Consider the following 106540-nt stretch of genomic DNA (forward strand, 5'->3'; position numbering starts at 1 on the left):
CTCTATGTGCTTCACTGGCCCTATATCGGGCCGTTCATCAGGAGGAGTAACGTGCGCTGAATATGATGAAAGCGTAGGATGCGGTAAAAACCGCAGTTCCCCTGCCCTGGATGGTAGGACAGGGTACTTGCGTGTAGTAAGCTGTGTAAGCGGCCGTTTTCTTGTGGCCATGGGCATGCACAGTCAGCTTTGCCCGAGGCCCGATGGCAGAGCCAATTGTGCATGCCTAGAAGACTGAAACCCAGGATGGAAGAAGACATAGGGAGAGGGCATTCCAGAAGAAGATAGAGGCGTCGCTGGAGAGTTCTCTCGCAGAATTTGGGACGCCCCCATGGCTGTTTGAGTGCTGAGGCCTGCCCCCAGTACTGTGAGAGAATTCATTTGCATACATCTAAAGGTAGGAGAATAGCCTTTCTTAAGGCTATTCCTACATGTTAGTCAGAAAGGGTATCCAAAGATAGGATCCCTTTAACTTTAGACTGAACTACTACGGTTTCCACCATGTAATAGATCTGTCCCTGATATATCCATTGCAGTCTCAGGCCTTACTATAACTCCTAGGCAGCAGGCCCGCTGCCTCGAGGTCATGTTTGACGCAGACCTTTCCTTCACCCCTCATATTGAATCACTCACACGTTCATGTCACCTCCACCTCAAAAACATCTCCAGAATACGCCCTTTCCTTACCAGAGATACACTAAAGACACTTATTGTCTCTCTGATTCATTCTCGCCTTGACTACTGTAACTCCTTACTAATCGGTCTTCCCCTCACTAAACTCTCCCCTCTACAATCTATTCTGAATGCAGCAGCCAGGCTCATCTATCAGGCTAGACGCTACAGCGATGCCTCTGGTCTGTGCCAGTCACTACATTGACTGCCTATTCATTATAGAATAAAATATAAAGTTATCACCCTCATCCACAAGGCTCTCCATAATGCCGCACCTCCATACATTTCCTCCCTCATCTCTGTCTACCGCCCAACCCGTGCTCTCCGTTCACTCAATGACCTAACACTTACATCATCTATTATCAGAACCTCCCACGCTCGTATACAAGACTTCTCCCAAGCTGCACCACTTCTCTGGAATGCCCTACCCCGGACAATCAGATTAACTCCCAATTTCTACAGCTTCAAGCGCAAATTAAAGACACATCTTTTCAGACAGGCCTATCAGAATTCCTAATGTAAACCCTTCTATACTATAATTAGAATCCCCAAAATTTAACCCTCCTCTGTCCCCGCTCCCACATTGCCGCACATGATTATGATGCCATTTCAGGCTAACTTTATATGTCCAAGCACCATCCACATGTTAAAGGCACGACTGGTGATGGCTCATAAAGTTTTATGTTTGTGTAATGACAGTCACCTCTATTACAAAAGTGTCTGACCTCTGCATAAGCAATGCATACTACTGAAGTCACAGTTTTTTGATCCAAAGATGTCTTCTACGTCTTCAGCAGGAAGACATAGAAGTCCTTATTTTATATATCCTATTTCTATGGAATGATGCAAAAACCGCAAAAATGCAATTTTCCAAAAACGCAGTGTGAGAAACCACCTTAATACAGCGATGTGTATGAGCCTTCAGCGTATGGCCAGCTTCACACAGACAGTTTCTGACCCGTATATCGACTTTATTTCCTGGATGTTTTCTGCTTAGACAATTAGGACTTAAAGGGGTTGTCCAATTAATTTGTATTGATAGACCTTTACTGACCTGTTTGATCAGCCATGTGAAGGGCTACAGCACTTGTACAACTGCTGTGACCCCTTCACTGTTTATGTTGCACGCTGTTTGTTTTATTGTGTGATGTAATTACAGCTTTGGTCCATTCACTTCTATAGGACTTGGCAGTAATTACATGTAAAGCCGCTATAAGATAGACAGCATGCAAAGTAAACAGAGCATTGCAGCCTTCAAACAGCTGGCCTTTATATGTGCCCCTTAGTTTCAGTAATGCAAAGGTTTGAGGGGTTTTTCATAAGATTTAGCTTTGTGATACAGTATAAAGAAGCAAAGGGTTATAAATCACAGTCACACACCCAAAAGCAGCAAAAAGTTATAGCAATCCTTAAATTTGACAGAAGCGACATTGTACAGTGGTGTGACTAGACAATGGCCAGTTAAAGAAATGCTAGGAAGGGGGGTGTAATAGGTTGTGATAAGGGCAGCACTGCCATTTATAGCCAGTGACAGGAGCCCTGCCAGCCATAGGGTGACACTAAAGTTAGACCTGTTGCTTGCCAGACAAAAGAGAAGTACGAACTGCAAAGTCCTCTCATCATGGAGAAATTTACAGCTGCTCTGATCCTGGGTGCGGTTGGCGATTCACTGGGATATAGAAACTTTAGCTGGGAAATCTGTGCTTCAGGTGTGAAGATTCTTGAGGAGTTGAAAGGACTAGGAGGTATAGAAAAGTTGGTGCTATCTGCAGACAAATGGCCAGTCAGTCACAACACACTAATGCATGTGGCTACTTCAGAAGCTCTTGTCACAGGTAAGATATCTAAAGCTAAGTGCACAATGTTATTACACTGTACATTTATTATATCAGAAAGCCAGCAGCATGGCTAGAAAATCAGCTTAACATTGTCCTTACTAGCCTACATAGTCTTACTAGCCATCTGATTTCCTCCACCCCTTAAGAAGAGTTTTTCGAGTTGTAAAAGGAAACAAGGCTCTGAGGCCATGTTATATACTCTTACTTGTTTCCAAAGCATCAAATATGTATTATCCTTTAAATGTCCCATCACTGATGGGCATGCACTTCAAATAACTACTGCCATAATGCTTGTACATAAGAGGGGCTATTCCACCAAGGACACGCACACTCAATTGGGTCAAGCCTGCATATGTTCAAGGGAAATGGGAGTAAATAGTGGACACACACCTATGACCCTGGCTATTCTCTCCTGGGCACAAAATTATCAGGCATATTGAGTTCAACATGCACAACCGCCAACATTTCTTATCTATAGAGAGTCAGAAGGCCCCATACACATTAGATGGTCAGTGCACACTGCTGACATTTAGGGGTTATTTATAAAATCCCTGGTGGTCTAGGCTATAGAAGGAGATAACTGTAAATCTCCTGGTGGTCTAGGTCTAATCCTTGGTGTGAGGTATATAACACGAATATGGTTGAATTCAGGTTCCTCATGTTCTCCATTTGCTGCAGCACTTTTCTCACTACTGTTAAGGTACATGAGAATACATTAGCTTGGACAGTGCCTATTCTAAGTGTAGAAACTGCCTATGACATTCTTCCTCTTTCATCCACTACTCCTTTCTTTGTAAGCCAAATGATTCCAAATATTAATCCAAGAGCGTGTACACTATAAAAGAAGCTTGCCTGTTGTGCTGACCTTTATGGTGGACTCTATTCCATGAATGGAGTAAGCAGAGCAGTTGTTGCTCCCATAAACGGTGCCCAATCTAGTGCGCTAAACTATACAGCTAGCTTAGTCCTTTGGTTACATGAACTGATAAAGTCATGTATTCATTAGAATAAGTTTAAGAAATAATGAGTACTTTAATATTTAGTTAAATAGAAAATTAAGAGTTCAATTCCCATCCGCGGCACTATTATTATTATTATTATTATTATGATATGTGATAGCTCTCCTGACAGACTGTTATAAAATGCTCAAAGCCAAAATCTCAGTTAGTGTCTCCTTCCCTCTCAGACTGCAGGTAGTAAATCTACCTTTGTAGACATTTGTAATGCTCTAGGTGCACTATATATACCGGTATAAATATATATATATATATATATATATATATATATATATATATATATAGTGTCAACCAATTGACTCCAGAACCAGTACACAGGCAGCCTCACTATTGATATTAAGTCAGTATATCCTTACCACAATGTATACCTCCTAGCTTTCAAAGCACTGAAAGAGGGACAGAATGTGCAACGCACGATTAACACTGCTGTATGTTAACCAACCATTCCCATCAATTTCTCTTTCTGCTCCTGCGCAGTATAATGTCCCTCCAATTGCCCCCATAGTATAAAGTCCCCTTCTTGTTTCCTCATCAGAATAAACTCCCTCTCCTGATTTGCCCAAGGTATAATGTCCCCCTCCAGCCTACACCTGCAGTATAATAAGATAAGATAATCCTTTAATAGTCCACCATGGGGAAGTTCAGTGTGTTACAGCAGCATGGATAATACAATAATATATTACAAGAGAGAACATATACAGCTCATAGCAGATAGAAAAAGATACTAGGAGTCATAGCAACTAAAAAGAAAAGAAGACTTCAGAATCATTTATTTCTCTGTGCAGAGTGATCTGATTATACAGCCTGATTGCGGTTGGGAGGAAGGATCTCCGATAGCGCTCCTTCTCACAGTTGGAGTGAAGCAGTCGGTCACTTACAGTACTGCCCAGTGCTGTCACATACATGGGATGGAAGTTGTTTTCCAGCATGGCGCTCACCACAGACAGTATCACCCACCACCTGTACTAGGTCCAGGGGGAACCCCAGGACAGAGCTGGCCCTTCTAACCAGCCTGTCAAGTCTATTTCTGTCCCTAGCTGGTATGTTATGCCCCCAGCCAGGGGGAGTAATGTCCTCTTCACTTGCCCCCATAGTTTAATGCCCCCCTCCACCAGTCCCAACAGTATAATGTCCCCCTCCGGCTGCCTCCCACAGTTTAATATCCCCCTCCAGCTATCCCAATAGTTTAATGTCCCTTTCCTGATGTGCCCAGGGTATATTGTCCTCGTCAGTGTAAGTGATGTCACTACACCATGTCTACTACTCCTGGAGCAGAGATAGGAGCCAAATGGTAACGCAGGAAACAAATGGCTTCCTGCTTCACCATTATATATGCAATTCATCTGTGAGATGAATTGAAGCTGGAACATACCTCCCACTAACTGGGAAAGCACCCAGAATCTGGATGGTTTGGAGGTATACATGAAAAGTACAATCACTGATGACAACCAATCTAGTCACTGTTTTACCATCCCCATTGCCTTGGCAAAGTGATCTCTGTTATCTGATTGGTTGGTATGAACATGTCATGATTTTGCTTCAATTATATATTATTCTCCCATGTAACAAGCGTGTACATAGGAGAATAATACATGAAGATGAGAGGGATGTATTATATAATACCTCTTAAGATGTGGGAGACATATTATATCCTAAACGCTATTGAGCTGAGACATATTATTGCTGAGACGTATTATTATACTAAATTCTAAATAAATATAAACTGAATGTAAGAAGCAATCATATATTCTACTCTTATATCCTGCAGTGACAGCTGCGTGCAGAAGAATTACACTATTAAGATTTCGATATGAATCAGAAGCAAACAGTTGTATATAGCTATAGCTTGAGGTTGTCTATGAGTGCTGTAGGTGGCTGCTATCATCTTGTCTCAATTTGAGAGATATATATATATATATATATATATATATATATATATATATATATATATATACGGAGAGAGTGATCCTGGAATGTTGTCTGTCTTTTGTTTGATAAGTCTGCCACTTGTTTTAATGCCACTGCCTAATCTTCAGCCAAGAGGGGCCTAAAATTAGTTGCAATGTTCACTCAGTGGGAATGCTGCTTATCTGAAAATAAACTCACCCAAGGCTTGGAACTTAAGTGTTGTCAGTTTCTCATATAATGTAAGGGGCTGAAGTCTGCTAAGTGTTCATGTGAAGATTTAGTTTATAGACAAGCTTTCTCATACACTAAAGGAATTAAAAGATTGAGAATTTTCTGACCTCAGACAGCTTTATTACGCAGGTTGCACTCAGAAAACAAACCATAAACTCAAAAATCTGAGTCTTGTCCAGACACTAACTGAACAAAGAACTGTTCCTGACTACTTGGACTAGACTGAGCTTATCTCAGACAACTGAAACACAATCACGGTGGCCCACATTTACTAAGGTGGATGTGCTTCCACTTGGTGCATTGTTCGCACATTGTGGTACATCTCAGTCTTTGTGCCCCTCACCACTTTTTTAGACGGTAGGTAGAGTGGGGCAGGGATCTAGGTGATCCGCACTTTTTGAGTAATTCTGGCGAGTCCTGCGCCTGGCATGGAGTCATTTTAGACTAGGATCACCAGTCTTAATAAATCCCCCCCATTGTTTACAGCAGTGGTGTCCTCTCTCCTTACCCGGGCTGACAGACCTGTATGACGGGTGAACACCTTTGTCTACTCAGCAGATTCATTAAGCAACCCAATCCTTGGCCTAACCTGCCTTTTAGATAACTGCTCCGCCACATCATCCCCCCCCCTCCCCATCATGGCCATAGGTCTGTTCACCGACCACTGTAACCCAGCCACCAGAGTCAAAGTTTTTGCCAGGGACTGCAGCTTTACATAAGACATCTAATGCACCACCTAATGGGAGTCATGGATCTACTGCAGCTGCCTAACCTCTGTTTTCTCAATGTCTGAAGCTATTTCTAAAGGGAAATAATGAGTGATGTGATGTCTATTGCTCCATACCCATCTATATTTCAGTTACCACACCTTGCAGTATTACATTGTTTGTTACCATTGCCAACTTTATACTGTAAGGAAAAATCCGATTCATCTGGTTTATTACTACTTACATCACTAGATTACAAGGACACAGCCGACCAGGGCGTCCACCTCACTGGCACTACATAACAGTTCACATTTAAGAAGCCACCTGTGCAGATATTTTTTCAACATGTCCCATGTCCTTTTATCTACCTTTATGGGAGAACTCTTTCTTAATGTCTCTCATAGCCTCCTCCTCAGCACATATATTGTCATTGTTAGATAGCGGGACAGTGACAACATCAGACTCATCTCACACCACATTAGATTCACAAGAAAGAGCATTTATATGGCCTAATCCCAGATTTTTCTGAACCTACAAATTCTTGCCATCATGAAGTATAACCACTAGGGGCACACTTGAGCACTTAATAATCGTGAAGTTACCCCAGTGACTGTTTCATTCACAGCCCGTCACCTTCAGCAGTCACCTGCACAGATTTTTTGCTACAACTATTCACAACATCTGTTCTTGGATAATGCAAGTAATACATTCTGTGTGTCATCAGGTATAATTTCTATAAACACATTGCTATCATCAGACATAAACATAGATCCATGCCTTAGATGTATTTTCCCAGTAATAGTCCCCACTGTCACCATAGACACTTCCTCCCACAGTTGCCAAAAATGATGAAAGTCTCTGCCGACTACAAACCCTCCTGTGAGCTCCTCACATTTTATAAACCTGTGCTCAGGAACAGCATTGGGGGGGGGGGGGGGGGGAGTTTCAAGACTTGGCAATTGTCCAGGACCCCGAAGATCCACAGCATCAGGCTTTTAGAATAATGACTCGAATCCAGAGAGCTCCACTTACAGCTATATCCGCATGCTATGCTGTGCGTGCCGACACTAGCAGAGCAGGGAGCTGAAAATCCCTGCTCTGCCATAGAAGACTGATAGTAATGCACTGGACGTCATGGCACAGGCCTTCACTGCATCACGCCTCCTGTGCCAGTCCTAGCAGGAGAGACTTTGGCTACTCCACTCATCAGGGGATCACAGTAAGGTGTAAAAAATTTATTGTTTTCTGAAAATTCAAAAGGGGATCTATAACTGATAAGGGGGCAATTATAAAGGGCGAACTATTATTTATAAGGACAAGACTAATATACGGGGGAGAAATTATATTGGAGGAACGATGTTGGGCGAGTATGTTTTTGTTTTTTTGGGGGGTTTTTTCACATTCCCTGGCCTGCTGGCAGAGATCCGTAATTCCTGGAAATCCCTTTAAGCTCAAGACAATCCATATGAGTATGCAATAGTGTCATGTTTCAGTTTGTTATAGACCTTTATCAGACGCACTGTGTATGATACAATAGAACATCTAACACCATAAATATCTCTTAAGGCAAAAAATTATACACATAAGCAATAAACAATATCCAAATAAATAAGAGCTGTATCTGTAGGCAAACAGGTTTTTATAGTAATACAGTACATTAACTTAAAGATGGTCAAAGAATGACTATATTCATACCAGAATATAATAAAATAATAAGAGTTTAGTAAATGAAGAGATACTAGTTAGCTGTGGTTACAAATAATGTAATAGCTAACTGAACGGGGAGCCCCATTATATATCATGCACTTGTATATACCATCGTTCAATGACTTCCAGAGTTGCTTGGCACACACCTAGCTATTCATATAACTAAAACAATAGACATATAGTGTTTATAGTACTTTTGGGGAGTGCGAGGGGCTGAACTTATGGCCTGAGCAGTCAGTTTATAACATGACCATAGTACATGCATTGGAAGAAATGAGCAATAAAGACTGACCAGCATGGTATACAGAAATACAGGCAAAAACTAGAGTGAACCTCCTATAGATATACAACATGAAATACATATAGATTTAACCCTGTCATATCACATGAATAAGACGCTATGATTTTGTGAAAAATATGTCCTATTACAGACTTTGTGTCTGTGTAAAAAAAACGGTTTCCAGGCAGAAAGGCCGCATACAGACACCAGCAGTTAGCATTAAAAAACATGCAAATGAATGGGTTTCAAAGCTGACCGCCAGCAAGCCGTCACTTGTCCATTTTCCCCGGGATTAAGGATGGAAACCCCTGGGCGGACGGCGGCGGTAGTGTGAACAACCCCTAAGTGAGCACATGGCTTTGTGTGTACTATATACTGTATACAACAGATCTTTGAAGTACACACAAAACCATGTGCACGCTTACAAATGTGAATCTAGAATCAAATGCTCTCTCTGTTGTATATAGAGGACAATATAGTGCATGCTTGTGTAAATAACTATGATATTGTAGGGGCCACAACCATCTGGGTTTTCAGCTTCCACCAGCAGCATGTGAGAAGAGCATAGGGTAAAAAAAAACAAAAAAAAAACACAGCTTAGTTTACATCCATATTTTCACCAAATTTCCTATTTTTTCATAAATAAAAGCAATAAATATTGATCAATGTTCACCATTAATATGAAGTACAATTTAAAAACGCTTTGGTATGGTAGTGTCTCAAAGTTATTGTCACATAAAGAGACATAAATCAGTTGGGAAATATGGGCTCATGTCCTTACAGGATTTCGTTGTGTGAGATTAGATAAGCAAGCTTCCTATTTTTTAGAAACAGAACTACAGTCATGGCCAAAAGTTTTGAGACTGAACATTTTCGGGAGACAATTTTTGGTTTTCACACAGTTTACTGCTTTACTGTCAGATGTTTCTATGGCATACTGAAGTACAAGTATAAGCATTTCATAAGTTTTAAACTTTTTTTTATTGACAAATACCTCAAGTTTACACAGAGACTCAATGCTTATTGTGCTAACCCTTATTTTTCAAGACTTCTTCAATTTGCCCTGCCATGCTGAATATCAGCTCCGGAGCCAAATCCTGACTGATAGCAACCCATTCTTGCTGACCAGTGTTTGGCTTTATTACAATTTCAATGTTTTATGTTATCAGTTTTGTCTTGTGACATAGTGTTACATTATGCTGAAAAAAGCATTATCACCAGATAATGAACAAAACATTGAAATCTTGTGTTCATAACCAGGAAGCTCCCAAGATCTCAATCCTATCGAGAACTTGTGGTCAATCATAGAAACATAGAAGATTGACAGCAGAAAAAGACACATGGTCCAAGCCTTAACTACTCTATCGGTGAAAATATTCTGATTTTGCTTATGATCTTCCCCAACTAATTTTAGATTGTGCCATCCTTGTTTATGTGTGTAGTTTTTTTTTTTTTTTATTAAAAAATACTTCCTTCTTGAATCTTATTTATACATTTCTCATATTTAATGGTTTCAATCCTTTAATGGTTTCCTCAGAGCTAAACAGAATAAGTTCTTTAAGCCTCTCCTGATATGTTTTATGCTTCAGACCCACCACAATTTTTGTAGCACACATTTGCACCAGTGTTATTTATTAGAGATGAGCGAGTAGTTAAATGCTCGAGATTCAAATATTCAATTCGAGTAGTCCTCAATATTCGATTACTCAATCGGATATCGAATCCTATTATAGTCTATGGGAATAAAATGCTCGTTTCAGGGGAAACCAATATTTGACAAATGGGAGTCACCAAGTCCACGAGTAGCAGGAGGAGAGTGTTGAGGAGGAGCGAAGGAGAGTGCGGTACTTGGGCAATCAGCACCGGGAACTATAAAGTAAAAGCAAAAGCAGTACCCCGTGCCTGCTGACACGCCATTAACCCTGTACAGTATATCTGTATGATCATGGAGACACATTATTATTATGGGAACACTTGTATTCTGGCGTAAAGGATCATAGTGCAGTTCATATATGTCACATATCACATCATTCAAAAACTGTACACTGTACACTGTACACTGTATAGCATTCGGCCAATCAACGCTGGTTCTGCACCCAATGCATTTTTATTGATTATTTAATAATTTATTTTTACAGATTTTTGGTGCTTAGAAGATCTGTACCGGGACATGGTGAAGCAGTACGTTGATGTTGTTGACAGGCTACAAGGAAGACGCCCAGACCCAGCAACCATTGAAGGCTGTTCACACCTTAAACCGGACAACTATTTGCTTGCATGGCATACTCCATTTAATGAAAAAGGTGCAGATTTTATCTCTCTTTCAGCAGCATAACAAGAAAGTTTTATTTTTGGGAAGTACAAGTATTGCTCAGCATTGGAACAATTGCATGTAAAGAAGCGCAGGATCTTTTCTAGCATTCTCCAAGTACAAAGCTCGGGGATCATATGTATTAAAACTATTGCAGACAAAACATTGACCTTGCTGAAAAGCAGATCTCCTAAAGTGTCCCTACAAAGTTAATACCTATTAATAATGTATCTATTACGCATCACTTCACCCCCTGGTTGCATTGATTATTGGCACATCTCTGATTACATAGGGCAAAGTGCTGCCGAAAATCTGCATCTTTTATGCTGCATAAGGTATATTCCATATGGTGTACCTGATGTAGCTGTAGCAGCATTCAGTCCTAGGGCTGCCAATGGTTTCACTTCCATTCACACTACCATTGTATGACTTTATCTTCCATTACAAAAGTACACAAACATGACAGAAGATAGCTTCCATCATATGGATTACATTAGCATACCGCCCAACCCTCCCGATTACCGCGGGACACTCACGCTTTCCTACCCCTGTCCTGCCGTCCCACGCAGCTCTCTACATGTCCCGCTATGTCCCTTTAATGATTTACTGATCAATCATTCCTCCGATCACCGCCTGCTCTTATAACAGATAAGAGGCTGCGGTGATCGGAGGAACGCTATACTATGGTTCAAGGACCTTGTGTGACATCACACAGTCACGTGACTAGGTGGGCGTGTCAGTGTCCCGTGCAGTGAAGAGAGAAGAGATCCGTGTAAGGTACTGAGAAGGGAGGGGGAAGGGGGATCTGAGATGCAGGATGGAGAGAGAGAGAGAGAGAGTGTCTGTGTGTGTATGTGTGTGTGTGTCTGTCTGTGTTTGTCATTACACTGGGGGCAACATGAAACTCGGGGCAGATGAAAGGGGATATGAAACGGAGGGGGGAGATTAAACCAGGGGCAGAGATGGAGGAGGGGACATGAAATGGAGCAGGTAAAGGGGGCACTTAAACTGGAGGACAACTGGAGAGGGCATTAAACCGTAGGAGTAGCTGTAGGAGGACCTGCCTGCCTCTAGTTGCCCTCAGTTTAATGTCACCCTCCAGCTACCCCTACGGTTTAATGTCTGCTTCTAGTTGCCCACCGTTTAATGTTCCACTTCATCTGCCATTTATTTATTGCTGCCTCCAACTACCCCCATTGCTAATGTCCCCCTCCAGCTGATCCAGTTCCATGTTTAAACTGGGGCACCAGGAGAGGGACTTAATACTGTGGGGCAGTTGGAAGGGGGACATTACAATGTGTAAACATATAATCTGCGGATGACTGTAGGAGGATTATACTGTGTTGGGGAACATGAAAAATGAAAGAGAATGGGCGGAGTCAACATAAAAGTGGGCAGGGCTATATCTGCTGCGGCACGCTATTGTTGTTCAAAAGTTGGGAGGTATGCATTAGTGTCAATGGGAAAGAAGACACCGTTCTCTGCAACAGTTTAATGACGGAAGACAATAACGGTAGTGTGAACACCCCCTAAATTAACTTCCATGTTTAATTACTGGCCGCATAGTAACAGAAAAAAACGTTATTCACGTGATAGAAGTCAAAGCACCTGCAAACTGGGATTGAATGCAGCTAATGTCGTATCAGGTACATCGTGTGGCTGTCTCTAGAAAGTGCGATTATCAGAAAGGAATACTAGTAAGAATAATTGTCCTGATAACAGGGTTGGCTAATGGGACCTTAATTCTCACACATTATCTGACGTCAGACGTAGGGATATGATACTACAAAACTGACACTGGCCGAGAGAAAAGTCCTACATGAGGCTAAGGCCGCACGGGTCGTATCCACAACACTAAAGCGCTGCAGGAAGAACCGCTGCGTGAACGCATTGCTGTTCTTTCCGCAGAGCTTTTAAAATAAATTTCACAGAGTTTTCCTCTGCGGACTTTCTCTTAACATTATATCTACGGGAAAGCCGCCAGCGTTTCCATAGGTATAATTGACATGTTGCGATTTGCATATCGCAATGGCTTTGCAAATCGCGGCGTGTCCGTGCTGCGATCTTTTCTGCAAAGTGGGGATGGGATTTGCATGAATCCCATCCACTTTGCCTGCACTGTACAATGCCGTGATTTTTCCTGCAGCGTCTCCGCTGCGGGCAAATCGGGGTGTTTCTGGTCCGTGGGGCCCCGGCCTCAAGGAGTTTTTTCTCTCACAACTTTGTGAACTTAGCCTGATAAACAATATCCCAGGGGCAACATGGTAGTTAAGTGGTTATCACTAAAGCCTTGCAGCGCTGGAGTCCTGGGTTTGAATCCTGGCAAGGACAACATCTGCAAGGACTTTGTATGTTCTCCCAGTGTCTGCGTGGATTTCCTCCCATACTCCAAAGACATACTGATAGGGGAAAAAAGTAGATTGTGAGCTCACATTCTACATTTATATATATATATATATATATATATATATATATATATATATATATAAAAACTTATACCTTTTTTGGCCGCTTTCTGCCAAAAGTGTATTCAAATTAATTAAAAAATCTTAGAACTCACCCTTCAAATAAATTCTGATGCAAAAGCAAAAAAATCCCTAAAAATTACTTTACCAAGGGTGTTCCCAATCTATTAAAACAACGCCCCAGTTCTGTGTCCACACATGGAGAATGGGGTATCCGATGTAACCTTCATAATTATTTCTTTTGAATTCTGAAAATAACCGATGATCTGATTGGACATTTGTGTCACAGGCTAGGGAAACTTTAATCCAGATATGCAGTATATTGCAGTAATGGTAATGATGTTCTTGTTATGCTCTAGGTTCTGGATTTGGAGCTGCCACTAAAGCAATGTCCATTGGTATGAGATACTGGCAACCCGAGAGGCTGGAGACTTTGATTGAAGTCAGCATTGAATGTGGGAGGATGACACATAACCACCCAACAGGCAAGAGACCAAGGACAAACTGACACATAAGCTGAAAGGCTGAGACAATAACTTAAATTGAACCAACTGTTTTAAGTAAAAGTCTGTTTTGATGGTTAAAGGGGTTACACCATGACAATTATTTACCCCTTAAATATTACTTTGGCTTTTCCAGGTGCTCCTAATGAATTGAATGGAGCAAGGACCACATTCTGAATCCATTGCCACATTCACAGCACCCTTGTTCAAACCGGATAGGTCTTTGTGATTGGATATCCAAAAAGCAGCCATTTATTCCCTGTCCATAGTATAGTTGATAAGTGGCTTTTCATGGCATATCCCTTTAAGCAAGTCTTCCATGTACTTGCTTAATAACGGCTCACTATACATTCAGAGATGCTGAAAACGCATCTAAGGCTACAGCCACGTCTTGCTCTACAGGATGTCTACCGCAGATATCCCATGGCAAGAAATAGTCAAATCTGCTGCTTTCAGCTATACTTACTAAGTGACTGGTCCCCACTTTCAGGCTTCACATGGCTGCAAACGCTGCACCTGCAATGGACCTCATAGATCACTATGATGCAAAAGGTTCCATCGTGAACTGGGAGATCTGGCCAATGGCCTTATGATCTGACCTGTTTTGGCTTTAAAACTGCATCAGAAAACCTGATTCAAAAACTGAAGTTATATGAGGTTGGGGCTAAGTTGACATCTGTGCTGGCCTATCTGCAGTTTTGCTGGAGGACTAGAACAACGGACAGAACAACTGCTAAAAGAGGAGCCCTAATATATGAAACCCGATGGACTCCATTTACTATAATGTGTGTAGTTTTTGAACCATAAAGTTCCATGAGCAGGCCTTTTCTACGTGCTGATTTTAGGCAGCATTCACACTGAGTAACGCTGGTGTTTTTTGTGCTTATTTTGGCACGTAGCGCCGCGTTTACATGAAGTGAATGTAGCCTGAGTGTACACAGTGCTTTTTCCCCATAAAAATGCATGTTAAGACGCCTACTTTTTTAAAAAATAAAAACACCCTTGTTTTTGCATACATTTTGTGGGAAAAAGCATTGTGTAGACCCAGTCATCGCGGGATTATGTCTGAGCTGGTCTTTAAGCCTAATAACATAAACAGGATTGCTTCCGTTCACTGACTGAGAGAAATTGATAATACAACTTGGGAGATCCAATGCAGTTTGCTGATTCAGAATTTATACAGATGAATGTATTCTGGTTTTGTGCATGTTCTATAAACTTGGCGCCAATGATGTGATTGAATCCTAATTCTTAGATCTAAAGTTTCTGAAGGCATTTATCTATAAACAACCCTACAAGTTTAATTATAAATGTAGGCAAACTTTGTAAGCAAAATAATAAGACAAGCAGTACATGTGATAAGAAAGAAGCTTTAGTACTGTTTACCCACCACCTCCTGGGGACTAAGTTTCAAGCCTTATAAGAATACAGTGTCGCTAGCAGCATATCTCCTTCCAGTAAAAACTCCTGGCTTATTAAATCATCCACTAAATGCAGAGCCAGACAGAATATCACAGAGCTCAAGCAGATGATAAATAAACCACTAAAACGTGACCTGCAGCTGCTGACAAGACACCTAAAGCTGGCAGACAACGGTATATCAGTTGTATACAGATGTAGCAGAGTTAACCCCGAACTTCTGCAATTAGTTAATCTGATATCTTATTTCAGAAGACAAAGAAAAACAATGAAAAGTCATTGAAGAATGTTCTTTTTACCGATGATTTTTCATTGTTTTTTGTTGTCTTCTGTGATAAGATATCACCAGATTAACCCATTACAAGTTTGGCTTAAAGGAGTTGGCCACTTTCAGACCAATATTGAGAAACAAACATTATTGTTTGTACAATAAAAAGATATACAATTTTCCAATATACTTTCTGTATCAGTTCCTCACACTTTTCTAGATCTCGGCTTGCTGTCATTCATTCTGTTACCTTTAGTGGATAAAACTCTGACCATGGTCATGTGATTTACGGTCCATGGTCATGTGATTACCAGGCAGATGTCTGATTATTGTGCTGTGACTATAACGAGCGGCACCTGTGTGCTCATCACATGACCATGGACCATAAATCACATGACCATGGTCAGAGTTTTATCCACTAGAGGTAACAGAATGAATGACAGCAAGCAGAGATCTAGAAAACCGTGAGGAATTGATACAGAAAGTATACTGGAAAATTGTATATCTTATTATTATATAAACCATAACATTTGTCTCTGAATACTGGTCTGAATGTGGCCAACCCCTTTAACCCTGCTACATCTGTTAATTGAAGGGGTTGTCTGAGTCCTGCCTGAGCTTCTCTGGTCTACTTTACCAGCAGCGACTGCTCTGTACAGGTCACATTTGTCAGGTATTTGAGTGAGGTGATCACTGCAGTCTATCATAAGCCTCAAGCGGTGACCTCTTGTGAAGTGAACTTTTGAAGAACAGAAAGAGGGACAAAATGTGCGGCGCCGTGGCAGATTTAGCTCCACCCACTTTTATGTTGACCCCATTCATTCTCATTCATTTTTCATGTGCCCCCACACAGTATTATCCTCCTTCAGTCACCTGTACATTATAATGTTCCCTTCCAACTGCCCCACAGTATTAAGTTCCTCTCCTGGTGCCCCAGTTGAAACTGGGGGAAACTAGAGGGGACATGAAACTGGAGCAGCTGGAGGGGGATATTAACACTGGGGGTAGTTGGAGGGGAGCAATAAATTAATGGCAGCTGAAGTGGGACATTAAACTGGGGGCAACTAGAGGGGGACATTAATCTTGGGCAGCTAGAATCAGACATTAAACCGCAGGTGTAGCTGGACAGTGACATTAAACTTGGGACAACTAGAGGCAGACAGGTCCCCCTACAGCTACTCCCTCAATTTAATGCCCCCTCCAGTTGTCCCCAGTTTAATGTCTCCCAGTTCAAGTGACCCCTTCATCTACCCCCAGTTTCATTTCTCCCCACCATTTCTCCCCCAGCTTCATATCCACCTTCATCTGCCCCCAGCTTCATATCCCCCCTCCATCTTTCCCCAGTTTCATGTCCACCTTCATCTGCCCCCAGTTTCATGTCCCCCCTCTATCTGCCCCCCATTTTCATGCCCCCCCTATATCTGCTCCATTTTCATGCCCCCGTTCCTCTTCCATCTCTACCCCTAGGTTACTGAGAGACACACACACACACTCTTCACCCTGCATCTCATATTCCCCTCCCCTCTCAGTACTTTTAGACGGCACATCTCTCCATCTTCCGGCCGGCACACTAAGACACTCCTCCCCAGTCACATGACATCTGACGTCACACAGGTCCTTCTGATTACAGTAGTACAGCTTTCCCCCAATCACCTACCGCTTTTATCGCTTTTATAAGAGTGGGGGGTGACCAGAGGAAAGTTTGTTAAGTAAAACACTAAAAGTACATAGTGGGACATGCAGGGAGCTGTGCGGGACTGAGGGACAGGAGTATAAAAGCAGGACTTTCCCGCTAAATGCAAGACAGTTGGGAGCTATGGGTCACTGCTGAGGCCTGTGATTGGCTCACAAATGGGCCATCATTGCTGATGTGCGCTAAGTCCTGAACACACAGGACTGGGAAGAAGTGCCTGATTTTTTTATTTTTTTTATTTTACTGGCCCCATTTGCAGCATCTGTACACTTTAAAAAAGGACTATTACAATCCCTTTAACATGTTCTAGCAAACAGGATTCAATTATTTCCTTTTACATTATTTTCCTTGCAGACAAATACATCACTAAGACTAAGGCCCCATGTAGCAGGCCACAGCAAAAAGCGCTTTGGAAATCACTGCATTTCCACTGCGTGTATTTTTTTCCATGCAAACCTTATCTCCACAGAAAATGTCCTGGATATAAAACCAAATTGACAACATCCCTTAAAATTCTCCTGACAAAGCTTTTATACAGCCTCAGGTAAGTAAGTGAGTAATAAATACAAATATACAGAAGTGCGTATTGCTATGGATTATGGTTCACCCTAGGTAGATGGATAAATAACAGTTATATACCAATGTAGTACACCTTTATGTTATATGTCCTATATCACATAAGGAGAACACGTGTATTTCAATGAATCCTGTGTTTATTTGTTAATAATTTTGTCATATACTACTGTATATCTCAGGACTTGGAGATTCATTGGCTGTATATATATTCTAATATGCAGGATTCCTGGGTTCACTCTGTACTGCTTTATTTGCTTCTTATGCAATACAAGGAAAGCCTTTGGCTCAGTGGGGAAGAGATATGCTTAAGGTTATTCCTATGGCTGAAGATCACTGTAAGAAAACCATTCGTCATATGGCAGGTAAGATGGAAATTATATTGTTTTCCTATAAAATTGTGAATGGGTATTGCAGTCTGTAAAATTATATTAAAACTGATTCATACTTAATCTCACTTAAGGTTTGGGCTCAGAGACAGCCTATACAGTCATGGCCAAAAGTTTTGAGAATGATACAAATATTAATTTTTACAAAGTCTACTGCTTCAGTTTTTCTAATAGCAATTTGCATATACTCCCGAATGTTATAAAGAGTGATCAGCTTAACAGCAATTATTTGCAAAGTCAATATTTGCCTAGAAAATGAACTTTATCCCCCAAAACACATTTCAACATCATTGCAGCCCTGCCTTAAAAGGACCAGCTAACATCGTTTCAGTGATTGCTCCATTAACACAGGTGTGGGTGTTGATGAGGACAGGGCTGGAGATCAATCTGTCATGATTAAGTAAGAATGACACCACTGGACACTTTAAAAGGAGGCTGGCGCTTGGCATCATTGTTTCTCTTCTGTTAACCATGGTTATCTCTAAAGAAACGCATGCAGTCATCATTGCACTGCACAAAAATGGCCTAACAGGGAAGAGTATCGCAGCTAGAAAGATTGCCCCTCAGTCAACAATCTATCGCATCTTCAAGAACTTCAAGGAGAGAGGTTCCATTGTTGGCAAAAAGGCTTCAGGGCGCCCAAGAAAGACCAGCAAGCACCAGGACCGTCTCTTAAAAGTGTTTCAGCTGCGGGATTGGGCTACCAGCAGTGCAGAGCTTGCTCAGGAATGGCAGCAGGCAGGTGTGAATGCATCTGCATGCACTGTGAGGCGGAGCAAAGAAGCCACTTCTCTCCAGAAAAAACATCAGGGACAGACTGATATTCTGCAAGAGGTACAGGGAGTGGACTGCTGAGGACTGAGGTAAAGTCATTTTCTCTGAAGAATCCCCTTTTCAATTGTTTGGGACATCTGGAAAACAGCTTATTCGGAGAACACGAGGTGAGCGCTACCACCAGTCTTGTCTCATGCCAACTGTAAAGCATCCTGAAACCATTCATGTGTGGGGTTGCTTCTCAGCCAAGGGAATCGGCTCTCTCACAGTCTTGCCTAAAAACACAGCCATGAATAAAGAATGGTACCAGAATGTCCTCCAAGATCAACTTCTCCCAACCGACCAAGAGCAGTTTGGTGATCAACAATGCCTTTTCCAGCATGATGGAGCACCTTGCCATAAAGCAAAGGTGATAACTAAATGGCTCAGGGAACAAAACATAGAGATTTTGGGTCCATGGCCTGGAAACTCCCCAGATCTTAATCCCATTGAGAACTTGTGGTCAATCATCAAGAGACGGGTGGACAAACAAAAACCTACAAATTCTGACAAAATGCAAACATTGATTGTGCAAGAATGGACTGCTATCAGTCAGGATTTGGTCCAGAAGTTGATTGAGAGCATGCCAGGGAGAATTGCAGAGGTCCTGAAGAAGAAGGGTCAACACTAGGGTTGAGCGATCGGGATCGGAAAAGATCGGATTTAGATCGGCGATCAAGTAAATTTCACGACCGAGATCGGAATTCCGACCTGATCTTTTCCAGCGGGATTGAGATCGGAGGTTATCTCAAGATCGGCTCAACCCTAAAAGTGACTTTTGCCATAGAGAAGCATTGACTAGGGTTGAGGATTGGGTTCGGAAAGGATCGGATTCCGATCGGCGTTCGAGCAAATTTCACGATCAGGATCGAGATCGGCTGGAAAATGATTGGAAATCGGATTTTAAAATCGATCTTGAAATGTCAAGATCGGCTCAACTCTAGTCAACACTGCAAATATTGACTTGCTGCATTAACTCATTCTGTCAATATAAGCTTTTGTTACTCATAATATGATTGCAATTATATTTCTGTATGTGATAAAAACATCTGACAAACACACATAAAAACCAGAGGGCAGCAGATCATGTGAAAATATAATATTTGTGTCATTCTCAAAACTTTTGGCTATGACTGTAGATGGGATAACTGCAGTGAAATTACAAAATCAAAGCCACAAAAAGGCCAGCTCTCATGTACACACACTATACTGTTCATTTATGCAAAAGTTTGTTTAAATCTTAAGTATGCTATAGGCTGAGACCCCACATTGTGGAAAACCAGTTTGTTTGTTTTTTGCAGATTTTGCTGCATTTTTTTTTTTTTTTTTTGCCAAAACCAGGAGCGGATTTAACAGAAGGGAGAAGTACAAGAGCTTCCTTTGTTTGTCCCTTTCCTTTTTAAGCCATAATGTGGAGCCTCAGCTGTAAGAGGGTTTTGAGGCAAAAAAAGTTTTAAAAAACCCACAATGTATTAAAATAGAGTATTCCTGCAGCAGGCCTCTGGTCTTTTCTTCGGCCCTGTTTCGTGTGCTCCAGTGATGATGTAATTCACAAAGTTACACCCCATATGATTATATATACATCATCCATAATGTAGACCAGTCACTAGAAAAACATACTATTCAGTCAGTTAATTAATAGTATTTAATCTGCTCCCTTTTTTTCCCTTCAATTTGGACCATGGGATTGATCAAAGTGCCCTGGCGTAAATCACACAAAAATTGATCAAACACACTCTTGCTAATAAACAAGCAAAGGATCTGTCATAGGTGCTAGCTGACAGATAAAAATATATAGTTATTGAAAAACACATAAAATATATTTCCATATATGGAAATAAATAGATGAAAACTGACAGTGCAGATAGTAACCAAAGGGGTCTGAGGAAAATAATGGAGACCAACATAGAGAGGATCAGGTAAATAGGATGCAAAAATGAATGCACCAAGTCACGTATTAGTAAATTCTCCAATAAAGACATACATATATTATCTTAAGTGTCCGCAATAGGATAGTAGCAAGGCTCCCTACAATGACTATACATATTAACCCACTGGTATATGTAGAAGCATAGTGCAAAAATCAGTTACTCAATAATATTAAATGACAGGACATAGACATAGTTACAGTGTGGTTTCCTCCCGTTGACACCGCCCAATGTGCATTTCGGCGCTCTGCCTTCGTCATTGATGGAAATGGTGTCTGATGAAAGTAATATAAGAACAGAAGAGAATTGTTGAGGATGCAATTGCCTAATAAAAAATGTTTCCTTTCTCTTGAAAATGTTCTGAAGAAAAGAAAAGAAAAAAATATTGCCTGTTGCACAGTAGGCAAATCGCATTGCCTATTAACCCAAAACTGTTCATATGTATGATAAAAAGTACTGTAACATTAGTGACACTATCTGACAATCATAGTTATACTCTATTATGCGGCGTTGACCTGTCCGCTGTTATTCTGCCTAAATCCCCAGAAAAACTGCCTAGGGACAGCTTGCCAGCAGTCACTTTAAAATCCCATTAATTTCAATGGGTTTCTCATACCGGTGTCCTTATGCAGCCTCTCTGCTGTGAAACTGTTTTTTTTTTTTTTGGGGGGGGGAGAGGTTTAATGGACACAAAGTGGGACATGCAGGTCTTGTGTCAGTGCAAAAAAATGGCCTCAAGACAGAAAGGCTGCATATGAACTCCAATGGTTTGCTTTAAAAACCCATTGAAATTAATGGATTTTTAAACTGAATGCCGGCAAGCCGTCCCTATACAGAATTTAGGTATAATCACAGTGGACAATTCAAGGCACAAGTGTGAACACTGCACTACTGAGTTCTTGTGTATTTAATTTAATATAGAATACCAAGAGCACTGGTTCTACTTTGAAGCTAAATGGCAATTTTATCTGGAAGAAAGAGAAATTGAAGAAGACAATATGAACAAGCCCACATTTCCTGATAAGTATGATGCTGATGAGAGAGACAAGGTATGGCCATCCATTTCATAAATCTTTTCTAACTGAGCAAAGAAATCTTATGCATCAAAGGGGGTAATCCAGATAATGAATACCAGACATCTGATCTACCATCCCTACCAAGAAGCAGAAGTCAAGCATGCACTTGGTCACTTCATACCACTATATTTATTTAGCTTACTTGTATAGCGCCATCATATTCCATAGTGATTTACCAACATTGTCAATCACTGTCCCATATAGGGCGCACAATCTACATTACATTCCCTATCAGCATGTCTTTGGAATGTGGGAGGAAACCCACGCAAACTCCCTGCAGATATTGTCCTTACAAACCCGAGACTCCAGTGCTGCTAGGCTGCAGTCCTAACCACTGTGCCAATGTGCTGCTATAAGGGGATCAAACCTCTTTAGGCCATGTTCACTCTGCGGAAATGGAAGAGGAATTTGAGGTGGACTTCTGCCTCCAATTCCTCTTCTATTTCTGCTTTTCCAGTATCTCACCTCATCCCATGGCCAAGCTCTTGCTTTCACTCAGTGATTAGGCTTAGATAAATGGGTATAATTGATGGATTGGATTATGCTGCAGACTCTATGGTTGAGTCATCCTCGGGATCAAGCAGGATGCTTGTTTTTTCAGCTTCCTTGTTTGATCTCTGCCTCTCATTGAAAACAATGGAAGGCAGAATCAAGGTGGAACTTCGGGTCTAAAACTTTGTGAAAAATTCTGCCTTGTGAATGGGCATTTAATGAAATATTATAAACAAAAAACATAATTAGTATTACTGATAAGGTCAGAGTCGCGTTTATGACTAAATGACCAATAATCCTGGGCAACTGTTGTCATCCTAATTAATTAGGCTGAGTGTTAGGCGGTAAAGAAATCACACCCCTCTATGTGTTGGTATTCGTTCTTTTCGCAGCTAAAGAATGTGTGCTGATGCCCTTTTTATTAAAACACAGGGGTTAAATAGTATCAGAGAAAGGAAGTGATATAACAACAACGTACGTTTTCATATTCATTCCTGATTGGTATGGTACATCTCAATCAAACAGAAAAAGTTTAAGCAGTTCCATATATACAGCGCCGCACCTCCCATGAGGCGACCTGAAGCGACCGTTTCAGGCGGCGCTATGCCAGGGCCTCGGGAGGGCGGCATTTTTGCTGACCTAAGCCAGTCCAGGACAAGCTGTCCTGGACTGGCTTAGCGTCACCGTGTCTGCAGCCCGACACAGGAAGCGAGTGGTGTATTGGGGCGGCCCTGCTGGACGCAGCGCTACTCCAGCAGCCGCCCCTCACACTCAGGCAGAGAGCAGGTCCTCTCCCTGCCTGCTCTCTGCCTGCGAACGCCACTCGCTCCGCTCGGCCACGCCCCCTTAACGCTCAGCCCGCCCCTTCAGTGTGTCCCCGCCCCTTTCTTGTGACCCGCCCCTCTTCCGGGGTGGGGGGTCGGCTTTCTGACGCCGCTTCAGGCGGCAGAAAGCCCAGGTCCACCCCTGCATATATAGCCAGCTACTCCCGATCCTGTGAGGTAACCTTGGGGAGCTGTCTTGTGGCAGCAAGCCAAGCATTTGTTTTTCTTGCACCCGTCGTGGATGCAGGCTCCATCTTATCATATAACATTATATCAATTTCAAGCATAAGCAACTATATCTAGCATTCAGCTTTTAAGGATAACAATGTTTTTCATACATTGCATGATTATAAACTTCACATAACCATGTATGATCTATAATGTTGTTTATCTGCAAGGTGCCATAATGTGACTTCACAACGTCTGAATGCCAAAATGTGTTTTAAAAGTTGTATGCACTCAAAACGATACCAATACACACTTTAGTATACACCACAAGAGATAGCCATCACACAGTTTTGTCTACAGAACAATGATAATCAAAAAATTATAGGTCTCAGAATATGGCAATACAAAGCGAATTGTTTCCTAAAACATATAAATTTGGTATTTCTATAATAATAATACTGGCCTGCAGTATAAAGTTAGCATGTAATTTTTACTGCATACTGCTCACTATAAAAGTGAAACCCTAAAACAACAGCCATTGTTTTTATCTCATTCCACTCCATGAATTATTTTTACAGCTTCTTAATACATTATATGAAACATTACATAGTGCCATAAAAATACAATTCTTCAGAAAACAAGTGCTTTTATTTTTTTATGTTGACAGAACAAAGGCAGAAAGTAAAAAGTAAAAAACAGAAATGGAATTATCAGGAAGGGTTAAATAAAGCTTACATTATAAAGGGTTATAAAGGCCTTTTAATACACCAACAAAGTTATAAAATCTAATTTTATTAACATTTAATATATAGACATATAAGAAATGGAGCTCAGAAGGACGTGGAGGAAGAAGAGGACATGACGCGCCAATGATTGCATATGACGCCCTGTTAGGAGCTGCTGGAGATTGGAAAGAACTTTGTAGTCGAGCCATGTTCCATGGAGGTAAGTAACAATATTTATCATAGACAAAAATATGATGCCTTCCTTTGCCCTAAACCAGACCCCAAAATAAATATAAACCCCCAGACCTCTAATATACAAACCTCATAATGGATCCTAAAAAAAATACAGACCCTTTACTAATAAAGAACCAGATCTTACCCTTAAAGGTAAAAGTCATTTTTAGCTAAGCACATAGTTACATAGCCATTAGAAAGGCTATTCCACACCTACCTTTTGTATGTAAATTGCCTCGGTAGTCTTTGAATAAGTCTGTTTTTATTCATATGCTAATTAGAATTCTCCGTGCACCGGAAGTGTCTGTGTCCTCTATTCTCTATGTGTGTGAGAGCTGAGTCATCAGCACAGCAGCCTCTGCTGTGCATACACATATAGAATAGTAGAGGGTGCACGGTGAAACTTCCGTTGAATGGAGAAGGCTAATTAGCATATGTATTAAAAAGTACTTATTCAAAAACTACTGAGGCAATTTACATAGGTATGGGTGGAATAGCCTTTCTAAAGGCTACGCAAGTATGTGCTTAGTTAAAAATGACTTTTCCCAATGTTAGAGCTCCTTTAATACAGTTCTCAGAGCAGACCCCCTTAATATGGACCATACACCCAATTAACACAGATTTCAGACACTTCCTTAGTACGCACTTCAGAGCAGTTTCTCCATAAATTGGTATCAAACTAATGACAGTGCCTTGTACAGCGGCTTCTACACTTTTCAAAGATATCTTTCTTATTCTGCATTACAGCTCCATTTTTATCAAAATCAACGTTTTATTCTTCTGCAAATCACCTGAAAAGTGCTTAAAGGGGTATTCCCACCTCACATACTCACAAGTCTTTATTGCTGTAAAATCTTCTTTCTTCCTGGTTTCTTGCATCATTTGGTGGGCGGGGTTTCACATACAGCCTGCCGTTTAGCTCCACCCCAAAATCTGTGTGTAGCTCCGCCCACCCATATTGGACTATGAAGTACAGGCAGCAGCAACTCCATTCTGTGTTACATACAGAGACTGCCTGTCTCTGCCATAATGAACACAACTGAATTAGCTAACCTGATAACTGGGAGAACAGAAGAAATGAAAGCAGCTCCTCTCCTCTATCTGCTAACAGGAAGCTAGGTCATGTGCTGTAGACACAGGAATAGCTAGATACACAGGCTCGCTCCCTGCACTTAGCCCCTCCTCCCTTCCCCCTGAGAGCAGCAGATACATCACTTGACTCATGAGCAGCTAAGTCAGGGCTGTGGCCACAAAGAATTGAATAAAGTAAGATAGTGGACAAACAAAGCAGTTTTGCTGAAGCATTGTATTTAGGAAAAGTCTTACATCCACATTAACAAGCAGTATAGATAGGATCCTTGTGATGGGACAACCCCTTTAACTGCATAACTACAGACAAAATGTGACAAAATTGAGGTTATCAGTCAAGCACTGTGGGGAAAGGAGGGGGCTGGGGACTGGCCAGGGGACCATTATCTAGACCAGAGAGTAAAGCCCCAGCAGGAGAAGATATACACACTGCTGTGAGGAAGGGCTGACTGACTGACTGTCAGAAACTCCCTTCTGACAGTGAAGAGCTACAATACCGGCACCAATAGCTTTTCACTGGGGGCACAGAATGGTAAAGTCAACAAAAGTATTCAGTTTTTCATTATTCAATGCTAGCCATACCATTTTTATGAAAGTGGGTCGCTGCAGGAGGGATGAGTGCTCCTGCAGCACAACAAATTTATTCTGTTAGAAACTGTTGGAAATTATAACTTAAATTGCATTAAGGGATCCTTCACACGGAGTTTACACTCACTCATACGCTGCTCACTCTGAACGAGTTTACGTTCAGAATGAGCGTAGCGTAAACTCCGTGTGAAGGCTCCCTAAGGGTCCTGCAAGTGTGAACTTAGCGTAAGAAAGTTATAGGTATCAGAATACAGTGACTCAAGGAAAATCATTCACTTTCAAAAAGTGACGTTTTATTTGTAAAAAGTGGCAAAACATAACAACAGCAACATAAATATGGTATCTCCGTAATTATATGAGCCACCAGACAAAGCTGCCTTGTTGTTTTTAATGCAGAGAGGAGCCATAAAAACAAAAAAATTATGAATTGTGGGTCTTTTCACATGGTCCCCCCAAAAATTATTAGTAAAAGATAACATTATAAACTAGCCTCTGCCCAAGACTTCATCTGCATGTTGTTGGCGTCAATGATCCACCTATATTCAGCAAATAGCAGCCGTCACTGGTTCGCCTGCTCTGGCTTTATGACTGCTCTCAAGCTGTCCTGCTGCCGAACTTGTTCCTCGCACTGTGCCTGTGATTGTTCCAGCTGGCTGGAACGCCATATAATGAGTGTGTTGTTGCCGTAGATGATCTGCCTGCTCCGGCGTTTCGGCTGCTCTAAGAGCCACTTGACGCCTAGCTTGCTCAATCCTCCTGAGTTCCGCTTGAGGAGAAGTTTGTTGACTTCTGGCTACCTTTATAGCTCTCGTTGTTTTAGAGATTTGTGACAAGTTAGATTTTCTTTTTCCCAGCATGTTTAAAATTGGCAAACTACCAATTTGGATTAAAGGGGTTTTCCCATCTCAGTGTGACAGCACTGGAGCAGATCAGATAATATGCAAATGGTTGTACACAATGGACTCAGTGTTATCTGTGTGTGCACATAGAAAGATAACAGACCAGGCTTTATCAGCAAACTCCCAGTAACTGAGATAGTGCTGCTGGCAACAGCAGTTTAATATAGTATATGAACAAAATTCATAACTGTTGTGAAGCCATGTCATTTACTGGGATAAAAAATAGCCTATGTGTTAATTGAGGTTACAAACTATCTATGTGCCAAATTTCATCCAAATCAGTTCAGCTGTTTTTGCATGATCGAGTAACAAACACACAAACTTTCACATTTATAATATTAGTACGATACCACTAAATGATTCCAAATGAAAGTACAATTTGTCACGCAAAGAATAAACCCTCACTTAGGCCCGGTTCACATCTGTGATCGGGGTTTCCGTTCCCCTGTTCACATGAAAAATGTGGAGAGAAAAGCACTGTAAGCAGCACTTTTCCCTCCGCATTTTTCATGCGGAAACCACACGGACCTTATTATAGTCTATAGGGTTCATGGGTTTCCTAAGGTAACCCCTTTTTTATGTGGATTTAGTTTCCGTTTGGGGGTCTCCAAGCGGACCCCCCGAATGGAAACCCATGCGCAGATGTGAATCACGTCTTAGCTATGTCGGCAGAAAAATAAATAAGTTATAGATTTTGGAAGGCAGAGCAGGAAAACTGGAACTGGAAAACTGGAAAAAAGTTGCCGAGCATTAACATACAAACTACGCTTCATCCTTAAAGGGTTAATAATCCATACTTTCTACACACAATATAGGAAGAAAAGTGGCATGGTGATATGTATGTATGATAGTTGCCAATATATATATGTGTTGTGGTCCCACATTCATTCTTACATTATTTACAAATAGATATTTTAAAGAACTTTCCATTTTTTCTGCAGGAGAAAGTGCTGCTACCGGATCTATTGCCGGTTGCCTGTTTGGGTTACTGTATGGTCTAACTAATGTACCAAAGGGTCTATATCAAGAACTTGAACTAAAAGAAAGGCTCCAGTACTTGGGCGAGAAACTCCATCAAGTGTCTTCAAAAGAAAAGTAAACTGCTATTTTCAATTTATTAATGCTAAATGAGGAGATATAACTAAGTTTAGTGTTTAGTGTGCACTTGTGGGATGTTACAATGTTACGCTGTTCTTACTAGTAGTTCTTTCAATTAATTGTAGTCAGTTTCATCAGTCATCCTACCTCAGTTATAGGTCATGAAGCAGGGACACCCTACACTACTGAACTGTATGCATCTGCAGAAAGGTTTCTATTACATTTACTGAGGGTATTACTTAGAGTAAGTTGGTAAAAACTTCATGCATCATTTTTGCCTATTTATAAATTATGGATTACTTACATATAGTGTGCAGTTAAAGGAGTTTTCCATGAACATAACTATAATTAAATTGGCAAATATAAATAATTTTTAGAGTTTTAAAGATTTTCTCTAACTATTTTAGTGGTTGAGGGGATATCGTCACTCCATAGGGAGAGAACCACCATTTAGATGTGTGGAGTCTTATTAAGCCATGAGCGCTCCACTGCAAAGGAACTTGGGAAGAATATGCAAATCTGACTTCTATGATGTAATTAGGATGTCATTGCCTCAAGTATGCACACCAATAGAGGGTGCTGACTGAGAATGTGCCAGATCAGTCCTTTCTGCGCCAAGCTGATGAGATGCAAATACATTGAAACAGCTGTCCTTGGCTGAGAGACTGTATCTGGTAAAATCCCAACATCATTGCAAACAAAGGCCTCTGAGAAGGTCGGCATGATGTTAAAGGGAGCGCCCTCTATAGGTTTGTTTGACTGAGACGCTGCCTTCCTAATTACAACATGGAAGATAGACTTGCACATTCTCAGCCAGCGCCCTCTATTGGTGTGCATACTTGAGGCACTGACATCCTAATTACATCATGGAAGTCAGATTTGAATATTCTTCCCATATTTTAGTGGTGACAGTTGTTTCTTCTGATTGGTTGCCAATGGATATAACCATGAATGCAGGAATTTTCAATGATCCGACATTCGTCAGGAACCCAGAGTTATTGTGGATGGGTTATCAGGCAGGGAATGTATGAGAAGTGCAGAGATCTGTGCCTGTGGTAAGATGTGACAGCTTTGTATGGAGCAGACAAAAGACATGCAAAGTAGTTAGCTCAGCATGGGGATAAAGAGAGAGAGGGCATGAGAAAAGATTATGCTTATGTAGGACCACAGGCATATTGTACTGTAATATATTATATTGCATGTATAAGATCTGATAGTGCCATAACTAACATGAAAGTATAATCCCGAGACAATAGGATGAGGCTTTGTGCACACTCCTAAGTATCATGGGAAGTGTTGCCCTGTGAATTACTGCCGATGTCCACACTATATACTCACCCAACCCCTTGCTCTGAGTGAACTGCACATTAAGGTGTAAGCAAAATGGGGCAATTACCCCCAGAAAAAAAATAGAATAAATGAACACTTTTGAAGGGTCAGACATCAACAGAGCAATGTCGCCAGAAGACTGCGTGATTTGTAAGCTCTATCAAGAACTCAGGTAACCTTTAAAACTCTGAAAAACTTTTAACTATATTTGCAAAATCTTTGGCTTTTAATTATTTGCAAATGTGATATGGTTATGTTTATGAGAAAATTATAATAAAGTTCTACTAGATCCAAGAAAATTTGTCATGCCTAGAAGTCGCCAGCACAACAGATTTCTAAATGACATAATGGTTACTAATAGAGATGAGCGAACACTAAAATGTTCGAGGTTCGAAATTCGATTCGAACAGCCGCTCACTGTTCGAGTGTTCGAATGGGTTTCGAACCCCATTATAGTCTATGGGGAACATAAACTCGTTAAGGGGGAAACCCAAATTCGTGTCTGGAGGGTCACCAAGTCCACTATGACACCCCAGGAAATGATACCAACACCCTGGAATGACACTGGGACAGCAGCGGAAGCATGTCTGGGGGCATAAAAGTCACTTTATTTCATGGAAATCCCTGTCAGTTTGCGATTTTCGCAAGCTAACTTTTCCCCATAGAAATGCATTGGCCAGTGCTGATTGGCCAGAGTACGGAACTCGACCAATCAGCGCTGGCTCTGCTGGAGGAGGCGGAGTCTAAGATAGCTCCACACCAGTCTCCATTCAGGTCCGACCTTAGACTCCGCCTCCTCCGGCAGAGCCAGCGCTGATTGGCCGAAGGCTGGCCAATGCATTCCTATGCGAATGCAGACTTAGCAGTGCTGAGTCAGTTTTGCTCAACTACACATCTGATGCACACTCGGCACTGCTACATCAGATGTAGCAATCTGATGTAGCAGAGCCGAGGGTGCACTAGAACCCCTGTGCAAACTCAGTTCACGCTAATAGAATGCATTGGCCAGCGCTGATTGGCCAATGCATTCTATTAGCCCGATGAAGTAGAGCTGAATGTGTGTGCTAAGCACACACATTCAGCACTGCTTCATCAAGCCAATACAATGCATTAGCCAGTGCTGATTGGCCAGAGTACGGAATTCGGCCAATCAGCGCTGGCCAATGCATTCTATTAGCCCGATGAAGTAGAGCTGAATGTGTGTGCTAAGCACACACATTCAGCACTGCTTCATCAAGCCAATACAATGCATTAGCCAGTGCTGATTGGCCAGAGTACGGAATTCGGCCAATCAGCGCTGGCTCTGCCGGAGGAGGCGGAGTCTAAGGTCGGACCTGAATGGAGACTGGTGTGGAGCGATCTTAGACTCCGCCTCCTCCAGCAGAGCCAGCGCTGATTGGTCGAGTTCCGTACTCTGGCCAATCAGCGCTGGCCAATGCATTCTATTAGCCCGATGAAGTAGAGCTGAATGTGTGTGCTTAGCACACACATTCAGCTCTACTTCATCAGGCTAATAGAATACATTGGCCAATCAGCGCTGGCCAATGCATTCTATTAGCTTGATGAAGCAGAGTGTGCACAAGGGTTCAAGTGCACCCTCGGCTCTCCTACATCAGAGCCGAGGGTGCGCTTGAACCCTTGTGCAGCCTCGGCTCTGCTACATCAGAGCCGAGGGTGCGCTTGAACCCTTGTGCACACTCTGCTTCATCAAGCTAATAGAATGCATTGGCCAGCACTGATTGGCCAGAGTACGGAATTCGGCCAATCAGCGCTGGCCAATGCATCCCTATGGGAAAAAGTTTATCTCACAAAAATCACAATTACACACCCGATAGAGCCCCAAAAAGTTATTTTTAATAACATTCCCCCCTAAATAAAGGTTATCCCTAGCTATCCCTGCCTGTACAGCTATCCCTGTCTCATAGTCACAAAGTTCACATTCTCATATGACCCGGATTTGAAATCCACTATTCGTCTAAAATGGAGGTCACCTGATTTCGGCAGCCAATGACTTTTTCCAATTTTTTTCAATGCCCCCAGTGTCGTAGTTCCTGTCCCACCTCCCCTGCGCTGTTATTGGTGCAAAAAAGGCGCCAGGGAAGGTGGGAGGGGAATCGAATTTTGGCGCACTTTACCACGTGGTGTTCGATTCGATTCGAACATGGCGAACACCCTGATATCCGATCGAACATGTGTTCGATAGAACACTGTTCGCTCATCTCTAGTTACTAACTTCTTTCAGTAGCATGTCTTGGAGTTGCATGTAACTGCATAAGATTTGCACTAAGGATATAGTCACAATAATATCAAGCTTGAGGGAGCCGGATGGGCATCATTAGAAGTCAATGAGATTTCTCAAATAGCAATAGTATTCAGAATGAAACATGCGGCGTGAAAAGTACCGCAATCAGCATTTTTTTCTCCGCATATTTCATGTGGAAACCGAGTGGAAATCACACGGACTCCATTATAGTCTATGGAGTCCGCGTGTTTTCCCAGGTAACCACTTTTCAATGCGTACAGGTTTCTGTTCGGGGGTCCCCAAGCAAACTCCTTGAACGGAATCCCGAACGCAGATGTGATCCTTATGTGGCCTTATCGGTCCCATATATTTTTGCAGACTTATTACACATTGCTCATTCATTTCTTATCCTCAGGTTTTGTTATTTTACTGTATTCTATTTTTTGCTCCACCGAGTTTAGTGAAAAACAAACCAAATCTGTTCTTTATTGAGCTCAGTTGGGTAGTGTGAATTAATCTGTTTTTTAACCCTTAACATTTATACAATGCTAATGCAAAAATGTGAATGTGCATGCCTGACATGTATAAGAATCCTGTAATGCCCATTGTCTACAGTGTCTGCAAATGCTAGAAGCAAATGTCAGGCTTGTATCTGCTTTCTGCTAACACGTCTGTAGAATGTATATGTGTGCATAATGAATCCTTCCATTAATTTTTGGATCTAAATTAAATATATAAATCACTGATGCATATATATATATATATATATATATATATATATATATATACTGTATGTATATATAGATGTGTCATTGTATGATCTCATCATCAAAATACATGTTGAGTATGCATAAGCTATACAATGACAAGGCATTTGTGGATGGAATAATGCATATACTGGATAATCCCCATGCTTGAGCATTGATCTACATTCAGAAGCATGCATATGTAAAGGTGACTTAAGGTGAATTCACACACGCAAATTTGTTACAGATATTTCTGACACAGTCCCATTTATCTGAATGTCCCTTCTGCCACAACAACACCATACATATAATTGCAATTCATTTTCAATGGAAGGAAATTCTGCAAGAAATTTGTGTGTGAATATACTCTTAAATGTAAATAACCATGTTGTTTCTGGGAATAGATTCCAATATTGCTTCAAATGTTTATGAATAAACTCATTTTGTTTCTGTAATTTCTGTCTTGTTGTATGGGAAAAAGTGACATTTTATACACACAGTCTCTGAAATACATAAACCAAAAGCAAGGTTTAGCTAAAATTGTGATTTAGTTTACAAACTTGAAACTCAGTTGCTACTTCCTTGGATATGTTTTCAACAACTTGAAGTAAGCAGCTATGGAGATCAAGTGGAAATTCACAATTTGTTGTTGTTTAAAAGTCAGGGCAAAAGATTTAACCAATGTTTCTAAAAATTTCTATTATTAGAAGTCTGACAAAGGTTTCTATCTATCTTGAAGTTATACTCAGGCCTTGGTGCTTCAGGGACCTAAAGTCAAGTATTTAGTGCCCAGGAGTCTTGAAAACAAAATAGCTTGAGTTTATTTCTTGCCTTCAGATTGATAGATTAATAGATGGGAAACTGTCAGAGGCAGTAGTGAGCTGTGGGATCCCATATCATAAATACATCAGACTCTTGTCTAAACACTAAATCAGTCAGGCTTGAATTTCCTGTAACCATCATGTTGTGGCAACTTGCGATTCCCAATGTGGCCACGTTCACTGTTATTACATAAGATGAAGGGGTGGCAACATTGCAGTGTTGTGTTGCCATGTAGCCCTAGCCTAAACTTCACATTTCCTTGAAATAGAAAGTGCAAGCACAATACCTATGATAACACTATGAATCAGTGACCCCTAGTGGATTAAAGTTAATAATACATCATATGGTTATGAATTTCTTCTAGTAACAGACCAAAAAAGAAGCAATCCTTGATAGTAATAATATACCGTCACTCGGTCTCAAGTGCATGGTGCCAGGAAAAGGCTTCTCACGGCCATAGTATATAATAGAAAGAATTTCCGGCGCCCAAAGTTGAAGCTTCTAAGGTGTATCTTTTAATTTTTATTAACATCCGACAAAAGTGAACAAATGTTTCGGTCTGGTATAGACCTTATTCAGTTCAATTGAGAACCTCAGTACATTTACAGGTATCTCAATAATTAGACGGTATCAACAGAGTCCAAGTATCAATATGTATAGGAAGACATGTAGCAAGTGACAAAATAAACACAGAAGGATACATTGTTGAATAGTCAGCCAAATGTAAAAAGAGGAAGGGTACCCAGCTTACAAGATAATTGGTAAGGTTCTATGTAAATGTAACATCCTGTACAATCTTACTGGTATTATGGTTGAAACCATTTTACATTTGGCTGACTATTCAACAATGTATCCTTCTGTGTTTATTTTGGTACTTGCTACTTGTCTTCCTATACATATTGATACTTGGGCTCTGTTGATACCGTCTATTTATTCAGATATCTCTAAATGTACTGAGGTTCTCAAATTGCAGATGTAAGAGTTATATATCATAATATGTACACTAATGCACATGGTATCATCTATGTTGTACTTTTTAATTGTTCCCCTACTTTTTCATTTTTCCCCTTCTTTAATTATTTGTATATTGTGGATTGATTTTTGTAATTTGATTTGTATGTTTATCTTGTATCTTTTTAAGACATACTGAAGAAGGTCTATACCAGACCGAAACATTTGTTCACTTTCGTCGGATGTTAATAAAAGTAAAAATATACACCTTGAAAGCTTCAACTTTGAGTGCAACCCTGCACAATCTGCAAATATATAGGAATTGCATGGAACCATGTCATGCATGTAGGATTATAGATTTGATCAATGCTTGCCCATTTTGTGCATGTCTGTTTGCATTAACATTTGACTGCTATTGTGATAGAAAATAAAATAAGATACATAAAACCTTGCATAATATTTACCGGAGGAAGGTCGATTACTGAGTAACACAATGAAACTCATGTCAAAAAAAAAAAATCTCAGTGGAAAAAAATGCCATAGTAACCAATAGAACCATAGTAACCAAACCAAAGTTCATGATTTGCATCTCCAGCTTGGTAGAAATGAACAAAACATTGAATGTTTCACTGAATTTCCTAGAACAAAACCGTATTTTCTACCACTCTTATATCTATTCATTTAGAAATATCTATAAATCTAGAACTATCATTAAATCATTCATCATTGTTTTATCATCTATAACTATGCTGATGTCACTAATAGCAAACCATTCCTCTTATCATGACTTGCTGCATCGAAAATTAAGTCTATAAGCTAATCTCCATCAATTAACCAATTCACGGTGGCTTCACACAGCATTTTTTTGGAGAAAAGGCTATTGCAGTTTTTGATGCAGCTTTGTAAAGGTGTAACAAGATATGAAGATATTCCTTATCGATACAATAGGATAGAAGATAGCTTCATGATCAATTTGGGTCCAACTGCTGATCCCAAAAACGGGACTTTGGCTCTTCTGTCTTGATGGAGCGGAAGGCTGAGCATTGTACTCGGCTATCTCTGGGGCTCCCATAGAGCATTAATGCAGTGGAATGACACATGCTTACATTGCTACTCTATCAGGAAGGAAGAACTTGTGCTCCATTCTTGAGATTGTTGGGGGTACCAGTGGTTAAACCCCTACCGATCATGTAGTTATTCCCTATCCTATAGATAGGGGAGAGCTTTATATCTTAGTACAGCCCCTGTAAGCCAAAGTCAGAAGTGGATCCAGCACAAAGGAGAAATAGAAGTCATTCCTTTGTTTCCCATTGGTTTTGAATTCACTTCTGGCTTTGGCTTAAAAAAAAAAAAAAAAAAAAAAAAAAAAAATTGCAAAAACTAATTGTTTTTCTAAAAAATGGCATGTGCGAAAAAAAATCCTTATATACTTAGTAGAGCCGAGATGTTAATTCAGTATTTATAATGGTTACAAAGTCAATTCATTTTCTTTTACACAGCATCTTAAAAGATCCTGGAGGTAGGATAACACTAGATCTTCTGCTTCTGAAGAAAAAGATGAATAAAATTGGGAACCCAGGTGAACAGGCTATTCTCAGTAGTCTACTCGACTACATGAGCAATATGAATGGTTCTGATGACATGAAATTAATGAAAAATGAGAAGACATCTAAGCTGCAGAGAGATAAAACACAGCACAATAAGCAAGAATGCAACAGCAGAAATGTCTTAAGGCCAAGCAGATTTCAGCTTTTACAGTCTAAGTTCATGAACCCAAACCATGGACCTCCAAAGAAAAAGCCAAAGGAGGTAGGAAAGTTAACTTTCAAGGAAAATCAGTGCACAAGTAGAGTTTCCAAAGGGAGCATTGTCAAAAAATTAGATCCTTCAAGGTTAAATCTAACCAAAGATGAAAAGGTAGAAAAAGACCTACACTTTCACAATGATAGGAATAATTGGAGTAAAGGCAATGGTAAAGGCAGAGTAAAAGCTATTTTAACAAAATTTTCCGTTGCAGAAGAAAAAGAAAATAAAATAAAGCCAGAAAACATTAAAAATAACGCACCCAAAATAGTCAAGAAAAACACTGTTATTTCTGCCCTAAAAGAGAAGTTTGAACAAAACTGTACAATCTGCTCTGTAAAGGGCACAAAGTCTTCACTGGCTCCGAAAGCTTATAATGTGAAAATCACAGCAAGTGCTAAACGTATCAGAGAAGCAGAGGTTGTAATGTTAAATAGCACCACAATGACTGCAACGCGTATTGAACTTCCAAAACCAGAATGTGCCTCTATAAAGGAACAGATTAACCCATTTGTCCAGACTGAGTGCATAACTATGACATTATATAGTCCAAATTTGAAGACAATAGGTTCACAGAAACAAACATATGAAGATGATAAGAAGGATCACAGTTTGATATGTGAAGACAAGCCATCCATTAAATCCACTGCAATTATAAAAAATATAAGTGAGCAGCAAGATAGCAACAGAACTCCAGGAAAGGATGATGAACAACATGTCAAAGACATCAAGGAAGATCTACAGAAAAGCAATCATTTGGAAAAAAGCAAAGAAAATCCAGGGATTAGAGAAGATGGGAGAGAACGATTATATAAAAATAATAACAACATGACTGACACAAGAACAGTAAACAGCAATTCTTTAGATGCAACAAATGTTCTTGGTAATGTTAAAACTGAACCAGTGGCTGATGTTCAGCTTTGGGATGAAAGTGGACTATATTCTAACAGTAATGATACCCATGTAAGTACAATGGAAAATGAGATGAAGAAAAAGGAGGAGGCCGTGAAAAATATCAATGACTACCTTTCAGACAACAGTCAGAGGGTGGAAAGTTGCAATAATGTTATAAAACACAATGTAAATGAATCTATACCTAACAACAATGCTAAGAATACTGATCAGAATAGAGATAAATACAGTTTATGTACTATTGATGATGATACCTATAACAAGGAGATAAAAAATATCCATCAGGGAGCAGATAATGACCTTAATGACGAATATATTTCTAATTCTAACAAAGTTACTTTAATGGAAGATGAAAGTAAACAACTGAATGACTGCATAGACAAAGACTGCCAAACTACAAATATAAGCGATAACATGTCCAAATCAGAAGATACTGAACTGAGGAACATCAGTATGATGGAAAATAAAAATCTACTAAAAGAAAAGGTTTATGGTGTCCAGAATGGTGAAAAACACAAACTACTTAACCTCACCTCACATGGAGTAGAAAATACTGCGGATGCCACATATATTTGTTTAAGTCAGACAGGTCTTATAAACAGAGAAGAAGCTAGAAATGATTCTTATTGTCCAACAATGAAAAAACTCTTAACTAGAAAGAGGGCAACTGGTAAACAAGGAACAAAATATGGCAACCTCTGTCAATCGTATGTACCAGTACAAACTCTAGAAAAGATTCCGCCAGTTCTTATAGAAAAAGTAACTTGCAGCACTGAGCAAAATGTTCCATCTGAGATGGCTTTGGCCACAATTGTAAAAGTTCATCAAAACACTTATAATGCTAAAGAGGAAAAGAACACTAGAAAAACACTATCACAATGTGATGAAAGACATGCAGAACCTTGTACAGAAAAGGCTAAAGACAGACAAGAAGCAAAACCACATTCAGATACATTGTTCCATGGAAAAAGTTGTCTACGGGAAACAAGAGCCAACCACGAGTCTCTTGGCTTTCTAAATGAACAATGTACAGTAGATAGAAAGGTGGACTCGGACAAGCATGAGCTATTAGGAATGGACCTCTCCAAGACACAGGATACTACTGTATGTGCCTCACAAAGAAAAACTAAATCCTCATTGGAGACTCGGAATCACTTGAGACAAAAGGACAGTTTACAGGACGTGTCCTTACATATGATGAAACATGATCAGAAACAAGTGGAAAAGAGGAGTGAGCCATTATTTGCGACCTGTGAAGAGCGTCAACTAGAAGATTCAAGAGAGTTTGTGCGTCTTGAAAATATGAAGAAGCAAGAACCGATATTCTCCACCAAGTCGATGAATAGTTCATATGAAGACAACCATAAAATGGACAGCCAAAAAACATCTGAGACCAAAAGGGTAAATCCAACATCCCCCACTGAGTCAATGAATAATTCTAAAGAGGATAACCATAAAATAGACAGACCAGTAATATCTAAAACAAATAGGCTAGATCCAAAATCCTCCTCTGAGTCAATGAATAATTATAAAGAGGACAACCATAACATGGACAAACCGGTAACATCTAAGGCAGAAAGGCTAAATCCAACATCCTCCACTGACTCATTAAGTAATTCTAAAGAGGACAGCCATAAAATGGACAGACTAGTACTATCTAAGACAAAAAGTCTAGATCCAACATCCTCCCCTGAGTCGATGAGTAATTCAAAAGAGGATGACTATAAAATGGGCAGAAGAGTAACATCCAAATATCAAATACCATCAATAAGGGACATTTCAAGTGAACATAACCACTTATCAAATACAACAAATAATGCCACCGGCAATGACATATCAAAATATAAGGTGCTAAGTTACAAGGATGCTGAAATCTCCTCCAAACAATCATTTAAGCCGTTAATCATAAGAGCCTGTGATACGTTTAAACATCACACCTGAATTTTTCTACTGTTCTCAGTATATCACAATTGATTCCTTAAAGGGGTTGTCAAAGACACAAGGTGCAATGGAAACTTATGACCTAGCCAAAGGATAGGTCACCATGTCTAATTGGTGGGTGTGCTGATCTGGCTGATGGAAGCGGTATACATGGTATATGTCCAGAAGAAGCTCTGCTCCTATTCAAGTGAAAGGGAGTAGTGTTGCCAACCCCTGGTGCTACTTCTACAGTATATGGCACTGCTGCAGTGTATGGATATGTAGCGGTGCTGCCGATGAACATTAATTCTGTCCCCATTCATTAAAATAGGAGATTAGCTCCTATCAGCCTTATACCCTGTCTACAACTTCCAGCAGCCATATCAATTGATAAGTGTAGAGTCCGGGTGTCAGACTCCCATCAATCAGATACTGATAACTTATCCTACGGATAAGTCATCAGTATCCAATACACATGGGGTCCTGAAAAGCGACCTTAAATGGGTTGCCATAAAAATATATTATGATTAAATGTGCCCATAAGACTGTAGGAAAATAAAGTCGTACTTACCCCTCACCAATCCCCTGTTCCTCTAGTTCTGAGGCTGCCTGATCCTTGCTCATCCAGACTACTGAAGTCTTGACAAACAGAGAAATGCCCAGATATAGTCCTTGTGCAGCCACTTTTATTATTGTGCCTAGAGAACATATTCCGCATCTGTGCACAACAATGTTGTCTATAAATTCCTGAAGTACGACATGCCAGCAAATACTTGGTTTGCTTATTGATATATCCATTCGCTTGCTGAAGTGATTAACATTATAATTAAAACCCCAAGCATCGTAATCTTCATTATCATCATTAACCTAAAAATATCATCAGCATTCATGCCATGGCATTTTTATAATGACTTCTTGTTTGCAGATTGTTTATAAACCCGCTCAGCCAATAATGGTCTGAATAAAGAAGGATCATTCGCTAGAGTCTTACAGAAAGTCTTCTAGGGTGGGAGCTGCTCTTTGGGATTATGAGGAGGATCCCCCTCTAGCGCTCCTATTGAGTCTGTTTGGGACTACTATATGAATTACATGCAGGACTTTTATATGCTTTAGGCTGAATTCAAACGGCAGTGGTGATTACCGCTTTTTTTCATGGACAAGTGTACATGCGAGGATATCCAGTCTCATAGATTCCACATAAAGTATTGAGGGATCTGTGAGACAGCTTGTTCTATTGTCTTTGGGATTGTTCACAATAACAGTAATGTGAGTAGATCCATTAAAGTCTATGGGACAGTGTGTTGGATGGTATTACAAGAGTGGAATCCTGTCGTGTGAATGACCCCTGACCCCTTAGTCCTATCTATTTAAAGGAAACTGTGATCATTTTTTTGTATTCAATGTAACGGCATATTTGGCTAGTCGAGCCATACCGATGTAAAAATCCTCTTCAATTTGCAAGATAAAGTTTAATAAATAGCTGTGCATATCCAAGTCACAAAGTTACTTGTACAGTGTGGGTGCCATGTAAAGTCATGGCTGTCATTCCATCTGCTTGGCTGTCATTTCAGCACTAGCTACATGGAAACTACACCCAGGGGATGTCAAGAAATCAAGTAAATTTCTTCTTTCTTTGTACTGCACAGATCTTTTCTTTAACAATGATCCCTTTAGGGTAAAGCCCCACATTGCAGAAACACAGATTTTTTTTGTTGCAGATCTTGTTGCAGATTTTTGAGCCGAAGTCAGATGTGGATTCAGCAAAAGGGAGACGTATAAGAACTTCTTATATCTTCCCCTTCCCTTTTGTAGCCACTCTTGGCTTTGGCTGAAAAAAAAAAAAAATGCAACAAAATCTGCAACAAAAAAAGTTGCAGATTTTAAGGCCCCACAATGTGGGGCCTTAAACCTTAGATTTTTTGTGTAGAATCATTCATATTGTCATGTTACAATCCTGTCCATTAAAGCTATGTATCTTCTGATTATCTAATTATTTCAACCAAATTTCCAAGATAAAGCAAGTTCCTTACCTTGTAAATTCCTCAATTTTTTTTTTTTTTTTATAAAAGAGATTTCTAGATCGTACGATGATCACATTTGGTACACAACCGAGCACCTGCATTTTAATAAGACCAGTGCAGATTTACAATCAAAGAAGTAAAGAAAGTAAATGACTGCAAACCATGAGGAATTGATTCCCAAAGTATATTAGAAAATGTCATTATTTTTTCATAACAATGAATGTGCATTATTTACTACAATTCCTGTACAACTTTATCTACAGATCTGAATTATCTAAAGCAACATAGTAGTAATGTCCCTCATTGTAATGTTTTCCCTCCTGACTTCTTCTATTGCATGGATTTCATAAGCGTATACATACTTTACCTTTATTGTATTGCAGTTCATTTATTTTTAAATGATGTTTAATTAAAAAAAGTTATTTTCAATCAATTCTCTTTGTGTATTTGTTATTTACTTTGTTAACCCCTTCCCATCACAGGCCTTTTTTGATTTTCGTTTTTGACTCTCTGCCTTCCAAACACCATAACTTTCCGTTCTCAGAGCCATGTGAGGACTTAATGTTCTTATCTTCCAATGGTACCATTTAATATTCTGTACGACATACTGGAAAGCTGGGGGGAAAAATCTTAATGGGGGAGGGGGAATTTGGAGAAATACTGCATTTGTGCAACTTTCTTATGGACTTTGTTTTTATGGTTTTCATTCTACAGCCAAAATGACATGTCACCTGTATTCTAAGGGTCCTACGATTTTGGGATATAATTTTTATATAGTTTTTTTTACATTTTAACCCCTTAAAAAAATCAGAACTCTGCAAAAAAATGTTCTTGCAGTCGACATATTTCAACACCTGTAACTGTACTTTTTAGTTATACTATATTGGGGAATATCTGATGTTTTGATCATTTTTTAATAGGTCCCTAACAGCCTTTATTAACTTACCTACCTCCACTCCTGCTCACCGAATTCTTCCTTTTCAGCCTTGAGGGGGTCCTTGTGCGCCGCATGTTAAGTGATTGTGAGCAGGACTGAGGATTGATAAGTGATATAGATAGTTCTCCCCGACTCTGCCAAGCCTGTTGTCCTCCAGGATCTCCATAACCTCATACCCATCTCTGGGACCAAATGGTTCTCCAGGCAGAAGTAGTATATTGCAGACAGGATTCACCTATTTCAGAAACACAAAAAAACCAAGGAACAAACTTGTGAAAGAGTATCTTCATCTAGATGTTATAGAAATATAACCAATCATTGTCTACCAGACAGTAATGTGAAATAGGCCTATGTCTGCAAATGCATCTTTCTTCTTTCTGGATAACTTGATGTCTTGCTACATTTTGCAGAAATTATGAAGGGTTAGGCTGTTGCTGTGGAATTAAAACACAGGGAGCAGAATTTCATGATGCAAACCGTAAGTAATGTAGAACTGTGAAAATCCAGTGAACTCCACTTCTTGATTAAAAATGAAGCAAATTCTCACTCCTGTTGCTGTTCCACTCCTGTTCATTCTGAAGATGAGTCAAAGAATCCTGGAAGTCCAGAAGGTAGAGAGAAGAACGTTCTATTTGTATTATTTTAGAAAGGGTTTTAGTCCTAATGAGAGATCTTGGGAGTCTGCTGTGAGTATCAACACAGAAATTTTATATGCATGTTATACCTAAGATGGGAAGGTGTAAGCGGGGAGGTACTTTAGCAACTCAAAGTTCTTGTCCTCTCCCCTCACCTTCTCTGAACCACTGCTGATTCCATTTTTTTAGTCCTGCTCTCTGCCTCTTCTTGCCTCCTTCTGCTGTGTATACCCATAGGGCACTTATAAGCTCCCCAGGTGACTTTTTAAAGGCCTGCACCCACCTGGTTTAGTGTTCCAGTTCAATCCCTTTATGTTCCTAGGCAGTGGCGTAACCAAAGTCATGTGGGCATGGTTCAAGCTTTGACCAGGGCTCCATACCCACTTCCTACAGCATATTCTTGATAGTAACAGTATCGCAGAAACTTGAAAGGAGTACAATTATAGTGACCACAACTGCAGTTATCAAGAATACATTGAGTGAGCAGCACAGCACACAGCATGTAAACAATACTGGGAGCTGCATGCTCTGGAAAACAGCTGATCTACAGAGGTCCTAACAATCTAAGAGATCAGTGAGGGTTCAACACCTGGGACCCCAGATCATCAGCTGTTTGAAGGGACAGTGGTGCTTTTGCGAGCGTTGTGACTCATTTGCTATTTATAATGCACAGTATTTGTTTTATAATGACTGCAAAATCTAATTACAGCCTGTAATAACATCACACAGCTGCTATTAAACATATATTGTAATGTAAATAGTGAAAGGACACTACACAGTATAAGATGCATCAAGTTTAAACCCAAAGAGGAGAAGGGAGTGTACAGTATAAAGGGAGAAGTAGGGGGAACAGAGAACATCGGAAAACCAGGTTAAGTCAGCAGCAAAATATATGATGTCCCCAAGTCTTGGCATCACATTAACACTTGAATAGATAACTTGATATTTCAGTTGGCTAATAAAGTAGTATTGGTCCTATACAGTTGAGAACTTGTCTACAGAATTATGAAGAAGGGCTGTAAAATATGCCATGGACCACATGTCCTTAATTCAGGAATATACAGTGGGGCAAAAAAGTATTTAGTCAGTCACCAATAGTGCAAGTTCCACCACTTAAAAAGATGAGAGGCGTCTGTAATTTACATCATAGGTAGACCTCAACTATGAGAGACAAAATGAGAAAACAAATCCAGAAAATCACTTTGTCTGATTTTGTAAGAATTTATTTGCAAATTATGGTGGAAAATAAGTATTTGGTCAGTAACAAAATTTCATCTCAATACTTTGTTATATATCCTTTGTTGGCAATGACAGAGGTCAAACGTTTTCTGTAAGTCTTCACAAGGTTGGCACACACTGTTGTTGGTATGTTGGCCCATTCCTCCATGCAGATCTCCTCTAGAGCAGTGATGTTTTGGGGCTGTCGCTTGGCAACACGGACTTTCAACTCCCTCCAAAGGTTTTCTATAGGGCTGAGATCTGGAGACTGGCTAGGCCACTCCAGGACCTTGAAATGCTTCTTACAAAGCCACTCCTTCGTTGCCCTGGCGGTGTGCTTTGGATCATTGTCATGTTGAAAGACCCAGCCACGTTTCATCTTCAATACCCTTGCTGATGGAAGGAGGTTTGCACTCAAAATCTCACGATACATGGCCCCATTCATTCTTTCATGTACCCGGATCAGTCGTCCTGGCCCCTTTGCAGAGAAACAGCCCCAAAGCATGATGTTTCCACCCCCATGCTTTACAGTAGGTATGGTGTTTGATGGATGCAACTCAGTATTCTTTTTCCTCCAAACACGTAAAGTGGTGTTTCTACCAAACAGTTCCAATTTGGTTTCATCAGACCATAGGACATTCTCCCAATAGTCTTTGGATCATCCAAATGCTCTCTAGCAAACTTCAGACGGGCCCGGACATGTACTGGCTTAAGCAGTGGGACACGCCTGGCACTGCAGGATCTGAGTCCCTGGCGGCGTAGTGTGTTACTGATGGTAGGCTTTGTTACATTGGTCCCAGCTCTCTGCAGTTCATTCACTAGGTCCCCCCCCGCGTTTTTCTGGGATTTTTGGTCACCGTTCTTGTGATCATTTTGACCCCACGGGGTGAGATTTTGTGTGGAGCCCCAGATCGAGGGAGATTATCAGTGGTCTTGTATGTCTTCCATTTTCTAATTATTGCTCCCACAGTTGATTTCTTCAATCCAAGCTGGTTGCCTATTGCAGATTCAGTCTTCCCAGCCTGGTGCAGGGCTACAATTTTGTTTCTGGTGTCCTTTGACAGCTCTTTGGTCTTCACCATAGTGGAGTTTGGAGTCTGACTGTTTGAGGGTGTGCACAGGTGTCTTTTTATACTGATAACAAGTTCAAACAGGTGCCATTACTACAGGTAATGAGTGGAGGAAAGAGGAGACTCTTAAAGAAGAAGTTACAGGTCTGTGAGAGCCAGAAATCTTGATTGTTTGTAGGTGACCAAATACTTATTTTCCACCATAATTTGCAAAAAAATTCTTACAAAATCAGACAATGTGATTTTCTGGATTTGTTTTCTCATTTTGTCTCTCATAGTTGAGGTCTAGCTATGACGTAAATTACAGACGCCGCTCATCTTTTTAAGTGGTGGAACTTGCACTATTGGTGACTGACTAAATACTTTTTTGCCCCACTGTAGGTCAATCCAAGAATCTTCTCCATTATAAAGCTATTAAACATTTTGCAGCAGTCAAGTTATGAAAAAGCAGCCCGGGATTTGCCCTTTCGAGATCTCTTTGAGATAAATTATAAGGAGGTAGAACTCTAGGTTCAATGGAAGATCAATCCCAAACAGCTCTTGGGGAAGCTTCTTGGCTTCTCTCTAGAATGGACCTATGAGAGGGCACATCCAAAAAATATACAGTCATGGCCAAAAGTTTTGAGAATGATACAAATATTAATTTTTACAAAGTCTACTGCTTCAGTTTTTCTAATGGCAATTTGCATATACTCCAGAATGTTATAAAGAGTGATCAGCTTAACAACAATTACTTGCAAAGTCAATATTTGCCTAGAAAATGAACTTTATCCCCCAAAACACATTTCAACATCATTGCAGCCCTGCCTTAAAAGGACCAGCTAACATCGTTTCAGTGATTGCTCCATTAACACAGGTGTGGGTGTTGATGAGGACAGGGCTGGAGATCAATCTGTCATGATTAAGTAAGAATGACACCACTGGACACTTTAAAATGAGGCTGGTGCTTGGCATCATTGTTTCTCTTCTGTTAACCATGGTTATCTCTAAAGAAACACGCGCAGTCATCATTGCACTGCACAAAAATGGGCTAACAGGGAAGAGTATCGCAGCTAGAAAGATTGCACCTCAGTCAACAATCTATTGCATCATCAAGAACTTCAAGGAGAGAGGTTCCATTGTTGGCAAAAAGGCTCCAGGGCGCCCAAGAAAGACCAGCAAGCGCCAGGACCGTCTCTTAAAAGTGTTTCAGCTGCGGGATCGGGCTACCAGCAGTGCAGAGCTTGCTCAGGAATGGCAGCAGGCAGGTGCGAGTGCATCTGCAAGCACTGTGAGGCGGAGACTCTTGGAGCAAGGCCTGGTCTCAAGGAGGGCAGCAAAGAAGCCACTTCTCTCCAGAAAAAACATCAGGGACAGACTGATATTCTGCAAAAGGTACAGGGAGTGGACTGCTGAGGACTGGGGTAAAGTCATTTTCTCTGATGAATCCCCTTTTCGATTGTTTGGGACATCTGGAAGACAGCTTATTCGGAGAAGACGAGGTGAGTGCTACCACTAGTCTTGTCTCATGCCAACTGTAAAGCATCCTGAAACCATTCATGTGTGGGGTTGCTTCTCAGCCAAGGGAATCGGCTCTTTCAGAGTCTTGCCTAAAAACACAGCCATGAATAAAGAATGATACCAGAATGTTCTCGAAGATCAACTTCTCCCAACCGTCCAAGAGCAGTTTGGCGATCAACAATGCCTTTTCCAGCATGATGTAGCACCTTGCCATAAAGCAAAGGTGATAACTAAATGGCTCAGGGAACAAAACATAGAGATTTTAATCCCATTGAGAACTTGTGGTCAATCATCAAAAGATGGGTGGACAAACAAAAACCTACAAATTCTGACAAAATGCAAGCATTGATTGTGCAAGAATGGACTGCTATAAGTCAGGATTTGGTCCAGAAGTTGATTGAGAGCATGCCAGGGAGAATTGCAGAGGACCTGAAGAAGAAGGGTCAATATCTGGGATGACAGGGTTGGAGGAATTTCCCCACCTATACAGCTCTTCCACCAGAACAAGGAAGTGTATTTAGGGATGAGAGAGGCATTATTTCCTAGTAAGTAATGTATCTTACAGTTTCATATGCTGTGTTCCCTAAACAGTATATATAATATTACACATTCCAAAAGAGAAAACAAAGGTGACACTACTACACCTCAAAGTCACGACATCAAAAAATGTATATCGGCAGTGACATGAATGGATCCATCCTATTAGGCGATACCTATAATGGTAGTGCTGCTCAACATCCCAAAGCACTGTGAAAATAGATAGGAAGAGAGCAAAAAACGGGAAGGCACTCACCACAAAGCAGGTATCTTCTTAAAAACTCAGTCCTTTATTTAGGTACATTAAAACCAAACCAGGGAGGGAGTGATAGCAATACAGGCAATGAGGCAACAGCTGTTTCACAGTATCAAGAGCGCTTTCTCATGCCTTACATGCAGCTTATATACAATATTACCCTGTGCTCCCCACACAATATAAAATGCTCCACAGTGGCCCCACACAGTATAAATATGCTCCGAAGAGCCCCACACAGTATATGTTCCCCCCACAGTATAATGCTCCACGGTAGCCCCACACAGTATAATGCCCCGGGACACTTAATTAGTAGAGATGGACAAACCCCATGAGATTTGTTTCAACAAGTTTCAGTGAATTATTGTACTCTGCGTACTCCTCAGATTCTAGAGTAGGTGAGGCGAGGAAAAACAACAAACACATACTCACTTTGTGTTACCTCCCCTGGGGGTCACTGCTGAGTCCAATGGCTGGGCCTCAGCAGCCACGTAGGGTGCACTGACTCAGCGTTATGACATCAGTTATGTGACCACAGAGGCCCAAACACAGGTCCCTGCGGCACATGACACAAGTCAGAGGATGGAAGAAGTATGAAGAATTAGTTCCGCCTCCATAATCAATCATTGCTGTACCACACTAATATCTACGTATGTCCACATTATGAGCAACCAAACGTGTCAAACACATACACAGAAGTGCTTCTTGGGTTGCATCATGAAAATAAAGGTGTGGGGAGGGCTAGGGACTACAAAGGTGTGCTGCCTCTCCCTTCATACTTTATAAAGGACTACAGGCTGTGTTCCTGTGTATAGTATGCAGGCAGAAGCAGCAGTCTTAAGTAAAGTACTTATAGACAGGAAGGACAGGCCTCAGTTCTGTGTAAGGAAAGACGGGGTCCTGACTCCTGGAAGCAGCAGTCTTGTGTAGAATATATTTTACTAGGACTGCAGCCACTAGAAGCCTAGTTCCCCTCTTTACTCACATAAGGCTACTGGACCCTGCATCTCTAAAGTCTTCACACAGAACTGCTGCATCCCCCTTTATTCCTTACACATGTAAGGAATAAAGAAAATGTAGTAGCCTGTGTAAAGTATGGAGGAGTGCAGTGCATCATAGGGAGAAAGGCATTTTACCACACAAAAAAAGTGCAGTATGCTTTTTTTGGACCATCAACAGAAGCTTCCAACAGAGCATCCAGTGCTCATATGAACGTGGCAATATGAATAGTTCACACGGCTGTAATACTCAGGTAATGTACTCTCTGTATTACAGCCTCAAGTCCCATTATAATTTTCAAGGGAGGGTTGAGAACCTTTACAAATTTTACATGGCGCTATCAACTCTGTGCTCTAATATTCAGCCTTCGGCTGATAATGTCTGCGGCAGGGAAGCTCAATGAACGCCAAGTCACAGACATTAGAGTTGGAGCCTGCAGGTCCACAGGAACGCAGTTCGTGAGTATTCTTCTTTTTGTCTTTTTTTTTTAAATATCAGATTGGTGGTTGAGAGGGGCAGTAGAAATTAAGTTGTAGGGTATATTGGGGGGCCCACTTTCAAAACATTTGCACAGGGCCCCCCAATACATTAAAACGGCCCTGTCTGTAGGGTAAGCCAACCCCACATTCACATGACCAAGTCTCAGCTGTGAAACTCGGCCAATGTGTTGGCCAAATTTACTGGTGTTAGGATAGCAGATGCAGTTCAGAGACAAAGTGAGAATCAGTACTAGATACACCGATTTAAATGGTCAACACAGCGCCGTGTGTCCAACATCCCCTGGGCTGCACTAATTCCAACCCCACAATGGTCGTCAACAAGAGGGCAACGCAGTACAGTGGGAAATCCAAAGGGAACGTTGGGCAGGAAGAGTCGGTAACAGGACCGGTAGCGATGTACAAAATGGTGTTCAGGAAGTAGAGGTCTAGAGGCAAGCTGAAGTCATAAGCAAGAGCAGGCACAGTACAAAATCAGGGGGCAAAGGCAGGGTCAGAGGTCAAGGCAAGGGGTCAGAAACACAGGCAATCAGACAACAGGAGAACACTTACTACCAGGACATGGGGTACAACTGAATAGCCAGCGGCGCTCTGGAGCCAGAGTCCTCCTTAAATAGGCTCTGTCCTGCTGCTAGGCCAAAACCGGAAGTTCCCTGTCCGGCTCAGGAGGAGACCGGCAACCCCTGCACATCACTGTGGAGGTTCTTGCCTGCCTCATGAGACCTGGAAGCGGGGACTTGGGAGGGCAGCTAGGATAGGGCTGGCAGCCTCCGCACAGTGCTGTGGAGGCTCCGTCCCTACCCGCAACTACTGGCCCAAACAGTATGCTAGAAGAGGGACTCCTAATAGTATTTTTCAACTTTTGTTTTTGACACCTCACCTACCAAATACTATAACTTTTTTTATTTTTCCATTCAAAGAGCCAAATTAGGGCTTAATGTTTAATATTCCAAAAAATGTACTGGGAAGCTGCAAAAAATTTTGAATTGTGTTTGTGTGACCTTCTAATAGGCTCAATTTTTACAGTATTCCCTGTGCATCCAAAATGATATTTCACCTGTATTCTATGGGTTGGTACAATTCCAGGGATACCAAATTTAGATTGATTTTTAATATAGGATTTCACACCTTCAAAAAAATCCAAAACTTTGCAAAAAAAAAAAGAAAAAAAAAGACATCCTCCCATAAATACCTGAATGGTGGAGGGCCAACTGCTGGCCCCTTGACCAATTCACTGTGCAAAACGGTTTCTAGCGCTTGTCCTATACACTATACTGTACAGTGACAGAAACAGAAACTTCAATCCACTGCATAGCGGCCAGGCGCCATCGCTGCAGCTCAGTACTCATTGAAGCTTTGGGAGCTGAGGTGCAGTGAAGGTGCCCAGCCCCTATACACGGGACAAAGCGCTCTGCTCCCAGCAGTGTATAGCGTATAGGACACATGTATAGGCATTTGTTACAATTTTACTTTGGCTGCGAATCTTCATTGCCACCACTAGAGGACCTTGATGTTATGGTGCAGCACCTGCTTTTATTTACAGTACATTGCAGTTACCAGGGGTTTGCTACTTACCCCCGATTTGCAGCCCAAAAGTTCTCAAAGGAAAGTGCTGACAATTTTTTAAATATATAAAGATATAAATATGATTAAATATATTACTTGCTTCTAGTCTGTTTTTATTTTATGTTTGTAGATTTTTTTTTATTCTGTTTTTTGTATATTATGGGGCCTGTCATTTTGCCTGAGTTTTACCTTGGCTCTAGTAATAGCATTTATTGATACGCTTTGCATCATAGTCATGGCCGTAGACAGCAATAGTCTTGAGCCGACTCCTGGGAGAGTTTTCTAGACATGCTCTGTACAGGGAGGAGAATAAGCTGTGACATTATCTATTGTCAGCAAAAGTCTGAGGTTCTATTTTGATCCTGTAAGTCTTGTTTGTGATGTGAAACTAAAACCCCTACAGAACTGGTATAAGTATAAGGGTGTGTTCACATCTGTGCTCTGTGAGCGCTCAGGGATTCTGTTCCCCAGTCTGCTTTAAAAATATGGAGAGAAATGTTCTGGAAGCAGGATTTTTCTTTCTGCATTTTTCCCACATTTTTTAGGTGAGAACGTAGCGGAACCCATTAGGGTAAGTTCACACTGGGTTTTTTGGTCCGGAACCTGAGGCAGAGGCCGCCTCAGGTTCCGGACCAAAATACGGGTATCTGCGACTGGATGCCGATGCAGTGCAGCCGCGCACTCTGCTCTGGATTAGGCCCAAATGAATGGGTCGGGAGGGAGTGTCTTCAGGCGGATGTCGTGAGGCGAACCTGCCTGAAGAATCAGCATGACGCTGAACAGACCGGCCGTCTTTTTGGTCAGGATTTTGAGGTGGATACGGACTCAAAATCCTGACCAAAAAATCCACGTTTGAATTTACCCTTACAGTCTATGGGGCCCACGGGTTTCCGTGGGTAACCGCTTGTTAAGCAGATTAGGTTTCCGTTTCTCTGGTCGCCAAGTGAACCCAAGGAATGGAAAGCTGAATGCAGGGGTGAACCTAGCATCAGGCTGCTATCAGGTTTTAGTGGACAGAGTAAAAATAGCAATTTTGCATTTTTAATATTGTGACATGGAAAATTCAAAATAACATCAACAATTTTTGAAAAGTATGTTTCTTATAAAAATCTGGTTTAAAAACAAGGCTATATTATGTGACACATTTCCTTTATCCTGTTGTGTATCCTCATATTTTACCTATAACCTAGCTTGGTTTATGTGAGTCATTCTCCATGTGTAGAAGGGGTAATGCCTCTCATTAGGGAGAGACTCGTACAGGAACTTATTTGACCCTGCATTCCTTGCTAAGAATTCTGGGTAAGAAATACAACCATTACCCTGATCTGCAGGGATGAGCAGCAAAAACCTCAAAACAGCTGTCTCGGGATGGGACCTTCTTCCTTCCAGAGGAGTTAGGCTAAAGGTTGAGTTCACACAGAGTTTTTTGGTCTGGATTTTGAGGCGGAATCCGCCTCAAAATCCACCTCCAAAAAACACATCTCAGTTGACATCTATAGGATCCGCTAGCTTTATTTCCGCTAGCAGGAGAAAAAAGTGAGCTGACTTTTTTTCAGCCAGATTCCGCCTGAAAAAAACAACGAGAGTCAATGGGAAGTGGAAAAACCGCGTCACGGTTTTTGACGCAGTTTTTGCAAAAACTGCTTCAAAAATCCCTAGCATTTTTTTCAAGGTCTATACACTGTGCTAGAGGAAAAAAAAACAAAAAAAACTAAAAACGCCCCCCCCCCAAAAAAACAACAAAAAACATCTCCTGTAAAAAAAACGCTTCAAAAAACCATTTCCTAATTCCCAAAGCTGATTTTTTTCCTCACCAAAAAACTCAGCCTAAGGCCCCACGTTGCGGAAACGCAGCTTTTTGTGTTGCAGGTTTTGCTGCAGTTTTTTGAACCAAAGTCAAGAAAGGCTACAAAAGGAATAGAAAAGATATAGGAAGTATTTGTACTTCTCCTTTCTACTCAATCCATTTCTGGCTTTGACTCACAAAACTGCAACAAAATCTGCAACAGCATCTGAATCACCCGCAGAATCCGCCTGAAGAAAGGGCATTTTACTTCTTTTTTCCGCAAGTATGAACAAACCACTCGCAGAGAAAGAAAATGACCGGCTCCCATTGATTTCAATGGGAGGCGGTTTCTTGAGCCGGATTCAAAATCTGGCCCAAAAACCCCCGTCTGAACTCGACCTTAAAGTCTGCCTCTCATTCATTTCAATGGGAGTCACTAGCAGTTTTTTTCCGCTAGCGTTTTTTTTTCAGCTAGCAGGAAAAAAATAATGACATGACCTATTTTCAGGTGGATTCCATCTGGAAAAACCCATTGAAGTCAATGGGAGGCGAAAAAAATGCGATGCAGTTTTTGCAAAAACTGATTCAAAAACTGCTGGCATTTTTTTAAAGAGAAGTTTCCAGGTCCATTGTGCTGGAGCAAAAAAAACGTGTCAAAAACGTCATGCTAAAAACTGTGTCAAAAAAACGTTTCCTAATTCCCGAAGCAGGTTTTTTCAGCTTGCAAAAACCTCAGTCTGAACTGACCCGGAGGGTCAGTGCACACTGAGTTTTTTGGCGCTGATTTTGACGCTGAATCCTCCTCAAAATCAACCTCCATTATGAGGCGGGTTCAGCATCAAAATTAGCGCCAAAAAGCTCTGTGTGCACTGACCCTTAGGTTTCCTTGAAAACCAGGTATTAGTCTATAGGGAGCTGCCTTCCAATAGGTGGCGCTAGGAGAAATCTCCTTTTCACCAATGAGGTCTTATGCCCTGTTCACATCAGCGTTTGGATTCTGTCCGGGGGAGTCCGCATGTGGAAAGCACACGGACCCCATTACAGTCTAGCGGATGTGAGCAGGGCATTATCTGTATTTCTTACCTAGCTTAGGGTCGGTTCAAACGGAATATAAACGCATTTGCTAGCGCTGTGCTGTAAAAGCACATGGACCTCATAGACTATAATAGGCTCCATGTGCTTGCCACACACTGCCCGCATGAATCCGTGCAGAATACATACGCAGATGTGAACTGACCCTTATATATGAAGTTGCTACATTGTAGAAAGTTTTTTTTCCTGTTGCTGTCTTCAGAAGGCGTGTTCCTGTCGTCTCCCATAAAATATGGAATTTGTCCTACAACATGCTCTGACTAAGGACTAGTATACTCAGTAATGTGGAAGCAGGTTTATCGCTATGGGTGAGACTCCTTGGTTTTGTTTGTTTTTTTGTTTTTTTTTAACAGTTGTCTTAAAAAAAAAGCTTTGTTTCTTAAGTCGCACTTTCCGCAGAATCTTGCTATTGAATCTTTGTTCAGGTGTGGTTTACCTGGAAGAAGCCAAATTGCTTCAGTTACTGCTGAAAAGCCCTGAACAATCCTGGTAAACGTGGGGCAGTTGGCGAATATTGTGAAGTGGCTGATAACAGAAAACAATGGCTACCAGCCGTGAGATAGAACACAGACTATTTGCTCGTCTTGGCGAGCTTTTCCCCAGACACGTCCCTGTACATTCACACATCCGACTTCTCCGTACACAACCTGTCACATTGCTCAGCTGCTTATTATAGCTAGCCCCGCCTCCTGAGCAGGCTGCCTGCAGGCCCCGCCCCCAGCGGGATGATTGACACTTGGGATTGTGGCGAGGACAGAGCAGTAGCCCGTGTGATAGAAGCTATGGATCTAGAGGTGATCTCCGCACCGTGTGAACAGTAGCAGGTAAAAGTGTGTCAGTCAGGACAGGGGAGCCGGTTACAAAGTTCTGTGCGGCTGCTGCTGTCAGTGTGTGTGGACAGGTGCAGCTCCGGGACTCGCTAATCCTGGCAGCCGCTTTTATCTGGGGCGCTCGCTCCTCTGTGGTGACACTGCTACTTTCTTCTCTTTCATTCCTTGGCTGCTTTGTTGTCCTTTTAACTCTTTGTGAGCTGCAGACTTGCAACCTGCCGATCCCAGTAAGGACTGACACTTATATAGCAGTATATAGCTGGTGTGTTATGGTGTACACATGGAAACAGCTTTATTGCCTCCAGAACATAGTCATGTTTCTATATATGGAGAAATGTATTAATATACTGACATCATAATATTCTATGTTATCAATATACTGATATAATGTAAGTTAGGATACATGTGTAGACTTTATATGGAAAGCTCAATACTTCTATCTAAAGTAAGGTTTAATTTTTTTGTTAAATATTGCGGCCATGTGTCTGTTGTCACACATACTAGTGGGGACGTGTCTATGTTGTCACACATACTAGTGGGGACGTGTCTATGTTGTCACACATACTAGTGGGGACGTGTCTATGTTGTCACACATACTAGTGGGGCATGTTGTAGACTCTTAACCATTGTGTGCGCCTACCACCATAATAGGGCTTGTGATGGAGCATGGCAAAAACCAAAAAACACCCTCAGATTTTAATATAAGGTACGGTATGGGCCCCTAGTAGACTATGGGAAACATACAACACGTATACATGATGTGTTACCATGTGCGTGAGTCCTAAGGGTAGGTTCACGTGGAAGGATTTGGAAGTGATCTTGAAGTAGAATTCTGCCTTCCATCCATTTCAATAATTTTTCTTTCAAGTAGTGGCACATGGAAGACTACTATGTGCGCCCATGCCTCCACAGTCCCACTCACTGATATCAATGAGCATGGGTGACAAAACAGACAGAAATGGGACCTGTCCTAAGTTGTTTTTTTTTCCTCCAGACTTAGTCCCATACACATTCATGTATATGGGGCTGAAGAAGTGAATAGGTCAGTTTGCTAGCCATGAAAAACACGGCTGGATCACTGTGATAGTGCACATAATGCGGCCTGAGAAGTCCTTTGAAATGAATGTGAGGCTGGAGGCAGGGTGCCATGTTGCGGGGACCAGACTTTAGGGGGGGCTTTTTCCACCACACCCTTTCCCTATCCCACCAGTAGGTAAAGCTACATACTACCCTGGGAAAGTGGCTGTACAAATTTTTTTTTTTTTTTTTTAAGTTTTCACATTTTTAATAGGACAGGTAGGGTGTGAAGTGTTAGGGTCTTTTACAGGACATGGGTTGGGGGAAGGGTGGGTTGTTGGTATTTTTGCTTTTTTTAAAAAATTATTTTATTTATATTCAATGTGCGTGGCTTGTTGTTGTCAAATGTATTTTTATTGGAGTTATACTAATGGCTTACAAATATTTCTCATTGGACCAATTAGTATAAATCCTTAAACGCTGCTCATACTACCAATAGCTCTAGCCAGATGAAGGTCACTTGACCGGAACGTCACATTTTTTGAGCCACAGTTCCATGCTACCTTGTACTATATTGTATGGTGTGTAAAATATGTGTGCTTTCCTGTAATGAAAATATGTAGTAAAAGAACACTTTATTTTCAATACGCTGAACGTTACTAAGAGTGTGCGGTAGCAGCGACATTTCTTCTATACTGTACTAAATATTACCAGTGGCATGGCACAATATACTGGACTGTGCCACTCATATAGGTGCAGGGTTAGAGCACTGGTACCCTGACAGCAAGGTTGGGCTCTGCCAATAGGTGATGTACACCTTGTTGGCATAGTAAGTCATGAACTCCATACTACAGATAATTGTGGGTACAGTATGGGATAATAATCCCCTGGTTGGACTCCTAGTGTACTTGCAGAAAGCAGTGTAGTGGATGGGATTGAAAGGGTTTGTCCGGGCCTACGTTTTATTATGGTTATTATGGCCTGTCCTCAGAATCTTCAGGAGACATGAAATAGTCTGTGAAGCCATTTCTCAGCTGTGCAGCTCAGCTTGATGCAAAACCAAAGTTTTAGTTCCTGTAGTGTTTCTTTAGAGGTTGTACAGGATTAGAAAAAAATGCTTGCTTTTTCCTAAAAACATCACCACTCCTGTCCAAAGGTTGTGTGTAGTAAGGTGGGCCAACCCCATTCACTTTAATGAAGTTGTGCTGCAGTTGTGAATGGAAAATACATATATGCTGCAGAAAATCTATAGTGTATACATACCGTGTGTACTTCCCTGAAATGTCAGTGAAAATGACACAATTAAACAACGTCATATCTGACTATGACAAGGCTAAGCCTGCCATTCAGGTGCTACTTCTTTTAGCATGAAGGAATGGAGTATTACATCTGATTAACTAGCCCCACCTATTTGTAGGAACACATAATGAGATTTGTTGCTAAGTATGTCTTACATCGTGGCCATGTGTACATCTGGTGGGTTTTATTCCATTCTGTGGATTGTAATGCATTGATACAAGTGCCCCACTATGTGTTGTGTATACATCAAGGTAAAGACTCTGTGACAATACATAGTATTAAGCCAATGTTGCATTTTTTAGGAATCTGGATTTGTTGCATGAAGACTCTACTGTATGGACATGTCTAACGAAACTGCAAAAGACCAAAAACCCAGGTAATTCCATTACTTTCCCACAGTGAAATCCAACAGATTAGCTCAGGTGAATGTAGCTGTACTAGATGTGTTATTGGCAGGTGGGCGGACAGCATTGTTTCCTGGTTCATACGTGTGTATGAGGAGAAGCTTTGTCACACCCATTTATGACTGCAGGCCAGTTATTGTGTATTTACGAAGTATTCCTTTAGTCATTGCCACTTTCATGACGTGTGTTCTTATCAATGTCATAGCATGTGTATAGAACTGATGAAATTCACAATGACAGAGGAGCGTCAAGGTTGGGAACCTGTATGGTGAAAGGTTGGATAGTAACTACAGCCGTAACATTGACTTTCAGTTCTTTCGGAATTGGATCTCGGAACAGTAGGCCAGGCCCCGCGTGGCATAAATGCCGCAGTTTATCCGCGGTGGAAACTGTGATGTTTTACAGTAACTGCAGAAAAATACATACAGCGGAATTGCTGTGATTTCCAAAACCGTTGCTTTTTTGGTATTTACAGCATGTCAGTTATACCTACAGAAACACTAATGGCTTCCCTATAGGTATAATGGAAGCAGAAAGTCTCTGTAGACTTTCTGTGAAAATTGCTGTGGGAAAAACTGTGATGCGTTATTGCCATGCTTTTTGCTGCCGAGCTTTTTTTTTTATTTCCCTTGACTATCAGCTGCTGAGTTACTCCAGCAGGTAATGGCCACTGTTCAATTACCAATCCCCAGATGCTTCTGCTTGTGCTTCCCCTTCAGCCCTCCAAGGTGCCATCTATTCCACATCACTTTTCTAACACTATTTTGGCGCAGAACAAGAGAAAAACCATCGCCAGATTTGGCTTCAGGTACCATCTTTATGCTGACGACACCCAATTATACACATCTTCCCGTGACATCACCCCTATACTCATACAGAACACCAGTGACTGTCTTTCTGCTGTCTCTAATATCATGTCCTCGCTCTATCTGAAACTAAATCTCTCTAAGACTGAACTACTACTGTTTCCACCATCTAATAGATCTGTCCCTGATATATCCATTGCAGTCTCAGGCCTTACTATAACTCCTAGGCAGCAGGCCCGCTGCCTCGGGGTCATGTTTGACGCAGACCTTTCTTTCACCCCTCATATTGAATCACTCGCACGTTCATGTCACCTCCACCTCAAAAATATCTCCAGAATACGTCCTTTCCTTACCAGAGATACACTAAAGACACTTATTGTCTCTCTGATTCATTCTCGCCTTGACTACTGTAACTCCTTACTAATCGGTCTTCCCCTCACTAAACTCTCCCCTCTACAATCTATTCTGAATGCAGCGGCCAGGCTCATCTACCAGGCTAGACGTTACAGCGATGCCTCTGGTCTGTGCCAGTCGCTACATTGGCTGCCTATTCAATATAGAATAAAATATAAAGTTATCACCCTCATCCACAAGGCTCTCCACAATGCCTCACCTCCCTACATTTCCTCCCTCATCTCTGTCTATCGCCAAATCCGTGTTCTCTGCTCACTCAATGACCTAACACTTACATCCTCTATTATCAGAACCTCCCACGCTCGTATACAAGACTTCTCCCGAGTTGCACCACTTCTCTGGAATGCTCTACCCCGGACAATCAGATTAACTCCCAATTTCTACAGTTTCAAACGCAAACTAAAGACGCATTTTTTCAGACAGGCCTATCACAATTCCTAATGCAAACCCTTCTTGATGCCTTTTCAGCCTAACATATTTGTCCATGCTCTATCCACATGTTAAAGGACACTACTAGTGACGGCCCATAAAGCTTTGTTTGTGTAATGGCTGCAACCTCTATTACAAAATTGTCTGAACACTGTATAAGCAATGCCGCCCCTCCTACCTCTTGTGTCACCCACTCTACCTCATAGATTGTAAGCTCTTGTGAGCAGGGCCCTCAGTCCCATTGTGTGAAATGACGTTCTTTGTTTTGTATCTGTCTGTATCTGAACCCTACAAATTGTACAGCGCTGCGGAATATGTTGGCGCTATATAAATAAAATGTATTATTATTATTATTAAGGAGGCTGAAGGGGAAGTGCTTGTAGAAGTGGCCATGGGCAGGGATTGGTCAGTAATTCGCAATCATTACCTGCTGGCGTAACCCAGCAGATAACCGCATATCCCCAAAAAAATTATAGGGTACCCCATAAAGGAGAAGTATACTGTGTGGGGTCGTAAAGGGAATCTTTATACTGTGTGAGGCCCATGAAGGGGGTTGTATACTGGCCCCCCACACAGTAAAGCACAACTTTTACTGGCCCTCCACATAGTATACCACCCCCTTTAGTGTCCCCCACACTGCATTATATTGTGTGGGGGTCAGTAAAGAAGGTGCCATACCATGTGGGGGCCAAGAAAGGGGGTGCTATACTTGGTGCCCACTCTTTGCTGGCTTAGCTAGGGAAGAATGATGCATGTTTAGTGAAGCTGAGCTTCACCAGATACTTTCACTGCATTCAAACTAACTGGAGATGACAGGCTGCTGGAATATGATGTATAATCCAACACATAGTGAAAGATCCAAAAAATGAATAAAATGTAATTTTTAATCCATGTGATTAATAAAGAGCATGTTTTACACCGCATCCTCGCTCTTATTCGTCTCAAACTGATCCCAGCTCTCCTATTGTTTTCAATGGGAGACTGAGATTGCATCAAGACGCTGAAAAAATAAGTGTTTTGCTTGATCTTGCTGCAGATGTCGTGGCTGATACAGCTTTGGAGTCTGCATCCCAAGACTCCCTGCTGAACAGGCCCATTCACCTTCATTTTCCACCATGTGAGTTATCACACTATGGATTAATCTATAGGGAGCTGCTGTCAAAAAGGTGGTGCTAGGAGTTCCTCTTTTCTCTCAAGGAGGTTTTATTTGCATATTGCATACCCAGAATTCTTAACAGGGCATGCATGGTCTAATAACCGTCTGTCTATGCCATTTCTCCCTAATACAACATAGTACCTCCTTAACCCTTTACAGTTGCAGCCCCTTATTGATTTTCGTTTTAAACTCAATGTCTTCTAAAATCCATAATTTATTTTATTTGGAGACTCACTTTATTTTTACAAGAGAAATTTTACTTTATATCATTTACCATTCCATATGATATACTAAGAAGCTACAAAAAAAATTCAGAACAGGGTGGAAAGAGTATGGGGTAGAGAAAAACTGTTTTTACAAATTTCTTACATGCTTCATTTTTACGGCGTTCACTGTGCAGCCAAAATGGCATGTCACCTGAATTCTGTGGGTCATTATAAATTTAAAAATAATATAATGCCATAATCACTAAGTTGGGTTTTTTGTTAGTTTTTTTTATTTTTAAGATGCAAACCCCTTTAAAAAATATGTTACCATATTCTGACACCCGTAACATTTTTTATACTTCCGTGTACAGGGATGACGAAGGAGTAGCCAGATGTACTTTTTATTTATGTTAGGTAATATTTGATATTTTGATGGCTTTTTTTTTCAGACCCCTAGATAGCAATTCTCCTATTTTAGACTGCCTAGCACACACTGTAACAGAAACAATATAAGAGGCCAGAACATACAACGCAGACATTTTTGTAGGATACGCCATACCATGGTTTGGGACACCTGTAGTTTATTTAGAATAAATCATTAAAAGAAAATTGGTGGGGAGTTAATACCTGGCCTGTACCAATCAGCTGTTCTCCAAGTTTTTGCAGAAACAGATGGCTCAGTACACTGTGCAGTGACCAGCAATAGCCACCACACAGTGTACTGAGCAGCCTGATCCTTGCTCTGCACCCTGGTGCAGGGCCACGTGTTACACTATTCCACACAATCAGCTACTCTCCAAGCAGGCTTGCAAAGGCAGAATCCTTACGACCTATTCCCCGAGAATACCAGGAATTTACTGTTTAGTATCTGGTCTACAGATGTAGCATAGTTAAACTCCTATATAACATCCACTGTAATAATACCTTGGATGTTGGGTGTTTAAATATGGTTCCTGCTCAGAAGCTGAGCACACATCATAACCGCCAGATCTCTGCTATTTTACAAAGCAGCAAACCAGCTGATCAGAGATGTCTCACATTGTGGACACTTAACTTCTTAGATGCCATGGTCAAATGCGACAAAGCATCTGAGAGCATTATTTTTCTTTTACTTTGTTTTTCATGGAACAAATGGATGAATAAAACATTAGACATCCCTTTGTTACAGAGAGCCTGGACTATGAAAATCATACCTGCCAACTTTCCTGAATAAGACTCTCTGTTATCCACTATGTGACCTGGGCTTTTTATGTGCCAGAAAAAGGCATATGGCTGGCAGATTTTAATGCTTGCATCACAAAAAGAGGACTTCGTCTGGTTTGGGGGAAGGGGTTGTGATCACTCCAATCATCATGGATGACAGCCTACAAATGTTACCATTACTAAAATATTCATCCAATATGATAAACACCAATATGAGCAAAAAAAATCAATATGTTCAAATTGCTGTTGTTTCATCTCCCCCAAAAATTTAATAAAATGGGATCAAAAAGTAAGATGTGCTCCATAATGATACTAATAAAAACAACTGTGCTTTCTACAGTAGAAGTCTTTAAATACAAAAAGAAGTTTTTAAAGTTTTTTTTGTTTTAGTTTTTTTTTATTTTTTTAAAGGTATTAAACCATGTCAAAAACTATATGTATTTGAGGGGCAACACGGTCCTATATGGGGCTCACAATCTATATTTTAAAATATATATATGTATAAATTTGGTATTGCTGTGACTGTACTGACCTTCAGAAAATCCTGTAAAAGGAAACCTAATTGCATTCTTCTATTTAACGCTATTCCATTCTGCTGAATTTTTTCCAACTTCCTAGTAATTCTGGGCGATGATGGCCTAAATCAGAGTTGCAATTAATCGGGTATTTTACATCAATTAGAATTAATGGTGATTATTTAGGTCACTAATAGACTCTGCAGCAGCATCCTGAATGAAGCTTTACGCTGGGGATAATCACAAAGAGACACCTAAATAAATACTGTGCACACTACTGGTTGTCTGTTATTATTGTGGTTTTGTTATTGCTCCTATGCAAGTATAAATCTTGTGTATTTTAATACTAGGGTCGATGCTTATGGATTTGAAAGACCGGATGGATTTGATTATGCTGCTTATGAAGATTTTTATTCCCGATACTTGACCGTCCTTACAAGAAGAGCCATTAAGTGGTCTAAAATGATGCAAAAGTCCACAGCGGTACAGAAGAGCATTAAAGGTAAAAAGTTGAAATTACAAATCAACAATTTACATTGTTACCTCTCTTCTCTCTAAGCCATTGTAGTTAATGAGTGGGACACAACCCCTGTCATGAAAAGTGATTATCCTCTGTCCTATAAATATCTTAAAGGTGGAGTCTGACTGTTAAGATCACCACGATCCTGAGAACAGGGCCTCATTTAACTTCAATGGGAGTGCTGGAGATGGCCCAAGTACAGCATCTGTCTATCTTCGGTGCTGCCATTAAAATGAATGGGAACATGGTCCATCACCAGGGGCACCTATATTCAGCCTGGGCCTGGTTGCAATCAGGCTGAATGTGCAGCAGGAGAAAAGTACCTCCCATTCTCTTGATTGTGGTGGCCTCAGCAATCAGACACCCACAATTACCAAGATACCACATTTATCAGTTGCATCGCTTTTTTCCAAGTCCATAACTTTGTTTTTCTGTCAATGGATTTGTGTGAGGCCTTTTTTTGTGGGAAGACCTGAAAGTTTTATTGATATCATTGTAGGGAACTTTCTGATGACTTTTTTTTTGGATAAATAGTATGAGTGTGACAGTTGTATTGCTTGGGTGTTTATAGATGCAGCAATAACCAAAATGTGTATTTATTAATATTCTATATTTTTTTTTCTATTTACAAAATAAATAGTAAAGGGAAATGGTAATGGAAATATTTCTTTTTTTATATTTATATTAAGCGCTTTCTTTTTTTAACATTATTTTTTAAATTCACCTATGGAACTTAAAGGGAGTCTATCACTGCCCCTAGCTACTTTAAACCACTCCTATAGTACTGTAGAAGCTGTCAGCAGAATAAATACCATACATTTCTTAAGTTTCAGAGCCCCAGCGATGTGTAGAAAAAGCACTTTTATTCTTTATTCAAATGAGGATCTTGGTGCACAGGGGGAGTTTTCTTCAATTACTGCGCACGGCTGCATCATCACCAAACACATCCATCCTGCATTCAGCTCATCTACCTGGGCAGTGTGATTTGACCCTCCTAGTATCAGTTGATACTCACACTGCCCAGGGGATGAGCTGAATGTAGGATGGCATGTTTAGGGATGATGCAGCAGTGCAAAGTAGTAGAAGAAAATTCCCCATGCTCCAAGATCTGCATTTGAATAAAGAATAAACATAAAGAATAAACATGCTTTTTCTACTCATCCCTGGGGCTCTGAAACTTAAGAAAGATATGGTTTTTATTCTGCTAACAGCATCTACAGCAATATACAGTGATTTAAAGTAGCTGGGGGCAGAGATAGACTCCCTTTAAGCATGTGGTCTAGTGCAAAGTATTATGCTTATAAAATTGAGAAGATCTTCATTTTAACAGGACCTTTCACCACTTCCAACAATTTCAGCTCTTTACATCAGTTAATAGGTGCCGCTTCGTTGTTTTGGCACAGTTGGAATTTTCTCTCTAGCCCCTACCATTCCTGAGCAATCAAGCTGTTAATGTAGTGCCTGATGCATTGTTTAGGCTCTGTACTGTCAGGATGCGGTGTCAGGTAGGAGGTGTGACAAGGGGTGTGATTCTGAACTCTGATACTTGCTGTCTCTGATAGGAGCTCTGAGACACGCCTCCTGCCTGATACTTCCTGTATGACATTACAGAGCTGAAATAGCACCAAAACTATCTGCACTTGTTGCTCGAAAATGGCGGAGTATAGGGATAAAATTCCAACAGTGCTGGAATCAGTAGAAGAGCACCTAATAACAAATAGTAAGACCTAGAATTGGTGGAGGTGTGAAGGAAAGGTCCTATTTAAGCTGTGTTCTCACTACCAACATTATAGTCCATTGCTGTCATCCATCACAAGACATTAATGCTACATTCACTATAATGTAATGAACAAAACAGACACTTTCTTCTGTCATGTTTGTTTACTCTTTAAACAAATTAAAAAGTCCTGCATGGTTTGTGGTTTGGTTTTTTCTTTGTTTTTTTTTTTAACATGTGTGAATGCAGACACACCCAAAAGAGTGCTTAATCTGCATCTGTCTTTTACTGTCCATTGCTCACATCTTGTGATGAATGAAAGCAACGGACATTAAATAACAGCAGTGTGAACCCACCTTTACACTATGCCTTTGGCAAGGCAGATACTGTAAGCGAACCTGGGTACCTGGGGCCCTTCACTAGGTCTCTGTTTGCCATGTAATGGCATCGGCATCTGACAATTTTGTTAGCTGGAGTGTTATCCAAACAAAGTATTAAAGGGGATGTTTCACAATAACCACTTATCACCTATTCACATGGTAAGTGTTTGGTCGCTGGTGCTTCTGCTGCTGGGACCTGAACAAAGGAATGCAAGAACAGGGGTCTAATTTTCCTTGCTTGAATGGAGTGACTGTCAAGCATGCATGGGACCACTATTTATTCTCTATGGGACTGATATAATACAGCTCTAAACTGTACTGCATAAAGGATAAATGGAATAGCATCACACATGTCTGACAGCCTCTCCATTCTAGTCCAAAACGATTAGTTCAGCTGTGGGATCTGTAAACAAACACTAATGACTTATTATATGGACTGGTGATAAATTGTGATTATGGAACAACCCTGTTTAGTAAATAGTAATAAAGTCAACTGTATTAGGAGTCTAAAGTCATAAAAAACAAAACACAGAATGTTTTGAAGAACATCTGAAGAGATGCATTTTGTTAGGCTGTCAGTATAAGGATCCTTGTGAACTGCTGCTCCCCCTTGTGCGGGATAGTAGAAAATAACTGAATAGAACTGATCAAACAGAAACATAAGGGTGATGTTCCCATGTTTCAGACCAGACAAATAATATAAATCAATCCTTTTAGTACAGGCTCAAGACCAGTACCACTAAGTGTACTAGCAGTTTGATGTGGAAAGCGTTGACCAACACTGGTCTAAAGAATATTATTTTTGTTTTCACATTGACTGTTGTGCACGTTGTTACATTGTAATTTGCATTGCTTGATATACTGTACCTTCGCTAAATCACGTTATCTTATGTGATTATTAGAAATGAAGGGAATGGTTAATTCTTATATTACAATCCAATATAAGGTAAAATCCCTTTATTGTTATATCATGTATTGTTTTAGTGAAGAGATATATCAGGAAGGGCATTCCTAATGAACATCGATCCCATGTGTGGATGATGGTGAGTGGAGCACAGGCACAGATGGAGATGAATCCAATGTATTATCAAGCTCTATTACTTGAAGGACAGAAAAATACAAAACTTGTGGATTCAGTTGTCACAGGTAATTTTCTAATGTTTTAATTTGATATTTTCATGACCTACAAGTGTATTATCTACAACACGGACAAATAGTATTTGTAAAACAGTTGCATCAATGAAAATCTGGAAAAACTAAAAGAATGGCTTTGTTGTATCTTTTCAGAGTTTTTGAGTACAATGGATTTAATGAAATTTGGGTTCAGACAAACACATTTCTTCAAGTGTCAGCCTACATTAAATTTAACAGTAAAGCCATTTACGTAGCCATATCTTGTGTCAGACATTGCTTCTTGCCTGTTGAATTTTGTCCCTTGGTAAATGGAACTCACTGATTTACTCTAGGTTCACACTTGTGCCTGGTTTCTCGGGTTTTCTTGGGGACCCAAAAAATGGAAACCCAATCCGCTCAAACAGCGTTTATCTATGGACACCATAAACTACATTGGAGTGTATGGTGTCCATGGTTTCCGACAGAAAAATACAGAGAGAAAAGTCCTGCTTGCAGGATTTTTCTCTCTGCATTTTTCAAGCATATTCGGAGACAGAATGCCTGTACGTAGAGCGAGTGCTGGTGTGATTCCAGCCTTAGCTGTATCAGATTGCCATGTTCCTTTAGTAAAATATAAGGGTTTTACTTTAGGCAATTCATGTCTAGCAAGGTCACCCTAGAAACTGAAAAAGGTTGTACAGTCCTAGAAGGACTATGAACGGTTCAAAGATAGCCACAAATGGGCAAGCCAAATGTCATAAGGAAACGTATAATGACTAATGCACTTTAACATCACTTTTAGCCCCATACAATACAATGATCTTCCTTTGTTCCTTTTTATCAGTTATATTAACAAGAAACCCAAATAGCATACATGTGTAACAGGCCTAAACCTATTTTATGGCTAGTGATGTAATACATAGCAATGTCTTTTTAATGAGAAATCACAATCTGCAATAAAGAAGTGTAGACTATAGGGCTGAGAGTTCCAAAACATTTTGGCGGTCTCTGGACTTCTTTCAATCTGGTCTTTTGCAAAATGTTTGGTATTATATGAAGTATGACAAGATAAAGCTTTATTCAGTATATGATGTCCGCTCTCCTTTAGCAATAAGACGAGAAATAAAGATAAGACAAATTCAAACTCTCTTTATTTTTATTTTTCAGATCTAAACAGAACATTTCCCGATAATGTGAAGTTTCGTAAAAATGCAAGTCCATGTTTACAGCAAACTTTACATAATGTTTTAGTGGCTTATGGTCAGCACAATAAAAATGTGGGCTACTGTCAGGTAGGTCTGAACTCTTTATGCCAAATTAGGCATTTTATTGCCAGAGATGTTTAAAAAGTGTAAGCCGATGGCTGATCAGGTAATGGAGGGGGTGTACATCCCACCCAGACTACTCAGATGAGTGAGATGAGAAAACTCCAGGAATGTTTATTCTCAGTAGACAACTTTCGTCTGCTGAGCGTTTTGGTAAATGCTCAGTACTGGGCTGGATTTTTAGGAATGGCAGGTAGGTTGGTAGTGGGACCTGTCATTCCACCCCCCTCCACTCCACACTTTGGGGATGTTCCGGCAGCGACTCAGCTACAGAGAGTCTCCTCGTCAAGGAGGCTTAAGAAGTTGCTCCAGCAGCAACACTTCGGCAGAGCTTGGCTGGAAAGTGAAAGAAAGAGGTCATATTTTTGGAGCTCTGTCCTGAATGACTCAACTGCCTTTTGATTTCTGTGATTCTAGGTGAGGTAACCTATTCTATGTTTAGTTAGAGCCTAGACGGGCAGGTATTTATTTTTGTATTTCTGTTTCCTTTTGTTGCTACACTACCTTTTTGAGTGAAAATAAACTCTACCTTTGTTTTTGGACTAAAGAATCTGGACTTTTGTGTCTATGCCACTCCACCTAGCAACCCCAGACTCTGACAAAAGGCATTGTTGTATCAGCAAGTTTTGCATAAATGAATAGTACAGGTGATTATAAGACATATACCTTTATCAGAGAGAAGTGCCTCTATTTTGTCTTACAAGGCTGTTTCCCTACTGGCCCCCCAACCCCACTAAAATAGCTTTCACAGTGAAAATCGCTGCACTATCCAAGATGTAGGTCACAGATGATTGTGTGTACAGAAGTATGTGACTGAGCAGGAAATGCAGGACACAAGGATAGAAAAAAGGTGAATGGGAGCTTTTGATGACAACCACAGCAGTTCTTTATTTTGAGTGAATGTGATAGTAATGGAGTAGATTCTCCTCTACTTACTGTAAGTAGTATATATGACAACGAGACTCTACCCACTAGCTCAGAGAGTACGATAATCTCCAGATACAGCATACGGGGAGGAAATTGCTAAAAACTGCAAAATATAAGTCAACAGTTTCTACAAATCTCTAGCTGCTTTTTACTGTATATTGAACAGTGGTTTCATAACTATTGTCATAAGACCCATTGTGAACAAGGACTGAAAGACGTGAATGGTATTCCAACCCAAAGAATGTATCGCCTATCCTGTGGAAAAGTATAAAAAGAATGGTGGTTGTACATTCACCCTACTGTTCCAGTCTATGGACTGCTGGAAACAGTCAAGCACTATATTAATATCTTCCACCAATCTGGCATATATCTCCTATCCAGTGAATTACAGGCTGGATTATCGAGTGATCAGTTAGTCTAATCTTATGTAGCTTTCTAGAAAAGGAAAGCTATTTTGATGAACAAGTTAAAAACCGTCTGTAAAGCACCTAATGCCAAGAAAAATGACCAGCTTGTCTAGCAAACACAATTTTCTCTTACCACCCTTGCAAAACATTATTGTACGCTGGCAGTATGACTGCTGAAAAGATTCTCTTGATGAATATACTTTTCTGTCCAGGAGTTCAGCGGCATTCTGTTGCTATGGAAGCAGTGGCAAAGCTGGCAAGCATTGCTTGCTTGAATTCTTCCATGTAGTGGGAACCAGACCGTGCAAAGTATCTCAATGAGGTCTTTTGGAAAACTAACTGGAACCTCTGAAAATGGAATCCCGATTACTAAATGTAATTGTATTTCCATCCATTCAGGCTACATTAGGACAGGCTGATTTTGCTTAAAAATAAAATATAGATTTTTTTTTTGTTTTTTACAAACTTATGGGTGATTCTTAATTTTCCTGTTTTTGCATAAAGAAACTAATAAAAGTTCATTGAGCTTGAACAGCGAGATCTATCTGATGCAGGCGTACATGCCATACCACCCAAATGATGACACTGATCATAGCTTTTGGCAGATGAAGAAAACCTTAAAGGGGTTTGTCCGGGATAAAATGATACTTTACACTAAACTAAACACCCTGCCCCACATGACTTTTAACATACTTACTTTATCAAAAATGTATATTTAGCCATATCGCTGTGGTCGTCATGTGACCGCTCCAAGCACATTTTCTGATTTTTCTGGTGACGTTCCATTTCTGGAACATATTATGAAGCGCTAGCTTCTATGTATCACATCCTTGCAGAACTAAAGTTAGCTTCAAAGTTATAATGTTGGTTACCACTTAACTGCAGAAAGTCGTAAAACTTGTTTTGGTGTGAACAGATTCCTGTAATGAACAAGTTTGGGTATGCACAGAAGGTGTTAAGCTTCTTATTACCATTGTCTTGTAAGGAGTAGGAAGCTTAGAAATAATTATGCAAACTCTCTAGTATAGTCTTGTCTGTACTTGGCACGAGATAGGAGTGCAATGGAGAAAGTGCTTGCTGGTCCATTAACTGCCAGGCAGTCTGAGTTAATATTTTCACCATTGATAACTTCACCTTTTATCATCTACTTGTTCCAAGTGCATTGGAAAATCTAAAACTCACAATGCCAGAAATATTTGTAAGAAAGAAGAAGTGTATTTTTCCATAGAAATTTCCTAGATTTTTTTTATGCCACTCCTTTTATTTATGTTCTGTTTTAATAATTGTAAAAACCTACGGCAATTCTAGAATTGTAACTATGTGACAGGCAGCCCTTGTATGCATAAACCACTACACTGGGCATGGAGTCAACTGCTTCCAGCTTCATATTGTGTATAGTACGGGTGTCTGAAGTGGTCAGTTACACCTGTGGAAATGCTGGTGGTTTACCTATAGGTATAATGGAAGCAGAAAGTTTTTCTCAGAAAAGTGCTGCAGGAAAAACTGAGGTGCACTGAGGGGGCCATTGCATAACTTTTGATGAAGGCTCCAAAAGAAGCTTTATCTTGTTAACATTTATTAGCGATTGGTACTTTGGAGGTACTCTGTTGGGACATTGGGTGCACTTCGTTTGAACAAGGTTGAGAAACTCTGAATTATAGTTCTGGTCCCCTCATATTGGTATGAGACATCTTATGGGTACCCTAAGGCTTCTGGGCCCAGGACAACTGTACTTTCTGCACTCCCTCAAGTTATGCCCCCGAAGGGAAGGCTAACTATAAGGTCCCGTTTACATGGGGCGCGGAATGGTGGATTTTGGTCCTAATTCTGACGTGGAAAGCCGCGTCAGAATAGGGCCAAAATGCGGCTTCCGACAGTTGCAGCTTTCCACTCCAGAGTAGGCCCAAATGAATGGGCCTAACCTGGAGGGTCCTGCTGCGAGGCGGATGCCAGGGCTGAATCAGCCGCAGAATCCACCTGAAGAAAGGGCAGTTCACTTCTTTTATCCATGAGCGGCAACATGCTGTTCACGGAAAAAAGTAAACTAGCGGTCTACATAGACCTCTATTGTGAGGGGCGGATTATGACGTGGATTCAGCGCCAAAATCCGCCCCGAGTGTACGGGGCCTAAGGCTTGGGACACATGGCATGGACATGATCTTGTATTTTCATCACAGAAATTTAGCAGTGTTTTTGCCTGAAAGCAACTGCTTCAAAAGCTACTTGAAATATAGTTTTGTTTTTTTCTGTGGAATACCTACAAAAATGCCTGCAGGTCTTCTACAGCTGTCTGCCTTTGTATGGCAGAGGTTGAAAGCTCTAGTCAAAACACACAGCAATAATTGACATGTTGCCCACTTAAGACTTCCAGCATAGGTCACTTTGCTTTCTGGGTTTTAGTCACTGCATGTATGGAGGAATCTCATTTATTGTGCTGCTGTCATACGTCACAGCAGGATAGCCCCTGGTTAGCTAACTCACTGTGAGTATGCCTCATGTGTCTGCAGCCTAATGGCTAGTTCCCATATAGCTGACATCTGTTTTTTGTTTTTTTTTCTTTCAGCATACCAGTTGTGATGCCAATTGTTACACTGGACTGAAAAACATAGCATAAAAGTTTTTTGGGGGTATTTGTTTTGTTTTTTTCTGGCTAGCTACTGACACTGTTGCACAAAAAATGTCACTGGTTTTAACCAGCTCAGGCATAAAGCAACTGCCTGAATACAATTGACATATGTAAACCCACTTTAAACCATCCAGAGAGTAACAAGATATAGGGATTGTACAGAATATTACACTTTATTCTTAACCCAGCTCCACCAAGAGTCTTACACTCATTCTTGTTTCTTTATATCATGTAGGTCATTGTCCCTGAGAACCGAGGAAGGGTCAACACGAAGTGGCCATTGTGTTAGGATTGTCGTCATTTGGTAGTTATTGTGGAAATTTGAGGATAGGCATCACCTGAGTCATGTGAACGGTGTAGTGTGGATGTTTGGATGTACCTTCTGGTTTGGTAAAAGCAGGATCTATTTGGCTTTTGTTCTTTTCCTAGTCAATGTCCTTTGAAGAAGCGAAGTTGAATAGGCAACTGGACAAATCCAAGTATCCTCATTTGTTACCATGTGTAACTAAGTCTATATTACTACAGTGAACATTGGCTAATGTACTGATATGATAAATTAATGTAAATTAAGGAGTTTTTGGGAAATAGTTGTAAATCACAATTTCTACCATGATTATGAGTGAAATTCACAAGTTCTACTTTTATTGCAGGGCATGAATTTCATTACTGGAATACTGATTCTTGTAACTAAAGATGAGGAGAAGGCCTTCTGGTTACTAGATGCTCTTATTGGACGGATTTTGCCTGGTAAGTGTTTATGTTACAAGAAAACCTTGCTGTAAAAGGTTGAGCAACTATCATTTCCTAAAAAATTTTGGAAAAAGGAAGAATAGTTTTTGTTCTATATGTGGAACACCTGTACTCCACAGATATCATGAGGTATGACTGATGAAGGACTTGTGCACACAGCCGTGTTGTATGGTGTCTTCTTTTGATTTCAGGATTGATATGAATTTTTTTTTTTTTTCTGTCACATTCCATACAAAAAAACCAAACAAACTGCTTTTAGGGCAGAATATTCTCTTCAGCATGCAGATAGAGAGCCTACTGGTCAGTAGGGCAGAGCCACTGTGTCTCCCTAGCAAATAATTAAAAAGCTGTGCAAGATCACTAAATGAAATTATTTGCAAAAATATTAGATTTATGCAGACTTGGTTTGGAATATGCTAAACCATTCAATCTATACTGCTATTACCAATAATAAGAATATATTATATATAGCGCCAACATATTCCGCAGCACTGTACAATTTGTAGGGTTCAAGTACAGACAAAAGATACGTTACAAAGAAAGTCATTTCACACAATGGGACTGAGGGCCCTGCTCACAAGAGCTTACAATCTATGAGGTAGAGGGGGTGACACAAGAGGTAGCAGGGGCGGCATTGCTTATACAGTGGTCAGACAATGTTGTAATAGAGGTGACTGTCATTACACAAACATAAAACTTTATGATCCGTCACCAGTCATATTCTTTAACATGCAGATCGTGTCTGGACATATAAAGTTAGTCTCAAACAGCATCATCGTGTTGGGTAAAGATGGGTTTGTTTTAGAGCTTCTAATTACGGTACGGAAGGGTTTACATTAGAAATTGTGATAGGCCTGTCTGAAAAGATGTGTCTTTAGTTTGCGCTTGAAGCTGTAGAAATTGGGAGTTAATCTGACTGTCCAGGGTAGAGCATTCCAGAGAAGTGGTGCAACTCAGGAGAAGTCTTGGATACTAATGATTGTACAGAACTATCATCAACATTCTGATGGCCTAAACTAAACCATCCTTCACCAAGATAACATGTTATATTTTGCAAGGACTATTAGGCATTTGTTCACTTTTTCATCAGTTTGTTTGACATGGAGTATCAAGCTCCACTCACATATGCTGATGGATCCAGCATATGCCAATTAGAGGGTGTTTTTGATATGTACTAGGCTAAGTTCACGTCTGCATCAGAGTCTCCGCTGCAGATTCTGCTGAAAATCGGCAGAGAGAAAAGTTCTGCATGGAGGAATTTTCTTTCTGCTGGTTGCAATGTAACATTGGTGGAAACCCGACAGGTAACGTCTGTAGTAGTGTACGGGCTCTCCGTCATTCGGGTTCCCTGGCAGACCATCACTAGTGTGAATCTAGCCTTAGCATCTTTTTTTGTTTTTTCCTTCTGATTAAGAAAATGTAGTCTGCTTCCTATAAACATATTATATAATCATAAAATATACTAATATCATTTTTAATAGTAGATATCAATAGCTGCTGTGTGCTACTGTGTTCCTATACTTCTCACACATACTTTTGACAGAAGCAAGAAATTAGATGTGAACATAGCCTTAGAGAGTGTGCATGCACTTAGTGAAATGTGACAGGTTAATATAGGACAAGCTGCTGATGTTCATAGCCCTTATATTTATTAGTAATTTATGTCTTCCACTTTGTACACAAATAAATATGTTCTTTGGGATTTTTTTTTGTTACATTGTCCAAGTTGGCTGTCATACAGTTACAGCCATTGTCAGGATGTTCTCCACACAAGCTCATATATCACTATTGAACTCAATGGTAGGAGGGAGTGTGGTTGTAGCTGTGCAGTAATACTATACAGGCAGAGGGGTCAGGTTCTGCAGTTTCCACATTGTAAAGGATGGGTGGGGAGAGAGGTGATACTAATATATGACTTTAGCTCTCTCTTTCTGGGAGGGAACTTTATTTGTGGCTTTTTTGCTAATGGTGAGAAGATATTTTGCTAGTGTTCTCAATGTTACATTTCCTCTAACACCACCTTGATAGCAAAATGTACCAACCATGCAGAAAAATAAAATAAAAATGACATAATAAGTTCTGCTACATCTTTAGAAATGGTAATTTGTCAGGATGTTACACTTCTCTGAAGTACCTAATGGGTTCATCAATAATAGTTTTGCAGTGTGCATTCAGCATATGCAACAGGAAATGTTCTATATACATACTCGTATGTGGCACATGTCTGTAGATTCCTTTGGATTCAATGGATACCAAAAGAGTGTCCTTTCAGAATGGTATACCTTTTATTTCCCTGTATACAAAGTACAGGGAACCCATTCAAGGGAACCCATTGAAGTCAATGGGAGGCTTTTTTTTCAGCGCTGAAATTCCATACCAAATTCCTCACCATTTTCCTCCGTGTGAATGGACCCTCAATGAGACTTCTGCACCTCCAGGTATTTTGGCCCATTCCTTATGAGCAAACTGCTCCAGTTGTCTTGGGTTTGAAGGGTGCCTTTTCCAGAAGACATGTTTCAGTTTCTTCCAAGGATGCTCAATAGAGTTTAGGTCAGGGCTCATACAAGGCCACTTCAGAATAGACCAATATTTTCCCCTTAGCCATTCTTGGGTGTTTTAGCTGTGTGTTTTGGGTCATTATCCTGTTGCAAGACCCATGACCTGCAACTGAGACCAAGCTTTCTGACACTGGGCAGCACATTTCTCTCTAGAATCTCTTGATAGTCTTGAGATTTCTTTGTACCCTGCACAGATTCAAGACACCCTGTGCCAGATGCAGCAAAGCAGCCCCAGAACATAACAGAGCCTCCTCTATGTTTCACAGTAGGGACAGTGATCTTTTCAAGATATTCTTCATTTTTCCATTTGTGAAAATAGAGCTGATGTTCCTTGCCATAAAGTAAAATTTTTGTCTCATCTGTCCATAGGACATTCTCCCAGAAGCTTTATGGCTTGTCAACATGTAGTTTGGCAAATTCCAGTTTGTCCATGTGTGTGTGCGTGCGTGTGTGTAAGTATATGTGTGTATGTATGTATGTGTATATATATATATATATATATATATATATATATATACTCGTGAGTGTGTTTTTATATAGATATACTTTATCTATATATGGATATATATATATGTATAGAGAGAGAGAGAGAGAGAGAGAGAGAGAGCGCACATTGGCGAAATACCATGACTATATAATATATATATATATATATATATATATATATATATATATATATATATATATATATAATTAGTCAATATAGGCTATGTCTAGAGAGTGCCCACCACACACTTCAGCGGGTAAGATTTAGTAGTTGAAAATCTGTAAAATTCTTAGCCATTATGAGTAAATTGTCCACTTTTGTATAATAAATAATGACAAATCTGTTGGCTATGGTGGCCCTTCCCATTAAGCCCTGCACATTTTTCAGAAAAGTGCCAAAGGTGGTGGATAAAAAGTTGCTTAAGTTTTTGTGCAATTTACAACTTTATGATACCAAAAAAACTTGCATACATTTAATGATAAATTTCCCCTTCTGACTTCAGTGAGAAGGTTTTGGGAGCATGCTGTATTCTCTTGTACAGAGGCTTCTCCTTAAGCAGACATTTCTGCTCCACGCATGCAGCTTTGCCTTAGGAAATTTCCCTTCTCTTTTGTTCCAGGATTAATTCCCATTTCTGATTGGGGGGAGTAAATAGGAAGGCGAATTTCCAGGTCACAACATGAGGAAAGCCACAAACTTTGTCGGGTCTTCACCCAGCAGTAAATTCTCATTGCGGAATAATGAGCCATTGACAAATGCAATCTCTGAAATAGTACATTATTATCTGCTCACACTATTAAATTGAGTGAAATTTTATATGTGTGTTGGATTTTATATTAGTTACAGAGCTATGTTGCCAAACAAACCATTAAACCTGAATAAATGCTAGCATTATCCAATTATAAATATAGGGGAAGGGGTAGATAATATGGGAAGGTATGGAATATTACCCATCCCACCCCTATATTTGGATGCTATACCGGAACATCTCCTTGCTTTAGTAGATCTTTAGTGTTGAGTTATAAAGAAAATGTGGGATAAGAGAGGTGTTTAGTGGTTGACATCTTTCTACATTCCCTGGATATTACATATTAAATGCACTACCCTTCCAGTTTATGGTTTGACTTGTGAAAGGAGGTATGTGATTTTATGGATCCAAGAGTGTTTAGACAGTATGTCTAAAAATGGAGAACACATAATGTGTGTAACTGTCCACCAGGACATAGAATCGATAAATCACAGCAGAGCTTCTTATTATAGGAGTTGTTATCTTGTGCAGCACTTTTGTAGATGTCAGCTTATCAGCTTGTTCTGTGGAGGAAATGGCACTCTTATCATGTCCTGTCCTGCTAGTTTCTTTTATAAGCCATTTAGAAGAATATTTAGGGAAAAAAAAACTGTTCTTTCCCATAGATTATCTGGAAAAGGTTGTGGATATCTTAAAAAAACATTGTTCTTTTTATCTTGTAGTGACGCACTTTAGTTTTTGAGACCTTTAGAAAAAATAATACATTTTCTCTCACTGCTTTCCAGTTGTCCCTGTCAAGTCACAGTTTATTGTGTTTTATCCAGAAAACATACATATGTATAGTGTCACATTTTCACTTGCAGCGCAGAGGGGCAGATTTATGAGGGAAAATGCACCGTCAGAGTCTTGGTAAGAGACTCTATCGCAGTATCCACCTAAAATTAGCAGAGAGGAAAGGTTACTGGCCACTGTCTTACTCCCTCTCCGTAACTAGCCCTCATCTCCCTTGTCGCTGGCAAGATCTCTAGGGTTAAGGGCGATCTTCTGCGTCACTTCCTCACGGCTGCCAGGACAGTCATCCCCTTCCTTTGGCGTTGTACTACCTCTCCTTCTCTCCTGGAGTGGCTGCAGAAGTTTCTCCTCATCCGCAGAATGGAGTTCTTGGTGATGGAGGATGTGCCTGACTCCTTCAAATTTCTCGCCCTGTGGCAGCCATGGGTGGTGTTCCAGGAGTCGTCAGACTTCACTGCCCTTTTCACATGATCACCTAGCTTCCTGTGCCATCTGTTGCTTCGGGCCTTGCCCCCTTTCTGAGTCCACCCTCCTTTGATTCTCTCTGTTTTCGTTGCACCTTTTGCCCGGCCTATTTTCCCCTCGTGTCTCGTCTCTTCCTACCCCCCCCCCCTTTGTCTTTCTTGTTACTGACTTTCTAATTTGGTTCATGCCCATTATGTTGGGGTTTTCTCCATGTTTTCCATTGCCTGCTTTTTTGGCCCTGCGTGGTCACATTACTTGCATATAAGTCTTGTTCCCCCCTTCCCTATGGTTCCATTATTTTGTGTATCTGTTTCACCCCTTATTGCAAAAAATTTCAATAAAATCTGATTCCACCTAAAATTAGCAGAGAGACAGGCATTTTCATCTGCTGCTTTCCATCTAAAATCGAAGGACACACCCTGGCCCCCGTTAACAGGGCCGCCATCAGGAATTTTGGGGCCCCATACAGCCTAAGTGTCTGGGCCCCCCCCCCCACGCCATTTTAAAACTACCTTATTTTGCGTCATACCAATTATGTATTACATTTCCCTTTATTTAGCAGCATTACAAGGCTTAATCAGATTCTATTTGCAGGTAAAATCTGCTACGTGTGACAGCCCCTATAGAGAGCCAACACCATTTATAAGAGCCCTCCTAATAAATCCTCAGGGCTTATTCACATTGCGTTTTTGGCCTCCCTTGCTGGGATACCTTGGTAACCAGTCAGAAACAGCTGTCAACTTATCCCTGCACGAAGAACTGGCCATTAAAAAAAAAGGGGGGCCTGCAGTTCTCCGTGCAGGGATAAGTGGGGAGCTGATTGTTACTGGTTACTAAAGTAAAAGTCCCACCCCCAAACAGGCTGCTATGCTAGTAGCATAGCCTACATCATTATTATTCTCCAGCTAAAAACTTATATATTATATATTATTGCCCCAGTTCCCTCTCTGCAGTGCCGCACACCTGATGTCCCAACAATCCCCCCCCCCCCCCGTCTACCCTCTAACATCTTTCCATTGCCCCCTGTACCCATATCTCCCAACTTTTGAAGAACTAAAAGAGGGACAAAATGTGCGGCGTGCTTTGCGCGCTGCGGGAAATTTAGCCCCACCCACTGTTACGTTGACTCCGCCCACTCATTAATTTTTCATGTGCCCGCACACTGTATAATCCTCCTACAGTCACCCGTAAATTATATGTCCACCCTCCGTCTCTCCCCCAGCTTCATATACACCCTTCATCTGCCCCCAGATTAATGTCCCCCCATCTCTGCCCCCAGATTCATGTTCCCCCATCTCTGCCCCCAGATTTAGGTCCCCTCCATCTCTGCCCCCAGATTCATGTCCCTCCATCTCTGCCCCCAGTGTCATGCCGTCCTCTCCTTCATCTGCCCCCAGTTTCACGTTCCACATTACACTTACCTTCTCCTTCGTTCCCCCGCTGCTCTCTGCGCGCCTCTCTCTCTTACTGGCGCACAGTTGTAGACGCGATGTGATGTCATCACATCGCGTCTACACTGCCGGGTAGCCGGCGGCAGCGGCGAAACGAGGAGCTGACACAGGTCAGCTCCTTGCTTCAGCCGCGTAAGTGTTTAACTCAGATCTGCGTCCTCTGGACGCAGATCTGAGTTGAAACAAACAGGACATACAGTGACTGCTGCCGGCGCCAGGGGGCCCGGGCCCCCCCAATTTTTAAATTAAGCCGGGCCCCTGTAGTACTACTGTAGCAGTAGTACTGGCCTATCGGCGGCCCTGCCCGTTACAATTAATGGGGTCCATTGGGCTCCATATGTAACTGGTATATTAGCAATCTGCCCGTCACTTGTTCTGGTTCTCTGACTTACACAGACATGGACAGTTGACGTTAATGCGAACTTGGCATAAATTACACTGAAGGCTGAGGACAGGCCTCATCTATGGCCACCTTGTTATTTAATGTAAGATATGATACTTAACACAACCATGTGGCAAGCTAAGTGAAAAGTTATAGTAAATGTTCTACTCTTGACCCTCATGGAGCATGTTATCTGCAAGAAAGGAGTAAGCGCCAGGAAGTGAGGAATTTAAAGATTAGCATGGTATTTCTGGCTACTACTGATCTGAAGCTTGCACTAAGTAGATTACAAGTATTAGTCTGAACATCTTATTTTTGGCTGTGTGTTGTTACACTGCTGATCATTGTAATAAGTGTGTAATAATAAAAGCCAATTTCACTATAGAGGAGTGATTGAAAGACTCCATTACTATTTCTTGTAAATTACGTTCCATGGGACGTGTATCAAGTACAAAAAGTCTATTATTCTCTGTTTACTACTAGAGGCTAAAAGCTCACCCTTAAAAGCAAGAATGTTGTCATTCACTGACGGCATGCAGAGATCCTGCTTAAAGATGACCTGTCACCAAGTACAAAATGCTAAATGCTGTACACTATTTAATTTCTGCTGTGCCCCTGAACAATTTTGGTGTTTTTCTTTTAAGGTCCCATTCACACAGGGCACGGAACCGCGTATCTTGGTGCTGATTTTGACGTGGGAAGTCGCGTCAGAATAGGGCCAAAATGCGCCTGTTGCGGCTTCCCGCTCCGGAGTAGGCTCAAATGAATGGGCCTAGTCCGGAGGGTGCTGTCGTGAGGCGAACGGCGCGGCTGAAGCAGCCGTGGAATCCGCCTCAAGAAAGGGCAACTCGCTTCTTTTTTTTTAGCCTGAACAAACCACTAGCGGTCTGCATAGACCTCTATTGTGAGGGGGCGGATTTTGAGGAGGATTCAGCGCCAAAATCCTCCCCCTCTTGCCCCGTGTGAACGAGCCCTTAAAATCCCTCCACCTATTGAAAAGCTATGACCCCTGGAAAGTTATAGCTCTGATTCTCCAAGTGGGCGGTAACGTTTTGTTTTTCTCTGAGAAAATAAAAGGTTCTCACCCAAATGGAGAATCGGAGCGAATTTACATATAATCTTCCAGGGACCATATCTTTTTTTTTTTTTTTTTTTTTTAATTTGTCTACCCAGTCAAAAAAAATCAAATCGATCAGGGGCACAGAGAGAGTCCAATGATGGGGTTCATTTAGCATTCTGTATTTGGTGACAGGTCCTCTATAATGGAGTATACTGGTCACAACAGGATAGGTGGTAACTTGGTGATTGGTGGGGGGTCTGACTGCTGGAACCCCCACTGATCATAAGCACAGGTGTGTTCTGCATCCCAGTTTGAACAGAAGAGGTGGGGTTGGAAATGCACACCCATAATCCATTTATCTCTGAACAAATGAATGGAGAGGGGGGGCAAATTTCAGACAACTACCTTTGCTCAAAAGGGGAGGCAAAATGCTCCCATTGTCATGATTGATGGGGTCTCAGCAGTTGGTCTCCCACAGATCAGCACGTTTTCCCTATCCCGTGGATAACTTGTTGTGGCCAGAATACCCCTGTGTTATGGGAAAAACTTTGGCTAAGACATCTTCCCTTGTGTAATAGTAGGTGGTGTAGAACAATATGTGATATGTTGAAATACATGACTGCATTTCTATAAATCATTACCCGACTATAAAGGTCAGTGCGGTAATGTGGTACAGCTTCAAGGACAGACTTTGTGCCGGCTACATTTCTGTTTTATATCTGGATCACACTGTGAATAAACACTTCCTTTTCACATCTTCTAATATTATTAGTTTGCTAGAAGATAAAACTGAATTGTGAGGTCCCAGAGAGCATCAGAGTTAGTCTACTGTCTGTCCGCCTGTAGCCAGATTTGTTGTTATAAACTGAACATTCTCAGAAACCTATTATTATTCTGTTCTTAGACTACTACAGCCCTGAAATGATGGGACTGAAGACTGACCAGGAGGTACTTGGAGATCTGGTGAAGATGAAGATCCCGGCTGTAGCAGAATTAATAGATAGCCATGGTGTTATGTGGACACTTTTGGTTTCCCGCTGGTTTATTTGTTTGTTTATAGATATCCTTCCGATAGAGGTAAGTGTACCTTATGCTGCTGCTAGATTTATTATTATAGTCTTGTATAGATCATTTTTTTAACTCTGTTTTTGCTAGTAAATGGAAATAAATATACAAATGGCTTAAAAGATCCTTAGTCCATGTCCAAAACTATACTGAAGCAATTATTTGCCCTCAGGGCTGTTTAATACATTTGTGGGCCCGTGCACAGGTTTCATAAATAAGCCCCTTCCCCCTATCACCTGACCTGCACAAACTATAATGCCCCCTTAGAGGCCCTTACATAGTATAATACATCCCTAAGTAGCCCAATACAATATAACGTCACCCTGCAGCTGTACAACACTGTTTAAAGTCCCCCTCCTACTAAACAAAAATAAAAAACACTATTACTTATCTCTCCTCGCTCTCCTATTGTTCTGGTCCAGAGACCTCAGGGAGCTGCAGGCGTAATGTAAGTGATGTCACCACATCGTGCCTGCAGCTTCTGGATAAGAGAGAGGGGATGAATGGTGAAGCCGGGAGCGGATTGCTCCTTGGTACATGATTGAGCTGAAGTTGAGGCAGCCCAGAACAGCAGGACAGCAAATGCAGTATGGTCTTGCTGTTCCATGGGGGCCGCCTTCTACCATAGGGCCTGGTGCAAGTGGACCGTTTGACCTTTTCCTCTTCTATAACTTATAACTAGAATGCCACTAGATATAGTTGATAACTATTAGATCACCAGGTGTCTGAACACTGTTTTGTTCACTCCCTGAAAGTGAAGCAGATAGCAGAATAGATCACGCAGCAATGTTTTCTTGTGCTATGGAAACAGAATGGAGCTGCAGGTTACATATTCAGCTGCCACTCGAATTCCAGATTTCCAGTTTCAGTGATCACCTATGCAGAGGAAATGTTAGCGTTCTAACTGGAATAGCAGTTTAATCCGATCAGATCTAGGGTCTCTTCATCCTTTAGAACCAGACAAATTATAGTCTCTATGGTAAAGCTTTGTTGAAAAACTGTAGTTTTTTTTCTAACCCATACAGCTTAGCTTTTTAAAGCGGTCTACATGTTCTGCTACTCCAGTCCCCCAGTAGGTGATCCTTCAGCAATGACGTCATGCATATCATTCAGGTCGCTATAGCAGTCACATGCAGGACATGCCAATGCAACAGATAAGGCCAGTAATTGCAGCCATGACGTGAATGATGTACATGTCATAAATCTCTGTAGGCCCAGCCAGGAACAGAGGGGTGGTGCGGAAGTGACTAGCCATTTAGAGGCATTTTCTGGGCATTTTTTTAATTTTTTTTTTTTTAAAAAAGGTATTTTAGTGCTATTGATGGGTTACTAAATGCACCCAAATACCTTTAGCAGTGCCTTGAGTGATTTCGGAGTTTCTCTGGAGGCTCCTGGCATTTTCTGCATTTGTTTACATGGTGTAGCTTTTTGCTCCTGCTAGGTAAATGTACAGTGTATGTACACTCATTGACGAAAAACACATCCATATAGAAATGTTGGATTGCTGCAAATCTTGGCTTGCAGTTATATCTCAGGCAGATATGTAAATGAATACTGGTGTGGTCAGATTAGAGACTTTTTGTAACAGCAGTGGAAGCATTTTTACACACTTTTGCAGCAAAACCTAGTATCTAACAGACTACTTTTGGGTAGTATACCTCTTGAAAATTGACATCTAGACATGCCTCTACACACTTTCAAACACCTTCTGCCTAGTTGACAGACTTTGTCAACATGACCATACTACTTCCCTCAGTCCAGTGATGCTTCCCTTTCAAACTGTCCACCATCTAGTTCTTTCTGACTTAGGGCTCGTTCACATCTGCGTTGTGCTCTCTGTACTGCAGGTTTCCGTTTCCTGTATAAAACAGAGCAGGAGATGGAAACCTGCAGGAGTCTTTCTCACCCATTCATTTGAATGGGTGAGAAAGCTGTCCAGCGGTGAGCGTTTTGCGCTCTCCGCCGCGAAACCGTTTTTTTTTTTAATCCGGACACAGAGTTGGACATGCAGTACTCTGTGTCCGGATTAAAAAATCCGGTTTCGCGGCGGAGAGCATAAAACGCTCACCGCCGCTCATGGCTGGACCCGGTCTGTGCTTTCCGTCTTCTGGCATGCAGAAGACAGAAAGCACAGAACGGAGAGTAGAACGCAGGTGTGAACCTAGCATTAGCCGTTAGATGGTGTTGAGAGCAGTGGTTACGACGGGGACACACACACATGGGAAATGGCTTCGGACAAACCACTAGTAGAGAAGATATTTTCATGCACCAACAAGCAAGAGCAGATCCCAGTTTTCTTTTCTTCCATCCAGGCACAGGTGGCACCTGTCTCTGCCTGGACCCATTCCATGGGTTTAGCATAAGGAAATTTGGTGTCACAGTGCCCATTACAAGTCGTTGTCATTGCCAGCCAGCCACCATTGCCTTCATTTACAGTGGTATGAACAAGAAACCTGGACTGTCATGAACTGGAACTGTGTCACCTTTGGTGACAAATCTAGGCTCTATTTTGGATTCGATGACTGTTGGATTCAACTATGAAGGTCTTGTGGTACATTTCAATCCTGCCTTTCCTATGGAGCAATACACTGTCCCAACTGGTGGTGTGATCATCTGGATAGCTATTGCATATGATATTTATAGTAGTGATATGAAGGACACTAACAGCTTAACACATATGGACGCAGACTGCCCTGCACATACTGTATTGCTCTCTCTCATGGCAGGGTTCCATCTATCATTTATCAGGATCTAGCAGAATAGTAGGGTCTTATTTCAATTCTAGATTTCCCCAATACAATGATCGTCACACTAATTTTGTAATATTATGTCATCATTACATTGACATACATAAAGTTTCATGTGATCCAACAAGTCTTTCTTGCTGCGTTTTTTTTTTTTTTTTTTTCCCTTCGGTCAGTGAGTGTATGTGTTGGCCATAAATGGACGAGGCGTAAAACAAGCAACATGGCTCATGTAGCCTCAAGACTGAATTACAGCATGATATATATGAAGAATTGGTCTTGTAATTGTTTCAGCCCCTTTTACTTATATCAATATCTATTGTTTGTTTGTTTTTTATACTTTACTGGTTTTCCAACCCACAGACCGTACTGCGTATCTGGGACTGTTTATTCTATGAAGGATCTAAAATCCTTTTTCGTGTGGCCTTAACACTAATAAAGCAATACCAAGCTTACATTCTGGAAGCCAAAAATTTCCCAGATGTGTGTGACAAGTTCAAAGACATAACAAAAGGGAAGTTTGTTACAGAATGTCATCTCTTCATGCAGGTATGGTAAGAAAGCTGAATGGCTATCTATTCTAAGGGTACCTGAGTTTTCATGAAATGTTGAAATATGTGCAGGGTCTTGCTGGACAGTCTGTTCTATGTCTGTATAAGCCTTCATATATGATGTCCTATCGGGTTTTCTGCTGCTAATAATGAAATTATGGCTGAAACACAGTTTACATTTGTCTCAACAAATACCTGAGAAAAGGCCAAGTGATCATAATATAGGAGATCCGGGAATACTGGACTGTAAATACTGGGCAAAGACATGCAAGCAAGCAGCTAGAACAAGAAAAAATAAACACAAAAACAGTCAGTAAGGCTAAGGCCCTAGGGGACGTTCCACAGCAATAAAGCACTGCAGATAAAACCGCGGTGGCGACACATTGCGGTTTTTCCTGCAGTGCTTTAAACAGAAAGTTTGCAGAGTTTTCCTCCAGGGACTCTGTTACAATTTACCTATTGGGAAACCGCCGGTGTTTCCATAGATATAATTGACATGCGTGTCCACCGCGGTTTTTACTGCAAAGTGGTCATTGGATTCGCTTCAATTCCATCCACTTTGTCTGTACTGTAAAACTCCAAAATTTTTCCCGCAGTGTTTCCGCTGCAGGCAAATCATGATGTTTCCAGCCTGTGGGTCCCGGTCTAAAGCTGCTTTCTGTCTGTTAATAATATCCCATCTGTAACCACATAAGCAGTCAGAAGTAGATACAAGTAAAAAAAAAAAAAAAGACTTTTACAATTTAGCTGTGAGATTTGCAGGATCCTCAGTCTTTTGCACACGGCAACAGTTTGCAAACATGACTGTGAAGAGAATCAACCTCTCCCCTCTCCACTCACTGTGTGGAGAGAGAAGTGCTATCCTCTACACTCACTTAGATAAGCAAGACCGAATGGAATGTATTTAGGGACGGACTTCCTTAGTAACAAAAAAGTTAACAGCAAATTAGTTAGAAGGGAGACCACTAGTAGCAAAACATTAGAGTTTTTTCAGCTAAAAAGCATCCACATTTTTAATTAAATGCATTACATTTTGGCCCAGAATCACATGCTGTACGATATGAGAATGTTATCTAAAAAGTTGACCATTTAATACTAGACCGAGCCAATTATCAAAGATCACTTTTCTTCAATGACCCACCCATCTGAGTACTGTTCCGTACACTTCGTACTAGGTAGATGTAAAATAATAGTGAAGTCAATATGAATACGATAAATTTATCTTCAATTCCCTAGTTGTCTGTGGTTTTCTCTGTAACTTCTTAGGTACTATGTTAATACATATCATTTTATAAAGGTAGATATTCTTAGCAACCCCCTTTAACCAGTATCAAGTACAGCACATGACTATGGTCATACACAAATATTAGCGTAAAACATCCGGATAGCTTCAATAGATTTTCCAGAATTAGGAATTAGGTTTTGCAGTCTGGTGGTATTCACATTTTTCACAGATGTCACATATTTGAATGTATGTATTTACACAGCAGTTTGGTTTTTTTTCTCATGGTCTGTGAAAAATAAGGCAGTAGGTTTGGGGGTTTTTTTTGGCACAGTCACGGAAGCAAAACACCAAAAAAGTTTATGGGGCAGAGTTATTAAAGAGTCTAAAAACAAGACTCTCTTGTTTGCCCATGGCAACCAATCACAGCACAGCTTTCGTTTTCCAGGAACAGAATATTAAAAAAAATAAGGCTGTGCTATGATTGGTTGCCATGGACAACTAAGAAATTTTTGCTTTTAGATCGTTTTAATAAATCTGCCCCACCCCCTCCATTTTTCACAGGCCTAGAGACGTAGTTTATCCCTTTTTCCATGGATGTGTGAATAAGACCATAGGCCTATTTTCATGGCATCCACATAGCCTGAAACTGTTTTCTATCTATCTTATCTATCTATCTATCTATCTATGTTTACAGTGACTTGCAAAAGTATTCATATTCCTTGAACTTTTTCACATTTTGTCACCTTGCATCCAAAAATTTAAATATTTTATTGAGATTTTAGTGACAGACCAACACAATGTAGCAGACAATTGTGAAATAGAACAAAAATTATACATGGTTTTAAAAAATTTTATAAAAAAAAAAACCTGACGTGTGATGTGCCCCCTGTACTCTGATACCCCTAAATAAAATCCAGTGTAATCAATTACCTTCAGAGGTCACTTAATGTGTTAGTTCAGCTGTGTGTAATTTAGTCTCAGTATAAATTCACCTGTTCTGTGAAGGCCTCAGTGGTTTGTTAGAGAATACTAGTGAACATACAGCATCATGAAGACCAAGGAACTCACCAGACAGGTCCGAGATAAAGTTGTGGAGAAGTTTAAAGTAGGGTTAGGTCATAAAAACATATCCCAAGCTTTGAGCATCCTAAGGAGCACTGTTCAACCCATCATCCAAATATGGAAAATGTATTCTACAACTGCAAACCTATCAAAACATGACCGTCCATCTAAACTAACAGATCGAGCAAGGAAAGCACTGGTCAGAGAAGTAGCCACGAGGCCCATGGTCACTCTGGAGCAGCTGCAGAAATTCACAGCTCCGGTGGGAGAATCTGTCTAAAGGACAGCTGTAAGTCAAGCACTCCACAAATCTGGCCTTTTTGGAAGAGTGGCCAGAAGAAAACCATTGTTGAAAGAAAGATAAGAAGTGCTATTTGCAGTTTGCCATTAGCCATATAGGGGATACAGCAAACATGTGGAAGAAGATGCTCTGGTCAGATGAGACCAAAGTTGAACTTTTTGGTAGAAAAGTAACACTGGTCATCTCCCTGAACACACCATCCCCACTGTGACACATGGTGGTGGCAGTATGATGCTGTCGGGAGGCTTTTCTTTAGCAGCGATACGGAAGATGGTCAGAGTTGATGGGAAGATGGATGGAGCTAAATACTGGGAAATCCTGGAGGCTGCAAAAGACTTGAGACTGGGAAGGAGACTGACCTTCCAGCAAAACTGATAGAGCCATACCCCAAAAGATCTGCAGTTGTAATGGCAGCAAAGGTGGCTCTACAAAGTATTGATACAAGGGGTTGAATACTTTTACACGTCACACTTTTCAGAAAACCATGTATCATTTTCCTTCCACTTCACAATTATTTGCCACTTTGTGTTGGTCTATCTCACTAAAAATCTCAAAAAAATACTTTTAAGTTTGTGGTTGTAAGGTGACAAAATGAATACTTTTGCAAGGCACTGTATATACATATATGATAAGAAGATTTAAAGATAACTAAAGTAACAATTTGTTTATCTACTGCAGAAAATCTTCACAGAACCTGGAAGTTTGTCAAGAAATACAATTTTAAGATTAAGAGAACAACGTCGTGCACAGTTACTTGCTGAGGAATAATGGACAACTGACAATAATGACTGACACATTCCTTCAACGTAATAGTTGCACTGAATGTCCCTTCTAAGTCGCTGCAGCATATTGCAAAACATGTTGCATTCAAGGCAGTGAATGGTTAAAGAGGATTTTCAACCAAAAATAGAAATGAACATATTTTAGTAAATCAGAAGTTAGAGCAGCAGCCAAAGTTTACGTGTGTTTATTTTGGGGGAATGTATTAAGACGCAGGTCTTATTGTCGGAGTGATGAGCATGACATTTATTGAATAGCAGGAGCTTCTTAATAAATTTTACAACGGTCCTTGCTTACATAACTGCAATCTACATTTTTAGCGATAATTTATGGCAGGTTTCTGGCATAAATTGTGATAAATCTGTTGGGCTATAGTGTGCCTCATGGCAGCTGCAGGGGAAAAACATTAAAATAGCTCAGTTTTTGGACAGAGGATTTTTTGCACACATTGTAACTTTTTGATAGCAGAGCAGACCAGCATACATGGCTTGAATGACCAGCATATATTAATGTAGGCCAGCAAGTGCAGCCATATTGGATATCACCTTTGACTATCTTCCCAACAAGCTAATGAGTTTGTTATTTGACTGATTATCCAAAAATTACAATCACATGTAAATTGGAGACTCTGTTAGGATCCTGGTAAACACTTGTGAAGAAAGTCAGACAAAATAATTCAGCATGCTGCACTGTTTTCTAGTAAAATACGCTGTGCTCCATGATGGAAATCTGATAAGCTGCATCAGTGTCAGTGGGGTGTATTAGATGCTGTCCGTCTGAATGTAAAAGCACAACAAATACGTAAAGTAAACCTAATGACTAAACTTCTGGTTGCTGCTCCAGTTTGCTAATCTATGACCAATTTTTACAGATTTTTCTTCCAGAGGACACAGACTGTTAGCATCGGCCATTGGCCTGCCTTCAAGTGCTTAAACACTCCTTTTGTACTGTAATTGGTAGACCAGACCAATCAATGTTTTTTGCAAATTCGTATAGAACTAATATGGATGTAACCTAAATAAATCTGTATTATTTACACTACCAGATAAACTGTATTTGTAATAAAATATTTATTACCATTTGTCTTGCAGAATTTTCAACTTTACATGAAATACACAAATACTTAATAAAATTCTTAAACGGAAATATAAATCAGGGTTCTAAGTGAAATGAGTGATCTGACTGATGCTTAGGACTGCTTTTTTTATTATTATTACTTAAAAGCAGTTTTAAATTTGAGGTGTATAAGAATACTAAAAATATCTATATAACGAAAAATAGCTATTTAGGTTATACTGGGGTCACAAACATCCCCTCTCTAGTCAGCGAAGATGCTGTGGACCAAAACATTCCTGCACTGCTAACCACTTGTGTATGTTGTGCACAAGGATATTTATATTATAGAATATCATTCTCCTGACAGATCAAGATGAAAATCTTCACAAGGAATCTATTTCTAAGCATCCTTGCAAGGCACACAGGCTGGTATAAGATATCTGCAGAGAAGCTTTGCAGTTACCTGCTTGAGGCCCAGGTCCCACCTAGCGTGAAGGAAAGTGCTGCAGGTAACAACCACAGAGGTGTTTTTTCCACAGCACTTTGCACAGAAAGTTCGCAAAGGCTTCCTTTGCAGACTTTCTGCTTCAATTATACCTATAGGGAAACCGCAACAGTTTTGGAAATCGCAGGGTGTCCACTGTACATATTGTACTGCAAAGTGGGAATACGATTCGCTAGAATCCCATCCACTTTGTAGGGACTATAAAACGCCACATTTATTTCAGCAGCGGTTTTGCCATGGGCAAATTGCGGAGTTTACTCCACGTGGGATTCCGGCCTGAGAAAGCAGATTCACAGTGGAATTTTGCACAGATTGAGGCAAAAATCTACTTCAAAATCAGCACCAAATTCTACTGTGTGAACCAAGCTGAATATAAGAAAATGCTCCTCTCCTGCTTGGCAAACTGCTCAGTTCAGCTAAAGAATTCAGCCTCTTTTCACTAAACATAAGCTGCAGTTCATACAACCCTATGAAGGTTGGGTGGAGAGACCAAGAAAAGGAGTGAATGAATGAGGAGAGGGAACAGAAAGCTCTCTCCCTCACCAGAGCTTTATTCACATCTATACAACTTGGACCTGTAAAAACTCGTAATAGAAGTTTTACTATGTTCTTTGCCAGCTTGTTCCACTCTGCTAGCTTCTGCCTCACTCCGCTTTTCCTCCCCTTCCCATAGACCACAATATTATTATCCGTATTTTTCGGACTATAAGACGCACCGGACCATAAGACGCACTAAGGTTTTAGAGGAGGAAAATAGGGAAAAAAAAAAAAATTAAGGAAAAAAAAATTGGTGAAATATTTAATAATATAATAATATAATATTTCACCAATGTAAATAGAACCGGGGGCTTTCGGACACAGGGATACCAAATATGTATGTGTTTCACAGTAATGTTTTTGTTTTATATGTATTGTAGGGATATGGGGGTGATTTGAACATTATCTATCTATCTATCTAATCTATCCTATCTATCATCTATCTGTCTATCTGTGTATCTGTCTGTCTATCTGTGTATCTGTCTGTCTATCTGTGTATCTGTCTGTCTGTCTATCTGTCTATCTAATCTCATCCATGGATGGAAAGAGACACCCTGCAGTGAAGCTATGTAAGAAGAGAAAAAGGGGCGGGCCAGACGGGTGAAGGTGGTGTGGTTTTCTAAGCAAACTTGAAAACACACCTCTTTCACCTGTCTGGCTCCTCCCTCCTTCACTGCCTCTCAGATCTTGCTCCTTCAATGAAGCCACACAGGCAGGGAAGTAGGGGCGGGCCAGACGGGTGAAGGAGGCGTGGTTTCAAGCTTGCCGAGAAAACCACGCCTCCTCCTCCCGTTTGGCCCGCCCCTCCTTCCCTGTCTGTGTGGTTTCATTGCCGGAGCCAGATCTGAGAGGCAGTGAAGGAGGGACGAGCCAGACGGGAGAAGGAGGCGTGGTTTTCTCGGCACGCTTGAAACCATGCTTCCTTCACCTGTCTGGCTCGCCCCTACTTCCCTGCCTCTCATATCTCGCTCCTGCAAACACGCGACACAGACAGGGAAGGAGGGGCAGAGCAGGCAGGCACCGTGCTGCTCCTCATAGACAGGACACAGACGCTGCACACGCTGCATTCGGACTATAAGACGCACACACATTTTCCTCCCATATTGGGAGGAAAAAAAGTGCGTCTTATAGTCCGAAAAATACGGTACCTCTGATCTGTGAGTGAGCTAAACCCATCTGCAAAGTGAAGACAGATCTTACAGTGAAAAGAGCAATTTACTGTAAGAACAGAGAGACTATGGAACTCACTGCCCCAATAAGGGGTGATGGTGGATTCATGGAACAAATTCAAAGAGGGTCTAGATATCTTTCTCGAGCAGAATATTATGGGTTCTAGATTTTATTAAAGGACAAGTTGATCCAGGATTTTATACAGAATGCCCGATTGGAGTTGGAAAGTAATTTTTTCCCCCAAAATGGGGCAATTGGAACAAGCCTCGGATTTTTTTTTTTTTTGCCTTCCTCTGGATCAACACTGTAGGGTTATAGGTTGGACTTGATGGACTGGTGTCTTCCTCATCTACTATACAGATAGAGGAAAATGCTCCTTTCTGCTGTAAAGATATATTGCAAAGTTTATTAGATTCAACTGAACTAGTCATTTGCCAAATAAAATTTGAAACCGTTACTCTATAACCCCTTCGCGACCCTACACTCCAAAAGTCACAATGTGCTTCTTCACATCTGTGCCCTGCTGCATGCCCAAACTGCAATTTATGCCCACCTGTAGGCCACGGTTGTACCCAGAATAACATACTTCATGTCATATGGACTGTTTGAGCACACAGCCAGGCATAGAATAGAATGAGCACCATTTGGTTTTTGGATCCCATGCCACTATTTCAGAGCCCCTGAAATACCAGTAAAGTAAAATCCCATGAAACTGCATCACTGAAGAAATGTATCCAGGGCAAGTGAACATGTTTAAACCCACAAATGTTGCATTCATTTATTTTCCAAATTAAAAGCCTCCAAAAAGCCAATTCGCGCTCTCTCTGTTTCTATCCCTTCCATGTTCCTCTACATCAGTTTACCACCACAGAGTATTATTATGTTCAGGAGAAATTGTGTAACAAAGTATGGGGTACATTTTCTCCTTTAAGCACTTGTGAAAATGAGAAGTTTGGGGATAAACCAATGTGTAAATTCTAGGGAGAAGTGAATGTATTAGTGAAAGGAATTGAAATATGTAAATTTCACCTCCAATTCTAATGAAATGCTGAAAGGGTAAAGCTTTCTAAACACTGTTTAGAATTATTTTAAGAGTGTACTTTTGAGAATGGAGTGATGTATAGCCCCCTCAACATCCTCAAGCAATCAATGCTGTTAGTTTATATATGTAATATGCTCACACTGCCTTTCTGAAATTACAGAGGTTAAAAAGCACAATCGGGCATCAAAACTCTCTGCAATTGTTGTTTAGGAATGGTGGAGGCTAGAGAAGATATTTCAAATGCGCTGGAATCAGTGGAGCCTATTCACAGATAGTAAGAACTTGAAATTGTGAAGGTGGTTAAAAGGACCTCTTTACATTTGCTAGTTTTTGCTGCTAAGGTAAAACATACAACAACTTCGAATGTGAAGTGAAAATTCACATAAGAGAGAATTAAAACAAGACATGTAAAGAAAAACAAAAACAAATTTTATTAGCATTGTTAAGGCAATGCAACATTTCTTAAGTGTACAACCCCAACCAGGCATCAAGCAAGGCATTCTGCATTTACATATCTATACTGTACACATGTGCAGAAAAATATCATCCAATTTCAACAGAGACAAAACATCACATCCATTTTCCTTTATTATTTATTTATTTTAGAAAATTAATAGCCCTGAAAAAAGCAGAGCCTCCAAACAGCAAACAAGATCTAAAAGAATTGAGATAGTGCATTGTTAATGCTCTGCGTGGCATTTACAGTCATCTCTAGCTGGCAGAAAACAAAACTAAAAAAAAAGTGATGATCACAGAAAAAAAACAAAAAAAAAAAAACCAAAACCCCAAAACACTACAACAGTTACCTTTAATAAATGTAAGTCATTCAGCTTTAAAACACAATCGCAGGATGATCAGCAATATTTAGTAAATGTATTCAATGAACAATTTCCCTTTGTCTATGATGAGTATAAGTAAGAAGCACTGGATGCAGAAATAGTGCATTCACGCTTTTATTTTTTTTTTTGTCTTTTTGCGTTGTTTAAAATCATTTGTTTCTCCTATTCTGATAATGACCTATTTCCCATGGAAAAACAAATGGTAATTTCAGTAAATGATACTCAGTGCATAGTCAGTATATGCTTTAAATGGTAGTTCACATTAAAACAGCAGAAAATCTTATGAAGCAGTTGAGTGAAATCTTTCCCGCAGAATGGAATCTCCCTAATCGGAACCGTTGGCTCACTGCAATTCTGTACTGAGCTAGTGGTAAATTTACAGAAGAGGATCTTGCCGTTATATAGTTTGATATCCAGCATGACTTCTCTTTCTGCCAATGAGATAGGCAATGAGGACGATGAGAACAAGTCCAGCAAGCGCAGCTCCAACAATAATGGGAACCAACATGCCATTCTGATCCGCTGCACATTCCACAGCTACAAGACAAAACATACATTACATTAATATACATGTTCTGGTGAGGCCATAGAAAAGTATATACCATATCAGGCAACATAACTTCCATTCTTCAAGCTCTATGAAATTTGTCACGGAGCCCACTGAGGGGCACTGTTTGACCTAATCTCAAAAGCAGCAGTGTGATGAGGATAGGGTTAGGGAACCAGTTACCATGTGAGGTTACGTAATATTAGAAGAAGAATTTGGAGTGTGGAAGAATAGAAGTCTCATATTTGCCTACATCCTATGAGCAAATTATGTAGGTCAGACAGCAAAGCAATGACTGGTTACTCAGAATATTGGGACATTAAGCTGGACTGCTGAGCTGTTTGGAAACCAAACTGTGATATGAAATAACGGAGTGCAGAAGCGAAGACAAAAATATTCAACGCAGACTGCTGTCTCAATGGATTTATGAATTGTACGACTTTTTTGACTGAGATTTTGGTGGTGAAAGTTTCCATACCAACCGATCAGTTTGCATCATTCAAATAACTACTGCTCTGCTGCAGCTGGCATTTTTTCCTCTAGCCCTCGCCACTCCCAAACAATCAGTGCAGTTTCCTTTAGCAACCAAAATGATAATTAGGCGCTCTACCGTTAGGTGGGCTGTCCCAAGATGTCTGCTCTTCATTATATTAGGTTATAAAACTAACCGCACCAATTGGTGAAAGAAAAATTCTAACTGCCTCTTTCAATAGGTGTCACGCCACTGATTCTATTGCAAAGAGTTTGAGTTGGTGGGGGAGGTGAAAGGTAAATCACTGAAGGATACCAAAGATCCACAGCAGACATGGAAGGATCTGACCACAGGACTGCTTCAAAGACTCCAAAATGTGGGTCTTTACCTAACAGCAGCTGGAATAAGAAGTGAAAACAAAGGAAAAGGTGTTTGGAGTTTGCCAAACACAATGTTTATAACTCCACAGACACCAAAGGCAACTGAGAGGAGACTAAAATGTAACTTTTAAGTCATTTTGGAACACATTATATGTAATGCAAACCCAACTCTTTTCATCACTCCAAAAACACCATTCGCACAATGAAGAATGGCGAGAATGGTAGATGGCATCGTGGAGGTGTTCTCCATCAGCAGGGACTGGTCAGGTTTAGGAAATACTGAAGGCAGTAAATTCAGGGCAAGTCATGAGGGGAAAAAACAAAAAAAACAAAACGTTTGTCGGTCACAGATTTGAGACTGGGATAGAAGTTCACACTCCACCTAGACAATGAACCTAAAGTGTTGCAGTTCTATTAATTTCACAATGAAAATGAGTAGTCTGGAGAACAAAAGGCAGATCCATTGCTCCAAACTGTTATGCCCCACAATGCTTTACTACTCTATCCTTCACCCCCCACCCCTCCTGCATTGAGGACAGGGCCAGGGAGCTATGCTCAAATCTCACGTGAACTTGCAAGTTCCAAATCTACAATTTTCCTAGTTTTACTTACTAGAATTCCACTACAATCAGCCCACAAAGGCATGGCATGTGTTGTATGCCAAAGCATATGGTATATCTTCAGGATATGACAGAGGACTCAAAACGCTTCAGTACATGACCCTTAGCAGGCTGACTGCAGCAGAACGCCCAGGAGTACAAAGATAATAAATGACAAATTCATAAAATCGGCATCTTTTTGCTTATTCAGCCATTACAGCAGTGTGTGAGGGTAAAAACAATGGAAATAAAATGGTTTTTATTTAGAATATTATTGGTTTTACACATTTTAAATTCTTTGAGAAGACTCGTAACATTCAGTAAAATAGATATACTGCAACTAAACTAACATTTCACATTGTGTGTAACAAGCTGGCATGTATATTTAAGCTTCATCTTTACAAACATTGGAATTATCTATTTGTATGAAAGTGCTACAAACTGTTTCTGAATTTGGAGCTAAAAACTGGTTTTCAATTTTTTTTTTTTTTTTACAAAAATCTATATAAAACGGTTATATGGACAGAAGTCATCGGAGGGCACTTCTGATCATATCTGGAAGCTCTTCTACACTCACTGTAAACAAGACAATGGTTTCTAAACTTTTTGTGACTCAGAGAGCATAGGTAATCTCCACAAGCTAACTTTAGGTGGTGACCAGAACACAAACCAATGATCATCCAGCAAATGGGAAAACAAATGTACATAAATGAGAAAGGTGTGTGTGTGTGTGGGGGGGGGAAATGGGCGTTATAGTGAGAATAATGTACTTACTGCAGAAAGCACCAAAATGTTATATAACACATTGTACAATACACATTGGGTTCTTACCAGGTCCAAATTTGCCATTATCAATGTCAAATGCCTGAATCTGAAGGTTGTAGAAATCGATGGAAAACGAATCTGTAACCTGGAGAGTCTCCTTAGAGTTGCATTTGTAGGACTTGCGTGTTGTAGTCTTCAGGAAAGAGAGACTGCCATTGGATGAAGAGAATTTGGGATCTACAGAAACAAAAACAGACCACGCACTTATTTAAAAATAAATATAAATAAATGTTACGACAGGCAAGTTAGGGGACCCTCCCACTACCATTATTACAGTCCATTGCTCTGTCAGTCATAGCAGCCCCCTAGGTCTGCATCAGTTGCCAGGGACTATTAATCCCTCCACCCAAAAAAACCCAAAAAAAACCCCCACACAACACACACATGACGAATGCACTCTTCCATCAGGTTTGTTCAATTCTGTAACAGAAAAAAAAAGTCCTGCAGGTACAGCTTTCTTCCTTCTGATAAGTAAAAAACAAACAAACAAAAAAAAGCTTCTGTCGAGTTTTCTTTACATTGAACAAATGCAGACAGACAAGACCAGGGAAGGGATTGATCCATCTGCATCTGTTATTAGTGCTCTCATCCTGAGAAAGATTAAACAACAGTTGTGTGAACCCACACTTACACAGCCTAAAACTGACCAAAAAAAAAAAAAAAAAAAAAAAAAAGAATTATTGCCAGCAAATCACCTTTTGCATCTACAATGGTTGTGTTTACAGCAACTTCACCAAGGTAAAATTTGCTTTCATTGAGGTTCTGGAAAACAGAAAGGAGTTCATGTGATAAAAGCCCCAAAGACACATGCATATTAGTACTGTATGTTATCTTCCTGTACATACACATGCAAAGAATAACATCCACAACAGAATTTATATAATATAAACTTCACCAATAAAAACATGGCTTTAGGCTTACCAGTGTGAAGTTAAACAGCAGGGAGACTTTCTCAGATGAAAGCAGCAGAGTTGAGTAAGTCTTAGAACAGGTTCCACTAGCTTTGATTTGCGTTGGTTCAATATTAAACTCATAAGAAGCATTCTAAGGGGGGAAAAAAACACCACTAATGAATAGACAGGCATACAAAAAAAGAAAACAAACAAAAAACACCTAGGGTGATAGGCAAATGTTAAAAGGAGTAAACCTAGAAGACACCTTGGCATGTCGTTGTATAGTACTACACCAATGTTGTGTACCGTTCATTCTCACTGGACATCTCAGATTCAGACCTACTCTCCATCATTAAGTGATGGCATATTCTAGCGATTAGAGTTCTTCAGCGGGACCCCACCAACCCTCAGAACAAGAAGCATGAAGAGGAAAGGTATTCATGCATGCATAGTCCTTCTCCACCAAAATGAAGCACATATAGTTTTCATTTATTTCCAAGGAATTGAAACATCCCTTTAGTAAATCCAGTTAGGCCATGACTGACATAGAGCCCTGACATCAGACAGACAAAGAATGATGGAGAATCATCAACTAATCCTCTCCATAAACAAAACAAGAGTCTAGAAAACTAAAAATAACAAACCTTGTCACTCTGTGTCTTGTAGGTGATATTTAGCTGCAATCCCATCTTAGCCAAAATACAAACCCCAGAGGTTCCATCAACGCTATAATTCCCAACATCAGGTATCTTGGGCTTAACTGGTGCTGTAGTTGGTGGGATAGGAGGGGCTGAAGTAGGAGAAACATCTTCTTTGCAAGAAGTAGCTATTAAAAATATACAGAACATAATATTAAAGTTAAATTTACATTACATGGCTTTTGAAAGATCATTTGTGTCAAACCATTTCTGCTAAAAGTAATGGATACACTCTGGAATCCACTGAGAACCCGGATTTGTGAAAGTAGAACACTGTAGCCAGGGTCAATGTAAAACGCTTCAGTTTCCCCTCACCCTCTACCCACCGAAATACAATTTGTCCTGCAAACATTAATCCCTCATATAGCTCTGAACAGGGAGTGGGAAAAGAAAAAAAAAAAAAAAAGTTAAACCTCATAAAGGACCTGGTTTGGTCCACAAGGTAGTTTTCCAGCCTTCAAACAAAAAGGTTAAAATAAAGGTGGCATGTCACTTTTTGTATTGTAGCCCATATGTATAATTGCTGAGCCAACAAAATCAGCAGCAGAAACCAGTTGTAATACACAGTCGATCATCTGCTGGAGCAACCGAGATCAGGTGTATAACGCCTTATATGCTCCTGGCAATGCCAACCCCTGCCATCAAGGAGTACTGATACATTTCCAACAGCCCAGGTCGTAACCAAGACCCTTATCATTGTGTCAGATACCAGGATACCTATAATACACAGCGTAGTGCTGCTTAGAAAAAAAGGCTTTAAAGTTAATTTGAAAGAAATGGGGATGGGATGTACCTATTTATCTATATTTAGTAGCGGTGAACAGGGACAAAACATTTTTCTCAATGGTATACTAAAGCTAAAAAGAAAGGCTGGGAAACACAGACTTCAGCTATATCCTGTCAAAATAGAGGACATCTCCAATACTAGTAGTGACAGCCTTCTGTGCATGCTACATTGCAGGGCCATACTATTAAGAAATGGTAAAGCTCAGCAAGGGGTTAAGATAAGAGAGTTTCCAATTTTGGGGTCCAATATCCCTCCCCCCAAATCACTATTTCCTAGGCAAATAGCAGCAAGTACAGTAAATTGGGTCATCCTTACCATTGGTGCTGTAATTGTTGCCATTTAAATAAGCTTCCAGTTTAACGTTGTGAAAGGTCATGTTCACATTCCCCATTGTGATCAGGTGGGGATTGAAACACTTGTAATAGCGGTTAGTAAGAGCAGAAATTTCAGCTTTGCTTGATGCCTCTTGCCTGGTACCTGCGATAAAGAACATGACAAGTGTTTCCAATATAGATAGAACTGCAATAATACTTTTCTTATATTCTTTACCATAGTGATCTGATCTCGCTCACCATTTTCTGTTGAATTTGGGAAGTAAACGGCATCTGAAAGATTATAAGTAAATAATAGTGTATCCACACGGTAATCTTTATCAGATTTAGTAAAATTTATGCCGAGAGTGTTGTTGGTTCCAAATCCAATTACCAAAAGTGGTACCGTGCCACTCTTTGTGCCACAAGAGCTTGTCTTGGCAGTCTCTGCTTTCTCAGGTAATACAAACTTGGAGATTCCCTGGAAAATAAGACAAAAAAAAATAAATTTGAAATTAGAAAATTCCACTAACACTTTATATATGTTACTAAACAGAAGTCCAATCTACTACAACTAGACATTTACACAATTTTTAGCATATGGTGTTTATACATACAGAATTTTGACCAATTTCTGTCCAGTCAAATAGCAATCTAAATGGGTGCGTATAAAAGCCTGTTCACATGGGTGAGATGCAATAATGGGAAATGGAAAGTTTCTTCCCAATTAATATCTGTTCATTGCCTGCATTTACCTGCAGGAATCATCACTGCTTTACAGGAACAATGAATCATTCTTCCCCATACAGTTCTTATTTTGTCGACACTGCACCCAGTTTATACGAGATGTGCTGCCAACAGTGATGTGGGGTTTTTAGGCTCATATAAACAATAAAAATAAATAAATAAAATAAATCAACAGACAAATGAATGTTTGCTAGTTTTTCAGATGATCGCTGCTATGTTCACAAGGGGGATTGAATGGGATACAGTGTATAAGTGGGCCCATGAATTGGAAACAAAGACATCAAGAAATGAATAATTTAGGGGATTTTACAAAGATTTTGCATTACCTATTTAGGAACCAAAAAACAGTTCCGGGCATTTTGCACAGACTGAAAAGTAATTGGACAAACTACCAACTATATAAAGAAGGATTATGAAGTTGCAAATCTCTGGAACAGTAATGAAAAAAAATGGAATCAGCACTTAGATAAATGGAAGGTGCAACACAGAGAGCCTGTCTGGGCCAATACTGTACCAGAAAATCCTTTGCACCATTCTTGCAGATTAAATGAGAAATATCCAAGCAATTCAGTAGAAAAAAAAAAAAAAAAAGGCTAGTGCTATACAGAGCTGACAGAGATGGAGGTTTTGGTCAATTCAGACCCTCCTCAGCATATCTGTACCATGAACAGGATGTTGCTGTGTATGGAGTGCCATTAGCCCAGAAGGCTACCTACTGAATTGCCTGGATATTTCTCATTTGATTTGATGTCTGGAGTGTGTGTGTGTGTATATATATATATATATATATATATATATATATATATATATATATATATATATATATATAGACTCCATTGCAATGTCTGCCTGAAACTGGTGAACGAAGAAGTCTTACACAGTTTTTTTTTCCATTAGTTTCACTTTTAAAACCAACAGGCCCCATTATAGTCAATGGGGCCTCCAACGGATAGTCGGACACTCATGTGAACTTGGTGTAATTCAAGCACTGTCAGTTGTCGCTTCTTGGAAGATCTTCCTACCAAGAGTTTTCTCTGCAGCATGCTCAGTCTTGTAAAGGGCATTGGCTGCTAAAGCATTTTTTTGCTTGTATTTTAGGAAGGGTTCACACTACCATTAATGTCTGCACAGAAGGAGTCTGTTTAAAAAAAAAAAAAAAATACACCTATCATAACTGACAATAATAGATGGCTATCAGTTAATGTCCGTTGCCCATAGACCTCAACGTTAAAGAGAGAAAAAAAAACGGACAGAAAAGTCCTGCGTGTAGGATTTTTTTTGTCCGCTTGAAAAAAAACCAGACATGGTTGTAAACGGACAATTAAGGACAACAGATAAAATCCAATTGAAATGAATGGAAGTTGTAATAGACACAGCTAGTGTCCCCATTGCTAAAATCTTGAATGGACAGTAGCTACGGACACTGAGGATCGGACACCAACGGTAGTGTGAACATGGTTGCTATCCATTTATATTAAAGTGCTATCCTATCAGGTTTGTAACATTTGACAGAATCGGAGTAGAATGTATAGCTCTATACGCTATCTGCAGTCATAGCAATAACCAGTGACCCGGTTCCCTTGGTCTGGAGAATGGAGGCTACGTTCTGAGAACAGTGGCACTCTTCATACAATTGTGGGCAGACTAGTATTTTATTGATGCGGAGCTCATGCACAGGATTTCTTTTGGTTTCACCATCACCCCAGACTGGTTTCATAAACAACTTTTAGAGGGATTATTATAAAACTGGTCTCGTCTTTACTGTCAGATTTCTGTGTAGACTTTTTTTTTTGTCAATACTTTTGAATGAGGGAAAGCGGCTTTCAATGTTCTCTAGTTGTGCTGTATATGTGAAGAGTTTCACCCACGTTTTTCAGTATATGAAGCAGCTATGTCAGCTTACAGGGACCAAACTCCCAAAAGTCATGTCATGGCAGAATCTGCATAAAATTAGCATTTTGCTAAGGTTATGAAAGGAACACAAAGCAGTCTTGCACACATTCTCCAGAGAGCAGAGGAGTGGTGTCAAATTTTATTTTGTGCTACCGCCTTTTAAGTGAATTTTTCAGGCTTTTGAGATTAACTGCTTAATGCCCAAGAAATGTTTCATTTTTGACTCCCTTCCTTCCAAAAGAGAGATGATAGCAACAAAATATTAACCAAATTACACTGTGAATATCACCACCAACTCTATACAACATCAGCCAGCAACAAGTCAAATCAACCTGAATAAAAATGTGCTATACTTACACAGTTATAAATAAATACATAAACCATCAGATCCATAAGCTGGATACATCTTACTGGGTATATTGATAACTTTAGGGCAGAGGCAAATGCATCTGGTCCTATCCTAAAGCCATCAAACAAGATGCAGATCATCTCTGCGGGTCCCCTTAACCCAGGATAGGCCTTCAGTACTAACCCAAGGTGCTTAAGTACTCAACCTCATGCCACAATAGCCTCCAAACCCATACATCTAGAGCCTTAATATAACCCATACGATATCTTTGTGATATCCCTTGATGTAGGTAACTCCTATACCGATCTACCACTTTAGTTTAGCCCTGGTCTCTTTTTTGGCAGGTTCTTGACTATTTTTATTTTATTTTTTCTCAGGCAGCACTATTTTAACAGGCTGTTAAGGGAGAGAGAATAGAGCTGGCGGAATGGCCAAGCCAATCTTCCTCTGAGTCTTCATACTTACCTGTGTTTTTGTCTAGTTGCTGACAGGCGAGGCAGGGTAATTAGTGGTCTTGCTGTTTGGAATATTGAATTTAGTGGACAATACCACTAACCTGCTACACAGCTCATTGCAAATAACACTCACAAGCATTTTTATCAATAATTTGTTTTTCAGAGGGTTACGTACCCCAAATAAAATACCCCAGTTTTTATCTGTTCACAAAACATATTTTTGATTTGTCTAAGTTGTGAACGACACCTGTATAACAACATGATACAGGGTCTTTTTATTAGTTCACAATAACTCCTGCCCCTATAAAAGTCTGTCCCTCTTTCAAGACGTGTAATTCCCTACACACTATTATGCACATATGATGCAGTTCATCAGGACACTGTGCATAGAGGGACACAATGTTCAGCATCCATCCATGACAGTTATGTGCCAGTATTTGGGGGACAGTAAAGCTGAATCTATCTATCTATCTATCTATCTATCTATCTATCTATCTATCTATCTATCTATCTAGATAGATAGATATAACTAACCCTTAGACTGCAGTAAAACGTTCACAAGCTCCATGGAACTAGTAGAAAGGAGTATGTGATGGAGGAATTCCTGGGATTTTTTAGATTTTGCTTAATATGTACGTTTAGTTTAATGGTTTAGAAACGGCACAAAAGCAACACTTTCAAAGGTGTGAAGTGAAACCAAAGATGCCCCCTTCGTTGCAAGATGAAGATTTTAAAGAGAAGAAGTTTTTGCCACCTCAAGTTCTTAGCATCTGTTAATAGTTGACGCTCCATCAATTCTCCAGTGCAGTTGGAATTTTTTCGCAGCTTGTTCCAAGCAACAAATGCAAATGGTTTTGATGCCTGACGTTCAAATTTACCTCTAATGTCAGAAGGGTGGTGTCAGGCAGGGGGACGTTATTCAGAGTTCCATTTTATCTGTTCGCTCATAACGCCCTCATAGCGGTTTTCAGCGCAGTTTGATTTTTTTTTTTCTCTAGCCTCAACTGTTCCGGAGCAACTAGTGCAATTACCCGATGTGCTATTTAAGCTGTGTATTATCAGAAAGGCAGTGTCAGGCAGGGGTGGGTCATTCAGAGGCAGCCAGTGTCAGAATCACACCCCATGCCAGTTCTTGTCTTAAAGCACACTTCTGACAGTACAGAGCCTAAATAGCACATCAGGCACCAAAACTAAAAGCATTTATTGCTCAGGAACAGTGGGTACCTAGAGAGAAAACTCCAACTGTGCCAGAATCAGTGGAGTAGCGCCTATTAAATGATGTAAAGAGCTGGACTTGTAGTGGGTGGTGAAAGGTCGTCTTTAAGCAGACCTTACCCTTCTTAGAAACATACATCATCTGCAACACAAGCATATCAGCTCTAAAAGAACATCATGAGATGACCAGTAGACATTACCTGCTTGTCTCCAATCTTATAGTCAACCACGAAGTCAATGGAGAGGTCGGCCAATATACAGCTCTTACCACTTTCATCCTTCACATCAAATGTTACAGAGCAGCCAGACTGGAAAATACCTAAGAAATAAAGACAGAATCACATGAAATACAACTGTAAATATAATATATCCATGTTACCTGGTGGACTAAATTGTATCAGTACAGGCTTAGGACACAACAGGAACCTGGAAAGAAATTTGCATATGAAAATCCTATTTGTTTCTTTTGCATTAGGACTCTCCTGCAAATGCCTTATAGTCCTACATGCCTGCTTTCTTCCAAAAACACAACCGCACTAAGGCTAGGCAATTCAATTAATTAACAGTTTCAAAGAAGTCCAAATCTAATATACCATGCAAGTTTTCTCCTTCCATCGCAGATAAAGCTTCTCTGGATTATACTTACACCTTTCCATCAGTAATTGTGGGCCATAACCAGAAATGGAGACTACACAGAGGTAAGGTAGAACAGAAAGATTTGCCTCTGCTTTGTGTTTTGAACCACAATCTCTAACATGTGAAAGGCCTCATACAGTTAGGGGGGGGGTGTTCGGCAAGAAGACAAATCACACAATGGTCCTGTTTTTTTTTTTTTATTTGGGGGGGGGGGGGTTAAATAAGGCCACTGTCTATTGGAACGTTAATTTTTTTTTTTTCTCGGATGGGGAACAGACACAAAAAAAACCAGTTTGTGCATTTTTATTTTTTTCTTTTCCCCACCATATGGGATAAATATTAGATTTTGGAGAGTTTTTTTTTAACATCCAAAAGAAAATCTTGCAATTCCAACTTTTGCCACCAAGCCTAAAACATCCTGTGACTTCCTGTTTCCTACAGAAGGATCATGGGCCATAGACACAATGGACTGAATATGAACCTATTTACTTGTATGAGATCTGGGCAGAGGTCATTGTGTAGAGAGGGGAGCAGATAAACTGCGAAATCCTCTTTTGTGAATGGTGGATTCTGAGTTATTTCCATATACACAATGGCCGTGATCATCAGTAGGAGGGCTACTGCTGCAAAACAGTCTCAGCATATCATACTACCTAGTGGCCAAAGTCAGAAATGCAAGATTTTTTAGGAATAATGTTAATAAAAATAATAAACATCAAAAATATGTTTAACATAAAACTTGTTGAAAAAAAAATTAAAAAAAAAATTTGCAGCTTTGGATAAACAGTTTGGACTTTGTCTTGCCCTGCCCTGTAAGTCACTCACAAGTACTGCCAGTGCCCACAGATATGTCTGCTGTATACTGCTCTATTAAGGTGTGGATCATGAGGCAGTAAGTTTCAGCTAAACACCAGACGTCTTCTGTGCTTGCCAACAATTCTTTGTTCTGTCACAAGGTTATTATTATGCTTCAGCTCTCCTGTTATCACGTGATGCAATCCTCCAGGTAAACCGGTTTTCAAGTTTATAAACACGGGGAAAACGGAAGTTTTGGAGCATTACGCAACAGCAACTGGTTCTACTTGTAGCAGGTAGATGCGAGATTCCACAGGGAAACAAGGAAAACCAAGTACCACATGAAGGCACCAGAACATGGCCGCAGCTGTAGCTAATAAATATATATATATATATATATATATATATATATATATATATATATATATATATATTTATATTATCTGTCCTTAAAAAGGGTGTGCCTTCTGGTCAGTGTTGTAAGGAAAAAAAAATCCAGAGATCTGGAGAGTATATATATATATATAACTAAATACAGAAGAGTTAGAGCCAGAGCTCTTAGTCTAGATACCTGCCGATTTTGCACCATGTTCAGAATGGACCCTCAGAAACAAGGCATTCATTTTTACATACAACACATAACTTCACTGCCTATACAGAAAAAAAAAATAAAAAAAAATGGGGGCCTAAGAATACCACTGATATATAAGCAGAGGATATTCTCTGAGCATATCCCCATTATACAATGCAGAGTAAATGTCACTTAGTGGTCACCTATTAAATAAGATCTCCGATGGCTGGGCCGTTCCACCACTGGGACCTCCAGCGATCACAAGGACAGGGGTTTCCTAGCTCCTATGGTTGCCTGTATGTGTTCACACCCATTTAGTGGTGTTACATTTCTGTTCTCTCTTATTTTTTTACCTTTTGCGCCATGTGGTGTTATCTCCCCAGGCCGGCTGCACTTGCCATTTCCTGTATTGCAGCATCTCTTGCATCTTTTAGCTCTGACCGCTACTCTTTGATAACCTTAACATTACTCAACTCATATCATGTGCTTCATGTTCATGTGTGTGCACCCAATGGCAACATCCTAAGCCCTGATCTTGGTAAAACAGATGTGTCTAGTTGTCATCAGACTACACCCATGATACAGACTTGGTGAGGAATCTCCAAACTAAAGATACATGTGCAGCATCTCCTGGAAACCTGATGAAGACAATGGGGGCAATTTACTAACCCATCTATGCCAGTTTTCTGTAAAGGTGTTGTATCACTGGCACACAGCCCTTTATCGCACCACATTGTTCCTGACTGATGTAGTTTCCAATTGTGGCACACAGGAGTGCGTCCGAAGTACAGGATATAGGAGCCAGACCTACAGAGACTAAATAGATGAGGACTGGGGACCCCAGCAGACACAAGAAGAGGGGTCCCTTGTATCTTTGTCTAAATAGAGAAGGGGTCCTGCAAGTATTCTGTAGCTGCATTGACCTTTATGGGTCAGAGGAAGAAAACCAAGAACTAGACTGTACTTGTTCTTATAAATGAAGGCAGGAGCAGCATGATTCCACATCTGGTGAATCTTTCAGAGAGGGTACAAGTGACCTCCGTTCTCAGGATTGGTGGGGATTCCTGCGGTCAGATCCTCCCCAATATAAACTTGCCCCCTAGCCTGTCTATGGGGGATACATTGCCCCAGCCATATTACTATACACACACACGTCAGTAAACTTACAGGCTCCCTCTATTGGCAGTGCACATAGCAGAATCTCATGTTTTAACCTAAACTTCTGCAGCAGGGATAAATATTTGGAAGACAATTTCTATTTTTGGTTGCATCTTCTTGTGCTGTGTAGAGGATACCGCATATAATGACAATCAGATGTTTGGTCGCCATCAGGCTCACCCTTACGTCACCCAGTGCTAGCATTCCCTGTTATCAGCCAATAGACTGAGGCCAGGATGTAGCCGGCTAGGAGCACAGGACTGCTGCAGGATCCCCACAGAATAGAAATGAAGGCAGATGACAATGGGCTGACACCCTGGGCTGGGCTGCAGCCGCGCTCAGCTCTCCTACCACTTACGATCTGACCGTGACGAGGCCGCCTCAGTTACCGCCAGGAACCGACAACTTACCGAGCAGCAGCGCCAACCCCAGCGCGGCCTCCCCAAGCCTCCTCATCCTGCAGCTAGTCATTGTGCTTGCACACCAGTGACTCGTCCGCCTTGTGTATTCCTCGTGAGCTCCGCTCTGCACCAAAGAGCACTGGCGGCACCGGCCTTCCGGGACTCAGCGGGAGACACCGTACAGTCCGGTACGAGGAAGCTCTGGCACAGAAGTCATATGAAGTGACGTCATGACATCACAAGACCAAGGGCCTTTCTGTTTACAGGAGAGATTTCGTCAGCTTTGGGGGCGGTCTAGCCACAGCGGTCGCCATGTTTCCGGAGACAAGTTTGTGTAGAACTCTACGCCACAAAAGCTCCCAAAATGGCCCTTGTGTGAAGACAAAACATATAATAAGACTTTATTTATTAGAGACCCGCCCTTGTCTAGTTCCCTAATTGTGTTGGAACCCTTCCCAAGAAGTCTGCGATACAATGAGACAGTTTTCATTGCATTTGTTTGTAGCACAAGTAGTGTAGGGAGTCACACAGCGGGGAGGGGGCTGTGGGATATTGTTAGGGGGGAGGGGGAAGAACAATTCCGGAAGAAATTAAAGTTTGTTTTAACACACACTGACTTGTCAGAAGACATGAAAGCCACATATTGTGATATCACATCTAACTATTGTCTTGTTATGTTAGGCCATGAAACCTCTCGCCACATAACTGATGCAAAAAATCCAGAGGTGTTGGAATTATTGCCATAGACCGCAGTGCACGTGACTTTATATTACATAGCCATAGGCTGCAATGTATGTGACTCTATATCATATAGCCATAGACTGCAATGCACATGACTTTATATCATATAGCCATAGACTGCAGTGCACGTGACTTTATATTATATATCCATAGGCTGAAACGCATGTGACACTATTATCATATAGCCATAGACTGCAATGCACGTGACTTAATATCATATAGCCATAGACTGCAGTGCACATGACTTAATATCATATAGCCATAGACTGCAATGCACATGACTTTATATCATATAGCCATAGACTGCAATGCACATGACTTTATATCATATAGCCATAGACTGCAATGCACATGACTTTATATTATATATCCATAGGCTGAAACGCATGTGACACTATATCATATAGCCATAGACTGCAGTGCACGTGACTTTATATTATATAGCCATAGACT

At 40.6% G+C, this 106540-nt stretch overlaps 3 protein-coding genes across 3 annotated transcripts; 2 read left to right on the top strand and 1 right to left on the bottom strand.

Annotated features, from left to right (window-relative positions):
* The first annotated feature begins 2273 nt into the window (after positions 1 to 2273).
* ADPRHL1 (ADP-ribosylhydrolase like 1) lies at positions 2274 to 27915 on the top strand. The gene is made up of 7 exons (XM_075265273.1): positions 2274 to 2507; positions 10498 to 10662; positions 13495 to 13620; positions 17816 to 17956; positions 21643 to 21770; positions 24094 to 24226; positions 27758 to 27915. The coding sequence occupies exons 1-7, from the start codon at positions 2294 to 2296 to the stop codon at positions 27913 to 27915; spliced, it is 1065 nt and encodes a 354-aa protein (XP_075121374.1). The 5' UTR covers positions 2274 to 2293.
* A 25579-nt stretch (positions 27916 to 53494) lies between these two features.
* GRTP1 (growth hormone regulated TBC protein 1) lies at positions 53495 to 87510 on the top strand. The gene is made up of 9 exons (XM_075265263.1): positions 53495 to 53574; positions 56199 to 56272; positions 61380 to 61531; positions 64631 to 64792; positions 65927 to 66051; positions 70695 to 70791; positions 79642 to 79814; positions 82910 to 83095; positions 86364 to 87510. Exons 2-9 carry the CDS (start codon positions 56232 to 56234, stop codon positions 86451 to 86453), a joined length of 1026 nt encoding a protein of 341 aa, XP_075121364.1. The 5' UTR covers positions 53495 to 53574; positions 56199 to 56231; the 3' UTR covers positions 86454 to 87510.
* Positions 87511 to 91183: 3673 nt separating this feature from the next.
* Positions 91184 to 105587, bottom strand: LAMP1 (lysosomal associated membrane protein 1). Its single transcript, XM_075265213.1, has 9 exons — positions 105356 to 105587; positions 101986 to 102104; positions 97388 to 97607; positions 97131 to 97292; positions 95975 to 96156; positions 95359 to 95481; positions 95133 to 95199; positions 94444 to 94614; positions 91184 to 92151 (listed from the first exon to the last, which is right to left on the bottom strand). The coding sequence occupies exons 1-9, from the start codon at positions 105414 to 105416 to the stop codon at positions 92012 to 92014; spliced, it is 1245 nt and encodes a 414-aa protein (XP_075121314.1). The 5' UTR covers positions 105417 to 105587; the 3' UTR covers positions 91184 to 92011.
* Positions 105588 to 106540: the final 953 nt, after the last annotated feature.

This window comes from Leptodactylus fuscus, chromosome 2 (genome assembly GCF_031893055.1).
Source record: "Leptodactylus fuscus isolate aLepFus1 chromosome 2, aLepFus1.hap2, whole genome shotgun sequence".
NCBI classification, from domain to species: Eukaryota; Metazoa; Chordata; class Amphibia; order Anura; family Leptodactylidae; genus Leptodactylus; species Leptodactylus fuscus.

Excerpts from the sequence above, each read along its gene's own strand:
- ADPRHL1 (XM_075265273.1), top strand. The coding sequence starts at position 2,294 with ATGGAGAAATTTACAGCTGCTCTGATCCTGGGTGCGGTTGGCGATTCA. Across the intron at positions 17,957-21,642 it reads AACCATTCGTCATATGGCAG|AATACCAAGAGCACTGGTTC; the intron begins GTAAGATGGAAA and ends AATTTAATATAG. Across the intron at positions 24,227-27,757 it reads TCGAGCCATGTTCCATGGAG|GAGAAAGTGCTGCTACCGGA; the intron begins GTAAGTAACAAT and ends TTTTTTCTGCAG.
- LAMP1 (XM_075265213.1), bottom strand. The coding sequence starts at position 105,416 with ATGACTAGCTGCAGGATGAGGAGGCTTGGGGAGGCCGCGCTGGGGTTG. Across the intron at positions 102,105-105,355 it reads GGGGTTGGCGCTGCTGCTCG|GTATTTTCCAGTCTGGCTGC; the intron begins GTAAGTTGTCGG and ends TTTATTTCTTAG. Across the intron at positions 94,615-95,132 it reads AACCATTGTAGATGCAAAAG|ATCCCAAATTCTCTTCATCC; the intron begins GTGATTTGCTGG and ends TTGTTTCTGTAG.
- GRTP1 (XM_075265263.1), top strand. The coding sequence starts at position 56,232 with ATGGACATGTCTAACGAAACTGCAAAAGACCAAAAACCCAG. Across the intron at positions 56,273-61,379 it reads GCAAAAGACCAAAAACCCAG|GGTCGATGCTTATGGATTTG; the intron begins GTAATTCCATTA and ends TTTTAATACTAG. Across the intron at positions 61,532-64,630 it reads GGTACAGAAGAGCATTAAAG|TGAAGAGATATATCAGGAAG; the intron begins GTAAAAAGTTGA and ends GTATTGTTTTAG.